Genomic DNA, 124688 nt, shown 5'->3' with positions numbered 1-124688 from the left:
GTGATTACCTGCTCCATAGGTAGGGTTAAACTGGGTTATCAGTCTGGATTACAAGACCTAGATGCACGTGTGAAATGAGTGGAAAGCTTTAAACTTCTTGCCTGCCAAAGCTCATGTATTTCTTCAGTGAAAATGCTCCCCCTCAGGAATCCGAGACCCTGGAGGTTAGTGAGAGAGTCTGGGGAATGGAAGACCTCCCTTCAGTCAGGGAAGAGGTGGTCCCAGAGCGCCTAGGCAACACCAATGTTCACAAATCCATGGGGCCCGATGGGATGCATCCACGGGAGCTGAGGGAGCTGGCAGAGGTGATTGCTGAACTGCTTTCGGTCATCTTTGAGAGGTCTTGGAGGATGGGGGAGGTGCCTGAAGACTGGAGGATAGCCAATGTCACTCCGGTCTTCAAAAAGGGCAAGAAGGAAGAGCCAGGCAATTATAGGCCAGTCAGCCTCACCTCTGTCCCTGGAAAGGTGATGGAACAGCTGGTGCTGGATGTCATCTCCAGACAACTGGAAGAAAAGGAGGTGATCAGGAGTAGTCAGCACAGGTTCACCAGGGGGAGGTCGTGCTTGACCAACCTGGTAGCTTTCTGTGATGTTGTCTCTGGCTGGGTGGATGGGAGGAGAGCAGTGGATGTAGTCTACCTTGATTTCAGCAAGGCATTCGATACTGTCCCCCACGACATCCTTATAACAAAGCTGAGGAAGTGTGGGACAGATGAGTGGACAGTGAGGTGGGTTGAGAACTGGCTGACTGGCAGAGTGCAGAGGGTCATCGTTGGCAGTGCAGAGTCTGGTTGTAGGCCTGTAACCAGCGGTGTTCAGTGCTGGGTCCGGTCTTGTTCAACATCTTCATCAATGACCTTGATGAGGGGATAATGGCCACCCTCAGCAAGTTTGCTGATGATACGAAGTTGGGAGGATTGGCTGACACGCCTGAAGGCTGTGCTGCCATTCAGCAAGACCTGGATAGGCTGGAGAGCTGGGCAGAAAAAAACTGGATGAGGTTTAACAAAAGCAAGTGTAGAGTCTTGCATCTGGAGAGGAATAATTCCATGCACCGGTACAATTTGGGGGATGAGTTGCTGGAGAGGAGCTCTGTGGAGAGGGACCTGGGTGTCCTGGTGGATGACAGGTTGGCCATGAGCCAGCAGTGTGCCCTTGTAGCCAAAAAGGCCAATGGCTTACTGGAGTGCATTAAAAAGAGCATGGCCAGCAGGTCGAGGGAGGTGATCCTCCGCCTCTGCTCTGCCCTGGTAAGGCCTCATCTGGAGCACTGCGTCCAGTTCTGGGCTCCCCAGTACAAAAAAGACAAGGATCTCTTGGAAAGAGTCCAGCGGAGGGGCACAAAGATGGTGAAGGGCCTGGAGCATCTCTGCTATGAGGAAAGGCTGAGTGAACTGCGTCTGTTCAGCCTTGAGAAAAGAAGACTGAGAGGGGACCTGATCCAGGTCTGTCAGTATCTAAGGTGTGGGGGGCAGAATGGCGAGGCCGGACTCTTTTCAGTGGTGAGTGGAGACAGGACAAGGGGAAACGGCTGGAAACTGCAGCATAGGAAGTTCCGCACAAATGTGCACAAGAACTTCTTTAGGTGAGGTGACGGAGCACTGGAACAGGCTGCCCAGAGAGGTGGTGGAGTCTCCTTCTCTGGAGATGTTCAAGACCTGCCTGGATGCCTACCTGTGCGACCTGCTGCAGGGAACCTGCTTTGGCAGGGGGTTGGACTCGATGATCTCTGGAGGTCCCTTCCAACCCCTACAATTCTGTGATTCTGTGATTCTATTACCTTCAGTTCCGGAACTAGTGTGTTCCTATTAATACTGCTTTGGCAACTGGCTTCCATTTATTTTTTGGGGGGGAAAATCTTGTAGTGTTGTAAGTTAAATGTGCAGTGAGGCAGACATCCTCTGGGAGGCTGCCCTTCTCCTTTGTACTGTGGGTTAAAATAAATCTCTCTGCTCTTGTGCAGTGATGGCAATTACACTGCCAAAATCCCAGAGAGAGAGGGGGGAACACCTATAAATTACTTATTAAAAAAAAAAAAAAACTATTTTATTTGAGGTAAAGGTATAAAACGGTGCTGCAAATACCACAATGGTTTGCTTGCTGTGTCAGCAATAGGTCTGAAAGACAAAATGTGTGCCGTAACCCACATTTCAAAGGTCACTGCTACTGCTGCAGGCTTCTAAAAGCACAGCTTGAGCAAGCGTCACAGCATCATGGCTGGTGTGAGGAGCTGGTCTGTTTTAATGATTGTACTGTACAATTTCTGCCACAAATGTATTCCAAGTGGAATTTCAACGCATGTTGAAATAGGTAAGGCATATTCAGAATGAATTTTCGTGTGTTTTGAATTGCTTGGGAAGAAAAGTAAATTCAGATGGCTGAAAAGCAGAGGGAGGGAATAAGGTGAAAGTAATGAGCGTTCCACGTTGTTTTGTTTAAACAATAGTAATTAATAATAAAAGTAATAAAACATGGATTGAATGAGTTCTTCATCTTGAATCATTTGAACCTTAACTGTGATGTTTTTATAACCATACTGCTTAGATGAGTTTGGTTGCATATTGTTCTGTTTTCTGAAACACGGGCATTATGTAACTGAAATCTTTGTGTCTGTGAGTCTGACATAAGTGCTTCTCTCTTGGAGAAAGAGAAGAAACACTCATCTTTCTTTTAAGTTAATGTATTTTTGTATGGAAGTATAAAGTAGAGAATAACAGAAACCTTTTTTAGTAACTCTGTTTTCAAATAACAGTCATAGCTGCATCATATGTGAATTAACTTAATGAAAAACTTTATTCTGTATCTCTTTCTGGGAGGCCTGGAAGCCCAGAGCCCTAATTACTGAATACGAGCTTCTGAAAACTTGAAACGATGGGTTTGACAGAATGCAAAGCACTTACAAAATATCTGTAAGGAGAAACACGGTCTTACAGATCTGTCCCAAAGCAGACATTTTTCTCTGACCAAGGAAGCATGCTATAGAAAACCTATATTTACATAATTTAAAGACCTTGGTTGTCTGAGATGTTCTGTGTACTCTTAGCTGTCAGATCAGCATTTAGGAAAAACTTTGACCATCTTGCCTGGGCTCAGCTCTGACACTGCTAAAATGCATGCTTCCATTATAGACAGATGGAAGTCTGTTATGATAAGATACTGGAAGTTATTTCCAAATGCAAACATGGAGCATTCCAGGAAAAGCAATTCTGCAGAAAACAGCCCTCCTGCTTCAAATCTCAAACTGAAGTCGATCCTGGATACATTCCTGCAAGTGCTTTAAGTGGTGAAAAGTTCTTCCTGTTCAAAACGTGGATCTCATTTGGAGTGCTGAGCAGTGCAGTGCTGTGCCCTACTTGCTGCGTTTTTGGAAGCAGGCTGAGAGGGCAGCCACTGCCTCTTGTGGAGACTTGACAGAGTTACAGAGCTGTGGATCAGGGTGAGCCCATGAGAGGAGTGAGGGAAGACAGGGAGGGAGACAGAAACTGCCCACCTGAGAATCCCAGGCACTGGAAACGACGTCTGTTGAGTGGGCTGAGACATGGAAGCCTTCTGTATTTTTTAACTTTTGAATATAAATCCTCTTTTGGTGCAAGGCTGGTCATTAAGTGCCTCTTCACATATTTGAATGAGGATGGTCTAGAACAACAGCGGGTAATATTCAAAGTGAAATATCACTCAAGGAAAGGGATAAGTTTGTTTCATTCTTCTGTTGTACTTGCTGAATGATCAGTTTGGCAGTAAGCTTTATTTCAATGAATAAATAGTGTTATTGATTTTACTGCCTTGTTGTTCTTCATGCTTGTTAATAATCAATTAAACTGTCCAGTATTCACGTTTATTCCTGAGGACAGTGAAAGTTAAACATGATTCATATGTGTCCTTTGCAGTTAGAGATTCGTGGTACCTATGTTCTGGCTGTGATCAGTGTCAGGAATCAATTCTGCATATGAAGTTTTCCTTTTTCCTTGCTGTTAGGCACTGTCATCTCTGTTTGTCAGCTTGAGAGCTGAAGTGAGAGAGGGATTGCTGAGACATCCATGGCCAGATGTGCCCCAGAAACAGCATTTCTGCATTAGATCCCTAGATAAGGAGACTTTTTCATGCATTTGTTAAGAAATTATACTTCATATGCCTGTGCCATTTGGTTTAGTTATGATAATGCAGTTTAATCTATTTTTGATAATGCATCCAACAACCATTGGCTGGTGTGAACCAATACTTCCATATGTTGTTTTTTAGCACATAGAGCTCTGGAATTTTTCACCAAACATGAAGGGAACGTCGATTATAGACAGGTAAGAAGCAATATTATTTCTCAATGTTGTACCTTTCCTCTGAGTCTTCTTCTGTCTTCTAACCTTTCTTTATTTCATTCTCAGTAATATGTGTGTAACCACTGTGCCTGGGCTGGATTCTTTTTTCCTTTTTTGTTACACAATCTAGCAGACCACTTCAAATGTGCAGACAGTTTTCATAAACATGTATGCATGTGCACAAACAAAACATATTTGTTTTTCATGAAGAACATTGTCAGTATCATTTATGACAATCTAAAGATAACGTGATCTCTTATGATAGTAGGAGATCACCCAAAGGAAGCATTGATGTTTTTCATGGATGTTTTATCTGCTTTAGACAACCAAGGTGTGACTCAGAGGACGTTAGTTAGCAGCCCAGGCTTTGAGTCTAGCCAAGAGGAGGGGGCACTTTCTGAAGGTGGCTTCACCAGTACCTAACTTATATCACATCTGTCCTTTCCTCAATGGCCTTTCAAATTATAGTGTGTACTGACCAGCTGAATTTCACTTACAGGGTCTGGAGTGGTGGGAGGGAGGATGATGGCACTGAAATAATGGCACATCTCACTGGCAGTATTTATCTTTGATACTGACAGTAGGACTTGGTTTTTTGCTATGTAAGAGCATTCTGATTTCTTTTCCAACTCCTTTTCTCAGTTGTTACTAAACCACCAAGATGCATTTCAGGCCGGGAGCATTTATCCTGATGCTTTTTATCCTCCAATCTGCAAACGTGGTAAGAAAAGATTTTTGAGTCCAATATTGTAACCACTGTGTTGTCATGTGAAAGCTCTACAGAATGTAATAGGGCTGAATGTAAATGTGCTGTAAGAAATCGAATGTGACCAAAAGTACCTTCCTATAAAAGCATCCACACTTTTTGTTAGAATTCTGAGCCTTTCTTTGTAGAACTTGGTAGCAAACTAACAGGCTTGAAAACGTTTTCAGAAAACAGATTTTGAGTACATTTAGCTGTTTGGCACGTGGAGCAATTTGATGTAAGGATGCTGTTTGACTGAAATAGGTTAGATTGCAGAGTACCCATCTAGGGAGAAATTGAGAGGATGAAAAGATCATTTTTCTAAGTCCTAGTAGCTGCAAAGGGACAGCTGATGGTAGCCTTGCTTAGTCCTGGGTGAGTGGTAACTGTCTTGAAGGTACTGAGTTGGCTGCTCTGCCCATCATCTTTTCTGCTACACACTTTGAAGCTTTAATTTACTCGGAGCTTCTCCCTCTCCTCTCCACTTGGAAGGCAATATTTCTTTGTATCACACTTACAGAGAAAGGGAGCAGGCACAAAATTTTCGGATGCATCAAACGCAGTCATGTAAGCATCTAGCATCTCTTCTGTCAGTAGAAATCATACAGAAAATATAGCTAATTTGGCTTTTGCTATGTAAACAGATTGCAAAATGTAGCACCTGCGCAATATGGAATTGAGCAAAGATCTGTTTGTTTTCATGGAGAACCCCTTATTTTAAACAAATATTAATAAATACAGATATAATTCTGTTGCAATAGGGATATACCATGATGTGTCTGAAGATACTCACTGGTCACCATTTCTTAATGCAAGTATTCACTACATCAGAAGGAATTATCCTCAGCCTTGGGAAGAGGTAAGAAAAGTTCTTTAACTTTTGAAATGACTTTCTGTTGTTCTATTTGACTGCACTTGTTGCTGCCTTCTTCAGCTTCCCTTGTTTTTGCAGCTTTATCCTTTGGGAAATATGAAAGAATACATAAGATTTTAAAAACTAAAATCTCTGCTGATAGAGGAAAAGTTGAAATCTTGCTTTCATCTTTACCAGACAAAAAGTTAACAGCTTCCACATAAAATCTGTTGTCTCTAATGTGCTCTGGTGCTTTTGGTGTATTTTGTAGGTCTAAACTTTTAAATGGGATTAGTGGTTTTGAGTACTTGCATAACTGTCAGATATGGCTGAGTGTTTGCCATTTGAAAACCAGACCTAGTTTAGAATTCATACTTGGACTGAATTTGCTCTTTTTTATACCAGAGGAGAGGAAGAACAGATTGTTGGAAGTGAGAATGATTTTAAAAGTCCTGCTGTTTTCTTTTCCTTGTTGGAGTATTTGCCATTCTCTCACTGCACAACAGAACTTTACAGTTGGAGCAGCATTTGAGTGTATTCACTATCTAAAAATACACAGAAATCTGCCTGCTTTTTGACTGGCCTGTAGTGATACTAAAGTGTGAACTGTTTAACTTCAGGAACTATAAATTCATCCAAAACTTGTGACTTGATTACAGATTTTTTTAATGGCCTCTGGAACTAACAAGGATTTGATATAGAGAAATCTTTTCTGAAGAAGTGAAATGAAATTTCTGTTGCTCATAAGTTTATTCTGGATAACTTTTCTGTTTGTAGGGATAAAATGAGTAACTTGGCTTTAGTCAAATGCTTTTACAATGAATAGCACTTGCACAGGAGCATCTTTCTCTTCTCTGTGTGTATTTGCACAGTACTTCAAGTGGCAGAGGAATTTCACTCCTTGGGAGAGGAAGAGTTTGTCCCTAGTCCCAAAACACGTATCTGACTGGAAGCACACAGGCTGTGTTCTGACATCAGCCATTTAACTTCATGGCCTTGAATGAAGTCCTTAAAGATTGTCAAGTTACAAAAACAATTCTCCAGTATCAAGGAATGAGTGCTCACTGTTTTGTTGTGCTAAATTCTTGGATTGCAATAGATTATCCATTGCATCTTTGAGTAATGTAAAACAAAAAAGACAGGAATAAAATTATGGATGGTACTACATGTGTATTGTTATTGTGCAGGCTACAGAGAAGCTGGTGGCTTTCCTGTTTGGAATTGCCTCACATATGGTGGCAGATGTTAGCTGGCACAGCCTGGGCATCAACCAAGGATTTTTAAAAGCCATGGGAGAAGTAAGTTTGGATTATTCTATTAACGTGACTGGAACTGTTAGTATTGCTAGTTCAGCTCTGGAGTCTGGTACAGAGAGAAGACAAAAGCTATACTCCTGAATCAGGAAAATTTTGAGAGAGACACAATGTCACAAAGTCTGTATGAACAAAGTAGGTCAGGTTTGGGACCTACAAGCTTCAGAGCTGTTTGGACAATTTGATTCTGCTCTTGTGTTTGTATTGTAGGATGAGTAAAGTGATCAGCAAGGTGTTCTGTGTTTTTTTTTTCTTTTTCCAGGTTGATTTTCATGGTTCATATTCAGAAGCTCACAGTGTTGGAGATTTTGGTAATATTTCTGTTTGCTGAACGTAGATCCTTCTTGTTGGGATACCTAGTACACATGAAACACAATTGGTGACTCTGGCTCTTACCCTGTGTAGTGAAAGTCACAAGACTCTCCTGCGGCTTGCAAAATCCTGCTCCCCTGTCTGCATGTTTTGTGTTTCAGGAGGTGCAATAGGGCATATAGATCCTTGACTTAAAGCCAAAACACAGGCTGAAGTATGCTAAAGGTTAAACGGAGTCACTCCTTGGATTTTAAATTTGACACCATTTTTGCTATTGTCTGGAAGTACAAAATATGCAGTATTCTTTCAGGTGAACCATTTCTGTATTTTAAATGACCAAGATTTGGGTGCCATATAAAAATATACAGCATAGCCATAGTTAGATCCATTCACACTTATCCGTGTCAGATACTACGTGTTTGTTGGGTTTTGTGTTTTGCTTGTTTGCTTTTTATTCCTCCATCTACAGGAGGAGATGTACTGAGTCAGTTTGAGCTGGACTTTAGTTACCTGACACCAAACTGGTAAGAGAATGGCCTTCAGCAGAGGTTAACCACTCCAATGATTATCTCAGTTTATTCTGTACTTTTCTTTCAAAACCTTTGCTACAGGAATATTCCTCATATGCATATTTTGTGTTCTCTGACATAAAGAACTGGGAGGACAGAAAAAAAAGAGTTTTAGATGTTGCAATACAACAATAAAGATTTATTCTTTAACTCTGATGGAAATTATAGATAACAAAAAATTGCTTCTTGGATTGTCCTACCAATTATTTAAATGTGCAGGTAATATCTCACTTAGACCATCATTTTAATTTTAGGGCATTGGGGATGTTTATGGCTATAGATACTGAGGAATTCAGACAGGCTTTCAAAGAATAAAAGAAGCAGCAGTTTTAAATAGGCATGCTTGTTTTCTTGCCATTTTAAAATGAAAGACCTGGTGTGGTAGGTCATTTGAGTCTTATTTACATGAAAGATAGTTCCTCTAGGTATAGAAGATGGTCAGTTATCTCCTCAACTTCATCACCTCTGACGTATCTCTGAGAAATGTTGAGATAGCAAAATATGAGCACCATCCTTTTGGCTAGGAATGGAGTTGAATTGGAATAGGTTTGGCAACAGTGGAGGTTTGGAGGTTATGTGATCACCACACCAGGGAACCAGTAGAGGAAGAGTGGAAACTAACCAGCCGTGGCTATAGCTGTTACAGAAACTGAATTATCTTTTACCAGGTGATGTGGAAAAACTTTTACAATACCTCAGTCTTGTTCTTAGGTATGTACCTGTCAAAGACCTAGCCTCTATCTATAAGGAATTTTATGGAAGAGAGATCATAACTGAAGGCACAATTACTGACTGCACTTACCTGCTGTTTCTTGAGCTGTAAGTTGGATAGTTTGTGTAGATCTTCCTTTGTGAAACTTAGATAGGAAAAAGATGATAATCTGGCTTGAAATGCTAGCTCAGAAAATTATGCTTTGAGGCCAGGAATACAAAAATCATAAGATACTTTTTTTTTTTTTTTTCTTAAAGTCTAAAATACAAATTTGGACTGCTCAAATGGCTGTTAGTTTTGTTATTACACCATAGCTTCTGTGTCTAAGCTATTTAACAGGTTTATGCATTGAACATATTTAGGCCTGTTTATTTGAGAACAGCCAACTCTTCAAGTATTGTTGCACTGTGACGTGTTAGCAATATAATTTTAATGTAATGAAGCTCAATATGCATACTTAAATGGACAGTTTACTTACTGTTTATGTATATCCTATCAAATCCAAGAATAATTCATAGAGACAAGAACTATGACATTTTTGCTATCTCACAATGCCTGCTTGGAAGACCTTAAACCACCTAGCTGTATTCTTCATTTCAGTTAATTACTACCAGACGTGCAGTATTTAAAAGCACTGTAAATCCCTCCAGATTAAGAGCTACAGTACAGTTAAAATTGTTACTTTTCACATTAAAATCCTATTAACAACTAAGAGGGAAATGTAATTATTTGCATAGTATTTACCACATGCAGAAGTACAGAAACCTTGAAAAGAAGCTTACAAATCATGAAATGTTTTTAAGTTAAATTTGTTGATTTCTGAAGAATTGTGATTTATTTTTTTTCAGACATGGAGAAAGGCTTGCTGTTGCCAAGGTTAGTTTGCTCTTTTTGGTTTATTTTTTGGGGTTGAATATGTAATGCAAAGACAGTGTGATCCATTTTACTATCTGTTTTACTGAGTATGTTGCTTGTCTCTTAGCTCTTTCCAACATACGCCAGTAAATCTCCATTTCTGGTGGAAAAGTTCCATGAATATTTCCTTGGAGGAGTAGATGACATGGCATTCTGGACAAACAATATTTTTGAGCAGATGAGCCAAATGCTGGAGAATGGAGTCAGGTAACACTGTGTTTCTTGCAGCATTAGATATAGTATTCAAGCTCTGGCACACATTTAATCCTTCTGAAAGCAGGTTATTTCCTAGAATAAACACTTTAAATCCTCATGTGGACCAAAGGAAGTATGCCTGTTCTTTGACCAGATGCACAGAGGAACGCGTGGACCCTGAGACTGTATTTGCAACATGGTCACATTCTTCTCTCCATGCAAAGCTGGGTCATGCCCAGCAGATACTCAACTGGGGAAACCTGGGGCATTCTTTAAGACATATCCAATGGGGTGCACAAGTGTTGCATAGCCAGACTGAGGTTCTTCCTGGCCTGGTGATCTGAGCAGTGCTTGTACTATGTGACTGCTCTCATCAGCTGGCAGAGATGATCCTTCCTAGAGGAGGCCAAATGCTCCCTGCAGATAATGCAAGCAGATAGGAATATAAACAGTAAGAATGGATGTTCTAGCATTGGAAGTTTGGGCTTATATTCAAAATATCATGTTTTTATTGAAGTTCTGGCCCTGTATTGCCTTGGTACAAGTGTAACTTTACTATAAATAACATTATAAGACCATGGGAAATAATCCATACATCTAATGGATAATGTTAACAGAGATATTTTGGGAAATAATGTTTGGACATGATATGGCATAATCAGTTGAGTTCTTTGTTCCAAAATATCATTTTCATTAAAAGACTGTAAAAAATAATTCTTTTCTATTTATTCTGTTAATATTATTAATAGAATTAGCAGGACATGTTCCAATAAGTTTCATTAAATGAGTGGAGACATGCAAGATTCATATAGAACTTAAGTCATTAAGTACAATCAAGGCCATTAAAATACCCATCAAAGGAGTTTCTATGGCTTGTGATACCTTCCTGAAATTGATTAAGCAGAGCTTCTTTAGAAAGCTGATGCCTTCCAACAGGAGAATCAGTAAGGATAAATGTTGAAGCTTTAGTTTCACTTGCATTGCAAGAAAATCTTCAAAACACATTCTGAATATTTTTTTAGTGGCTGCTTTCTGCCTGAGAACCCTCTGTTTATAAACTGTACAAGGGACCACAAGGATAACTACCTGTAAGTATAACTAAAGGTTCAAAGACTTAATACTGGTGACAGAAGAGTCACCAGTATTAATAAATCATAATAAATTATAAATAAAGTATTAATAAAGTATTAATAAATAATTAATAAATCATGATAAAAAACACATCCTCAAAGACAACAGTGCGTCCTTGAAAATAGCCATGCTGAGTAAAGAGAGGACAAGAAAGCAAAGAGTTTACTTTACTAAAGTCTGTCTTTAATTTACTATGGAGAATAATAATAAACTGCCTATGATTAGATGAAAAGAGCAGCAGCAACTGTAGCTAAATCAGTATATGGGGTTATGAAACCTTATGGGTTGAGATACTAATTGCCTTTATTTTATTGCATATTTACTGTGAGAGTTTTTATCTTCAAGCTCTTACCTTAGCTGAGAAAAGAGCTCTTGTCCTTGGGTGCTCTCCTCAACTAACACCACACCAACATCAGTAGTTGTAAGTTGGAGCAGAATTCTGGCCAGGGCTAGGTAGTAATAACCTTATTTGTTGTGGAAGAGTAATTCCATGGAAATAGTGGAAATATCTGAAACAAGTGAAAACGACTGGCAAAATGTAACTACAGCAAAAAATTAACTTCTTTTGTGGGGAAAGAGAAAAAATGGTGTGTGAAGTCAAGAAACAGGCATGAAGCTTTGGTAATTCTGGATTCAAAAGGCAAGATGATTATTTCTCCTTGCTTTGTTACAAAAAACGTCATTAATTCCGTTGTATTAATTGTTATTAGTGCCTTTTTATTTTAACAGAAGCAAACACTCAAAAAATGAACATCACAAAAATACAACTTCTTCACTTCCAAAGACATTTGAAAAGAATATAACGTATACAGAGAGAGGAGTTCACTTCAATATACAGTCTTGGGCAACAGTAAGTGAGATGTGGCATGTGTCAGGTACAATTCAGCTCTGGATAAAACTGTTTAATCTCTGTCTGAGGTGCTGTTTGTGGTCTCTGGATGTAAACTGTAACCCCTCACTTCACTTCATGGAGATTCTGGCAACCACTGTAAAATCGTATATGATGTAGATACTAAGTACATCGTAAATATGGGGTTTTCCTCATTTTGTAATGAGGCTAGAACATATTTTACAGTGTCAAAATGACAAAAATACATCTTTAGCATTAAATTTTATGGAATCATATGATCACTTTTTGAAGTTAAAAAATTTCAACAAACTATAGCAGTGAACAGTTAGCAATGCACCATCTAAGGCATACAGACTTCTTGTCTCTTTCTAAAGCAGTGCTTATGACCCAAATCAGAGTTGATGTAGATCAATGTGCTGTTTTCCACTGATGATGACTTATTTTTGGAGGTCGTCTGTACTGTTTCAGCCTACGGTTCACAAATCCTTGTGTCTCACTGTTATTTTTATTTCAGAATTCCCTCCGATTCATAAATCGTGCTTTTGCAAAAACTGTCTGGAGAGTGATAGCAACTACACATCAAAAATCCTCTAAGTACATCCCCAAGCCAGTATCTTCATATTTTCTTGCTTCGCCATATGCTAGACTTGGATGGTTTGTACTTTTTTTTTTCAAGCCTCCCTCCTAATTTCTGAAAAATTTGTGTACCTACCAGAATATTGATTTTTATTCTTTGGATACTTGTTAGAATCTAGACCTTCAGATGTGGTCTTGTGGACTGATGGCCACTACCTGTTGGAGAGGGTCCAGAGGAGGGCCACAAAGATGATCAGGGGGCTGGAGCATCTCCCTACAAAGACAGGTTGAGGGAGCTGGGCTTGTTCAGCCTGGAGAAAAGAAGGCTGCAGGGTGACTTCATTGCAGCCTTTCAGTACCTAAAGGGAGCCTGCAAACAGGAGGGGAATCAACTCTTTGATAAGGGTTGATAACAGCAGGACAAAGGGAAATGGTTTTAAGTTGAGGGAGGGAGGATTTAAGTTGGATGTTAGGGGGAAATTCTTCACAGAGAGAGTGGTGAGGTGCTGGAACAGCTGCCCAGAGAGGTTGTGGATGCCCCATCCCTGGAGGTGTTCAAGGCCAGGTTGGATGGGGCCCTGGGCAGCCTGGTCTGGTATGAAATGTGGAGGTTGGTGGCCCTGCATGTGGCAGGGGGTTGGAGATTCATGATCCTTGAGGTCCCTTCCAACCCTGGCCATTCTGTGATTCTGAGATTAGAGATGAGAGATGACATAAATTTGTATAGCTACTCATTTTGGTTTATTTCTTCTGATTCAAAAATTCAAGATTTAATTCTTGAGGTTTCTCCACACCAGCCAATGGTAGTTCTTTCTCTCCATGTTCCCCCTTTAAACCTCTACTATGTTATTGAGGCCTGTGATTCATTTGTTTATCTACTGTTATGACTATTGATTTAATTAGAGATTTGGTTAAAATGAACCTGTTCTTATTTAGTCCAGGTAAACAAAAATAAATTATATCATATGAAAAATGCCATGTAGGTCCTTACTGAAAAGATGAGGAAAGACACCTGAAATTAAAAGTATTTATTTTCTGATAATGTAGAGGTAGTCTGGCAGCTAATGCTATGGTTTTGTTACTTCCCTTATACAGGGCAATGATTTCAGTTGACATAAACCAGGATGGATATGAAGATCTGGTAGCTGGAGCACCGGGGTACAGCACACTGGGCCACATTCAGATAGGAAGGGTGTATATAGTCTATGGCAATCGTTCAGGTTTGCCACAAGAAGACATGGATCTAGATGAAAAAGCAGACCAAGTACTAGAGGGTCATCAGGTGAGGAGTCATGTCAGATACTTGACACTGAGGGGCAGGATCAGATGGTCTTTTTGAGCAATAAAGTTGATCCTCTATAGAAAATGTAATTATTCACACAGAAGAGAATAGCTTGTTGTTTGTAAGCATGACATCAGTGGTGCATTAGACTCAAAAAATGAAATAGCACAGCACTGCCTTATTATATTCATTATATTAGCTTATATTTTAACAACAGCATATCCTCAAGGAGAACAGGCCACTCCCAGTTAGTGTATTATTAACATGGTTGTTATTTGAGAGAACAGTGATGATAAGAAAATCTTAATAATTGTTGGGGTGGATTTTTATAATAGCTGTTTCCAGTTCTTCCCTGTGCTGTGATTGCACATGTACATTGTGTTTTGGCATTTTGTCTTTAAAACATTTGTTACTTTCATCAGAGCAGTCCCTCTCCTTTTAGCCTTCAGGCAGATTTGGTTCTGCATTGGCAGTCCTGGACTTCAATGAGGATGGAGTGCCAGATCTGGCAATTGGAGCACCTTCTGTGGGATCCCAGTTTCTCAATTACAAAGTAAGTCATACACAGGTTTTGTGTTTGCTTGTTTTTTGTGCATATGTGTTTGTTTTTTTTCCCTCAGATCATTTTTATTGATGCTTATGTTTTTTAGACTAATGAAATGAGACAAAGAATATCTGTTATTGTTCAAGGGCGCTTTTTAATACAAACAGAAAGGTTTATAACATTATGGATACTTTGATTAGATCAATGAAAGTTATCCATATGTCCTTTTTTTGGTTTTTTTTGGCTGACTTTATGTGCAAATCAGATTTCAGTCTTGCAGCATTGATGTGCTGGAAACATTGGAAGCCATTCATAAAATCTGAGTGTGCTGTTCTTTTAGGAACAAAAAGTCTGGAAGGAACCTGATATCAATAAGCCTTGTCCTCTGCTGTCACAGGCCAACAGATATTATCTAAAATGCAGCATGAACACAGACAGGTGCTAAAATAATCAAACTACAGGGGCTTAATAATTTGAAGCTTACCAAATTATCTCCTGTTAATGGTCACTGAATGTTTTCTTTCCACCTGAACTGAGAAGCATAACTTGTTAGGCTAATGCATTTCCACTAAGTTTAAAGCTCTTCAGAATTTTAAATGCTAAATTAGCTGCCTAAATACTAATTTAAATGCTTCTACGTAGACTAAAACTTTGGAAAATTGCAAGCATCTGTTGTGTCTGGCACTGCATCCCACTGCATTAAGGAATTTTAAACAAAATGAGAGTCAAAAGAACTTGCATGTAGTTAATGTATAATGTATAATATACATTATACCATCCTCACTCCTGAACTGCAGTATGATGAGAACACACTTGGTTATAGCAATGCCCATTCCAGTTTGGGTATTTTTAGGCTTGGAGTGAAAAGACAAATTCATGAAAAAGCTTTGACAGGAAAAATACAGTTGTATTAATAGCCCTTACAAAATTGTTTCACTCTGATCTTTGTCTTGGATTTCATACTTGGGGCTGACTTGCAAATCTTTTCATGGTGTGTTTGCTTTTCCTGTTATTCAGGGTGCTGTATATGTCTATTTTGGAACTAAGGGAAGAGGCTTGGCATCTCGACCAAACATGACCATAACTTGTCAGGTATATTGATCAGACTAAGACAGTGCTACTCAAGGAGATGAGGTAAAAGGGAAAAGGGCCTGTGGGATTAAAGAAAAGATGTTGGAATCAAACTTCTAATTGCAAGGGGATATAGACATTTAACTGGGGATGGTGTGAGCAGATGTTTGTCTAGGTTGGCTGTGCATGGGAAATACATTTGTAATCCACTTCAGGGGAGGGAGCAGGATGAACAGAAAGGAAGAACAGCCCTCCAAAAAAAGAAAACAAAATTGGAGTCATGGAGTTGGAGGGTAATTTGATCAGAAGTGGGCAAAGTTAGCTCTTTAGAAGTAAATTCCTTTATTTTGTTAACGAATCGGTGGTTTAAGTTCCATTTCAGGCTTAAACTAACTGTTTATTGCAGTATTCCTACTGTAATCTTGGTTGGTCCCTCCTGGCAGCTGACATTGATGGAGATCAAAATGCTGATCTGGTTGTTGGCTCTCCATATGCACCTGGTAGTGGTCAGCAGAGAGGATTTGTAGCTGCATTTTACTCTTATTTCAACAGAAGTAACCAAGGTAGTATTTATTGGGTAAAATTAATCCTGCTGTTTTTTATATGACTGCTCACTTGTTCCTACTTAATTATAAGATAATTCAGATTATCAGCCACTCCTCTCAGTTTTGAGTCATCCATAATCTTGCTAAGGGTACACTTCGCCCCATCATCCAGATGGTTAATGGAGATTCTAAACAGGACAGAAATACTGCTAATTACTGGCCTCCAGCTGGGCTCTGCACCACTGATCAATACCCTCTAGCTTAATTATTCAGCCAGTTTTTTTTCTACCTCACTGCCTGCTCATCCAGCCCATACTTCACCAGCTGCTCTGTGAGGATCTTACAGGGAAAGGTGTCAAATGCTTTAGTGAAGTCCAGGAAGACAATATTTCCTGCTCTCCCCTGACATGTAAGGATGGTGTTTTGTTTATAGAAGCTTATCAGATTGGTCAGGCATGATCCTTAATGATCATGCCTTACTATTCCTAGTGACTTTCTTGTTCTTTGTGTGCTTGGAAAGGCTTTCTAGGATTAGCTGCTCCATCACCTCCCTAGGGTCTAGGGATGCTGACTAGGGACATCCTTGAAGATAGGAGTGAGATGTGCCTTTGTCCAGTCTTTGGGCACTTCTAGTCACCATGATCATTCAAAGATTATTGTGACCTAGTAATTCAGGTAATAATTTGATTTTTATAATTTGAATTATATTCAAAGAATAATTCAAAGATTCAGACCTTCACAATTACTAATTGGTTGAGTAAACTAAAGTCTACTTGCCTGAAGTTCAGGCTCTGCTACCATTCTACTTGTTTTTTTTAATCCATTCAGGCTCTTGACCTCCCCTATTTCATGGCCACGAGGGCCAAGACTGCCACTGATTATAAGATCAGGTCTATAGTGTTAGTGCACAGCAGATCAAGCTGTGCAACACCCCTGCTTAGCTCATCCAGTACCTACAAGAAGTCACACCTGACACCTTCTAGAAATCATACCCTGTGAATCCTGCTATGTCTCACTTTCAGCAGATGTAAGGAAAGACCAAGTCTTTTGTAAGAACTGAATTAAAAATGCTAAAGGTCCTCTTGTAGTAAGCATGCACTTTTTTCCTGTACTACTCTCAGTACCTATTTCCTATGGACTGTCAATGTGTCATGTATGCTGTCTGATAATACGAGAATTGATTCTGACCAATGAAAACGTAAAGTTTATAAACATACACTGTAGGAAGAGGAAATCTTCCTGCTAGGAAAGCAATCCTGGGTTTTAATATCTTTGACAATCAGGCCTGCTAAAGTCATTGGTTTGCACACAGACAGCAACTCTGTGAGACAAAAATAAATGGGTGATTTTGTAGGAGCTGTGGATTCAACTGCAGACTGACAGGTCTTCCTTGAAAATTTGCAAGTGTATCTTGAAAGATGATTTTCTGTCATTACCTGTGCTCCTTCGTGTGGACAAAGGGGAGTGCTACAAGTGAAATATCTAGTGAGTACAGGTGATGGGGGCTGCTGTGAATGGGGAAGGAAAGGCCACATACCTGACTAAGTAAAATTAGTTTAAGATGAGGTGGGATATGCAGGTATTCAAAGCTGCATCAGAAACACATAATTGAGTTTTCCAGTAACTTCTACTGTTTTTTTTAGCTTATTCTACTTTATCTAAAATTGAAAATCACAACTGAAATGCATTTAACATTTAAAACATCAGTGACTTTTTTTTTTTTAACCAAAACGCTGATTGAATGATTTGATGTCTTAAAGCCAGAATTATTTAATGCTCCTCCACCAACCTGGAAGAATGACAAGTTCCAATGAATAGTTTTAGCTTCTTTTCATCCCTAAGGACTTATCAGTTCAGGGCAGACTTGACTGATAACTGTCATGTAGGCTATTGTGATTCTTTACAAGCAGGCTGCATTGACCAAAGGCTTTGATGAAAGACTACAAGTTGCAGATTTAGCATTGCTCTGCAATAAGTTCACAATAACTGGTGTCATATCATTGATGGTAGTAATACTAAAAGAAACTTCTCACCATAGCATGAGTTTATCAGTAGATGATTGCTAATAGAGTTTTGTGTGCCAGGTTACAAAATTTAATCTGCATTTTTCCGGTCTGTCAGGGCTCCTGTCTATAGAGGATGCCAACTGGATGGTGAATGGGGAAGAAAACTATGCTTGGTTTGGATTTTCACTTCATAGCTGTCAACTGGAGAATGCAACATTACTGCTGATTGGTAGTCCTACATGGAAGAATTGTTTTGAGTGTGTGATGAACCACTGCTTTGTTTCTCCTCTATTCTGTTAAGATTTGTGATAGATGAGACTTCCTGCTTTTCAGGAAGCTTCCTCTTTGTCTTCTTTAGAGTATTTTTGTTTGTATTTTATACCTTTGCCCTTCTTCATGTATTTACAGAGCAAGGACTTTGTTTTTTAGAGACACTTGAAAATTTGTGGGGCTTTATTGTGGTTCAGCCTGGCAGGTGGCTCAGCAGCAGAGTTGTTCATTCATTCTCCCCCTTCCCAGTGTGATGGGGGACAGAACAAAAAAAACTAGCGAAGTATAACTCATGGCTTGAGATAAAACTAATTACTAAGATAAAGAAAAGAAAAATAGTTATGACTATGTAAGACTTTATATATCTAACTGTATATAGCTAGCATTGCACACATAATTTCTCACCACCCCCTAACCAATGCCCAGCTATTCCTCTGAGCAGTAGAAGAGAGCCAGATGCACTCCCACCCCTACAAAACTCCTTCTGCTTGGTGTCATATGGTATGGAATACTCCCTTGTCCAGTTTAAGTCAGCTGCACTCATTCTGTTCCCTCCCAGGTCCTTGGGGCCTTCATTGCAAATAGGCCTTGGCTCTGTATAGCGCTGTTTGGCGGTAACCATAAACATAGATGTGTTATCAACATTGTTTTTTCTCCTCAAACCAAAACATAGCATCCTACCAGACACTCTGAAGAAAACAACTCTATCCCAGCTGAAACCAAAACTGATTTTTTTGATGGGAGGGAAGGGAGCAAAAAAATGCCAACAAGTAGATGTGTCTACAGATAGCACTTATTTTGAGATAATGTTCTCAAAAGCAGATTAAACACAAACATATTTAGAGTGTTAAAGAAGTGGAGGATAAGTCTGTGCCGAAATGATCTTAAAACTTGTTAGAACATGAGAATGACTAAAATAAATTTCTAAATGGGAATTTCTAAAATAGATTTGCTGCCATCGTTATTCCAAACTAAAAGTGGAAAATATTTTAAGATGAACAGACAGCTGAATCTGAGCACTTTAAATTCTAATTCAAGGTGCAATCCCTTCTCATCGGATGTCAGACAAAGTGTTGGGAAAGTGTATGGATATAACCCACCAAGCACAAAGCCCTGGTTTACAATGACTGGAAACAAGGTAGGGCTCTCTCCATGGGATACTGCTTTACAAACAACTGGAAATAGAGTGACATTCTGTGGAAATAAGTGTTTTTAAAATCTAACAGGCAATGGGCAGAATGGGTTTGTCACTGGCCAGTGGTGTGATGTCTGTGGCTGGAATCACCAGGACAGTATTGGTGGTGGGGGCACCTACTACAGGTATGTCATTCTCAGAACTGCAAAGTGTTTCTGCTTTGGGATGTCTGTTTCTGTATGAGTGAAGGGCAAAAACAAGAAGGGAAATTTCAATTGCCAATATAGTGTAAAAATATTTTAAAAATTTAGAAATAATCACTGTCATCACTTACAGGTGACTTGCATTTTTTTCTTCTGTTGCATTATTTATGGAGCAGTAATTTCCAAGTAGACTGCACACTTCTTGGAATTAAAACAACGTAGTATTTTGTGCTTACTCTGGAATTGGATAGTAAGGAAATGCATTAATCAAAATGTGGAACTCTAATATCTGTCGTTAGAATGTACTTTTGCCTGTTGCTTTGGCTAAGAGATTGTTTCTATGCTAACCAGAGTTACTGCCATATATTATCTGGTGGGTGGCTCATGCATTTTTAAAATTTGGTTCATTTTGTGTAATGCCATTATTATTGCTGTCAAGGTGTTTGAAGTACTAAACATGAATTTTTATGTCTGATGATCAACTTACTTTGTTGTTGTTTTCTAGACAGTCTATCTAGGATTTCATTTTTGTCCTCGGTGTTGCACCAAGCTGGACTAGCTCTGATATATGATCTGGCAGACAGCACCAAGCCTTCTTTGCTCAGTACATTCAGTGGGGACAGAAGGTTTTCTCGCTTTGGAGGAGATACATACTTAAGTGACCTGGATAATGATGGACTAGGTAAAGCCAGATGAATCTGAATTGCAGAGTTGAAATGTTTTATGCTTTGCAGCAAGATTGGTCATACACATTCTCATACAAGTGCTGAATGCAGCCTTCTTACTCAGTCTTCTTACTCAGTTACTTGTACAACACTTGTACAAATATTCCATCATGCCTCCTGAGGAGACATCTCTAAAATCCCAAATAATTCAAACAGAAATTGAAACATTTTAACCATCTTAACCAGTACATACCTCTAAATACCACCATTCCATTTAAAATGTTTTGATTTCAAGCTATCATGTTGTGATATAGCATTATTTCACTTTTGATAAGCTCTGCCATTCTTCTAATTTTTGCAGATGAAATGATTGTAACATCCCCCCTGAGAACTAATGATATCACCACAGTACTGCTTGGTGGGACAGCTGGCCGTGTTTACATCTATAATGGAAATCAGTCATCTTCAGGGAATGTGACAGACCACTGCAAATCATGGATATCTCCCTGTCCTGAGGACTGGGTAAGAAAAAATAACAGTGAAATCATGATGCAAGATCATAATGATAGCTAATTAATTACGTCCTATGCAAATGCTGGGCTTGGTTTCAGAAAAAAAATGAAAATTACTTCTGTTTTGGAATCTGTGTAATTTGGCTTCTGTTTGTTCTCAAGCACTTTGGAGCACTGAGTCCAGTTCTGGGCTCCTCAGTTCAAGAAAGACAGGGAACTTCCAGAGAGCCCAGAGGGCCACAGAGATGATTAGAAGCTTGAAGCATCTCCTTTGTGAGGAACGGCTGAGAGACCTGGCACTATTGAGTCTAGAGAATACTGAGAGGGGATCTTATCATTGCTTATAGATCTACTGGATTGGAGTCAGGTGGAAGGGGCCAGGCTCATTTCAACAGTGCCCAGTGACAGAACAAAAAGCAATTGGCACAGACAGGAACACAGGAAGTTCCATATGAACATGAAAAATAACTTTGCTGTGAGGGTGACAGAGCACTGAAACGAGTTGCCCAGACAGGCTGTGGAGTCTCTCTGGAGATCTCTTCTCTGGAGATACTCAAAATTTGCCTGGATGCTTTCCTGTTCAACCTACATTAGGGAACTTGCTTTAGCAGGGGGTTTGGAGTAGATGATCCCCAGAGGTACCTTCCAACCCCTGCAACTGTGTGATTCTGTTTCTTTGCTGTCTGGGAGCCAGGGCTGTTGCACTGGCCTTCTCCTCTCCTACTGTGGTCCTCTCCACTAGCTTTTTCTTTTTTTTTTTCCCCTTCAGGCACAGTATGTCCTCATTTCTCCTGAGGTGAGTAAATGGAAAACAAACTGCTATGAGGAATGGAAAAGTCCCACTTTAAAAACAGCACTGTAACAAATAGCATTATTTTACAGGAACAATCAAGATTTGGAAGTTCTGTCATCACTGTGAAATCTGAAAAAAAGGTGAGCAAAGTAATTGCTTCTGGTGGCTTTGTTACATCTGTCCACATCACTTATGTGTATGGGTCAACATCTCGGGTCTTGCTCATTGCTCTTCAAACGTGCAATGAAGAAACACCTGGAAATGCGAATGCATCAAAGTTAGGTTAGAACTTCTAATCCAACAACAGGCACAGACACTGCTGCTGGTTTCTGCGTGAGTGCAGATGAGGTAGTTTTCCAATCATCTGTGCTCTTTTCCTGTGGCATCAGTCCAGGCTAAACTTCAGCTACATTTCTATTGATCTTGCTGGTGAGAGTTTATGCTGACACGAGATTTGACCAGTTCTAGCATTTTCCAAATGAAATAAAGTCTATTCATCAAATAGTTTTGTTAAATGCTGTTCAGATCAGGTGGGTGGCTTTCCCGTTTCTTCTCATAACACATCCATATGATACTAAAACAAAATCTAGTTTCCATTGGGGAAGCTTAAGGCTATCTTTCATCTGTAGTTGCACTTTGCTGACCCTTTTTCCAATCCATCTCCACAGAAAGAAGTCGTAGTGGCAGCAGAGAGAAGTTCAGCGAAAGCTCGACTTGGTGGAAGGCTTTTTCTCTACTCATTCTGAATAGTCCTGGTGGTCTTTAAGACCAGGGCAAAACTGGTCTTTTAAGGAAGAATCTCTGTAATATCTGTGATACTTTTCTTAACCCCTAACAAATCAACAAAAACATGACAGCAAACTTCAGTAGATACGTGGTACAGATAGCTAGGTAGCACCCCACATAGTATCCAGGGAGTGAGGCACGCTCACTGATCTTAAACCATGGCAAACTTTCACAAGTGAATTACCAAAACAACTTTTTGTTGTGAGGTTAGCCAAAAGGATTTATTAATCACCGTTTAGCAGCAAACACTCTACTGCTTACTACACAACTAATAATTAAGCAAACATCAAGATCTAACACATTTTCCTTCCCTAAAATTACTGCTAGTTGCTGCCTTAATATCTTTGTCTCCCCTGTAGCCCCTTTAGCTACAGGGCCTATTGTACTTTTGTATTCAAATCTTGTTATTTTTACTTTTCATTGGTGATGTTTAACATAAGTTCTTTGAGCATCTGTACTTGAGATTATTGACATTTGAGGTCCTGTACCAAATAAAAAATGTACTATTTGTCTTTAGGGGCTGACTGGGACGTAAATGTGAGAGTCATCTGTGTTATTCCATTGTTAAGCTTCATTTCTTCAGACAGGCAGCCCAAATACTATTCAGGGCTTACTTGTTTGTTTTTTTTGGCTGCAGTGTTTGCAGTTCCTCCTGAAGAGGTCTAAAATGATCATTCCCATGGGTTTGGAGAGCAGGTGGTTGTTTGGTTTGCTTCACATTTCCTGTTACTCTTTGTTTTTGAAAGGCTGGGTGTAGACCTGGGTACAGCTCCATTTGGTCAGTCCTATATCACTACCCAAGGTGTGCTTCACACAAAGCTTTTCTCCAAAGCTTATGCCTCTCCTAGGAACTTATAATTTTGTTAGGGGGTGTTGGGGTGCCTGTTTTACTTGTGTAACCAACCTGTAATCTACTTGACCTCCTTCCCACCACACTCCCACCACTCCTGGCCATGGCACAGGACTACAACCACCTTTTCAAGTTGCTCATCACTGGCTGTTGCATTTTGCAGTTAATACATTCTCAGGCAGCTACATTACCACAGTTGGAACTGATTTTAAAATCCAGACAGTTTAGATCGGTGAAGAGGAAGTGAAGCCATTGATCTGGGACAAAACTGAACGACAGTGCTTCCAAATTATTACATCAGCATATTACTGAGGAACACATGGGATGTTGTTGTCTAAGAATTAACCAGTGCAGAATCTTTTACGAATGTAAAACAGTGTTTGCATGAAATTAAGCAAACCTGTGATGATCTCTGTCATACCAGTGGGGAACAAGAGTGATGACCAACAGTGAAAAGTAGTAGACAGAGGATGCCTGTAAGTTTTCTGGGCAGATGGAAATACAACTGTTTGAGATGAGTGTAAAAGAAAATATTAATGTGGAAGAGGTGTTTGACTGCATTACAGAGCTATTCTGTGAGCAAAGAAAGAAAACTTAGTAACAGCAGAAATAGAATGATGGGGTGAAGCTAACAGAGTAGGAGAAGGAAGATGCAGTGCTGCTCATGCCCTTTCCCTGCTGAAGTGACTCTGCTCTGACAGGTCAGCCCTTCCACTAGACTCAGGCAATTCCACTGGGGAGGGCTTTGGAGGACTTCCTCAGTTTTGTGCCATTATGTAAATATTGCTCTTTCTCCATGTTTTCTATCAAGAGGCACTGGTACACAACCACTTCAGTTCCCAGAAGGTATTGGATGGAGTCTCACCCCTCTCTTCTCTCCTGCTCATTCCAGTGTGCATTGTAGACAAGAAAGGACATTGCCTACCAAGTGGTCTAATTAACCCAAAGTTTCTATGTAACATATATTGCTTAAAACAGCTTTGACTCCCTGTTGCTGTGTTGGCTTATGCCCTTTTTTATGTCAGCCAATCACAGGCTGAAGGTTCTACTTTAAATGAAATATTTCTTAATTCAAGTTGGCTCCAGCCTGGCAGCAGCTGCTTCCTTGGGCCTCTTGCTTCGTTTCTCTTGGGCTCCAGGCTGGCAGCTGTTACCCCTGGGGCCTATAGCTTCACTTTGAATTCCAGGTTTTTACAGGGGCATAGGCTCTATTTTTCCAGGTACCAGGATTGCAAGTGTTGCTTCTTGAGCCCGGGGTTTCACCTCTCCAGCCCCTGGACTGGCATCTCATGCTGCTGCTGAGTGGAGCCTTGAATTTCAGTTTGCCACCATGATCTACATCTGTGGCTGGGTCCTTTGATGTCACCTTGTGCAGCAGCCCGGCTGTACCTGTGCTCTCCTTTATTTTGTACCAAGGTACAGAATGTGGGATTTATTTGGAAAAAACTTTTTTTTTTTTTCAGATGGGCAAAACTAAACTCTTTTGGCCTCTGCTTCTGCCACAGTCTTAAATGAGGGTCTGTGTCTTTTCAGAACAAAAATAGCGTGATTCTCCCAAATAACAATACCCTTCCTTTTCAGTGCCCTGATAACAAATAGGAGAGCTGAACGTTAGTGTGAATTTTGGTGGCAAAGCTGTGTTGTTGAGAAAAGGTATGAAAATAAATCTGGATTGATGTCTGAATACAAAAGCTGCTGCAGAATCATTCTCAGGATGCTTCTAGGAGAAAGGAAACCTGCTGTTCAACACGAGGACATTGAAAAATTCCTTGCTTGGGTTATGTGGTGGTGGAGGATGACCCTTAGTAACAAACTGGTCACACTGTACCCAGCAACATTTTTCCACGCTGGTTTTTCTGGGAAAACAAGCTTATCCTATGTCATATCTCATCCAGTTTCTCAATTGTGACCAATGATGTCCTGCATCAGTTCCACCCGGGCTGAATGGGCCAGTGGTGAGGCTGACCATTTCCACATTTTGCTCCACACATTGCTTTATTTTGTCCCTTTTTGCAATGAGGTGTGATTTTAGAAAAGCAAGAACTCCCCATGTCAGTGGTTTCGTGGATTGAGGGTCTACAGGGGTAGGGATAGGGTAATTTCCATGTGCATTTCCAGGATGCAGGCTGTTTTTCTAGTGGCAGTAGAAAGTTTTGTTTAGTGATTGACTTCATTACAAGGGTCTGCTCTCCAAAAGTCATCTACCTCATTTTGGTCTGATATAACACGATCCCCTCCGGTTAGGGACACCACAGATTTGAAGTTTCACTCTAAACCAATTTCTGCCCACAGTTTTCCAGAAATTATCCAATGAAAGGGCATCTCAGAGGATGGTTCTAGTGGTATTTCTCAGGTTGCCTTGTTGAGCTCCAAGAGATCCTTCATAGATTCTACTGTAATAGCAGCACTTAGCATTTCCACTACACCTCCATATCCTGGCTGTGCCGATTTCTGTTGCAAGTGAATTATCTGAGCTTCTTGTAAGGTTAACAGAAATGACTTATTAATCAATATTTAATGGCATTCAAGTACTCTGCTAATTAATACAAATCTAATAATTAAGCTATAATTAACACAAAATGTCACTTAAGCTTGATTTGCATCAATGTTGCATGCATATAGAAACGTAGCTTACCTTGTTGTAAAAATCAAATGCAGGTTATGGTATCTCTCAATCTTTAGGAGTAACCTTGAGAGGCTGCTGCTGCTGTCCAGGAGAGCTCAATGGGCTCCAGTGGCTGCAAATATTTTAGAGTTGCCGACTTGCAGCTAAACTTCTTCCTTCCACAGTCATGCAATACACATACATGCCATTTTTTCTATTTGTGTTTTCTCAACTATACCAGCTCAGCATAGGAGTTCAGGTCCTTGACTCTACAATTTCACAAAGTTTGCCTGCAATTAGACTGCTCACCAGCAGCATCTGAGCCAGTACTGCCAGCAGGAGACAGATTAGCGCAACTGTCACAGGAATGTAAGCATTGTGATGGCTTGACTTACAAACCAATCAGTCTGAGTCAGTCATGCTGGGCAAATTAACTACTGTGAGCGGCAGCAACTCTTGACCTAGTACAGGTAAGCCAGTCTGAAAACTTTTCTGGACACTAAAATGAGCAGAAGACTAAATTTCAGTAGCCAATTTTGGCTGTATAACATATGTTGAGTAACTGTGTCACATTCCATACTGGTCGTTTATGGTTTTCCTTGACAGAATCAAGAAGAAATAGCATGTAATTTACATTATTAGCATACTGTGATAAAGATGGGGATTCTAAGACACCAAAAGTTGCTTTCAAGATAGTGAGCATGGAGGAAGGACAGCTATAGGCCAAAAAGAACAGGTAGATGCCAATACGAAAGATTTTCTCTATGTCTAGCCAAGTGTTGAGGCTCACACTAAGGGTGTAGCTCAGTTGGGTTCTCCCCAGAAGAGGGCAATGCAAGACTGAATAACTTCTAGGAAATACTTTCACACTCATGGCTGAAACTATTCAGAAACCCTTTTTTATGCTTTTAGGTAAAATTCCATGAGCATGGTAACTTAGAATTGTGCTTTTATTGTTAACAGTATTGCCTTCAGCTGACATTAATGTTGTCCAGTGCGGGTTAACAGTGTGCATCATCTATTAAAAAACCAGAGCACCAATATGTTATGCTATTAGTGACAACAATCCATAGATACACGTGGATCTCCATTTTCTCTTCCTTGTCGCCTTGACAAACACAAGGTATTATTTCTGGTAACACAAGTCAGTGGAATAGCACAGATTTCTACAGGCCGTACTTAAGCATAACACATCTCAACTGGTGTTCTAAAGAATTCTCTCTCTGGAAGGTTCTCTTAAAAAAAAAAAAAACGATAAGGCAAACATAAGCTTGATGTGTTCTGACATCTATTTTGGGGACCTTATTACCCAAATAGGAAAAATAACTACGCCACTGAGTTACTTCAAAATCTGCACTTCATGGAAGCAGTAACTGGATGGAACAGGGAGCACTGAACACAATACTTATCTACCAAATCTAGGGCTAGTGCTATGAGGCAAAACAAGCCATGTGTTCATAAGGGCAGATTTTTTTTTTCTTCTTTTATAAACAAAAACTGCTGATACAAGTATATTCTAGAGCCAACATATTCTCCTGGCTTTATTTTTTCTGTGTGTGACCTCAGAGTAATTTTATTGCACATTAATGCATTTTAGTTACTTGAATGGTATGAAAACCACTAGAAGTTTGTATATGTCCATAAAGAAGACAGCAGTCAGTCAGTGCTTTGATTATGCTGTAAGTAGTTATGCACAGGAAAAGGAGTCAACACATTGTATAAGCTTGTACAGTATGTGTACAAGCTTGTATACATACTAGCTTGTATTATACATATACAAGCAAGATACAAAATAGCCTATGATTACATGAGAAATTGCTCTATATGCAGGAGAAGGAAATTGAGAGAGGCCCGAATCCTGCTTTTTCTTCCTTATATGTTACTGAAGTTCAAAAAGCCCAAACAAAACCCTAGACAATTAGCAACCTGATTTGGAAAGATGTTTTTACTTCCTCTACAGACTGAAACAAGCCAGTAGAGAGCCATGTCCTCAGAGGACTCAAAGATGAATCCTAAGAAATAACACAAATAGAATCATAGAATCATAGAATCACCAAGGTTGGAAAAGACCTAAGAGATCATCCAGTCCAACCGTTCACCTATTCCCAATAGCTCCCACTAAACCATGTCCCTCAACACAACATCCAGTCTTTCCTTGAACACCCCCAAATAGTCACAATAGTCACAAATAGTGACAATAAGAATTTTACTTTCTTTTAGTCCAGCACAGGACACATGCTACGTTCATGCAGCAGATAACAACTGCATTACACATCATTCATGGACCTGCTTTTCAAGTTATTAAGAGTGCATACAGTTTGAACTTAAACTGTTCATTAATACCCGCAGTAAGTCACGTTTCAAAGCTCACTTAAATTAAGATAAGCTGCATTATTTCTGGCTACTGTCAAATTTGAAGTAGTGCTTCACAAAGATGCAGACGTGCTTTTGGCTTCTGAAAAATCCATTCATTCAGCAAAGCTTTAAAAATAAATAAATAAAAAGGACACTTTGAGGGTAGATTTTTCTTTGGTAGTTGAAGGCAGATTCCTAAACTTGCAGCTCAGAACCAGAGAACCACTACTGATGAATGCTGACTGCTGTCATCCTTAAGCTGAGGATGCTGCTCTTTATGAAAACCTGCTACATGAAGAAGTGTTGGAAAGAAGCTTGAAACAAGTACGTGATACAGAAATCTCACAGGACATACATGGGGTGGAGGCGAGACTGCTGTGAAAAGCATGTCACCGTTTTCCCTTCAGTTTCCCTCCTTTTATGTGAGCATTAAAATATCACCATATGTTTTTGGCACAAAATATGTATTAAATTAGCAAGTTTATAAATCCTTAACATTTTCAGGAAGGAAGAACAAATGAAAGTGTCCAAAGTTTACACTGTAACAGTAAGTATCTCCTCATTCCTGCCGTTCCTATTGGTTTGCCAGTGTGCTTCTGCTCAGTCCAAAAGTTTCTGCTTTAAGGCTGTTCTTTATCTCCACTCTTCGAGCTGCTGGTTGGGATTTTTTCAAAACTGCAGGAACCTAAGCAAGATACAAAATACAATTTTGTATCTACAATTACATGAGAAATTACTCTATTATGCAGGAGAAGGAAATCAAGAGCGGCCTGAATCCTACTTTTCCTCCCATTTTCACTAGGGATGTGACAGATACTGTTCTTTCAGAACATTTCTCCAAGACAGTACACACTGCAGTTGGTCTTGAGCAATGCTTGAGGACAATCATGTTACTTGTAGCCACAGTTAACAATTAACAGTGAACTACTTCCATCTGCCTCTTAATGGCAAGAGAGGGGAGGGAAGAAAAGGAGCCTAATCTGGGTCTCTCCTTCCTTGGTCACCTGTAGGAACATAACTTTTGAATCCACTGCTACTCTAATCACAATTACTAGAGAGTAGAATACAGACAGACAATACAGTCTGCTAACTTTTGGCAGCAAAGAGTAGTGAACAAGGAAAATGACTAATACAAATTTTTTCTTTTCTGACTGCCTCCTTGGAAATCTTCATACATCTTGGTGACATATGGCTCTGTGATGCTATTAGCACAAATAGCAAGGACAGCTGCCTTGCATGTGAGAAGCCACTGCAAATTTCTAAGCATCAGGACATCAGAGCCACAGCACCATTCTTCAGAAAGATACTGCAGCTAGTACTTGTCCTTATCTTCCTTTCATCTTCATCTCTTATGAGAAAGGGATCACAGATCCAGTGATAGCATGCAGGTGGGGAGAGGAGAGCAGCATCCCTTAAGTTGCCCACTAAGAAGACACTGCTGCAGCAGCTGAGAAGGCAGGTTATGGCTGTTTCTCCCATAATCCTCAGCTTCCCTCAGGCTCCTACACAGAAGTAAATAAGGCATCTCTCAAAAGCCTGCAATATCTTACTGCTCAGATATACTGCACCAGTATTAGGCTTTCCCACCTCATTCACTCCAACCAGGGAGACCCTTTTTCATCAAGTCAAGGGGGAAAGACTTAGCTTAACTCCTCACAAGCTCTACGATCCACCCCTCTACAACTGCACATTTCTTCCTTTAGAGATGATCTGTATACACACTCTGAAGCAGAAATCCTAGGCAACCAGACATACATGAGGAGGTAATGAAGGTTCCAGGTGCCGCCCGAGGAAGGAAAGCAAACGCCGCCATATCAGGCCACTTCCCAGGAACATAATCCCAGTCACCAGCCAAAAGATTCTGGGGTCCTAAAAGCAGAATGACACCATTAGTAACATAACTCCCACTTCAGAAAAGGAAATATCCAAAGAAAATCTTTCACTCCCCACCAGCGTTCTATTCCTTTATGTGAGGAAAGTGGTAAACTATCCTTAATAGCCAAAACACACCATGGAAAAAGGGCTGTTTCATAGCAAAGCTATTTGGAAATCAACCCAATGTGTTTTTTAATTGTCCAATGCAGCTTTCCTTCCTTCATTGGGAGTTTGGAAATTCCACCATTTCTATTTAACGTATTTGGGAAAGAAGAAGTCTTTCTAGTTTTCCTGTTGTTTTTTTAACGCCTCTTTTCAAACAGCACATACAATTGCAAATACTATCACCAGTCTGGGAATAGCCACATAACTGACAGTACAGCATTTCCCTCTGGTGTGCTGGGATGCCTTGACAGACAAGAAGGCTAAGCTGGGCTCTTCAGAAGCAAAGGCAATTGTTAAAGAAACCTGAACACTGTTTTACAGTCAGTCCGTATTTATGCATACTTCTATTGCTTCTTTTTCTTGGATACAGACAAAAAAACCCTGTAATACGGTGTACAAGCCATGAAATAATTTGCTTTCAAAATGACTGCACTAACGTGAATTACTGTCTTAAAATACCTTATTTTGCACACTAACATATATTTCCCTGTGGCAAAAATTGAGTCTTACTGAATGTACAATGCACTATAAAAGCACGGAATGAATTTTATGTCACTGAGAAAAGCAACATTCATTCCTTACCTCTTCAAGAGATGACTCCAAGTTCATACCAAATGCAACTCCTATGAGTCCAAAGAGTGAAAGAGAGAAAGTCCCCATTGTCAGCTGCAAATTCAGTCTCATCATCACATTACGGTGGCTAAAGAAGGAAGAAACATCTGAAAGGGGAGTCCAGAAATTATCTGCTGCATAAACTCTTAAATTCCATACAGCACGTATCAAAAATAAACAAGAAAAAGGCATGCTGAAATTAGGCTGCACAGGACCAAATCATGAAATGAAAGTACAAGGAGGCTTCCACTTTGACACTGCTGCATCAGTATACCTCTAATACAGAAGGCTGTGTAACCATCAGGATACTTTCTGGCATCACTTGCTTCTTAGAGGTACATGCACAGAATTACAATAGAATTCCAAGGAACTCTCTTTTTCCCTCACTACCAGTTGGCTGAAATTTACGTGAGTATTCACAGTCAACAAAAGGTTTGTTATTTTGCAAATTAATATGACTACAAAGAAGCAGAATAAGTAAAAGCTGCAGACTATAACGTTAAGCCTGTTCTGAGGAATTCCATTTTCAGCTCTTCCCATAAAGAATTCCCGTGGCTTCCTGATGCAGCATCCACCAATTATTTCTACAGATAACTCCTCAGTAAAGAGGAGAAATATCAGAAACTAACCTCAAATACAAAGTGGCATGCACTTCCAAATGCAAGCTACAGTTATTTTCCAGTTAAAAACTAATATGTAGTAAACATGGTAACACAGAGAAATAAATGAATCATTCATTCTTGAATCCCTGCTGAAGATGATAATGCAACTTGGACTGCACACCTGAGTAGCCCAGACTGACTCTCATTTAAATATGAATTTCGGTTCTGCTTACTGCGAGTCCATTCAAACCCTCCCAAAAATGGAATTCTCCACCCTTCAGCAGTGATTTGAGAAAGAACAGGCAGCATTCTGTTCAGCTTTTGTCAGTCCAGCAGACAGCACAACTAACCTGTCCAGGTTGATAAATATTATACTTTCTGAATCATCAATCAGTACTCTGAGCTCACGAGCTTCATTTGCAAGATCTTCTGCCTGCCTGTAATAGTTCTCCAGCAGCAACTCCATTTCTTCTGCATGGTCAATCCCAGATGTGCTCTCCTCACTGTGAAAAATAATTTATATTTTTCTAGTTAGACACGTGTTGTACCAGAGTGTATTATCAACCATTAAGATGAGACTCATTAAAGAGTTGTGAGCAACAGTCAAGAATGCTATCTGACACCAGACCTCAAAATCCAAATTTTTGAACTGAGAAAGGGGCCTTCTCTAACATGTACAGCATAAAATGCTCTCACACCTCCCATCAGCTGACCAGTACAGGCAGTCAGTTGTTTCGAGTTAGCATTTGATGTGCTCAAGGCACATATAACAACATGAAATCTAACTTTTTCTTATATAAAGTTATGAAGAGCTGACATTTGCAAAAGGAAATAATTTCTTGGTGCCCTCAATTGGTGGAAGTTAATAACGGTGCAGTCAAAAAGCCCAAGAACTAAAAAACCAAAGTCAGCAAACGATTACATGGTAAAGGCTGTGATTTGGGTATTCATTCAAACAATTTAGCTGCAAATTGTTTTAGCTATATGTAGTAATTATTGCACAACATTCTTGTGAGCATGAAGCTGCCTATAAAGGTGAGTGCCAAACAGATGCTGCTGCTCTCTTAAGTGAAGTCTGAGTGACTTGGATGTTACTGTATGGTCTAGGATATGGGAGTCCAACCTACTGACATGCCTGGGCCACACTGAGCGAAGAGGAACTGCCTTGGGCCACGTGCAAAATATATAATATAGTTAATGCATATAAGTAACAAAATATCATTTTGTCTTTTTTTTATTATTATTAAAACATCTAAAAAGAAGGCAACAAAAACGTGAAAGTAACAATTTGGACACATGTGGTCTAGAATGCCAAGGCAGCAGCCTTCTCTAGAACCGTAAGTTCATGGTGGTGTGCTGGATTCTTTACCATACAGACAAAAGCTGAGGTACCCAAGATCCAGAAGAGACCAGAAATTAGCAGAAAAGCCAGGAAGGGATTTCACCTTCTTTTTAACTTTTGTGGAATGGCTTCTTTTCTCTAAAGAGACTAAACTTTCTACAGAATCCAGAATCTCTTTCTGGCATTGTTGACACTCTGAAATGGTTTTCCAAGAAAGTCAGTGGTGTATCTTAAGAATCAACAACTCAAGCACCCTGGAGACCTTTAACAGGGCCCCTTGCATCTTAAGAAGCAGAAATCCTAAGTTAGCCAGGCTGATTTCAAAGTCCTACAGAACTAGAGGGTCTTTTATCTCACACAGAGGAGCTAAGTTGGGGATCTGAAAGCATCAGAGTACTATCTGCTATATTACAGATCCGTTTCAAGTTCCTATTTGAGAAGTATTTTTATACTGGTTCATGTGTGTGTAAAAAAAAGAAAACTATAGCCATAAAAACATGAAAATGAGTGCCATCTGATCTGCATGCAGAAATTAGACTCCATCTGTCTCATAAATCTTTGACTGTTGTTCCTCACAAAAAGATAGGATGTTTGCCTCATCTTTTCCTTCCGGGCTCAGCTCATCATTTCTGTTCCAAATGACCTCTGAAGGCACCAACATGCCTACTATGCGTGTTCCTTCAGACCTCCTCAGAGGGGCTTCTTGATTTCACCACATATCACACATCCTTTGTGTCCTGGGGTCAAAAGAGCTGTCCACACACTGCCAGTTTGCATGCAGAGACATTGTTTGGACAGTATTTGCAAGTGAGCCTAATGCATGGACTGTCTCACAGCATCCTGCTGCATGGCTCCAGCGCTCTTCACAACCTCACGTCACCTCTTGTAGTCTCATTCAGTGGCCACGTCTTGCAGAAAGTACTTCACCTTTCTCCTTTCGTGAAAGTGCATGGTGACCTTAATATCTCTTCTTGATGCTCCCTACACATTTTGACTATGAGATTTGCCAGCAGCTCATATGAAGGCCAAACGAGGGCTGATAGCAAAAGGCAAGACAAAGACTTAGGAACAGCCTGGAATTCAGATGCAACACAAGTGCAAACCACGTCCCACTTCCAGGATACCAGTTTTCTATCACATGTTTAGCCTAAGCTCTGCAGGGCAAGAAATTTATTTCCTGATTTCACACAGTACTGTGTGAACAGTATCAATATATTCACATACAGTGTGTGCTTAGGCAGAAGCATTACTCAGCAGTTCCTCCAAGGACCTGAAAGGTATTTTGTCTACTTAAAAAGATAATGTCTACGCCCAAGATCTAAAAACCGTTCAGCCCAAAACAGTGGAATCTGACATACACTCTCTTCTTCCTTTTTAGCTTTTGTTAAAGTGACTTGTGCTGCTGCTGATGCATGTGATCCTTTATTAGGACTTGAGAGAGGGCAAGTTGTGCGTGCATTTTTCCTGCAATTAGGTGCATTTACACAATCATCAAGATTGCCCTGAGGCTTCCCTCATGCAAGTTCTGTTAATGAGCAATAAGCTGCAAGCAAGGTGTTCAGAACACTCATAACAAAAGAACAGGTGCCTGACCTGCTCAAGTTTTAAACACCGCCTCTTTGTTTTGTTGGTGAAATCAAAGACAGCTCTCCCAGAACTCGTTCATTTGTACTGAAAAACAAGATCTGCTTTTTCTTCTTCTGCCATCCCACGTACTAGATGCACTGGCCTGCAATGTCATGAGCTATTTGAAACTATGCTACTGGAGCTCTTCTCCAAAATGGTGGATAATCATTGGCAAGCATTAGGGCTTAAAGAAAATAAAGAAGTCTTTTTCTTTCTTTTTTTTGTTTTGGAGGTGAATAGTGATCAGAATGTTCAAGTTCCCCTTAAGCAAAGCACACTTTTTCAAAAGTATCTGTTTTCATAATATACATACAATACTTGTGGATCAGTCCATTTAGACAGACAGAGCTCTTCAATTAATTCTTCTTCATCTAAGATCTCCAGAATTGTTTCTTTGAAAACTTTAAGGTCTGTTTCCAGTTCTGATAAGCTGAAGAAAGAACAGGCAGAAGGTCAGTAACCCCACTGGCACCAACACACAGAGGTCATTTTTAGAAGAGACTGACAGCACCCTTGCCAGTCTGAATACTCAGGGAAGGGTTCTTTAAAGGGTTTTGAGAGCTGCTCTACAAAAGCTTTTTAGAGACCATACGTTGAGCAACGGCAGCGATCTGAGAATCAGAGAGCTACAAACACAGCTGAAAGATTCAGCTGGTTTTTCCCCAGTATATTTAAAAGAAAAAAAAAAAAAAGAGCACTCTGTGAGCAAGTAGGAAGTGCATATTTGCACTGACCATTAAGACAGGCTAATACATAAAGATACCGGTGAAGTAGTGTTAGTAACCATAAGGCACAGAACCGATGGCTAGCTGGTTTTACACTATGGAGATTACAATGCTATTTTGTTTTACTAGGTGTTATTTTGTTCTCTTAGATGTTATTTTGTTGTATTAGGTGTGTTACTTTAGAAGCTTGACTGTACTTCTGACAAACCAGAACAGATTTTCTGTTTTTCCCCACATCACTAAGTATACTATACTGTTTTTCACATTTACAAGATGCACAAGACAGCATTACAGTAAGCTATGAAATTCATAATAGATATCATTTTTCTAACATTATAATTTTCTATGGTCACCTTCTAGTCTCTGCATAGCTTATTTACCTCTTGCCATTTTGCAGGAGAATGTGGAGTTTACTCCTATCCACAGACAAAAGCTTGGGATCCACTAGAGCTTCCAGTGTCTCAAGGATCTGAGGCTGCAAAGTATTAAGTCTCCCTTGCAGTCTGCTGATCTAGATAACAACATGATCCTTCATAAGAATTAAAGCAATCCCTTCAGAGTGGCTTGGGCAACTGGCTCGACTGTCTAAACACAGAATTCACAGTAATTGGCAATTAATATAATCTACTTTCAAACACCCAGGCAATACTTGCTGCACGGATTTCACCTGCAGTTTATCTAGAAACGTCACATTACTATTAGCTAGCATAGATTCTAAGGGTAGCTTGAACTCATTGCCCAAGAAGCCCTCAGTGCTTCTGCATAACATTCTATTTCAACTGTAGCACGTCCTCAGAAAGGTACTCTAATTAGCTCTTTGTTTTTCCACGCCATGACGAAGCTATTGCATCCATATCCAAGTTGTTCCCTCACTGAACTTTTCAATTAGCACTTTTCAGAGGAGGAAATGGAAATATACAAAACCTTAAAAAACACAACACCCCCAGCGACCTACAATAAGCATGGAATACACACACAATTATGGATGTGTAAATATTAACACAAGAAGAAAATCAACGTCTTTCCTATGAAGCAAAAGCTTCAATACAACTTAAAATGCAGACAGCTCACCCGGTACTGCAGTATTGCTTCTATGGCTCGGAATTCAAAGGGCAGAGAATATGTAACTAGTTGACCTTCCCCAGACAGCTGAGATGTCAGTTCATTGAAGAGCCATTGCTCCAGATTTAAGTTACGATAATCTAGTACCAGAAGAAACTCCGGTGTTATGACAGCCTTCAAGAACTGAAAAAGACAGAATACATGTAGAAGTCTGAAGAAAAAAAACAAGCCCTCTGAAGATTTCAAATCTCATTATTATGCAATCTAGACTTAGATTAAGGCACTCCTCGAATAGCTTTTCAGTCAGGGAAATAACAGAATCTCACTAACTGTGAGCTCCCAGTGCACTCCAGATTGTTCAAATCCAACCCTGCACTAATGGGGTATGGTCAAGGAGGCAGAGCCCCAAAGACACATTTGCTGTTGGATCAGAAAGCTGCTACAACAAGAACAGCATAAGGATATGCAAGGCAAAGCTAAGATGGTTCAAGTCTACGCTGGGTTGCAGGGAAGTCATTACCTCCATTCTCATGATGATCCTGTTGTTCCTAGTTGCAATGCTCATAAGGTGCTGAAATCTTAGATCTCGAGCTTGAAGACCCAGTTCCTGGTACAATTCTGTCTTCTTTTTCTCTGTCATAAAAATATTTTCATATGAAGATGTTTAGAGGACAAGCATGTATGCCCTGAAATTGCATTTTAGTCTGTTACTCAGTCCCACAAAACAAAAAAAGTTGTGCAATCTTTAAAACCATTTTTATCCCACTGATTCCTCAATGAAATTCATTTTTTATGAAGTTCAGAAGATTGTATCTTGAGTGGAAAGAGAAACATTATAGATGTAAATAAAGAAGAATGCCACAATAATTAATAAGGTGTCAGAAATGAAGTGGCTGGTTTGTGAAAGCACAAGTAATTCCATAGGAGGGGAAACAGCAGAAAAGGAATAGGGAAGCAGCATGCTGGTTACACAGCAGGAAAACAATGAATGACCCTCCTAGGATGGACCATACGCATTACTTTCAATCTGTTAATTAGAAATATACAAATACTGAAGTGATGAAGATGCTACGAAAACCTACAGAAGGCAGCAAAACAGAGGAAGCACTGAAACAAATTAATAAACAGTGAAGTAGCTTGAATGGGATTTTCTACCCAACAAAGATACTTAACTGAGTTTTAAGCAAGAAGAAAGAAGAAAACACAATGAAAACTCACCAAAAAAGGTAGCATTCCCCTCTTTGTCAAGCTTCATCTAGAGGAGTGGAAAAAAGGGGAAGATACGCTATGAGGAATAACTAACTTTTAATATTTTTCTGTACTGTTCATCTCAACTAAGATTTTGCAGCCACAAATTGTGCTGTGTTTGTGCATAAAACAAGCGCATGAGGACCTTTACATGCAAACCTTGGGAAGGTGGCAATTTACAGAGGATCAGTCATGCTTCAGCATAAAAGGACACCTTATGCTTTGGATTATGGTATTCATAGAAATAGCAAGATATGTTCTATAAAATTAAACATAACATTTAAATAATAAAGAAGGCAAATGTGGTAGCCAGGCCCTATGTCTGTGCCAAGTGTTGCATTCAGTTAGCATCCTTCTTAGCATTTGCCATTTATTCATTTAAGACTTTTATCTCCCGGCAAAATTATTTTAATGAGAAAATTCAGGCTTAATTATAGTTTGTTCTCTTGCTTATAAGCCACGCAGCTTAATTCTTTAGTAGTGGCTTCAGAAATGAAACTTCTACGACCAAAACACACCTAAGCACACACTCCAGCACAGTTGCAACACAAACTGCATGGCCTCACGGATCCATATGCATGGATCCATATGCATGGATCTCTCAGAATGACTGCACAGGAGCCCTTGCCTATAGAAATTACAAACAGCTGTCTCATTTTGAGAAGCTTGTTTGTCCCCAGACCCTACCTTTGGTTAGGCTTACAGTTAACGTGACACAGGAACATTTGTGAAAGCCACCAAGTAAGCCTCACCAATAACAGCAGTACTTCTTAAGGGCTTATCTGACTTGACAAATAAGGCAAGAGAACTTGCAGCAAACGCCTTCTCTTGGAAATTCATCCTGATGGAACCACAGCTGGCCCTCAAATCAGAAAACAGCTCAAAGCAACCGGAATATCACAGAAACACGGAATGCACTGAGCTGGACGGGACACAAGGATCATCACGTCCAACCCCGATTCCCAACAGACCACCCAAACCCTACGCCTGAGCCCAAAACGTTTCCGCACCTCGCAGTACTTTTGCTAACCGCCTGCACTTACCACTGCAAACACAGGAGATACGCTGGCTAAGGTGGCTTGAGAGGCTTCCGCAGTGAAACGCCGGTAGAGGTTACCTGCAGAAAGACGAGTCGTTCCGCTACCAGCACTGCCGGAACCCGGCACAGCCCGCTTCACCCGCCCGCCTCCCCGCCGCCGCTCACCAGCCCAGCGCAGCCCCCGAGCGCCCGGCGGCGCGGCAGCCCGCAGAGCCCGGCCGCAGCCCAACAGCAGCCCCGGGGCGGCCCGCAGGCGGGACCAGCCGCGGGGTCGAAGCGGCAGCACGGCGCGCAGCATGGACGCACCGCGCCGCCACAACGCGGCCCGACCCGGCTCCTTGTGCGCAGCCGCAGCCGCGCTGCTCTGGGCGGAGCGAGATCTACGGCGGCCCGGCGGAGCGGCACCGTGCGCACGGGAGGTACTGCGGTCGAATCTTTGGCGTGCGTGTGTGTCTGAGGTACAGAGACAGCCTGCTCAGATGGGGCTTACGGGATCATAGGATCACAGGATGGCCTGGGTTGAAAAAGACCGCAGTGATCATCCAGTTCCAACCCCCTGCTGTGCGCAGGGTCACCAGAGCCACATCCAGCCTGGCCCTGAATGCCTGCAGGGATGGGGCATCCACAGCCTCCTTGGGCAACCTGTGCCAGTGCCTCACCACCCTGTGTGAAAAACTTTCTCCTAATATCCAACCTAAACCTCCCCTGTCTTAAGTTTAAAACCATTCCCCCTTATCCTACTACTATCCACCCTCATTGATCAGCCATTCCTCCTCCTGTTTATGCGCTCTGTTGGAAGTATCCAGATAATTTTCTAGGACGGTATCTCTGATAAAGCAGATTTTATTCACAATTGCAGTGGCAGGCCTCCTGCAAGCAGGACTGCACCCGGAAAACAGAGTTACATCTTTTATTCCCTATTCCCCGACGCTTATCTCTTTCTCCCTTAATTCCTCATTGGCTGAGTACTTTAGGTTCACAATCTTCTTGACACTTCACTAAACATGGAAACACTGGAAAATCATAAATTTTTGCTGCCTAAGCGTAAATCTGTAGTTAATTAATTAACTTATTCCACACCTGAATCATTATTTTGCAGATATCTGCTTGCCCTTCTTTACACAAAGATAAGCTTGTCTTGGTGCCTGCCTGTCACATCCCAACCTTCTCACAGGGTGAGAGTTCGGCTTTGTGTAGAGGCCCAAGCTTCTTTAATGTTTGCTAAATCTGATTTTCTTTTGCTGGGAGTTTCTTATCCTAACAGAACTCTACAATATGTTTTCTAATCCCTAACATTATACCTGCATTGTTTGGAACATTTAACAACTATTACAGTTTTGCAAGAAAGAATGAATCACATAATTCAGTAATAATGTTTCTAAAACATGCCGCTAATATATGTAGTATTTTACTTCTTAGATCAACTGTTTCTAAGGATACATTACAGAATACAAATGCATTATGTTCTACTTCTTCATGCCAATTGCTCTTTTTAATATCAAATGCAGAAACAACGTTCCATTCCCACAACCCCCTCCAAGCACTGCAAGGCCACAGTGAAGTCTCCTGGAGCCTTCTCTTCTCCAAGCTAAACAAGCCCAGTTCTCTCAAGCTTTCCTCATAGCAGAGGTGCCCCAGCCCTCTGATCACCTTAGTGCCCTTACAGCTTTGTTAGTAGCACAGCAGCTTCTCTCAGACACGTGGTACATTAGGGAAGTTGGATGGAAGTGACCTGAGGGCAGGCACTGGCTCTCTTTTTCTTCACCAGACCCCAATTCCACCACAGTGTGTGTGTGTGTGTCCATAAACATGCTGACATGAGCATGTGTTCAATGTTCAGCAATGTAACATATGGAATTACACATGCTTTGCACAAAGATAAATGACTGAACAAGGAAGTAATTAACTAAAAACTTTTTTTACTTGTCACAGTGTATATTTGTAGGCTGAGGCTAATATAATCTTTCAGTTTTAGGGCGAGGGTACCTGAATGCAAATGCTGGCACCTGTGTGCTGCATGAAAACACTCTGAAATCCACTACCAGGAATACTGCTATCTCAGCTTTAGTTTTGGTTAACCACAGCAGGTGGCAGTGTGCACAAAATTAACTTAATACTCTCAGATGTGAGAGATACTCGAACTAAACAAAACCTGGAACAGCACAGAATATGCTGCAGGAGAGCAGGGAACTAACATGTACCTTTGCTGGCAACTACATGCAGCTTCTGTAAACTGGGTATGTTTAGAATGCAAAAGATAGGGAAACATCTGAAGAATATCAGACATTTATGTTTAATGGATTTGCAGCAAGTCTTACCCAGCTGATCACAGAATCACAGAATTGTAGGGGTTGGAACAGACCTCCAGAAATCATTGAGTCCAACTTCCCTGCCAAAGCAGGTTCCCTACACTCAGTACTCAGTAAAAAGGGGAAGATACATTATCTGCTTGTTTTCCTTTGTTCATCTGTTATCCTGTCTGCCTACACGACAGAACTGTTGAAAATAAGATGATATAAATTCACAGCAAATACGTATTGATGTGAATTCTGACACATATGATGAAATAGGCAAAAGTACCGTTAAGGATTGGTATTGAATCTCACTATATCTGTGATAGGTATTCGTCATCATAATTGTCTGTCTGAAAGAGCAGACAACAGGTAAATATCATCCCTTATTTCTAGAGGTGAAGGCAACGTGTTGGTATGAAGCGGCAGCCAGGGATGTGTTCTGAAGCACAGAGACAGTGTCTAATTGTACATCCCTCCTGGAGACTTACAACTGCCTTCTGTTTACTGCAGGCCTAAATACCCATGAGCCACTGGTTGCTTCTGTTGTATGCAAGTGTCAGTTATCTGGTGTCTCCTGTGGTGCTAAACTCTGGGAGGAATATTCTATTTCATCATCATTAAAACAATAAGTAGAACAAGTCATCTGCTGTTTGTGGGACAAATGAGCACGACAGCTATCGTCTATTTATCTTGAATGAGGGGATGGCTCTTGCACAGCTTTGTTCAGCCATGAAATTGCCATCCAAAACACGAGGCATTTGTAAGATTGAATTATTTGAGCAACTCGTTCCCACTGCCAGGTGAATGTCACTGCAGAAGTGAGGGACTGATCTGACAGAAGCTGGGGTATGCAGAGGAGAAAATACAGAAACACCAAAGAAACAGAGGCACCAAAGGAAAGTACACAGAGAAGGAAATGGATGGATGTTTTGCGTTGCTCCATCAGAATATGATTACAGAGAGAGAAAAGGAAACACCTCAAGGGAAAATTAAATACATCATAATCATACCTAGAGTAATTTTAGGTGAAAGAGTCAGGAGTATTCAGCTGATCATCTCAGGTGTCTGGATCAGGGTTAACTGTTGTAACACACTGAGGAATCTTTGCCCAGAAAGCTTCTTGACTTTGCTTTCTTTACTATAAAAAAGACTAGATGCAGGCTGTTTCTTACGTTTCTCCCAATTCATGCTATCCATCTGGAATTTGTTTTTCCACAGAGAAACCATTTCCTCATGTACTCTAAGGGCTTCCAAACCCTTTTCACTGTGTAACCCCTCTCCACCTCCTCTACCTCAAGAACACTCTTAGAAAAGATTCGTGTCATCAAAAGAAACAGCTTCAATTATGAACTTCTAATTCCTTCTTTTAGCAAAAATAATTGATACTGGCATTTTAAGTGGTTTTTGTTCTGGTTTTGTTCCATAATACACACAGGTAAAGTTGCTCTGACATGGGTTTTAAAATTTACAGCTGCATCAGATTTGTATGTCTTCCAGGTAGTGTGTGCATGAGAGTTGAACCACCTGGTGTTTGTGTGTCTTAAGCTGTCAGTGCAGACAACCCAGTTACTCTTGAATTACAAACAGCAGCTGCTATTGGTTAGTCTGATTTTTAGATAAGCTGCACAAAATCATAATTATTATATGTAATTCTTAGCATGCTGTACAACAGAACAAGCTGACATTCATTCCCTGTGTTTAGAAACGTAATCCTTACTCTTACAGGACACTGTCAACCTTTTCTCTGGGACTAGAACACTTTTATGCTTCCAAGACCTCACGTTTTGCAGTCATTGAACCCTTCAGTCAGGATCATGCACCAAGTTGCAAATCTCTCCTGGTCCAGGCACAGCAGAGATCTCAAGGTGTTTTGCTGCAGGAAAAGGGACTTTGCTTGATGCTTTGTCTCCCTGCCACAGCTTTAAGCTCATCACAGAGGGATACTTAATTGCTACCCACAAAAGTACTCGTAGCTTGCCTGGCCATAAAGAGCAATAGTATTTTGAAGTAACAGAGGTATACTAATGAGTGCAAGAGTAAATTACTCTGGCACAAAATAGCAGGCAGTTGACGTATCACTACATGACTGCAGAACGGTGTGAAGATCATCAGCTCTTCTGTTTTTGACACAGAAGTAAAGCCCATTTTTAATCCAACTTTTAATTTCAGGGAGCAACAGGTGAATGTTAAGCGGTATCAAAATAAGGATTCTATATGCCTGGTTCTCCCCTTTATTAACTAGAAGAAAGCCAGAAGGAACTGGAGAAATGTAACTGTTAACCAATAACATTAGTAGCATATTTGACTTCAGTCACCCTGAAATTGCTCTTTTTGTAATGGTTAACTGCCCTGTCGTAACTTCACAGCAGGAGGGTAATTTCCCCATCATAGGAGGCAAGATAAAAAGAACGAAAAATTCCTGCCAGCACCTGTGTTGAAATCTACTTGAAAAAAAAATGATCATCACCGTACTCCAAACAGTTCCTGGCAGGAAGTCTAAAGCAGTTTTGGTCTTGCAAAAACTACTGGGGAAAAGGAGATGATGTTAAAGGAATTCAGATTGAATCTAAGGCATTTTCTTTTTATCTTCTGCCAAGTTTTACGGTTCCTTGTATCCAAGATGTGGCAAAGGTCTGGGGGAGCTGAACTCTTTGCATTTCATTATGCAGTTTCCTGGACAAAGCAAAGCAGGCAGCATTAGAAAGTACAGCGGAAAGCCACACATGCCTGAGGTGTTTTCAAGAAAAGGAAAATAATCTGTGGTTATCCAGAGAGTTATCCAGAGAGAACTGCAGGTTTGGATGCTCGGTGCCTCCAGCAGAACTGCTCAGTGGCATTAGCTCTTGCAATAGAGCTCTTATTCTTAAGAGAACACATTACATCTGAATTGTTCAGCTGAAGAACGATCAGAGTATTGAAAAGCTTTTAAATACTTCCAGAATGCAAATAGCTAAATTAATTTACTCAGTTTCTAAATGAGCGCAATATAATTTTGTGCTACTTTCCTATTTTGACCATTCAGAATGGTAGGATGGGAGAAAAGCACCCAAACAGTAAAAGTATGTTCACATATCATCTCATAAAGACATTCAGAGGGCATCATGTGAGTAGGTACATAAAAATAAACAAAGAAACTAATAAGCTGACTGTGTATAGATACAAAAAGCCTGGGTCATCCAAAAGCTTGATTTTGATGTCAATAATCTTAATCTTTTCCTTCTTTCCTTCTTTTCCTTCCTTCCTTCCTTCCTTCCTTCCTTCCTTCCTTCCTTCCTTCCTTCCTTCCTTCCTTCCTTCCTTCCTTCCTTCCTTCCTTCCTTCCTTCCTTCCTTCCTTCCTTCCTTCCTTCCTTCCTTCCTTCCTTCCTTCCTTCCTTCCTTCCTTCCTTCCTTCCTTCCTTCCTTCCTTCCTTCCTTCCTTCCTTCCTTCCTTCCTTCCTTCCTTCCTTCCTTCCTTCCTTCCTTCCTTCCTTCCTTCCTTCCTTCCTTCCTTCCTTCCTTCCTTCCTTCCTCTCTCCCATCCCTCCCTTCTCTCCCTCCCCTCCCCATCAAAATCATGACCAAACTTCATTTCTGAATTGCAGCCAACTTAAGCAGCATAGTGAGACAAGCATTCACTTTTCAGATGGTACTTTATAGTAAGAAGGGAAGTAAGAATGGAACAAATGGTGGTAGATACGAGTTTTCTGTGTTTTGTTTGCTTTGTACACAGACCATCCTAGGCAGACGAGTGGTTCTCTCTGTCCTGTGTCCTCACGTCCCTCTCCCTGCCTCTGGGCACCGATTTTACGCTTTTCCTTTGCCCAGCCACCGCCTGATGAATAATTCAGAAGGATTTGTGCTCGCTGCACGCCTGTCCTGCTCTTTAGTGGTGTTGACTCTGGGCTCTGTCTGCTCTCACCGAAGAGGCTGTCGTCTGGCCGAGCAGAGAGGAGAATGGCAGACGCAGGATGAAGTTCCCGAAGGGAGCCGGCGTTTCGTGATGGCAAAGCCACGGGACAAAAAGACCACAGAAGGCCATGGGGATGCTCCCAGCCCTTTGGGATACACCTCCGTGCAGCGTGTCACCATCTGCACGAACCTCCCCGAGCACCAGCGTGGCAAGATCTGGTTTCCTAGGAGGAGCCGCTCCTGGGGAGGCTGAGCAGAGCCTTGCTGGGAGCCCGCAGGACGCTGCGATCCATCCCCGCCTTTGCCTGTGGGAGGTGGGCCCTGGTGCCGGGTCCTGCTGCGTGTTCCCCCCGGCAGGCAGTTCTCAGCGGTGCTCAGGCAGCGACCTTCCTCCGGGCAGACAAGTGCAAGCAGTGCCCCGGGCGGCTTTGGCTACGCAGAACACCGAGCATGACTAATCCCGGCACCAAGGGCTCGTTCCTCTCGCAGCCGATGGTGAAGAGCGTGCTTGTATATCGCAACGGGGATCCTTTCTTTCCGGGACGTCGCATTGTCATCAACGAGAAGAAAGTGTCCAACTTTGAGGTCTTTTTGAAAGAGGTGACCGGTGGGGTGAAGGCACCTTTTGGAGCTGTGCGTAACATCTATACGCCTCGGGCTGGGCACCGTGTCCGGCAGCTGGAGGAGCTGCAGAGTGGAGAGCAGTATGTGGCTGGTGGCAGGGAAGCCTTCAAGAAACTGAAGTGAGTGGCTGAAAAGTAACTTAGCATTTATACCCAACCTGAATATCAGCATTGCAGACCCCTCTCCCCTTCTCCTGCCACCCCTTATTAGCCGTTGTTCAAAAACAGACTGGAAGAAGGTTTTTGTGACAGAAAATACTGCAAAAGAGCTTCAGAGGTGAACGGTAGAACAGCTGCAGTTTTCATCAGTCACACAGTGGCATCTCCCTGACGCAGCAGTAGAAACGGAGAAGCAGTCCTTTAACCCTCAGGACATGCTGCATCAGCACGGTGTGATGGATGTGCTTTGCTGAGGGACAAGTGTCTGTGTTTGTGATGGGTGATGTTAGGAAGGAAGCTCCAGAAAGGAGGAGTGTTGACAGAACTGTGGTGACAGCCTTGTTGGGAATTTAAATACCAACATTTCCTTTCTTGCTTATTTTTAAAAGGTCTCATTCTATTCACATCTCCCTCCATTCTATTCATATGGGGTAAGCACATAGCCTTTTTCTGGACAGAATAGCCAAATCTCTGCTGCCATTTAAAAGATGACTGCTTTTTTTTTCCCTCTGCTGGGGCACCAAGAATTAGGCTGACATTTTAGCTGTTTTTGACTGGAAACCTAAGCTTTTATGTGCACTTTCTGAGTGGAACCACCAGGTTCTTAATTCTAGCAATGAATTCCACTGTTTCAACTGCCTAATTATATGCTTTGTTCGGTCTCTGTGGGCATTAATCCTACAGCTGACTTGAAAAATATCTCAAAATTAACAGCCCCTTTCTTTGAGTGGTTGGGAATTCCTATGATAAACCACCTGCTTCGTGGACCTTTGCTTGTCTTGATTCAGGTACCACTGAGGAATCTGCATTTTTCAGGAGAGCTTGGTATGTTTCAAAATGAAGCTCTGTCTTTAATGAACAGGGTTTCTTTCAGCACACAGTTTTTGTCACCATCTGCTTCAAGAGGTTTATTGATATTTCTTGTGCTTCAGTGGCAAAGCAAGAGAGGAAGATGTATGGCAGGCCAAATGGAAGTCAATTTTCCATGTCAAATATATTGCTGCACACTCAAGAAAGAGCTATCATGTCTTTTGGTATTAAATTTTGTGGTCCCGTAAGTGGCTTAACATTGTTGATTGTCAGCACGTCTTGTTTCACCTTCCCATATGTGTTGTGCTTTCCACAAGCTAAAAGAAAGTAACTGTTTTCTTTAGCATGTGCTGCATAGAGGATTGGGTGCCTCAGGTTGAGTTTTGGTGGAAATAGGCTTTTATTTTTGTTATTTCATTTTTCATGATTAGTGGCGAGAGTTTTCAGACTTCTGTGGTTGCAACACGTAACAGGATACCTAAATATTTGAGGTCAACTAAGAGAATACTTCCAGAAAAGGTGACCTAAAGCACTCAGTAAAAGCAGGCTGTGCTGTATATATATCCCTTGAGAGTATGCTGTGCTTCCTGTGGGAAGGATGGTCTGGATGACCATTCCATTTCCTTGTTCACTACTGTTATGTGTTGATATAGTGCTGTAAAAGTAGGCAGTGGTTTTACAAGCATATTTAAGGCAGGCTGGAGGGGTTTGGTTCTTAACTAGGTTGTAGACAGAAGGGTAATTAGAGGGACTGCTTAGCCAGGCAGGTCAGAGGAGAGGGGAGTCAATTGGAAAGGATGTTCTGGAAGAAACTGAGAGAATTAGAGAACAGAGCACGTTTGTGTTTGTCTCGTGGGCAAAGATAAAGCAGTTGCAGCTGTGGGAGACAAAACTTTTGTCGTAAGGGATCTGACTCTGGTCTTACAGCAGCAAGAACTATGTAAATTTTTAACTGTTTATTTTTTCCTTTGCGGTGATGCTTGCTGGCTTAATTCATTGTCACAATAGACTAAGCAGGGCTGAACTTTGAAATAAAGACTTGTGGGGCAGCTGTGTGCAGGTGTGAAAGTAACCAAGGAAAGCAGGAGCTGGAAGTGTCAGCACTCAGCTTCAAGTGGCACATCTGTTACTCCACAGATGCCTAATAACGAGATCCGAATCTTTCTTCCCTATCTTCAGTGATTAGCTTAATACTTTCACCTTTAGCATGTGAACTTCTGCCATTCCAAGCCTGGAATTGTAACATCTTGAAATACATTATTCTGGAGTGTCTCATTCTACAGCAGCAACAGCACTGGGAGCTAGAAACAACGTGAGGTCCTGCAGCTCCTGTGAGCTGCATTCATGAGAAAAGGCCAGCTCATGAGGCTTTTGCAGTGCTGGACTGGAGCTGGTGCAGTCTGGGTGCCTGGGTAATTGTTCAACCAGTTTAAGGGTTACACCTGCTTGGAGACTTATTTAATTCCTTTTCTTTGAAAAGGCAACATATGGCTAGGCTACCACTGTGTGTTTTAATTGATGCTTTTGTGATAATGCAGCAGGGAATACTGCAGCAGAGTGCAGTGATGTTGGAATGTTTGTGGATTTGTTTTGTCCTTGGATTTTGTTTATTAATAATTGTGAAGATGCTCTTACTGTGTCATGATAAGTCAGGATAAAATGTTTCCAGGTGTGTCTGAGACCAGTTGAAACTCAAGTTATGTAGAGCCTTTTAAATTAGCACTGGTTAAACTTGAGTGTGGAGAGACTTTAAACGTGTCAGAATTTATTGTGAGAAACTAGGAGGCAAGAGGGTAACCTAGAAAACTCTGCTAAACTAATACTGTGCTGATATTTATTCATGTTATTATTTATCCATCTTTCCAACAAGTTGGTTATTGATGGTCTGTAGTGAGATGACTAACTTGACTTGAAGTTAGATGAATAGTTCTGCCTTACATTTTGCATTCACCCGGGGGGCTAGCTTGTAGATTTATATTAATGCTCCTTCATTAAAATCTTGACTTAGTTACTATTTCTATTACTTTGAGGCATGGTAAATAAAAGTGTGAAATATCTGTCTTCTGTAAGTTAGATGCATCTGTGAATGATTGGTGCTGATTTTCTTCCACAGCTATTTGGACATAGGGGAAACGAAGAAAAAGCCTGCTGAAGTCAACAATGAGGTAGGTTGTCTGAAACATTTCAGAAGTAAACCTGCAGTTTACAGTTTAGTTTTTAGTGACATGTCTGAGTTTTTAATATGTATTTATTATGTTCAGAAACAGTGCGCTTATCCAGGATTCTGAACATAATATTTCAATGTTAATGACTCTGATTGCTCTGAACGTGGTGAACTGAACTGATGGTCTTCCATCCTGCTTTCTGAACTGCCGTATCCACTCCTAAACTATCAGGAAAGAAAATTGCATAGTATCATTACTGGTCTTCAATCAGAATAAGATGTGAACTTCCAGAATTTTGGACAAGAAAATTTTCTTCCAAACATTATATTTTCTCTAGAAAAGAGACTTTTTGGTTTGAAAAATCACACTGAGTTGAAATGCTTTTTCCAGTCACTGCCAGTGACAATTGCAAACTTCTAATGAGTTCTAGCCCAGTGTCTTCCATATTCACCTTTTTCTTTTGAACAGTTACACTATTAAAACAACTGCAGGCTTCCAAAAACTGAACATGTGAGTTTTTGAGGCATGTGGCTCTGTATTTTACTTTTTAATTCTGTATATGGATAGCAGTGATCCACAACACTTGAATTTCAGCTTTTGCCTGACAAGAAGCATCAGCTCACAAATGTTTCCATTTCTTCTGTCTTGCCAAGTTTCTAGCAATTTAATGATCTCTATAGCAGATGTCTTGAGACACCTTGTGCTAGAAGCCCTTCAGAAAAGGTGTATTGCCACAGTGATATTTGCTGTGATATTTTGACACATCTTATTCAGAGGCAGTGAAATACAATACATGCATTTTATAAATTATTTTATCTTTGTAAGCCATCTTAGCTTGCAATTTTCCTTTTTTTTCTTTTTTTGTTCATAGTCAACAGGAAGATCAAATTAAACAGGAGGTCAGAGGTTTGATTTACAAGCACCACATAAATTTGCTCTTAGCTGGATTTTTTTGTTCCTCAGTTTGTTTATGCATGCAATTAACCAGAACACTGTAGAGAAAGCTCTGTTGCTTTTGTGCCATTATTTGTGTCTCCTTGTTGTTAAGGTATTTAACAAAGAAAATAGATCAATTAAAACGAGTAAGGAAAAAATAATTAAATCACTGATGAGTCAGGAAGGTATATATACACCTCAGTTGCTGAGCTGTATATAAAAACAAGTAATATGTCCACACATTTGCACTCTCTAAGCTTTCTGGTATCTTTTGTCCATAAATTCCATTTCTCACTGCAGCATTTCCTTATTTCAGTCCTGAGTCTCTTTTGATCAACCTTTGTGAATCTTGCTGAAACTATTCACTTGTCGCAAGGCAGACAGAATCAAATAATTAATCTCAACTTTAGCTGTGATCTTTGTAACAGATCATATTATTTTTTTCCAGAGAGGAAAGGTCTTTACGACAACAGTATTGAACTCATCTGAACCTTTAACACATAAAAATATTTCTGGACATAAAATGAAAAAACAAAACAACCCAACCAACCATTGGATTTATGACCAGTCCTTGCTAATTTTCTTCTGAACGCCCAAACGTGTGAACAGTACCATAGTTTGTGTAAAACAGTGTCTAGCTGAAAATGATTCTTACATGTCCAGGATGAAAAGAAGATAACTTGAGAAAACTGCTTCTGATTGTCTCTGAGATTGTGGTGGATTGCATTCACTGCTGTGTGCAACTGCCATTGGCATTGAGACTGACGTCAAGTGTCCCTTGGTGAGAAAGCAGTTGTCTCCACAGAAGCCTCTTAACCAAGTTCTGATATTAGAATTAGCAGGACAACCACAAGACTGCCATATTAAGGCTTGTTTTAAAGCTGATGAATTTGCTGCCAATCCTTAAAAGATTCTGAATACAACAGAAATTCTAAGCACTTGGAGAAATGTTTGCAGAAGTTGTTCCTTCTATTTGCAGTTGCACGTTTGATGAGAGAGGCTTCTTTTACTTCTGTATGCAGTGCTCACTGTACATTATCTGAGCACTTCCATCCATTTTGAGGAAAACCAGTGTAAACCATCTCCATGTTAGGTTTAACTTTCTGTTATTGATTTACTTGAGGAGTCCTAAAAATGAAATGAAACCTGGTAAGGTTTTACAGATTTTTATCTGGACTTATGAATAACACCATTATTTTGGGGCCCTAATCATTTAATCCTAGAAATGAACTTTCGGGGGCCAGTAACTGAAGTTTTAATGCCTAAATAGATTTATGCTAAAATGATTTGAGGAAGCAAGTTCTGTTTGCACATCTTTTTTTCAAAACATTCATTTTGAAATCAAAAATGTGTCTGTGTTTTAGCACGAAGGCCAGCAGAAGTAGTGCTACGTTTTCCTTTTGATTCTGCTGCCTTTGCATCAGCAACCAAATAAATCATGTTTTTCCATGAAGCTTTGTAAGAACCTTTGATACAAGCCCACGAAAAGGTTTTGCTTTCAAAAGGCAGTATTTTAGATATTCTACATACATTCTACATACATATATTCTACATATATGCAAATTATGAGAAAATTTTTTAGCTCCAGCCTGCAAGAACCGTAAAGTGAAACTTTCAAAAGGTGAGTTGTTTCAATGACTTCAGTAGGAAGGACTGCTTTGAAAGTATGCATGCATGGAGAAATCTGTGGTCAGGTCTGAATTGTAGGGTTCTGGTGGGCTAAGAGAATGGGGCAGCAGGAAAGCTTGCTGATAGCCTCACACATAACTCCAGGCTAAAATCAGGGTATGTTTTTAGGCTGATCTTTGTCAGGACAATTCCTGTTCTCTTTGCCCTAGTACTGAAATATTAAATGATTATCCTTCATCATCTTCACCTCTTATTTTGCTTCTCTCTGTTTTTTATAACATGGAATTTGTCAGGCCTCTTGCATTAGTGCTCTGGACCATAGGCCGTTAATGTGGTCTCAGTAATAATGCTTTTTCTGTGAGATTTGAGACTGCAATGACTATTGATAAAGCCTGCTCTTGGGGATTGCCTACCACCCTTCTCACCTGTTCATGTCCCACAGGAACCTGGTTTTCCTCTGAGCACAACCTCAAGGGTGAGCAATCACAGAAAGAAAAGCCTTTGTTCTGTGTTATTCCTGAATGCAGTGCATCCAGAATTGAGGCAGGAGCTTTGCTGGTATTGTTGCCCCCAGGAGGAGATGGTCTTGAATCTGTTAGCACTGGCTTTATTATACAACCTAAACTTATAAAGGACAGATGTCAAGATGATGGGGCCAGACTTTTTTTCAGTAGCACTGCAGAGACAGGACAAGGGGCAATGGGAACAAACTGGAACACAAGAAGTTCTATCTGAATACGAGAAACAGCCCTGCAGAGAAGGGCCTGGGGATCCTGACGGATGAAAAACTTAACATGGGCCAGCAGGGTGCTCTTGCAGCTCAGAAAGCAAATGGAATCCTGGGCTCCATCAGCAGAGGGGTGGCCAGCAGGGACAGGGAGGTGATTGCCCCTCTCTACTCTGTCCTTGTGAGGCCCCATCTGGAGCTTTGTGTCCAGGTTTGGAGCCCCCAGTACAAGAAGCAAAGGGAGCTGTTGGAGAGGGTCCAGAGGAGAGCCACGAAGATGATCAGGGGGCTGGAGCACCTCCTCTACAAAGACAGGCTGAGGGAGCTGGGCTTGTTCAGCCTGGAGAAAAGAAGGCTGTGGAGTGACCTCATTGCAGCCTTTCAGTACCTAAAGGGAGCCTACAAACAGGAGGGGAGTCAACTCTTTGAAAGGGGAGATAGCAGCAGGACAAAGGGAAATGGTTTTAAGTTGAGGGAGGGAAGATTTAGGTTGGATGTCAGGGGGAAATTCTTTACAGAGAGAGTGGTGATTTGCTGGAAGAGCTTCTTAGAGAGGCTGTGGATGCCCCGTCCATCCCTGGAGGTGTTCAAGGCCAGACTGAATGGGCCCCTGGGCAACATGGTCTGGTATGAAATGTGGAGGTTGGTGGCCCTGCATGTGGCAGGGGGGTTGGAGATTCATGATCCTTGAGGTCCCTTCCTACCTGGGCCATTCTGTGATTCTGTGAAACATCTTATTTGAGAGTGACAGAGCACTGGTACAAGCTGCCCACAGAGGCTGTTGAGTCTCCTCTGGATATATTCATAATCTGCCCGAACACTTTTTTGTGCAGGCTACTCTATGAAATCTGCTTTAGCAGTGAGCTTGGACCAGATGATCTCCAGAGGTCCCTTCCCACTCTACAATTCTGTGATTCTGTGGCTTTCTCTATACCAGATTTTAGAAATACGTTGACCCTGGCCTGGTGCTGAAGACAGTCAGATTTCTGTACATACATTATGTTGTTTACCAAGGATTTGGAAGATGAGAAAAGAAGGCAGAGAAACACTGTTTGGGAAATTCATGGTCAATGGTTAAGGATGCAATCACTATGCCTATATGCAAGGGGATGAATTCTGGTGGTATGCCGCACACTTTGACATTTCCTACCTGATAAGTAGGATTTTGTAGGTTTTCCTCCAGTAAACAATTACAGATATTTATTTCCAAATCTGGTTAGTGAAGAGGAAGGCAAAAGGAATAAAGGCATGCTTATGTTGTGTATTCATAGGCAGCTGTAAATCTTTATTTGTATTATGTAAGCTGCCAAATGTTTGACATCTGTTCTTGCAAACATTTTAATGTTGTTCTTTGAAGGCAGCATTTCAATTACTTTAGATTTGTATGTAAGTAGAAAATGTGTCAAAATGGAATTAAACAAGAAAGAAATCTTGTTCAAGATACAATATAAATACTGTGACCTATATTCAGGAAGAAAAATAGGTGGAAAATACAAAGCATTGATTTCTTACTGAACTGTCTTCTCACTTCTCTCAGGGAGTGACAGAATATAGTAAGTCTCTATCAGGAATAGGCTCCTCTACAACAGTCTGTAACTGTGAGCCTGAGCTTCCAAGGAAGGTGTTCCTCAGGAAAAATAATAATTTAAAAAAAAAAACAACATCAGCAACAATAGATTAAGTAATCTTCTTTACCTTATGTATTCCAATATCTTATTTAAAGAAATACCTTAAAATACCTTAAAGAAATATATGTGATTGTCTGTAAGAAGGGTCAGTGTTGCAATAGTTTGGCAAGACACCTTTTTTTCTGCCTAAACAGAACAAAGTCTACATCACAAATGCCTCATTATAGAAGCAGATTTTACCATTTTGGTGAAATATGAGTGAGTGGGTTATGAGTCTCCCAGTATTGTCAATATCCAAAAGACTGTAAGTAGAGTAACGCAAGATAGCTTGTGTTTCAGGTTTTTTTTGTGGTGTATCAACTGCACGTAACACTTTATTTTCAAGGGCTTTTCTGTTAAAAATAGGCATTGTGTTAAAAATAGTTAAAATATGACAGAAATAACAACACTGTTACAATCTTGCAAAATAATTGTCTTGGTCTGTGAGACTCAGTCATTGATAAGAGTCGAGCCTTTAAAAACATTACTAAAAAAGACCTTAGCCACTCTACTGATACACATCAGGTTTCACTGTTGTCTTCAATGACATAATTTATAAAATCAATGATAGATTTCTTTAATCCATGTCTGGTCTACTTAAAATCTAATTTCTTATAATCTGGTTTCTTAAAATCTAATTCTCTACCAGTCTAAGACTTCCAAATGACTGAAGTATGGAAGTCAAACTCTCAGATAATGGGAAATTGCTACTTTTAGTCATCAGTCTATCTCAGCTATAGACTTGAACTTGTAGTTCTGTTTTTCATAGAATAATTTGGGTTGGAAGGGACCTTTAAGATCCAACCACCTGCTATAGGCAGGCACACCTCCCTCTAGACCAGGCTGCTCAAAGCCCCATCCAGCCTGGCCTTGAATGCTTCCAGAGAGGCAGCATTCACAACCTTTCTGGGCAGCCTGTTCCAGTGTCTCACCACCCTCACAGTATAGAATTTCTTGCTAAAATCTAATTGAAATCTACCCTCTTCCAGTTTAAAGCCATTTCCCCTCATTCTGTTACTACATGCCCTTATAAAAAGCTCCTCTCCAGCTTTCCTGTAGGCCCCTTCAGGTACTGGAAGGCTGCTGTAAGGTTCCCTTTGAAGGGTCTCTCTGAAGATTCCCTCATCCTGAAGATGACCAGAAGTGCAGGATCTTGCACTTCTGTGTGAAGCTTTGTGTATAGAACACTGATAGCAGAGGATAACGAATGAAGAAGGGCTACATCAGCATATCCTCTCAGTTTCCTGATTTCTGAGATAAGCTTTGAATAAATAACATTTGGGAAATTATCAAGAACATCTTCACAAATTATCCACTGCCGAGTGCTGCTAGAGCAGATGGGATTTTCAAACCACATCTCTGTTACCTCACTTCATCCACTATTAGGGGTGCTGAGTGCTTCCTTGTCCATTTGCACTATACTTCATTTAACATTAGCTGCAGTGCAGCAGTTTTGGAACAGCCCCAGCTGTTCCATAGTTCTCATGCAGCTGTGACACCAGAACAGTGTTCCACTCGGCTCATTTGCACAGCACTGCTCATACATAAGGGAAGAACAAACCATGAATAAGGCAATGAACATCAGTTGTGAAGACAAACAGATTGTCTGTATGAGTAAATTTTTACCTGACTCAAGTTTTTCATTGAAATAGCAGTATTCTTTCCCTTCTGTTTTGCTGTTATCTCAACGAGCAAGTGACAAAATGTCTTTTGCCCTGTAGCACTGTGGTAGTTAACATGCATGGAAGGCTGAAGCAAGCTTCCTAGGAAAAGTCTTTTTAAAAGTTTGTAATTCACATTTGATGGCTTTTGCAACAAGCTAAATCCCCCGGAAATGTCACGTTCCATCTCAGTTTAGACTATCTGAAGGGAGAGTGGGGTGCAGAGTAAATCTGAATTTCTGACATCTCCCTCTTTAAACCAGGGACAACAGTAAGGATGAAAGGAGACATTTCCCAGGGACATGAGAAATCTGTGAGCTGCTCAGATGGCAGCCAGGCTCTTGACTGTTTTGAAGCCTCTGGCAGTGCCCTCCTGCTGTAATAATACAGCTCAAAACTTTTTATTTAGTTACTGATAGAGAAAATACCACAAACATTTCATTCTGACTCAAGCTTAAGCTTTGATACAAAATATTCCTCAGGTCTGTATCTGTCCTTCGCTTCTTTTGGCAACTGAGCTTCGTGTTTTGAAAGAGAGTTTTGTTTTGTAGTGAAGGTGATCTGCAAGTACAAATACATTTTAAATGATGTGCTTGAGGAATCTAGTAAACCTCTTGAGGAAGTCTGACCAACATAGTTACCATTTGCTTATTGTAAGCATAATTGGTTGCTAAAAAGTACTGAATATTATTTTCCAATTATTATATGTGCAGTGTGGGCATTCATATTTCTTTAGACGCTCTCTGATCTAGATGCTCTCTCCCTGTGCTCTCAGGAAGATTAATTTTACTTGTCATTGTGTATGGTTTGTGGGTAAGCTGCTGATGAATGAGAGGAGCTTTTGGATTTGCAGATTCTGGGGGTAGCTATTTCTTTTAAGCTCTCTCTTTGAGGCAGCTGTGTGTTCAAGGAACGGAACAGTATTATAAATATCTAACATTACCAACTTATAAATAGATTAATATCAGGAATCGAGTGGATGGGGCCAGGCTCTTCAGTGATGTGCAGCCACAGAGCAAGGGACAACGGGCAAAAGCTGCAACGCAGGAAGTTCCATACAGACAAGGGGAAGAACTTCTTCACTGTGTGAGGTGACAGAGCACTAGAACAGGCTTACCAGAGAGGTTGTGAAGTCTCCTTCTCTGAAGATATTCAAGACCCATTTGGATGGTTTCCTGTGCAATGTACTGCAGGGAACCTGCTTTATCAGGAGCGTTGGACTTGATGATATCCGGAGGTCCTTTCATGACTCTGATTCTGTGAACAGTCAGTCTTTTCACTAATGAGTCTTTGAAGGCTCAATTAAGATCCCTCAAAACTTTAATCCGTGTATAACCTCAATATATGCGTCTGCATGCAACCCCAGAATCCAGAACATCCATCTTTAGTGTAATTGAGAATGTGACTGGCAGAATGTGTCTTCTGCTGGTGGTCTCCAGTGGCTGCACATCAGCTATGGAATCTTGTGAGCCACACATAGTCCTCAGCAGATCAAAGGCTGGGTCACTCAGATGCATTGTTCTTCAAGGAAACCTGGATCAGGAGGAAAGGCTCCCTAGATTGTTGAGTGCCAATTAAAATGAGATGGACAATACAATGCATGAGACTTGGTAGGTCAGAACTTACCATTGAAATAGGCCTCAAAATGCATCTGATATATTGCTACTGAAGCATTATAAGGAGCGGTCATTTCTCTGATTTCCCCCTGTTCCTCAACATTTTAAAATCAAATTTTTTGTAATAATTGTTTTAGCAGTTGTTCCTTCTGTATCCTTTAAGTTCATCCTTTTTACAGTAGGTTCTCCTCTTATCTGTGGACAATGATATAATTGGATGAATCTGTAAAAATTGAATTTTGAAAGCTTATAACATTGTCTCAATTTCACAAGGGATTTTGATATATTTTTGATGGCTGTACCTTGTCCTTAGCACTCTCTTTTATTTTTCCAAGTACATTCTTATGAAAAATATAAGCATTTGTAGTTATTGCTTATTTCAAACTTAGTATTTATTGTATCTGGCAAATACTGTACGTCTAATCATGGGAAAAAAAGTTGCCATTGTTTTCAGTGAATGGACTTGTGATACGCTTTAACTTATAGCTGTCAAGTAGAAGTGGTTCATTCACTTTTTCTGTGGACAGGATACAATAATCTTAGGGTTAGGAAGTGCCTGGAAATCCAACAATCACAGAATGGTTGAGGTTGGAAGAGATCTCTGGGTCCATCTGGTTCAACCCCTGCCCAAGCAGGGACAGATAGAGAAAGGTACCCAGCTCCATGTCCAGGTGGCTGCTGAAGGCCTCCAAGGAGAAGACTCCACAGCATCTCTGGGCAACCTGCACCAGTGCTCCATCACCACACAGTACAGAAGGGCTTTCTGGTGTTCAGAGGGAACCTCTTCTATTCTGATCTGTGCCCCCTGCCTCTTGTCTTGGCACTGGGCACCGATGGAAAGAGCCATCCTCTTTGCATGCTCCCATCAGGAATTTATAGACATCAATGAGATCTCCCCTGAGCCTTTTCTTGGTCAGCCAAATAGTTCCATCTCTCTCAGCCTTTCCTCATAACTGAGCTGCTCTCACCCCTTCATTACTTTGATGGACTCCTCTGAACTCTCTCCAGTATGCCCAGGTCTCTCTTCTACTGGGGGTCCCAGAACTGGACATGGTACTCCAATGTTACCATGGTGTTACCATGTTAACAGGGTGTTACCAATGCTGTGGAGAGTATTCCTTAATAACCATCTTAGAAATTGCTTCAGAATGTGAAAGTTACAGCCATCTGATACCAAAACAATCTGTACTCGTGGGAGTGTGTTTTTTGTGTTTGTTTGTTTGCTTGTTTTGTTGTTGTGAAACAAACAAACACAAACTGTGGTACCCAAAATTACTGTACACAGAATATTCGTGTCTGAGAAGAAATTGTGGATAAAGGTCTGCTTCATAACTCTATGCCACTATAAAATAGAAAAGAGGGAACCATTTTGTAAGTCCACATATAAACAGCTTGATTGCTTCTACTGCTGTTAGAAGTCTGAGTGAGAAACTTCCAATTTCTCTGAGGCTCGATGTAATATGGGAAAGGTAACATAAAAAAAAAGGTATGCAAAGGTTAAAAAAAAGAAAAAAGTGATATACATCCTGAATCTCCTGAGCAATATCTTTAATAGGTAAGCTTTCTATTACACTGTTTGGTATTTAGTATCTTGGTAACGTAATTAGGAAAACAAGATGTACAAAACAGATACTCTTCCCGAGTGTTTATAATCTAATACCAGGAGGATTTGAAGAAGAATTGTCTAGATATCCCGTTAAAACATAGCTGTGTCTTTTTTCTCTAATTGCCCTGTAAAAATTACTGTTTGCACAGTTCTGTATGTCTGAATTGTATCGTTCTGATTATTTAAATTATGGACTGCTTACAGATTGGTTTTAGTATATTTTGGAGCAAGGCAGAGACTCGTAGGGTCATTGGATCATGTCACTGGAGATTTCATGGTCTGTATTGCATCTGATATGAAACTCAAAGGTTAGTCACTTCCTCAACTAAGATGACTGCCTTGTTCTGTAGGGTAACTGTCCTTTCTTTTTTCTTTTTGTGATGAAAATGAGAGGAAGGGAAGAGATACCAGTGCTGCAGCTTTTAATGCTGCTGATATTAAATTTTCTTACTGTAAAGCATTAACAACTTTTAACTCTGTTTAAAAATGAAGAAAAATCTGATCTTATAGTTGATTTTTATTCTTCAGCTGTCACTGCTCACAGGTTCAGGCTCTTCTGGTCAGCCATGAAGATCAGAGTTTCCTTTCTGGTTTAAATGTGTAATGAATTTAGGGAAAATACTCAAGCTCTGAGACTTTGTGATCTACTTTGTATACACCTGGAAATCCAGCCAGTTAATAGGAGTTTGAATATTTGTAGTCATTTGTACAGGTGCCAGCAGAAAGGTCATTAGTCTCTTGCTCAAGGCTGTTTTTACTATCCAGTGTACCATCTAGCAGTGTAACATGGCCAGGGAAAAGGAAATTATCTAGATTTATTACGATGTAGGATAACTGAAACATTTTCGTACTGACAAAAACTCCTCTGTGAATCTGGCTCATCTTTACTCAAAATGTATTAAAATGCCTGTTCCAAAAAGTCACATTCCTATGAAGTAGGTATGATATTTCCTATGTTGTAACAGCCTTAGAAAAAGTAACTTTTATCTTTCTAATTTGCTTTTGATCACTCAACCTTGAACATTCCTTTGTTTCACATCGTAGGATGGTGACTGTATGTATAAATGGGGTTTTAGTTCTTTTGACCCCTGTTCTACCCTAAGGGAATGCAAATATTTGTTCTCATTTGTTTCCTGTGCACATAGATTAACAAACAGGCAATTGTAACAAACTGGTAAAGCCACGGCTCACTGCATGAGCTGATAAAGTTGGTATGTGTCATTGTGTTGAAATATTAAAAGTTCCAAAGGTTATTCATAAAGTGACGTGAGTAATAAGTGAAATGTTAGTAGTGCCCAAGATAATGTTAAAAACCATTGAGAAAATCAAACTGTTAAACAGGTATAAACCAAACTGGCACAGAGCACCTGGTTCAGAGAGGTAAGGTTGCTTGGCTGATGTCTTTCTGCCACCCAGCCTGGCTTCATATATTCTGTAAACCCATAAATCCTGCAGTTGCTCAAGTTGACCCAGTGGACAGGGCTCTATTCTGGTAAGAAAAGGAAATAAATCATTTAGTGACACCATCTCTTTCCCAAGCCTTCATGGCCACCTGTGAAATTGCTACCAGACAATTATCTGTATTTAGCTTGTCTCAACATTTTAATGTGCACTGGAGGGAAAAGTCAAGATAAGGATGGCCCATTTCTATTTCATATTATTCTCCAGTGCATAAATATCAGTTTGTTGTTAGAAATTAAATATGCAGTGTGGTAAGTTTAGAGGACAATTAAAATACTATTTAGCGAGCAGTATACTTTTCTGATATAGGATTGATTCTCTGAAGTGCCACACACCTTCCTCAAGTCCCAAGTACCCAACAGAAATGATGAGAAGTTTTCTAAGTCTGTCCTACTTTCCAGCTTCTGTTTGAATAGAATATATGAAAAGCATAACACAGCATTTGTAGAAGAAAAATCATTACACATGGGGATAACCAAATAGTTTTACATGAGCCAGAAGAAATAGATAATATTTTGCTGCATCTCCATTTTAGTGATTATTTTTTTCTTTATAATGCTCATTTATGAAGAAATGAAAAACAGTCTTTTTAAGGTTTATATTTCAAACCAAAGTGTGTGTGCTGCTCTGAGACCTTACCTAAATAGCTGTTTTCAATTACCATACTTTTCCTGGAGTGCTGTACATCTAATCTTGCCTTCTCAATATAGCATTTCTTTGAGTTAAAAGCATGGGACAGCAAGTATTCTTGAATTTTTACTGAGTGCCAAGACCATCTACAGTATTTGAAAAAGGATAACTTCTTTTAGTTGTTCTTCAGTCTTTCACAGTGTCAGCTGAACGTAAGTATAACAGAAAATTTTCTATGAAAACTGTATTAAGTTGATGTGTAAATGTGTGCACACACATAAACAATATACACATTTACATATATCTCTGTAAGCACGCTTATTCAAAATGATTTCCATAGAAAAACTGTTTTTAATATAAATATTTATGACAGTAAGCCTGAGTGGATAGTTTGGCTGCTGATTGTTTTGTTTTTGCTTTTGTTTTGCCAGCAGTCAACAGGGGAAGATGTAAGTACTTAAAGTAGATTATGTGATGTCTTAAGTGTGTTGTACATAGTTGTTAAATTCTGTGAATATTTAGCATGTTATAAATGTTGTATAAAATGTTATAAAGCAAGTATACTTTATTCTGTTGGGCTTTTTTCTACCATGGCACCAGTTAAATGCTTAGCTGCATAGTGGCTCTGTATATTCAAAGGAGGCACTCAGCTGCAGCTAACATTCACCAACACAAATTCAACCACAGTGAATTATGCCTGAAGATGTATGCTTAGATCTAAGAGACACTCTGTAGAAAGTATTCTGAAAGTCAAGTTTTCACAGAGATCTTAGCTCCTAGAGCCCAGCTGGTGTTGAGTTCAGCTGTTTTGCTTTTCTCAGGCTCTGCCAGGTGCTTCACTGAATTAATGAGCAGGTAGTAACTGTTCTCTGAATTGAGAAAGAACCAGAGTACTCTTATCGTAAGGGGCACTGCAAGAAAGAGGAAATTCTTGATAGGAGGGTAAAAATTCTGGTTGTTTTAAGAGCCAGAGGTCCCATGGTGCATTTCCAAGCACAGGTGGCTCCTCTTGCATTGCAAATCCCCATTTGATTAGTTTTATCTTGCTTGCTTAAAGTTCCCTCTAAGTTTCAATTAGTATGATGATATTTTCTCCTTCCTGTTCTAAATGTTTTGTGTTACTGCTGTGTGTTGGACATGAGTATCTGATGGCAAATTATGAAACAGAAACATTTGGTAGTAGGATGTGGAAAAGGCTCTTCGATGGACCCTGTAAACCCCTCTGAAAATGTACAAAACTTGAAGATAAAATCATAATGGGGCCAGAACATTGACTAATGTAAATATGCTCACAATTGCTGATGCAAATGGGGAAGAGAAGGATTTAGGGGTCTTGTGATGTTCATCTGTTAATGTAATCACAAAGCTTCACATCTTTGTTAATGTGTAACTGTAATGCCAGAGGGGTCAGGCTATTCCAGACAGTGCAATGTTGTGGTACCTCCTACATGAGAAATACCAGCAGTCTTATGTATTCTTCAATTAAATCCCCAATCTAGTCTTCCTCTGGATCGAGTTTGCATAACTCTACATGCTTCAAAGGCACTGCACTGATTTATAGTAGCTAAGCACTTGGTATTTTATTGATGTCTGCCACTGCAAATTTAAATGTTGTGGCTTGCTTTAGAAATTAAAGCTCTTTTCATACCTGTAAGTAGTTTCACATTAATCACAGAAGTTGTTCTAAACAATATGAGATGGTCACTTGAAGACTGTGGTGGCCAAAAAAAAAACCAAACATGAGCATGACAGTCAGCTTATCTAGAAGAATGGTGGATAGGGTGTTTTTTTGCTGGTTGCTGAAGCTGATCAAGTATAAGATGTGCCTTAAAGAACCTAGCAGTCCCAGAGAAATTAGTTAACCCTCTTCTTCCTGACGTGCAGTGGTAGCCTGAATATATGTGTAAGAGCATGTGAGGACCCCAAGGACAGTTGCAGTGTGCTTATCCTCACTATTCACACTGAGTGTGACAAAGGACTATTTGAGGAGCTTGTACCAGTGTGGCTCAGCACCTGCTTAATTTATTCTTTTTAATTTAATCAAAACTACTCTGATCCAAACTCCCAAAAACTGCAGTGTCATCTGTGCACTTCACCAAGCATAGAATCATAGAATCACAGAATGGCCTGGGTTGCAAAGGAGCACACTGCTCATCCAGTTCCAACCCCCTGCTACGTGCAGGGTCACCAACCAGCAGCCCAGGCTGCCCAGAGCCACATCCAGCCTGGCCTTGAATGCCTGCAGGGGTGGGGCATCCACAGCCTCCTTGGGCAACCTGTGCCAGTGCCTCACCACCCTCTGGGTGAAAAACTTCCTCCTAATATCCAACCTAAACCTCCCCTGTCTCAGTTTAAAACCATTCCCCCTTGTCCTATCACTGTCCACCCTCATTAATTAGCCATTCCTCCTCCTGTTTCTACGCTCCCTTCAAGTACTGGAAGGCCACTATGAGGTCTCCCAGAGCCTTCTCCAAGCTAAACAAGCCCAATTCCCTCAACCTTTCTCCATAGGAGAAAGAAGAGAAGCAGAAGAACCTGTCCAGTGTTTTAAGCATACCCATATTATCACAGTCCTCTTTTCATTTATATCTGCTGATTTTTATGGTCTTACATTAGCAAATGTAATATTGTATTAACATATTATTTCCACCTTTTCATACAGGAGACAAATTTGATTTAGGCACGTTTAGCAAAACCATACAAGTTTGTATTTCGTTCTGGTTTAGACCATGTTTAGAAAAAATACTAAATGTCTGTCCAGGCTGACCCTATCTTACAGCTCCTTGCAGCTTCCTTGTTTGGAAAAAAAAAGCCTCAAAATGATGCCACAAATATTAATAACTCTTTGAGGGAGCAATTTAAAAGCCAGACTTGCAAGCTGATACCATGATATCTGCTATTGGCAGAAATGCAATCCTTTGAATCATACATGAGCCCTTAGCATCTGTCACGTTGCTTATTTTCTCAAGGGCCTAGCGATCAGGCTGCATGCAGTAACACCAGGATCTTCTGAGAAGTCTACCTCAATATTAATGGTTTCGTCAGCTTGTAGGAACAAGAAAATAATTGGGCACACCTGGGACACAGAAGTGCTCCTGTGTGTTTAGGGAATGCTTTCTAACTGGTGCTAGTAAAGTGTGGATCATAGAAACCTGAGTGTTGCATTGCAGAGAGGATCAAATTGTGGTCTCTACTCTTCTTGTTGGTGGTCAGGGAAAGCTCTACCCCATTGTGAAGACTGAGTGATTTCTATTTCTCTCTGTCCTTGCAGGTCAAGCCAGTTACTCACAGTAGAATCACTGTGTCAGCACGGTTTCGAAAACCGTTCCAGGAACCCTACACGATTTTGTAAGTTGAATTTTCAGTTGCTGAGATATTATTTTTTAATTCCTTTCTTAACTTCAGATGATTTTTGCTTTAAATGGCCCTTCAAATTATATTACTTTGCTTTATTTCAGCCTGATTGCTAATGGAGACCTTATTAGCCCTGTAGTGCGACTCCTTATACCCAGGAAAACTCTGAATCACTGGGACCACATTCTTGAAATGGTCACAGCAAAGGTTTCCCTCAGAAGTGGAGCTGTTCACAGGTATCAGGAGGCTGAATATTTGTGAGATACAGCTGCTGTTTACATATGTTTTTAAAACTCTGGAAGTAGATATGGATCATGCCTGTTTTATAGGAATTTCCTCTATAAGAAAACTACCTTTAGAGGTCTCTTCTATGATTCTAGAAGCCTGGAAATGCATTTAGTCTAGATCAGTTTCTTGTATAATTTCAACTGCTTTTTAAAAAGAAAAAACAAACAAACAAACAACACCAAAACTCTAAACATTATTCAATTCTTATTTCTCAACTAAATGTTTAATTAGCAGGTATGCAATAATACAATAATAATCCAATGTATTTAATATAAAGAATGAAACAACGTGTTAAAATGACATAAATGACCTCTGTAAAGCCAGTCAAAATATCTGGAATGTCCTTTTTTACCTTTAATTTTGGAGAAAGAAATTCCTGCTTTTAAATATGCCTTTTATTCCACCCCAGCTTCACCTTTTAACTCACTGGGGCAAACAATTTCAAGGAAAACGCTTTAGGTGCTTTGGTCTTTGAAGACCTGTTCTCTGACAAAGGTATGCTTCATAATCAGCCAGTTCAGCCTCCAGGAAAGAGTCAGGGCATTCCAGTATTTTCCACTGCTCTACTTGTTACGGTATCCCCGGCATACGCTGTAGATTGATTTCAATCAACTTGAAATGTAAAATAAGCTCTCTAGAACGAGATCTGATTGTTGCTGCAGGTTTTAGAGCAGAATGATATGTGGTCTCCATGATCAACTTTACTGTGTAAACAGGCTGCCAAAGATGTGCACTGGCAAATGACCGACGTTCCAGTGTTACCCCATGCAGAGCACATTACAGAAATCTATCCTTCAGATAGGAAAGGGGTGGAAAATCATTCTTCCTTTCTTATGCAATTTCTGAGGCTAAGCTTGCAAAATATTTCTCAAATCAGTGAAAATGCAATAATCTGACTCAGTTCCTGTGATTACTTTTCCAGAGATGGTGCAGACCATAAAAGATGAAGATAATGCTGTCTGTTGAATATTAGCTCTCATCTGTTTTTCCCCTCTGTCCTTCTTGTCTTTTGTTTGCTATCTGGCTTCTTACCACTGTTACTTCCATCAAAGTTAACCTAACCTCATTTTTCAGCTTTCTGGATCTGATTCTCAGCTATCGTAATCCTGAAGTGAACATAATAACACCTGTTCACAGAATCATTTTTTTCTACTTCCTAGGATGATTAAGGTTTTAAAAACCTGTTGTCTTTTATTCTCGTTACTTCCTATCCCTCCTTGGTGAATCTGACTGATATATTTGAAAGCATATATAGTTATAGAATCATAGAATCACAAGGTTGGAAATGACCTACAAGATCATCTAGTCCAACAGTCTTCTCATTGCCATTGCTACCACAAGCTCCTAAACCATATCTCGCAGCTTAGACTAAGACATATGTGTGTAGTTAAAATTGCTGTTGAGAAGTATTGTGTTTGTTATTCTTTTCAGTATTCTGTTGCAATCTTTTAAAAATAAGATAATAGATAAGATAAAGCATATAGTGCTTTGGATTATTTAATGTTTTCCCTTTTTTGTTCTTATTTGAATCCAGTTTTCATTGCTTTTTCCTTAAAATGCTAAAATGCTACTGGTAGAGTGATTGTTGTTCTTTAATAAGTTACATATTAATTGTTGGGGCTTACTGAAATTATGTTACTGTTAGCAGAGCTGCTGTAAGACCATTGATTCCAGGAAAGCTAAGTGGAGTTACGAGAGCCTGCATTATGCGTATGGCAGTTTTTCTTCCTCGTGTCATTAAATGACATCCAAAGCTGCCAAGACTTTTATAGTTTCACATGTAGCTTTTGAAAACAATTATTGATCATCATCATCATAACACAGATATAAGTATGAAATATGAGAGAGAAGACAATGAGAAAACAGTCTTTCTCCTTGCCAGATTGTGCTTGGGGATGGGGTACAGCAACCTGATCAGCAAGTATCTGGTAGGCAGGCAGGTGTTCAAAAACAATGATTCCTCAAGTTACTGTCCACTTTGTCAGCCTATGTTTGCTTTGTTTTGGCTGCCACTTTTTGGCTGGGACTGAGGGAAAATGGAAGTTCATCATGAGCCTCCAGTTCATGCCTTTGATTATCACCCAGTGAGAGTGAGCAGAAATGACTGCAAGGACATTTCCTGCATAATATTATCCAGGGAAGTATGAGAGAACCCAGGATGTTTTTGAATGGTTTGGACCAGTTGAGGGGGTAACAAGCTGCATAAGTAGTGTCACAAAAATTGTGTATGTGTGTGATACTGCTTATTCCAGTAGTTTCATATATATCTGCCTTGTTAAAAAGTTCATTTTTAATTCCCCTTTCTTCTTCAGTGATTGGTTTGGTTTCATCCAGTTGTTACTGTCATCATTTTCTGGATGAAAAATAAAACTAGAAACTGCCAGGTGCTTGTAACTTTTGGGGAGTTACATTAAACAAAAATATTTGTGCATTGCATATTAATATTAAATTAATTAATATTAAAACGTAAGCAAAGTGAAAGATCAGGTACAAAAACCCGCAGTCATGTTTGTAAGTATCACTATGCTCTGAAAGTAATACCTTCTATTTATTTCCATGGAAATTACATCAGATACACAGAGCAGAATAACGCCGTTTGATAGAGCAGATTCTTAGCTACAAAACCCTATTTTTCAGCATAGCCACCACTTTTAGCTATGCATTTTCACCAGCCATGAACAAGAGCCTGCATGCTGCACTCATAAAAATTTGCACCAGCTGAGATGAATCACTGTGTCACAGCTGCTGTGATGGTATCATTGCTAGGAAAATGTTTCCCACCCAGTCCGTCTTTATTTGGCCCAAAGAGATGGAAATCAGAAGGCACCAAATCTAGATCATACAGTAGATGCACAAGGACAACCCATAGAACAGATCCCACCCAAGATATCAGGAGGAAGGTGTTAACGACCAAAGTAATAGTAATAGATTCTTCACACTTAGTTAGAAATGGTGAGAACATTTTATCTCTTGTTGTGCTTCATATTTCATCAGTTTCAAGTGAGATTGGTCTACCTGTCATCTATGTCATTTTGCAAAATGGTGAGGTTTCCTATGTTAAGACTTTACATATTCTTTCAGACTTTACACTTTAGATGGAAAACACATTCAGAATGGGTCAGACTTGGAGAAAGGGCAATTTTATGTTGCAGCGGGTAGAGAAAAGTTTAAGAAGTTACCATATGGCGAGCTGCTGTTTAGCAAATCTACAATAAGGCCACAGGGGTAAGTTCCATATTTCTCACTCTTGTACGTGTGCCAGAAATTTATAATTCATAAAACATTTATAAAAGATGGATGGATTTGCTTGAATGGATGCAAAATTTTATTGAAAACGTCTAAGAAAGTAGAGATAGAAATCTGTAATAAAAGAGAAAATGGGAATGCAAGGGATTATTTTGGCTCATAAATAAACCATCAATCATATTTCACAAAATTGCCTTGGCTTAATTTTTTTTCCTAATTCACAAATGAGATTATGACTTATTAGCTAAATGAGATCATGCGTAGCTACATTTGTCAGGGTCTGCTTGCATGGTAATGCTTTATGGAAAATGTACTCCTTTAAGAGTGCTTAATGTTTGGGTCGTTTTTGTAAGCCAGCATTATCACATAATAGAGCCCTAAACAGGGTCTCTGTAAGATGGAACTTGGGTTTTTGGTATCTTTGAAATGTGAAGTTAATTGGGAGTCATTGCAATGAAAGAAATGGAAATAAATAGAAACCTGTCCCACAGGTGAGTTTAGGGCATTTGTCCCACATTATGCATCTAAACTTTGCTGTATTTATTTATTTCAGTGAGCAACATGAGAAACAAAATTTAAAACAAATGAATTTAAAGGCAGTGGAAAATATTGCTTAAGATGTCTTGATCAGTTGATGATACAGAATTTTATTGAAATTGCTGGAATGTTTCATTATACTTGTTCTAATTATCCTACACTAACTCACTGACCACTGCCCTAGGGATTAGAAGTGGGTTTAACTGTGCATTATGGTGAAATGTAATGCATTTTTTTGGGACTAAGTTAAGGATTATGTGTTTAAATGTACTCTAGTGAGCAGAAATAAGTGATTCTTAGCAAAACTCTGCAATTAGTAGATAAAACGATACCTGTTGCTATAGTTTTCTTGGTGTTGCTTGATTTAGTGATAGTCTGATAGTACCTACGGAAGAAACAGTGCGCAGAACTCTAAGGCATGTTTTATTTCTGCAGTTCTAAAGCATCCGTACTGCCTCCAATTGCAGCATCTCGAAAATCTAAAGGCAGTGTAAGTATCAAATGCCACTGTGGTGTTTGTTTCTAATTTTGCTTATTTCCGGCAGATGAAATCTCCTTGTCCTCTGAGTTTAATTAAATCCACAGAGGAAAAAGCCACAGCCACCCTGTGATATGGCTTGATGAATCTGTAGCTATTTGTAGTGTCAATTAGATAAAAAATCCAAGAAAATATTGTCTCAGAAATGGATGTCTTATTTTTTAACAAGTCTTCCCTAGCAAAGAACAGCTGCTGCGTTGTGGTATTTCCCATAATACTTTTCAACTGTCTTTATTTGTCTGTATTTGCTTGTAATAAACCTGTTTGTTTATTCAAATTATGCTCCTAAAGGAAAAACACAGGGCCATTCACACAGCATATTGCAGAAAAAGGTGTTTCTGCATGCTGAGTCTGAATAAAGCCCGAGCCCAGTTTCCTGTCTAAGTGTTTTGTCCCTAGCTAACCATTACAATACAGAGGTTAAGCATCCACTGCTTTATATCGTGTGGACCTATTTACGTGTGCAAAAATGAGTTCACTGTACACCTAGTGCCAAATTAGAATATAAATGTTTGTTTGCACCAATGATGTACAAATGAAGTTTACTGTACAAGACAGCAGAGCGTCAGGTTTGCAATTTGACATTCTAATTGTGTTAGCTGATCGTATCCGTTCACTATTCACAAATCAAAAAAACAAACAAACAAAAAAAGCACCTCTGGAACTTCTTAACAAAGTAAGGAATAAAATATACAAGTCTGACTTCCATTCTCTTGAAACGCAGCATAAAGAATACAGTTCAAAGTAATGTTTGATATTAAATAAATGAGCTTTGCAAGCAATTTCCACAAGCAATTATTTATTAACTCTTCTTTCTTCCAATACTTAAAAGCACATAGAGAAAATTATTTATAATCACTTTTATTCCATATAGAGATTGTAATGAAAGAGAGTGAACTGGTATAGACTGTGAAACTGCTTAACTTTGGTTTCTACATATTTTTACTATTATTTCTTGGGAGTGACAGTCTCCAGTTTGAATTAGAAGAAGCTGAAATACTTCTGCACCCTCAGTTTTTTTTGTATTGAAAGGATAAATGGTAGGCTCAGTGGTACTGATAAATAAGTGCTTGATTAGATGGTCAAGTCTAGGTGGCATTGAAGTAAAATATTTAAAAGAGAACTTCTCTCTCGATTGTACAAAAATCAGAAGAATCACACAAAATGGAAGAGATTCAAAATTTTGCTCAGGACGTATTTTTCTGAGCAATTTTATTTTTACATAGACGTTGCTTTTAACTTCAGCACTGAAGTACCCAAGACTCCTGCAGAATGAAAGTCCTTTCTGGTAGGCAAGTTCTATAATGTCATAAATTGTTCATGCAGCTACAGTAAGTGAAACACTAAAGTGAAGTGTACTTGCCTTCCATGATTTATCAATGTCTGTGACAAAGTGAATGGTTCTAGACGCTGACACGGTTTTCTGTCCTCTGCTTGAGTGCTCTGTTGTTATACTGAGCATTTTGACAGAACTGGTTTAGTAGGAAAATACACATGCCATTTAAATGACAGAATTAGGAGGGTGACATCCCCAGCTGAGAGGCAACTGTGGTTCAGTTGTTAATCTCTTAACCCACCTTAGTGGGATGTTAACAGCATCATAAAGGGCTGCTATATGCAGCTAAGGTTTTTATGATATTTCTTGTGAACAGATTCTGACTGGGGAAAAATGCTGTGAATAAAATCTCTAGCTGCTAGAATTATTGGTATGTCCAGTACCGTACATAACTGTAAGCTGAAAACATCAGGTTCAGGTTTCTATTGCTTGTTCTGAATTCACAACCCAAGAAGCAGAGGAGTTGGGTGGTGATTGAGAGGTGACATGCTGGCAGACCATTCTGTTCATTGGTAGTCAGTGCTCCTGCCACATAAAGACTGCCATCCTCTCCCAGACACTTAGCAGATCAATATCTATGTTGTATTTACACAGACAGTGAATTATTCACACGTTACATCTTCACATACGCATAGATGAGATACACACATATGTGAATGAAATACAGCTATTTAATTATGTGCATGTATAGGTTTGCCTAACCATTCTTTCCATCAGATGAAACATTATTTCCTTGTGGTAATTGTGTTGTTTTCTTCTGCGACTGGTTGAGGAGCATTTAATTAGTCAGATCATGTAGAAAGTTGATAATACAATTACAGTTTTCCAGGTTGTTTTAGATATTCTTTAACTGTACTGATTGTAAGTTAATACATTTCTTTAACACCTGATTCAATTCCATAGATATTAAAAATTTGGAATAATGTTGAAACTTCATCATATTCATCAGTGATGATGATGAACACTTCTTTTCAGGGAAATGATTGGCAGTCTAAATCTACTGTTGGATCCAGTGACCCTGGAGAGACAGGTTCCTCACCTCAGCCTCCAAAAGAGAAGGTCAAAAAATGCCAGAATCCAGAGGATTCTGTGTCCAGAGGACACAGTTCTATCAAATCTACTAAAGAAAATCAAACAGCTTCCACAAGATACCTGCAAGATAATGGTGAGTACTGAGATAAACTCAATCATAGCATAGTGGCTTTTTATCTCCTGCTAAACCAGTGAAACACAGACCTAGTATGGTACTTGAACTGTCACTTTACTCTGGCTCATTTAATTTACTCAAGTATTTTTGCTTAGAGTAATTAATACAGGCCAATTAATATCTTTAAGTAGAAGTAAATTATACTTTCCATAACATTTGACACCGCTTCTAACTGCTGTTTGTGTTCGTAATTAAGGGTGCAATAATCACCTGTGGTTTAAAATTTCAGTATACATCATCCAACATCACCGTGGTTACGTCTGCATTTGAGTTGTAAGTTTACTTTTTCAGTCAGAAGAATTTTGTAAATTTGAGTTTGAAAAGAACAGTGCAATATGTTTTGTATTGTAAGAGGTTTTTTTCAGAGTAAGCTTGTTGAATTTTCATTTTGTTTCAGCCTTAAGTCAGATTTCATTTTGTCCTGTTGTTGGTACAGTTTTTCAGTAGTTTTTTTCTTACCGAAGAACGGTGGCTGTATTAAAAGGGATGTGTCTAGAACTGCTCATCCTTTACAACACATAAAACAGCTCAATAGTTTCTTTCCATTGAAATTATCATATGCATCCTCAATTTTTCAGATTCATTGATACATGCTAGAAACGTTTAAGGGAACGATTTCAGATCTGGTCTCTCAGAGAGGGCTGTCAGTGCTTAGCTTAATAGTTTTGGAGGCTCAGGGGAAAGCCACTGTATTTAATGTTTATCCACTCCAGATATCTTTGATTACTCATACATTTTTCATTTAAAAATAAATAGATGCACTGACTTATGCTGGGAAATGCTGGTACGGGATTCTTCATACAGACCTCAAAATCCCTATGCTCTGATCTAGCCTCCTGTTTGGAGTACTGATCTGCTATGTGTAAAGACATAGCACATAATCACAGAAGGCTGAGTTCAGCAGGGTCCTTTGGAGGCTATCTAGTCCAACCTCCTGCCCAGAGCAAGTTGTGTGGTACCATGCCCAAGTGGCAAAGCCATCTAGACTGTAGTTAGGCAGATCTCACTCAAACCTCATACACTAAGAGCAGACAAAGAAGGTAAATTTTCCTGATTAGTCTCATTAAGTTGATTTTCTATAAATTTTTTTCCATCCTGAGGATTTTTTTAAAGAAAGTTTTTGCAGATGTTTTCTGGAAGAAAGGAGATCCCTCTTGCCAAGGCAAGAGAGATGACTGTTTTTTGTGGACCTTATACTAGGCTAGAAGGTTTCAGATAACTTCTTTTGTTTTCCCAAAGGTAGAAAGAGTACTGGACGCAGTCACAGGTTTCTCTGTCCTTATAGCAGGCAGTGACTGAGGAACAAGTCATACTTTGGTAGATAGCAAATTTAGGGAGTTATTTCTCTCTCCGTATTTAGTGCTACCACTTCTCTAGCCTCCCGACAGAAATGTTTGGAAATCCTCTGAGTTTATTAAAGAAGTGATTGCTTGCTGTTTCCACTTCAGATTTTCCATACTTTGTGAGTCTTCTGTGACTAAAAGCTATTAAAGGCAGCCAGTTCTCTAGTTTGAGCTGAAGAATGTGTTGAGAGAAGTTTTCATTTCTCTTCTCTTCATCCTTGTTATATGAAGACTGCTAGTGGATGTGGGAATGTGAGGTTTGATGTGTGTGCTGTTCTTCAAGTCTGGACCTAGCTGGTCATGCAGGCAGTTACTGAGAAGATGATGCTTCTGGGTTGAATTCAGACAATATGGGATGAGAAATTCCAAACCTTGCAATGAGTTTCTGATGGAGTGCAATCCCTGCTCTCACGATTTCTGTTGTTGAGGAGATGTATGCTAAGCCAGTAAGAACTATTTTCTTTTCCAAGCACAAAAACCAAAGCATTTCATCCTCCTGTAAATCTTTAGGTGAATCACCATGAGCACTGCAGACTTGTGAACTTTTGCAGGCTTTATCTTTCTCTAACTAAATTTCCCAGTATTTGTTCACCCAATCAAGTGGAAAACATTCCAGGAAGCAGTTGCCTGAAGATTCTTATTAAGAGGCTCCTGTCTCAAAGTGATTTTCAGCTCTGTTTGTGTTTTAAGAAGAACATCATCTTTATTTAATTCTTCTAGTTCAGTTTAAATGTATTTATTTGCTACATCTTTCAAAGAACACTTCATGGTGTTTTACTCCCCTCTTCCCTTCTGTCTCTGTTTTTTTTCCCCTGGTGTTCTACGTTAAGATGTTTTGTTTCATTTTTTTCCTGTTCAGAAGAGTGAAATTAAAATTTCACATCTTCTGCATTTTGCTTTACAAGCCTTTAGGATAGGCAGCTGGTATCCTGCACTTACCATTTCACTTGAGAAGCCATATGTAACTATTCTGAATCTCTTAAATCTTACTGGATCGCTTACTTCTTAGCGGAACTCTTTTCCTGGATAAACGGTTTATGGCCGTGTAAAACTAAACATTTGAAGGAGGAACATGGTGTTTTGGAGAGGAATTCCAGTTGTCTCTTTTCTTTCCCTTCAGTCATTTTGACTGAAAATTTGCAAGGGAGCACTCTAGGCCACTTAAAATCTTCAACCTTTTCCCACTCTCCCATCTGTCAAAGAAGTACAGAAGTGCTTGCTGCTGTAGGTTTTTGTAATAGTTGCTAACCACGTTCTGAAGTAGGTAGGTCTCATCATAAGAAAAGGTAATTCAGGCCCTTTACCCAAATTGTTTTCTAAATTGTTTGAGATTTACTGGACTGGTAGAGGAATCTGACATTTTGGAAAGAGCTGGTGCTGCTGGCAAAGCATTCACTGTTTCTTTTGACCCACTGAAGTGAGTGATGCATTTCACCACTTAAAGAGAAGCAGACACAACCCTCTAGAAGAGAATGATGTTTGAGATATATTGTTGGAGATGAGGCTGAGCTGAGCAGTCAAGCTACCAGTGTCAAATTGTTTGCGTTCTCATAATCACTCTGTTAATCCAGCCAAACCTGAAGGCATTACACTCAGTGCAATTTCTTTTTGTTGTGTTTTGAAGCACTGTAGATTGGGTAACTTACCTGGTGGCAAAATCTTAAAAAAAAATGGATCCATAATGTAATTGATATCATTCTTCTTGAGATAACAGCACACAAAATTTTTTTTTTATGTGCTGATGTTGTGAAAAAGGCACAAAAATAAAGAAAATTATTTTTTAGGGATATAGTTTAGATACAAGAAAAAAAAATCAATTTAATCATTAACGTTAGGCAATAAAATGCACCTATAAGATTGTTAGAGCTACCTAACACTAATGACTTTGAAATTAAGTGCTTTAATGTGCGTAGAGCACATTCCCATGGAATTCAAGAACATCATTCAGACAGATAGGAAATTTCTGTGTTTATAGCTACAATTATCAACATCCTTCTGCTTAAGAATTTCTGGAGATAACAGTTCTTTTCTAAAAAATAATATTACAAGTTGATCTACTCTTGAGTGATTTACTAACAATAGATTGTGAGTTCTCAAATAAGAACTTTCTTAGGCTGCATGCATGCAGAAAGATTTTTTTCTTCCTCTGTTGAACCCTAGGAATCCAAAAGAGGAGTTAATACATCATTCCATGCTTAGAATCATAGAATCACCAAGGTTGGAAAAGACCTAAAAGCTCATCCAGTCCAACCGTTCACCTATTCCCAATAACTCCCACTAAACCATGTCCCTCAACACAACATCCAGCCTTTCCTTGAACACCCCCAGGCTCGGTGACTCCACCACCTCCCTGGGCAGTCCATTCCAGTGCCTGACCACCCTTTCTGAAAAGTAATACTTCCTCATGTCCAGCCTGAATCTCCCCTGCCGTAGCTTGAAGCCATTCCCTCTGGTCCTATCACTAATGACACGAGAGAAGAGGCCAACCCCCAGCTCACTACAACCTCCCTTCAGGAAGTTATAGAGAGCAATGCTTGGTTGCTTGGTAGCCAACGTCTACCACTTTGTTTTACTTTTCATTGTTTTTTTTTCCAATGAAAATGAATAGCAAGCCTTTTTTCATATAGTCAAAAGTACTAGGAAAAAAACATCTCCATGTGTAATACAAAGTATTCTTATACTACTTTTGAATATTTTTGGCAGTATTTGTTTGTGAGAGTCTCCGGCATTTGAAAGCAAAATACAAGGAAGGAGCGTAATTTCCTCAGAGCAAAGGTCTTTTCACACAACTCTGACCCTGCCTGGATTTCCAGTGTAGTCAAAACATAGGCAGCTTGTTTAATGAACTTGTACTACAACACCCTCAAAAGGTCATTGTCTGTGCAACTGTTATCTATCTCCTGATTGTTGTTGTGCTTGTTGTTGTTTTTCTGGTGGTTTTCACACTTCAGGATGGAGTGACCTGAAGCTTGGCCAGGTGGAAGCTGATGGTGTGGAGTGCTGCAATTTCTGTATCCTCTCGCTCAGCCAAACTCTCAGTGTCAAAAATTTCCCTTGACAGATAGTGTCCTGGTGTTCTCTCAGCTTAATGTTGAACCATAAAAATACAGGGCTGCAGAGATCAGCACTACACCATATTTCTATTCTCTATTATTTGGAATGGTTGAACTGCTATTTGTTTTTTTGTGATGATGTCAAACTTACTGCTGAAGACGTTATTTTGTGACTTGATAGCCTGGTTTATATCAAATTTCCCAATTTATGTTTTGCTAGTTGAATATTTTTTCATTCACAGAACCACATGTTGTGCTAAGTGTAGCGCAGAAACTTTATTAACAATGTCCACCAAATCATCTTTCTGTAGATGGGACATGGGAAGTTCTTAGTTGTTTGATTTAATACACATTTTGGAACAAAGGTAGGTGGTGAACTTGTCCCCTTCAAAAACTTTCCCTGGAAAATCTCATCAGAGCATCGTGAGCCCAGTGGGCTCTACAACTCTGGAAAATGAGTAGATGTATCAAAGTAGGCAAAATATGAAACACACTGCCCTTGTTCAAAATTGGTACTGCTTTACATGGCACATCGTATGAGAGTTGCCTGGCTCCATGTTGACACGCAGTCCTTTCTTTTCCAGAAAGAATTATGAAGTAATGCAGTGTCATTACAAATTTCCTTCCTAACCAAGGAAACAAAACAGTTTGCCTCTTTTAAGCAGGCCAGGATATTACTTTCTGGCCTTTCTGGCTGCTTCTTTTGACATATTGAGGTGATTGCTGGCAAACCAGTGGAGCAGGACAGAAAAAAAATGTCAAAAATATGCAAATGCAGAAAATATTTTCATATCCATTTGATCTAGTGTGTCTGTCACACAGCCTGTTGTGCTCCTAGGAGGCTCTTTGGGTTTAACCTACCTGAACATCTGCCAGAGCCATCTAATGTACTTGCCACCTCCTTGTAAAAGAAACAAACAAAAAGTCCCAGAACAAATGTGAGGATCATTATTTGAAGTGTTCTTTGGAATATATGTATTCTTATACATATCAGATCAGACTCACAAGGTTGCACATTTAGTGGTATCACAGAATCACAGAATGGCTGAGGTTGGAAGGAACCTCTGAGTCCATATGGTTCAACCCCTTATCCAACAAGGACATCCAGAGCAGGGTGTCCAGGACCATGTCCTTCCAGGTGGCTGCTGGTGATCTCCAAGGATGAGACTCCACAATCTTGATTTTCATATCAAAAAGGAAGAAGAATTAACTAAGATCATGTAGTCCGACCATCACCATCACCACCGTGCCCCCTAAACCATGTCACTCAGTGTGACATCCACTGTTTTATTGAAACTCTCCAGACATGGTGACCACCACCTCCCTGGGCAGGCTGTTCCAATACCTCACCACTCCTTCTGAGAAGAGTTTTTTTCCCTAATACACAGCTGAACCTCTCCTGGTACAAAGTCATTACCTATTGTCCTAGCTATTTACCTAAGAAAACAGGCTGACTTCCCACATCACTAAAAGGTGTTCTGTGGCACCCACTGCAGCTTTCGTGATTGAACTGTTGCCACTCTTTCTCTTTTTATCAGGGTGACCTCTGCAGCATTCTCCATCTGCTTTGCTTTGTTCCTTTCCTCTTCCCCTCCTACTCATTGTCGCCTTTCATTGTTCTTCTGTCTAGACTTTCCACTCATTTTCCAGTTATCTTCTGACACTTTTTCTTCCCTCTTGGGTCTATGTGGCTTTTCCTTCATTTTGTCTGACTTGTTCTGTTTTCTTTTCATGCTGTTTCTTGGGCTTTCACCAACTAGTCCTTCCTGTCTCACACTGCTTCACCAGGATGCTGGAGATGAGTTCAATTCTCATTTCTGTCCCAGCTTTTCTGTTTGACTTTGGACAGTTGCTTGGGCCTAGATACATTTTATTGTCAGTGAAGAGCAATGAGGAGAGATGTGTAACAGGAGCTAGTTCAGCCTTCCTGAGTGGACACTACTTCTGAAATTCCATTTGTGGGGGCTGAGCATGTGTCACCGAGCAGCTGTAGAAATGCTTGTATTGCCAAGGCTTTGGTGGAATTGCTGAACGGGGGATGTAAAGAAAGACAAAACCTCTTCTAGTTTGCCTCTCTGTCTGGTTATCACACCTTCCTTCTTTGATCAGGCTGGGAGCAAAGAGGGACCTGCTGTTCACTTTTGGCTGTTTCATCCTCCTTTTTTACTCAACAATGTGTAGCTTTGCAATAGGTAGTGACATGTGCTGTGATTCTGAAGAGTGGTCTGGCCAAGGGGCTGCTTCAGCTGTATGCCAGATTTCTCTATAGAGTAACTTCCTAGCTTAAAAAGGGCTTTTTTAGATTTTACAGAAGTCATAGCTTTGTACCTTTCATTTGCAGTGTTTTATAGCTACAAGTCAATATGTGTGTGTGAAATATAACTTTCTTCTTCAGTGTTATTCTTTTGAACTTATCCATTAAATGTGCATTCCAAGGCCCTTAAAAAAAAAACCTGTTGTTTGTACACTTAGTGGTTGATTTATGGATTATGAGTTTTTAAAGTGAAAGTAATTTTCTGCACTATTGCTAGGTGTTTTGTATGAAAATAATGGATGTGAGGCAAGAACTCACAAGGGCAAAGAATGTTGTAGTTTTGCATTGTAAGCATTTGTTAGAAGCTAATGGGAATGCTGTGCTACAGCTATGAAACGAGTAGAATCAAAGTTGTAGAATATCTTGGGTGGGAAGGGACCTTAAAGATCATTTAGTTCCAAGGACCTGCAAAGATCATTGATGGGGATGACTCAAATTTAAAGTAATATCATTGCCTTTTATACAAAAACAATCATAGGGCATAAATAATGTCTCTAGGAAGCCTGTTTCAGTGTCTGAATAACCTTTAGGTATCTGGTCTGGACATCCTCTAGTGTGGCTTTATGCCATTTCCACTTTTCCCCTTTAGTAGATGCCAGGGGATAGAAGAACACCTTCCCCTAAATCTTTAAGAGGATTTAAGAAGTAAAACTCTCAGTTTTAAGAGGAAATCTGCATAGAACATCAGGTATGGCACCTGCTCCTGGTATCATTCTCTAAACTTCTTTCAGTAAAGTTGTGAACTTTCCAAAGAGTATACATTTGGACTGCTGAATATCAGCTGTGCACTTTGTGCTAGAACTGTTACTGTCCACGTTGCCCAGCTGACAGCTTTGCTGATATAAGAGCTATCTTTAGTTAAACAAGGATGAAAAGATCTGATCATTGTTGCTTTGCTGTCAATGCAGATAATAACTGTGCTGAGAAAAGGGAGGTCTGTTTCTTATTTGCAGAGATTTTACAAGATCTGGAGGCTAATTATTTGCACAACAGGAGATAAAATTGCAGTCTCTAATAAGAAGTGAGAACCCTTGTTGATATTACTGTGTATTACTGAATCACAGTTGCCAGAATATGCTAACAACAGTGTGGAATGGAGGCGATGGCAAACCTTGTGGCCCCTTTCTCTGAGAACGTGCTGTTTCTTAGAGCTTGCTTTTAGTAAGGTGAATGCATTGCAAAACATGACGTGGGCGAATAGTACTAGACAATAGGTAAGCCATGCTGCTTAACTCACTGAGGGGTGGAATATAGGTTTACTGATGCTCTACTTGGAGTGACTGGAACAGGGTAGACTTTTCAGGGCTTTGCATTTGCTTTGTACAGTATAAGCCACACTCAGGAGAATGTTGACTTTAAGACTGGAGCCAGAATTCAAAAGGCTGGTGCTAAGCAGTAGTTGCTTTATCAGTTTCAAAATGTAAAGGACCATAATGATGTGTCCTTTAAATAAATGAATAAATTAAGTGCTTAGAAACAAAGAGAATAGACGAAGTTAACAATCGAAGTAGGGAAAAGGAAGAAAAAGCCTTATATTATGACACACAGTTCCTTTATTTTCTGTATTTGTATAAAGAGCAATGAGCTGTTAAAGCTGACTGTAGCAGAAATGCTAAGTCACGGCCTGAAGCAGTGATGGAGCACCTGGTGGGAAGGTAGGCCCACCCAGGGGAGCTTAGGTGCAAGCAATGCACATAACTGAGTGGAAGGGGTGGAGCCAGGATCTACTCCTTCCCAGACCTCATTTAAAGGTTGGCCGTGGAGGTAGGGGTGTCTCTTGCTGGAGATTCCTGCCTGTCTGAGGCCTTCTAAAGGTAAGTAGTTCTTTTTCCTTGTTTCTGAGGCTGTAGCTGAAGACTTTATTATCTTGCGATTATTGTGGTGCTTTCTAAACCATTCTAGCATTACACTGACTAAGGCACCTTTTCCTTTGCTTTAACATTACCATGCTTCCTATCGGTAAATGGGACTGCTTCATAAGAAGTAAAACTCTAGGAATACCTTTTGTAGATTCTGTTATGATATTCAGATGCTGGCAAATGGTGATAGCATGAAATCTCCTTAGAAATGGGGTATTTCCTGCATGGGGAAAAAATAGCTTCTTTGAAGCTTGCAGCTGCAGTAGTATCAGGTGAAGAAAAAGAAGTTTTTTCATTGTCTTACTAGTATCATGTGTATATTGCTTCCAGTTTCTTTCTAGTTCTTTTTTACTGATGGCAGAAGTCACAGGCACGCACATACAAACCTGTCACCAGAGTGACAGTATTTTGTTAGAGACAGTGATACTTCAAAAGAATTTTTCTCCCTTCTTTTTTCTTATTATTTTTGAAGGCATACATCCCCTCTGTTCCTAATACCAATCAATTCAATTTAAGGAGCCACAGATATATATTTAAGATTTGTTTTTAATTTAACAACATTTTTATGAGGCAGTCTCTGTGGTAAGTCGCAGTAATTATTATTTTTTTAATAATCCCATATGCTTTCTTGCTTATACATAGAGCTTGCAGTTAGTAAGCACTTCTGATTTTCACAAAATATTCAGAGCAGGGTATTGTTACAGTGATTTTTATTTTTTTTATCCCTACTTCAATCAGTTCCAAATTTGTAATGCAATGAGTGTATAATGTTGTAATTTGTGCTGCAATACATGTTTTATAGTTAATTCTGGTTAGGTAAGGAGCTTATGCGAGAGCCATTAATTTCTATGTTTAATTATTTAAAATATATAGATTTCTTATGAGTTAGTTCAAAGTTATAACTCAGTTACTTTTTACTTTCCTGTTTGTTAGAGGGTACAAAAAATTCAGCTGAAATACTGAGTGGCATGAGGCACAAAGGTTTGCTCAAGTTATACGTGCATCAATTCCTTGCTTCCTTCTGTTCATACTGAACTGAGTACAGTGGATGTCTGTGTATTTAGACAATTGATGGCATATATCACAAAGTGGTGTTAGCCGAAATGTTTTGGAGATCTCAGTTTTGCCGTAGCTGATTAATCTGTTGTGTGCCTCCCAAGGCATTGGCCAGACATGTGAATATCTGATAAACTTTCCTGATCAGTCAGTGGTCTGATCAGTCTTTCACATAATTGAATTCTCAAGTGCTGCAAAGCCAGCATAGCTGATATGGGTGGGAGGACAGGACAGGAAAGGAATCTGAATACGAAGATCCTTGGCTGTTAGAGCTTGTACCTTATACTGTTTTTGCTTTATTTTCCTGCTTAAAGAAAAATATAGTAGGCATCAGTGTTTTAACACCCCTATCATCTGACTTTACTAAGGGCAGCTTGAGTTGGTTCACTGTTTTATTTTTTTTGTTATATATTTTTTTAACATTAGCCACCTCTCGAGATAGAGCCATTATCAGGCTCCTGGTGTTCCCTTTCCCAGTAAAGGTCACAAGGCTTTGGGGAATTCAGAGCTTGAAGCAGTCTAGATTCTCTCAAGATTCCATAGGTCTTTCTTTGCAATTATGAAGCTGAAGAAGAGGTAAAGTGCAACTGTTAAAGAAGCTCCATAGAAAAGCACTTGCAATTAAAGTTTTTGTTCACTTCCTCCAGCTTGAAGCCAAAAACAATACTCCAAGAACTTCCTTTAGCTTCTGCAAATCTCCTCTCTCCATTAGACTGCTCTTCTTTTTTCATCTTGTGATCCATTCTGTGCCCTTCTCTGGATCCTTCTCTTTCTCCTTCTATCCTGAACTGCTGAACATGACCCTGCTTTAAAATAATCAGGTAATAGGAGATGACTGTTGTATGTTTAAGATATTTCTTAAACATGAAACATAAAAACAGATAATTAATGACTCAAGGTAGCCTGTTCTTACACAGTGGCAAAACCTTAAAAATTCCAATATCTTCTGGTTGTCTGGACACAGAATTACAGAATGCTTGAGGCTGGTAGAAGCCTCCACAAGTCATCTGGTCCAACTTTCCTGCTCAATTAGGGACATGTAGAGCAGTTTTCCCAGCAGTACAATGACATTTTGGATCTTATAGTGCCATTTAATCCTTTGCTCCTGTCATCTTCTACTCAACTTGGAGCAGAGTGATAGAGTATACCACAACTTGACTGTAAGCTTTGGACCTACCTTCTATTCCTACCACTCTTTAGAGCTCTTTTGCCTCAATGTGTCCAGGACACTGATAGTGGCCATCTCAGACATTTCTAGTTAGTTTGGGACACAGTAAGTCACAACTTTCTCTTGCATGAGGAGTGTGTCTAACCTATAATATTTTAGGAACTATTTTGGGTAGACACGAATGCTTCATCTAATGGAAGTGCTGGGAGTTCTCTTTTTAGTCATGTACAGTACTCTGTTAATAGAGATTTCAATGCCAGTTCATAACACTATAGAATGAAGACTTACAAAACTGTTGTTTTAGAAACCACTATAAGTTGCATGAAATGTTTTTCTTTCACTTAGAGTAGCGTGTAGAAACTGACTAACGATTTGGAGGCAGGGATATGAAGCATTGCATCAGTAAGACTTTTTTTTTTTTTGCTTGACTTTTTTCTAAACCACAAAGCACTTCAGAAATATTGCCTATAAAATGATACAAAAATTAACCAACATATTTGCTTGTGAGGACCTGAATAACTCACGGCACGGGTAATAGTGATTAATGAGGTCTGCAAACTGCTGCTGACAAGATCTTGCACAGAAACACATGAGCAGGGAATATGTTGGCCTTTCATTAGCTGCCTGCCTCCACATTTTTTTAATTTGCATGCAGAAAGTGTAAATATTTGTCTGATACAGAGTAGCAATGTTAACAATGTTCACTTTTTGAAGATAATTTCTCAATGCTGCCTTTAATCGCGTTAAATGTTTGTATATTGTTCTACAACTTTCTATTCATTTTCTCTTCTAATACCAAAATACAAGAAAAATGTGTTCTAATGTATGCCTAATTAAATTCCTTGTCATTTTCTTTAGGATTTTGGACTTGTTCCACTCTTACAACTTTCCCATTTTTCAGCTGATGTCATTTTTCTTCACTGGTTCTGACGCAATTCAGACCTAAGCACTTTTTTTTCCTTCCCTTGTTATTGATGGTACATATGTTTTGGACATTTTTCTTCTATACTCTAATGTTTGCACAGAGATAAATAATTCACTTCTTTCAGTAATGATTTTCTTAGATCCTCAGACTTTTCCTTTTCTGAAACTAAGTACTGATATCTTCTGTTGACTGCATTTGAAATACAGTGGTCTTTTAACTACTTGTTTTTCCTAGAGACCACAGCTGTTTTGAAAATGATCTGATTTCACTTCACCTGAAAAGTCCTTGAAGATCCTGTGATTTCTCTGATGCTGCTCCTTTCCATTGCAGCCTTCAGTTCAGTTTTAGCATCTTCCACTAGCAGCCCTGTTAAAAAGCAGGAATTATTTCAGAGTGCTTTCCATGCAAGACATTGGCGTGCTGAAGAGGTGACAGAAGATTGTGTAGGACTCTTCAATTCATATCTTTTAATTATGGCCATCTTTTCCTTGCAGGACACACCTGCCAGCCCTGTTTTTACCTTTGATTTCTCCTTTGGATGCTTTCAAGGAGCTTAACTCTCCTTTTGTATTGTATGCATAGTGTTAAGGTTTGCCCCTTGGCTGCCAGGCACGCATCTGGCTCACACAGAGCCTGTTGTCACTTGTACCCCTTGATCCCTCTCTGCTGGGCTGCTCTTCAGCTGCTCGTCTCCATCTGTGCCTTTGTCCACCATGGCTTCATCCAGGTACAGAACCTGGAATTTGTTCTTGTTCAATTTCAGCCTGTTACTGATAGCTCAGTGCTCCATCTGCCTATATCCTCTGCAAAGCCTGTTGTCTTTCAAGACAGTTAACAGCACCTCCTGGTTTAAATTGTCAGCAAGTTTACTAAGGATGCATTCCTCTCCTGCATCCGGATGGTTGAAAAAGTTGTTGACCAGAACTGGCCACAAGCTTAAGCCCTGAAGTACTCCATTAGTAGCTGGCTGCCAACAACTCTTCAAACCCTACCAATCAGTCAGTTCTTCACTCAGTGTACCATGCACCTCTTCATCTCACAATCAGAAAATATGTCCAGAAGGATTCTTTCAAGGGCAGCATCAAAAGCCTTCCTGAAATCCAGACAAACCACATCCACCACCTTCCCTGCATGCACTAAGCAGGCTATCTTAACATGAAAGATTTCAGATTACTGAGGCAGGACTTTTCTTTCATGAACTCGTATTGGATGGACCTGATGATTTTGTTATTCTTCAAGCATTTTTTGATGGCACCCAGGATAATCTTTCTTTAATATAAGGTAAGAACAACAGAACTTTGCCTCCTAGAGAGCTCACGAAAATGAAAATGTGAAATGTATGGATCATCTGTGATGGTATCACATGCATTTTGTTTCTTTTCTGGGCATTTTTATCAGTGCATCACTGATTCATGTGCGTTTTGTTACTTTTCTGGACATCTGCAAAGGGTAATGAAACACATGTGGATGGTCGAAGGTTAACCATACTACCATCAAATAGATGTTCTTTGTTGTCTCTGATCAAGCATAGAATAAAGTAGGTGAACTATATTTAATTATCCCTCCAAAAAAGAAAAGAGAAAAGAAATGAAGAAAATACTTATTTCTCTGCTAATTATGACAGTAGGAAGAAGGATCTTTTTGAGATGATTAGGATAAGAAACCAACCTGTAATACTAAGAACACTGGTATGCTGCACACTGGTGCTTTCAGAGTACAAGTATGGGCTGGGCAAAGAAGTTCCAGCAGAACTGACTCCAAGGTACCCAGGCTGTTATGTCCATCACAAAATCTCCTCCCCTAGGCTGCAGCCAGCACTATCAGCATGGAATAAAGTTGTGGATATTTCTGACAATATCTTTGCTTTCTGATGCTCTGGTCTGATTTCAGTGATATTTCTATCTCTGAATTTTGTTCCAAGGATTGATTTTTATTTTTTTTTCCCCTTTTCATAACAATGAAAAAAAAAAACTGGAAAACTAATTTCTTGAGAAGGCAGTGCTTATTTTTATGCGAATCATTATCTACACTTCTGTAAGTCTCCTTTATCACTTGTTTTTCTTATAGGTTGTTTCCTCCTTCCTAGTGTTCAGCAACAGAGAACAGTTTGCATGTTGGTTTGATACTATCGAGCTCACATTCTTTTATGAGGAATTATACAGCAATTCAGTGAAGTGCAAACTTATTTATTCTTATGGTTACTTATGGTGGATATGAACATGACAGCATAGACATCTCTTGTTCCTAGATAGATGGAGAAAGTGATTTAAATTAACCCTTGTGTTCTTAATTTCTGAGCTCTTCCTTGTTTTGCTTCTGTCCTGGTTCAAAGTGTTCTTGATTTGGTGCCTGGGATTCTTCTGGATGTGTAAGGGTTACTATGCTAAGTCCAAGAGGGTAATGTCATTGACTGTAGAAGTAGAAGCAATAGAATGTTATTGGAATTGCTCCCAACCTTTCCTAAAGCTGGAGGAATTGGGATCCGGGGCTTTGTTCATGCTATTTCCTCTTCCTTCTCCCAGTGGTGTAGTATGCTATTTGTTATTAAAAAGGAAAACAAATTGAGAATAATGGGAGGTTGAGAACTTTGATAAAAGGAATGGTGAGTCTGCTCAGAAACCTGCTCTCAGCAGCAGTATTGAGTGCACTTCAGTAGTTCTGCCACACAGAGTCGCAATTGGACCTCACTTATTTCTACTCTTTTCCCATTGTAGGTGAAGGGATTTACAGAGCTCGAGAAAAGCGATCTGAAATGTGGGGGGCAGCTGAAGTTCAAGAAGATGAAGACACTCGTGTAGAAGTTCCATTGGACCAGGTATTGCTCGAACTCTAAATAAACAACTTTTTATTTCTTTCCTCATTGTGTGTGTTCTTTACTCAACTTCTTTCAGGAGCACAAGAGATTATTTTGCAAATGCTTATAGCTGCTCACCAGTGCAGCTTTATTTATGGGAACTTTAGCAAATCGTTCTTTCAGTTACCTTTTTATTGTACATCAGCTTCAGAACTGGTTTGAGAAGTCTTAAAAGGCCTCAGGGAATCTCAACTGCTTACTGAGCAGATTCACACAGACTGTAGTCCACTTGTGTTGGTGGAATAAGTAAGAACCAAGGTCAGAATTCCTGTAGTCCTGAACCAAAAACACTCCTGGATTTGTCAGCCATGTCTTGTCCAAGCTACCAGTATGGTCTTCTGTTGAAACAGCTAGGCACTTAATTAGCCACATTTTTTCATCAAGACTGTTCTTGTTCCTGACGTAAGAAATGCTGAAGTTCTCTCTTTGCACAAAGAATACCTACCTTGACCTCAGAGGGTTGTGTGCTAAGCACCATCAGGACATTACCCCTGTTAATTGTGGTTGTCCTTATGAGGTGCTGTGATGTTTATTTTGTGTTGGATTGTACCCGTAGTACTGAAAGTGGGGGAGAACATACTGCCTGTCATCTCAGTCTATATTTATGATGTTTCTTAGTACACTGTGCCCTAGTCCTGACTGTGCAATCATCAAATTAAGAAATAATTAGCCTGTTCATCAGCTTCTGAAGGTGCATAACGCTTTCCTTGGTGGTAACATGAAGCATTTGATAGATATTGGCTTGTCAGGTCTTAGATTTTTAGATTGACTGCAATTCTTCCAAAATTCAAGAGCCATGGGATGGCAACTCCTCCACAGGGGTGCTATGGCAGCCGCAAGAGCTCTGCCCTCTCTGCAGCCACTCTTGACAGTTTACCACAACTACAGAATGGCAACCCCTACTAGAGACAGGAAAACAGCTAATAGTGCCCTGCCACTGCAGTATTTGGTGAGAGCAGCTGTTGTTCATGCAGCTGCCAGTGAGCATCCCTTGTGCCTGTAATCTTGCAATGCTGGGGATTTGCTTGGTATCTCTTAACTCATGTGCTGAGGCCCGTGTGGAGTCCATAGATGGAAGTATTTTTGAGTTGCTACTAACAGATTTTTGCTACCTGAGCTGCTCTCACAAGGAAGTGTGCGTATGTGGGGGGAAAAAGCAAAATTCAGGCATGTACACTATTAATAATCTGATTTTTTTTTTTAAACGTATTTTCAGAAAAGCAAAATTGTTTGAGAATTCAGGCCATGGTTTATTTCCCATTTTAAAACTTGATGCTTCCAAGCTAATCTGGCAAGAAGCCAGGTCCTTCTTAATAGCACTGAGTATTCTTTATTCCCAGGCAACTGAGATTACTCAACCTTCGAAAACATTTAGCATTTTTTTGCAAGTTCATGTTCTTATTAATTAACATTTTAAATCTTTTTCAGTTCTGTGATGTAAAAGAGTTATAGCTTTTTTTTTTTTTTAACTGCAGTATCTGTTATGTGCTAGAAGTATGGAAAAGGACAGTCAGGCAGGGCACTACTATCTTGCATAATGCATAAATATTTACATGCCAGCTTTCACTGCAATGCTGACAGTTCTGATATGCTATCATTTCCATCAGCCACATAAATTAGGTGGTGAAAAGAGAGCTTAGTTGTTGGGTTTTTTCTATGCACCTTCTCTGTCTTGCCATTTAAAGTACACAGTTGAACAAATGCCAGTTTAGCCATTAACTGAAGTTAGTGTAAGACTGGCTAGACACCTGCTTATGTCCTGTAAAATGCTGTTTGTCAGTTGAGAATGCTTTAAAAGAACAGGAATTGCTATATTCCAGACAAGTTAACAGTTGTAATTGAACATCAAAGAGGGGGGGGGGAAAAAGTGTTTTGCCTAAACCCAAACTATATCCTTGTGTTCTGTACCAAGGCTTTGGCTTCTGAATGAAAAATGGATAGTTTTGTCTTTGACATGCAAACCTACTCCAAGTTGGTTATTTACATCCTGGAGGCAGCATCCATGGGGTCTGGTGACAGACTCTGAAACCGGCTGTGCAGATAATAAGGGAATGGTGTGGTTCTGCTGTAGATCTTGGTAAGGAGGGAGGAAACAATATAAATTTCGTATTTGAAATGCTGATTAAATATTTTACGTTGAAATTGCTGTTCATAATATAGATATATTCAAAGTAGCTCTCTCTGAGAGAGAAACTTTTCCAACTAATACAATTTTGGAACAAACTAACTACTTTATGTAAGTTATGAAATACAGAAGAAGCATTTGGTAGCAGTGGTATTGAAATCACACTGGAAGTTTCCATTGATTTATCAATTTCCATGTGTTCTCTCCCAATAAGCCCTTGGGAGGTGCAGTAAATATGAGGGTTATGAGATATGAAGCAGCCCAGTGCATGATGCCTTCAAAGAATTCAGGCATGTTGCTGTGCCAATTTTCTTTGCCTTGGGGGACGTGATATTGATTATTAAGATCTAAATGATGTTGAATGGATCTGAATTGTTGGGTTTTTTCACCTCCAGATTCATCATCCAACCTCCTTCTCTCTTTCTGTATCTGTAAAAATTACTGAATGTTAAATCCATCTAATGAGCACTGACTTCAGGGGCTGTTGTAGACATTCACGCTTTGGGTTCTCTCACTACCCATTGCTTTCCATTATTCCCAATGTCCACTGATTCCTGATGCCACTCTTATTCTCAATTTCCTGGGCTGTGAAGTGATGTGAAATTGAGGATATCCCTTTTGGTGCTTTCTTTCTCTAGAGAGAGTTCATCAGTAGCAGGAAATCTGCACCTTTCATTTATGATTTTCATTGCGGGGTTTACGTTTTGCTTTAGAGACCCAAGATTCACCTCGATGAACAGAACAAAACTCAAATATTCCTGCTGCTGAAAGCAAAGTATTGAACTTTGCATTGGTTAAACATTAAAACAGGCTGACTGCTTGAAGATATATTCCTTGATTAAAAACACTGGAGCTTTTCACTGGGCAATATTTTGCACTACATCCATAAAGACTTCAAAATGGCATTTGGAAAGAATAAGAACAAAACTTCTAACATGCTCAAGTTTTGCTACAGCTACTATAATTTAAATTTTCTGGGTCCTAAGTGCCAACAGATAAAACACACAGGAAAATGTCTTAATTCTAGCTGCCCTGGTTTACACTTAATATTTTTTTTTAATTGTCTGTGTGAGGTATGACAGCTTCCTCTGTCTGGTTGCTTGCAACTCAGAATGAGAACAGAGATCTTCCCTCGCTTTTTCCACCAGATAATTGTGATTTCTGAAGCTATGGCAACAAGACCTGATCTTTATAGACCTGCACAGCCAACTGTTAGAAGGCACAGGTTCTATTCCATTGTAAAATTGGTGCTGATAGCACTTGGAAAAAAGTTTTCTCTCCACGTGCACCTGTCTTGAAAAAGCCTAGGAATTCTAGAACAGGCAATCTTTCAAATTGCTTAACTTCTAAGACATTTTCATTCACTGTAGAAGAGTCTGTTTGGAGGGGGGGGAAAGAACTTGCATATATCTGCAAGCTTAGGGCTTCTTTTGAGAAGCTTATAAATTTTCTCTTTATAGGAGGAAGCTGTGAAGCTTGGGCAGATCTTAATGTACTCTTGGAAAATGTTCTTATGGAAAAACTATACGTAACTGTCAGTGAAATGTGTGCAGACTATTTTAAACTTAGGTATGTCTTACAAAAACAAGTATCTGATCAGCTGTTTTCTTCTATGCCGTGGCCTTCTTGTGATCAGGGATTTATGCACGCTCCCAGTTGCCACACAATGAAACCAAGGAATGGATTTTGAAAAGCTTTTTGCCCTGCTTGAAGTTACATTGACTTCTAAGTAACTTCATTTACACTTTTGGGAGCTATGATCTTACGAAAAATTATACTCTGTGGACTCGGGTCTTCATTTCTTTCATTAAAGTAAAATATCTGAGCCATAAAGATGTTGGAGTTTAAGGCTCTTTATTGTATTTTTTGCATCACATTCATTATGTGTGAAATGCAGGACTGATGAACCCTCAACTATTCATTTGCTTGCTTTTAAGTACTTGAGTTTTGTAAATGATGTGGAAGAGGACTGTTGTCACTTAGCAACCTTATCTGGTTCAGGAACAAAATGTTTTGATTTCAGAATCTGTGCTGTGCAGCTCCAAAGCATTCCTGACTCCCTTGGAAGAAGGGCAGCTCTGTTCTGGAGCTGATCAGTGCAATTGGCTTTGCACATTCCTGATAGTACATTCATGAGGTGTATTCATGCTGGTATTTGTGGCCCTTAAGCTTTTTGTTGCCTACCTCATTGTTTGTCTATTGTGACTGTTAGCCAAGTAAATATTTCCAAGTGGGTTCAATAAAGGAAAACTGTGTTTTACATTAATGGTATAAAACAATTTGTCTTAAATGATTTGTGTTACTGCACTTCTTAGTATTCTAGTATCGATTGTGTACAAGCCCACTGAGAGAATGCATTAGCATCCTTAGAGGTTGAGAAGTCAAATGCTTCCATGTCTAAAAATTTCCTGACTTACTCCATTTGAATGATGATGGCAATTGGTGCTGTGGCTCCTAATGAATTATGGCATGATGAGTGTAACTAGAATCCCTTTTTTAAACACTCTGGTAATGCTGAGATTAAAAATATCATCAAGTGATTGTGCTACTTAAATACAAAGTGAAACTTGGCTTCAGTTAGTTGTGATGTGCAGCTTCAGTTCAATATGCTTTTGACTGATTGTACCTTTGAATAAATATATGCAATTCTTTTCTTAGTTAGCCATTTTAGTGATTGCCCATGGCAGGTGAGGAATTGTACTTAGAAATATGAAAATATGATCTGAAAGGAAGTTACTTTAGCTTCTGTAATTTCAACTAGGTGACTGCAATGGACCCTACATTTGAAAGTTGTAGCCAGCTGTACAAGAAGGAGTGGTACTCCCTATTTTCTTGCTGTCACAAATAAGGCAGAATAGAGCCTGATTATCGGTAATTCTTGCTGCTGGAAGAATGATGTTAGTCTATCATAGACTGAAAAACTGTCCGTTCCTGTAAGTCGTTTAGTCCTCTATGAAAATTACCTCAAGGAATAAGCAGATAATCACCTCACACTTCTCCAGTTCTAGATTTACTGCAATCAGGTTTGAGTTGTCCTGTGTCCATAAGACAAGGTGAGGCCTCACTGGTGCTGAGTACAGGGGAAGGCTGACTTCCCTAGTCCTGCTCACCACACCATTCTTGATACAAGCCAGGATGCTGTTGGCTTTCTTGGCAACCTGGACATACTGCTGGCTCATGTTCAGCCCACTGTCCATCAGTACACCAAGGTCCCTTTCCATCAGGTGGCTTTCCAGACACTCTTCCCCAAGCCTGTAGGGTTGCCTGGGGTTGTTGTGACCAAAATGCAGGACTTGACACTTGGCTCTATTGAAACTCATACAGTTAACCTTGGCCCATCAATCCATTCTATCCTGGTCCCTCTGTAGTGCTTTTCTCCCCTTTGGTAAATCAACACTTCCTCCCAGCTAGGTGTCATCTGCAAACTTACTTAGGGTGCACTCAATCCCCTCATCAAGATCGTTAATAAAGATGTTAAATAGAAGCAGCCTCAGGACAGAGCCCTTGGGGACGCTGCTCGTGACTGGCTGCCAACTGGATTTAACTCCATTGACCACAACTCTTTGGGCCCAGCCATCCAGCTAGCGTTTCACTCAGAAGAGCTTGTAATGCGTAACTTCCTGTGAGCGAGCATGTTGGCTCAAAGCCTGACTCACATGCGAAGGAGAGCAGCCTCCCACATCTGTCTTAGCCATCCAGCCAAAGCATTACACACAGAAGAAGCTCTTACCGTGAATATTCTTGCTGTTTAGAAGGTGACCTATGAGAGTGTGAGAACACAATTTGAAGTAACTTTTATATAAACGTATGGACATTTGGTGTAGCAGTAGCTAGATGGTTTACTGTAGTCTGTCAAATTCTGTGAGAAGGTTCTCACTGACTACAGGAGACCCTGAATTAAGCCCTGTCCCAGAAAGATATTAATATTTTCTTTAGCTCCCTTTTTCAGGTTCACTAAAATCACTGGAACCGGTAGTTATGCATCTGTAGTATTTATAAGCTTTGAACCATAAAAATCTTTTTCCCTTTTTCTCTTTTCTTCCCTTAGAGATATATATATGTAAGACTATTAAAAAAATCTGTCTCCATAAATATGAAAATTAAGCAACTTTTGCCAAGTATTTCTCTTTCTCAGAGAAGACAGCGTACTTCACATTATTAAATCAGCAACATTTCAGTACTAAGCGTCACAATTTTTATGTAAAGACCAGTGTGTGATTTAGAGGGTTGGACTTCAGTTCCTTCTCAACTGTTCTGACTTCAATCTGCAGCTCATTCTGAAATGCAGTGTCTGTGGCCATCCTCATTTTGAAACCTACCTAGGTTTTCCCATGCAGTGGGGATGATTCTGTATTTTAGACTACTGAGCAAAGGATCACTTCTTCCATGTCCATAATCTAGTGTGGCTTGAAATGAGATTAAATGAAGAAAGCATTTTGCTTTCCAATTCTTGCCTGTAAATGTGACATTTTATTTTGGTCCATTTTGCAATTTGAATGTGATATGATGTTAGCTCCCTATGAGCTTCCAGGGGGATTCTGGCTATTGTTCAATACACTGTTTTTCACTTAGTTTAGTCCCTAGACAGGGTGAAGTCTAACAGATATAGCCACTATTTGTAATGTCATAGCAAGCAGTTTTCTTTAAGAAAAATGCTTACTTTTAAATATGGGTATGTGATGCATTTAATTTGTGCAGTCCACTCTTGCTCAGAGTCAGAACTCAAAGCTGCTAATTATCATTGTGCACTGGAAATAAATCAGTAGCTCATAGGTGGCGAATCAGTAGGTAGGCTAAATCTGCATTTTCTTTGCTGTCCTGATGTGCTGATAGTTATACGAGTTGGCTCAAGTCTGCTTTGCATGGCAGCTTCTTTGAAAGTGTCTGTAAAGATTTGGCTTGTTTAATTTTCATTTCAGAAGCAACAGGGCTGATTTTATATTGAGAGATAGCTAGGAAGGCTTAAAATCGTACAGAACCCACTGTGCTTCACAGAGAGCTTTAGGAGCCATTATTTATACCATGGTCAGGTAACCATGTAATATTTCTAGTAGCTTGTCATTCTGTGGATTATCACGATGAAATAACTTGTCCTTTTTGAAGCTCACAGAATATTTGAAGTCAGTGGGATATTTTGCATGGGCTTTGTGAAATAGTCTTACATTGCTACGTAAACGTCAAAGCAAAAGCAGGGTGTCTTGTCAAAAGGCTTCAATCAATTGCTGGTACTCTTAAAGTGGCTCTTACTAATATGCCAAAGAAAATGAGAGAATTGTTTTTGAAATGAAACAGTGAGAAAAAGAGACAGAACTTACAAGCTGTAGGATAAACCTGCCTGTCTAAAGGAGCTGCTAATGATAGTAGAATTCCCAATGCATTTGATTAAAAGAGAATCTATCTTTTGCTCTCAGATTGCTTGCTTTAGATTTAGTCTGATGAGGCTGTGCGGGAGGCAGATACGATTTCATTCCCATGGGACTTTTACTCTTTATTTTCATTCCAACTTGAGCACGAGTACTTAAGTCATCTTGACAGAAGGGGCATTGGTTCACTGAATAGTCAGGTGAACACTGAAAGTTGAAACTGGAAGACAAATGGCAAAAAATAGACAACATGTGCATCAGTCTCCCAGGTTGTCACAAAATCATGCTGCTAGCAGCTTTATCCCTAGTGATTTTCTGCTTATTCTTCAATATGGGACAACGTTTTATTATCTGGTAATTATTTGATTATGTAGGAAAAGTTAATTACTAAATGTCAAACAAATCCTAACTATACAAACCCACACAGAGGTCTTTGGGAAGAGACATTATGGAAGAGACCAGTGGGTCTATCTATCTCATCTCTCTTGCTGCTTTTCTGTGGATGCATAGAAGACAAGTTGTGACCAGGCTGATTGGCATGGTGTGGTCTGGTTCATAGGTAAGACTTCAGAACGCTTTGTGTGCTAGTGATGCTATTTTATTTTAACATTTTATTTTATAGAAAAAAATATATATATGTACCAGATGCCGGAATATTAGACAGATCAGAATAGCTGGTGCAAAATACTGTTGCTGGGATAATTAAATCTAGCTCATTCCAGTTTTAATATAGTCAAATAGATTAACCCCGTGTGATTCTTCTAAATCTCATTAGCTTTTAGCATTGTTTGTAGAATGAGAGTGCAGTATGAGGTGCCGACAGGAGCATCATTTTTCTCTCTGTGAAGATAAAGCTCATGTTAGCATACTTACTCCCTAGTAATGACGTAATCGTGATTTTGATGTCTGTCACGTTTCAGAATTGCCTTGGAGAATTCTGTTTAAAAATGCCCTGTAATGTTGCTGCTTTTCCTTTCAGAGGCCAGCAGAAACTGTGGATGAAGAAGAAAATGCAGAAGAGGAAGATGACAGAGGAGAGGAGGAAGCATATAAACAGAAGGAAGAACACCCAGAAGTAAATGGAGAGGAAAGTGGGGAAACTGTTACGAAAAGAAACACAGGAGAAAATAAGAATAAATTAAATGGGAATTATGAACACAAAGCAGAAGGAACAGAGGATGTTGACCAGGCAGAGGAAGAGGAGCTCGCCCATTTAAATGGCAAGATAAATAAAGACAGTGGTGTGCTGATGGAGCAGATGAATGGCCACGATGATCTCCAGCATGAAGAGGATGTAAAAGAGGATTATTCTGGCAGTCAGGACCAGGTAAGCATCTATTCTTTCAGTTTGTTTTTCTGTATTTGTCAGCTTTAGGCTTCGTCTCAGCTAGTGTGTAAGTATCTCACTCCAGATAAGTCTTGGAGAGAATTAATAGAACTGAATATGTGGGAAAAGCTTTCTTATCTACATAAGTTGGTAACATCATTAATTACAATATATGCCCTCCAACTGAGAAAGCAGATGCTTCTCACTATTTGATGAACCTGCATATCCTACTTTCCTGAGTATGTTGAGCTCTCAAAAAGAGAAATCTTGCAATTTCCTGAAAGGCACGATCATTTTACACTTCCTCACTGTGTTATCCTTAGGACAGAGCAGGAGGATGTATTCATGAAACCACAGCACCTTGATTTGTTGTTGTTGTTTGCCTGAATTGATTTTCGCAGAAGCTGCATTTCATAAAGAGAACTTGCTATTACTATGTGGAAGTTTCATTTGTTTTTCTAAGAAATAGGATCAAACAATGGAAATGAATAAGGCCTTGAAAGCAAGGTGCTGTAGTCAGGTTAAAATCAAATATCCTGTTAATTCTGGGAAGCTGGCAACATGCTGTTAGCTTAATTGGAGGTGTGCAGCCTGGAACCAAGCGGACTGCCTTGAAAGTCAGATGAACAGGACACAGAAAATGGAGTCTTTTGCTTAATAGAAAAAAATCCAGATCCAGGGAGACCTGTATTCTCGAGTATTAGGAGCTGAACAAATTGCTGCGTGTTTTCTGCCTATAAGCTGCTGAAAAAAAAGACCCCTCCTCTATTTCTGGGGTCAGTGGGAATGGTTTCTCAGTTCCTTGCAACTAGGCTTTCATCTGTTCCTATATTACACACAAAAACATTTCTCAAGGAAGTTAAGAGAACTGAGTAACATAACATTTTTTTTTTTTCTTTTCTTCCCAAATTTGTTTTATATTTGACATAGCACAATGGATTTTTTGTTTTGTTTTGTTTCGTTTTTAGAGAAGCTGAAGTAATTTATGGCAATGGAGAAAGTGAGTGCGCATTCACTTTAAAAGGATATGTGGGTAACTGGGTGTTTGACAACCCGGGGGAGGGAAAACCTCTAACTTGAGTGCTTTCTCCTTTGGAAGGTGTATAAACTTCTGCTGAACAAAAATGTTAATTTGATCACTGTCAGAAAGCATCTTTTGTGTGTGTGTCTGTGTGTGTGTTAAGAATTCCTCATGGAATTTGTAGTACAAGATGATCACACTGTTGAAGTAAAGTGAAATCTTAGGTACTGTTAACTTCATCAGGTAACTATCCTTTTTTTTCTAGGTTGATTCCCATCATGAAAAAACATCCAGAAATCCAAGGGTGACAATCACTAGCCCACAGGAAAGTGAAGAAAAGGACCAGAGCAATGGCTATGCTGCAGTTGCATAGATATAAGGAAATGTAATCAGTGGGAAGTGAAATAATACTTTCAAGCATGTTATTTTATGATTTATAGCTTAAAATGGAAAGGTAGATTGTGTACACACATACTGAGTCTTGAGATGATAATGGCATATAGAATAATAGGACATAAACCTTAATATCTACTAAGTAACATTGAATTGTTTTCACAAGGTGTGAAATTTCTGATGGAATTTGAGAGAAAAAAACGTAATACTACTACATGGTAATGTTAGAAACATTGGAAATAAACTATTTTGTGGTATAAAATGTAACCATCAGTAGCAGAGTCAACTATACAAATGACAATTGTCAAGAAAAAGGGTAAATAAGTTAAATATCAGAACTTCTTTGCAGGTTCATTTAGAAAAGAGAAATCATTTGTGACTTGCATACTATAAGTAGTTTTTCCCATTGAAATTCCACATGATATATTCTATTTCCAAGTGTAACCTTAAGATAGAAGCAGAATGCTTTGCTCACTTAAAGGATAGCAAAGAAGATGTACTGTGAGTCCTAATATTACTGGGTAGTAGCTTTCAGTATATTAATTGGAATAACTTTTTTTTTTTTTTTTGCATTCTTAAATAGCCCTTTTTTAGCATTGTGAAGATGGGTTGGCAGCCTGCAGTGCTGCAGCTTATTCACACTTGCAACAGTAAGTTTTGCTGGTTGTTCTGCACCAGTTCACCATGCAATGGATTGCTATTACAGTGAAAAAAGAACAAAGCACAGATATGCAGCAGGTCAGACACGGAGCAGATCGATTTGATTGCACTTCAGTTCAAGTGAAATCTAATTTATTAATGAAAAAAAAAATGAAGAGGCCCAGATTCAGACTGAAATGAGCATGAAATCATTGTTATCAATGGAGCCATTTTAATATGAAACACATTAACATAAGATTACTAGTTTACTGAAAAATTCAGCAGCTGTTATTGTGTCCATGAATCCCTTACGTAGCCTTAATGCTTGAAAGCATATTATCACCTTTTTGACTTATTTGCATTAGAAAATAAGCCACTGATCCCCAGTATTAGCTCTCTTAATGACATCAACACCATTACTCTTACCAGTTCTCTGTTAGTAATAGCAATTGTTTGTAGATTGTGAAATACAGCCCTGAGCATGATTTCATTAATTATATAAAATACATAGTGAGTTTCCCTATCATTAATGCTGGTAAATTATGACAAAGAGAAACTAAATGTCATTTTTGTTGATTTTTGTGCTGTTAAGACCAAAATTACATTCAGGAACAAATTGAACTTGAAGCACTGTTTGAAGGAAGTGTAGGAGAATTGTTGTGACTGAAACTCATAGAAATATCTGCACTTTTCTAACCAACCAGACCGGGAAGCTCCATCTCAGCCCCACCTTCTGAAACTTCTTGCAGAGCCCACCAAGGAAAATGGCTAGTGCTCCATCCTCACTCCTTTAGAGGTGAATAGATCAGCAGCAAGCATGGTGTTCAGTGTGCTTAAGAACCAAGACAAATGACAGTTGTCTTGTATTGACATCACTATGAAGAGTTGTTGGCTTGAAGTTAATGGTACAGCCAAGCACAGGATTCTACGTGTTGTCATCTTATTGCAGGTGAAATCCTGAACAACCTCTGAGGTTTTTTGCATCCTCAGAAATTTGAAGCTAACTCGACAGCCAAACATGTCTGGTAAAGATGATCAACATTTTCCTCAAAATGTTATACTTAAAACCATATATATATTTAGACGAAGCACGCTTTTGTACAGAGATTCTCTGCTTTCTATTCATAACTTGTGTCTGCTGATTGTTTCGGTCATTTCTCTCTTTTCTGCCTAAGTTCAGTGCTTAAAGACCTACAAATATCAGTAAGAGTTATTTAAAACTTAAAGTAAATTGTAGGGAACTGTAATGTGATAATTGTCTTTCCTGGGAACGTGAAAATCCCAGAGAGTTACCCAGCCTTTAAAATGTTTTCCTCTCTGCTGTTCATCTTGTAAGAAAGATTGAGGATTTTGCTTCAGAAAAACAAACTGGACTTTGGGGAGAGATACAGCCATTTCATCATTCAGTGCTGCAGTACTCAGAACACCTACTTTGTATCGGATTCTTTGCACAGAGAAAATTAGTTTATGCATAACAGTTCTGATGTTAACAGAAATTAATCAAGAAACGTGTGTGGTCTTTGCTAAAATATGTTTGTGAATGTGAATTTGCTATGACAATTTAAATGTTTCACATGAGAAATATTTCTTTTTCTTAAGCTTATATGGTGTTACTTCAAGCTTTTATGCAACTTTTTTTTTTGTTTTTTTTTTTTTTAAGACATTTTCTTTCTCCTGGCATTATTTTTAAAAGCAATTTCCTATTAAAAAGAGCTAGCATACAAACACTTCTGCTTCTGTCTCAAATCAAGGCCAGTTTGGCATTAATTTTGGCTTTGGATGACTGATGTTATTTACAAACCTCGCTATTTTTTCAGCTGTTAGGATTCTTCCATCACTAGAACTTCAAAAAAGTCAGAGTTTCCAGTTATGGCATTTTAACCGTGAAAGAAATTCTGCTGATAATTCGTCTCTTATTACAGCAAATAAAAGAATTAATTCCTAATTTCAGCAAAGCTCTAAAGCATATACTTAAATCCCATAGAGATGCAGTTTGTCATCAAATTTTATTTAATGCTTCATTGATCTGACGTATCAGAGTCAAAATAACATTAATTTCTGGAAAGCAAAGTGAAAATAAAGAAAATGCATTCCTTTCTCCGTCAGTCTCATCTAAATAAACTTGCATGCAGAAAAAAAACCCAACACATAAATGTTACTTGAAAATACTGAGAAAAGGAGAGTTGCTTGGGTATCTTGATTAATTATTCCAAAGGTACATTTAAATAATTATTCAATAATACATGTAAATATAAAATGAAATCTCTTGAGGAAGAATCTATGTATTATCTTGTAACAACCGGAATGACTTCATGAGATGCAGCTGAAGGATGTTTTGGGTGGCTGATAGTCTTCAATTGGAATCAAAAGAAGTACTTGAGATGTGGCAATAGACAGGTAAGCAGCCTGGTATCTTTCCAGTATTCTTCATGGGCACATTTGTGTGCATTAACTTATATAAACACTGTAACTGAATGCATTTTTGTGTACTCACACATGCTGCACATGCAACTAATGTTTATAATGGTAGTTTAGCAGTGTTCTATTTTCAGCAATGGGAGCTATTGAGCATTAGTGAAATTAGTTATAACCATGGGAAAAAATATATGACAAAATCTAGCAATAGCCAAGCTTATGAAAGGATGATATTTTAAGTTGCACGCATACTTTTGCTCTTTGCTGAGCCAAGTCCAGAGCGCTTATGGCACTGAAATGGAAATAACAACCTAAAATTGCCTGGGAGGAAGTTTGGTCATAAGAAAGTGGAAAGGATATGGAAAATTCAAGAAAAAATGAATATATTTACTACAGCACGTGGCAGGAAAACATTCAAAGGCCTTTAGTCCTACGCTGTTGCATAGAGGACTTCTGCCTTATACAACAGATATTTTGAAACAGTAGGCAGACATTCAACAATCTATGCTATGTAACTATGAGTATCTTTAAGTGTTCATATTTTCCTTGCAGATGATGCTCAGTTGTAACACTCGAAATTTAATAAATTAACTTTAAATACGATTTGAATTTTTCTTCATGCTAAGCGGAACCAAAATTGAATTCAAAATGCAGGTTTTATTAGTTGAGATTAGCTGACTAATCCCTAAAAAGCTTCAAAATCTCTTGCTTGGCATGAACTAGAAGGAATCTAATTCTCCATAAAACGATTCACATTTCTACACAACGAGAACATACAAGCTCATGACTATGGTTAGCAGATTTCCAAAGGCGCAGGTTCACCTACTGCTGTGAATCCTTGGATTAGAATCCAGGCGTTCCTATGCAAAAACCAATACAAAGTCTTTCTCCTGTAAGAATTGTTTGTGCACGTTCACTCTCATTTTCTGGATTCCTGTTGTACTCCCACTGATATGCAAGTGAAGCAGGTGAAGTCAAGCTCCTAATCCAAGTGTTATCTGGAAAATCATTTTTAAAGGCTTTTACTTTTTTCCAGACTCCAAAGCCAACACACAAAATCCAAGCTCAGCACACTCTACCTCGATGGCTACAGGCTCCCTTTCTCCAGTTTGTGACTGGAGGAAAAATTGCCCTCTTGAGGATGATGCAGAGTATCTGAGATCCTAGCTGGGTCACCTTTAATGGTCTGCCCAGGGAGGTGGTGGAGCCACCGAGCCTGGGGGTGTTCAAGGAAAGGCTGGATGTTGTGTTGAGGGACATGGTTTAGTGGGAGCTATTGCTAATAGGTGAACGGTTGGACTGGATGAGCTTTTAGGTCTTTTCCAGCCTTGGTGATTCTATGATTCTATGATTCTAATGGACTGACTGGCTGCCATTTTGTTAACAAGCATGAAATAAAGCATAGCTTGTAAAGGTGGCATGTAGTGAAACTCTGGATGGTAAAATGGCAGAGTGCTTTTGTTAACAGGAAGCAGACAGTATACAGAGTTGAGTGCTTTTCTCTACAGCAGCACTTGTAATTTTGGATTTTCTCCTTCAGTCTCTTTGCAAAGGAACATAAAGCACATGAGGCCCACTAAGGGTTGTGGAAAAAAGCAGAATCTGGCTGCTGGATACTTGGGTTGCTGTGGCTCAGATAAATGGGGAGGTGCCAAATACAGAGGAAGGGCCTTGTACCCCACACCTGAATGTTTCTAGAGTCAGTGGGATGACCTTCAGGAGATGGGGTTGTGATGCTGTGCTCCCCAGAGCTTCATCCTTTGGCCTGGCCATTGCACCCAAGTCCTTGTTAAGGCAGGCAATGTAATGCCCAGGACAGATAACACCAAAGCAAATGACCACACACTGTCTCAAACTTTAGTGCTCAAGGAACTGATGGCAGATTCCTGGTTCAAAAGCTGAAGGCCAATTGAGCATGCACCAAAACTGTGACTAATGAGTCGATCATCTTACTTCATAAGCAGTGAGCAGATTAAGAGCTCCCTGAGCTCTCCTGAATGGCAGCAGGCCACACAACAGGATCTCCCCTTCAGCTAGGATTCTATTAAGATTACAGAGATCCCTTACACCTTGACAGTAGGATGTCTAGCTGATACAGATACTTGGTAAGTGATTATTCATTTGCTTAAGTTTTGTCAGCTGCACTAAGATTATATCTTATGTGCCTTCTGACAAAGCCTCGGACTGGGAGTAGATTCAGCAGCACCTGGGATCCTCACCTCTATGATTTAAGGAGTTTAGAAAAAAAAGGGGGATCCACTCTGAATCTCGTGATTCAGTGAGAGGGTCCCTGGCTGAATTTGTTTAACCCTACCCCACATGCAGTAAATAATCAAGTGTACCTTGCCAACTTGACTCTTGTTAATTCACTGTCTTGATTTGTCAAGCCTTATTAAATCACTGTGTTTTCATCACCAAATACATTTCTGTTTCTGTCTTAGGAGTGAAACAGTTTCTGCAGGTGATAGGGGCCCACTCTTTTGCCTTTGCTTTCACATGGGTGAGTTGATTCTTCTGCTCTTGAGGAAAAAAATATATATTCAGGCTTTAGCATTCATTGATACACAGATTTTTCTACCTCTCTCAGTTGGGAAGGGCTGCTTGATTTGAGTAGGGTGCCGATTTATGCTTCCTGTCTCAGTGATGGGATGAGCAGTCACTCTCTGATGACTCTCTGGACACTTGTGCAAAGCTATCCCTGTTTGCTCTTCTGCTGTGGACTGTGCTTTCCTAAAACACACCGTTCCTCTATTTCTCTGCTGAATTTGTTCCTTCCATTTGGTTATGAGAAATGATCTTTCCAAAAATAGTGCTTACGCTCCACGTTGCTTTTTGGTTAGAGATTGTCAGTGCAAAGTGAACATCCTAGGAAAAGCCTTTGTGCCTTCCCCTTCTGTTCTCTTATTGTTCCCTCAGAGCTAGCACCAAACAGGAATTAACTTGGTAAACTAAGGACTGGGATTTGTGCCTGCTGGATAAAAGTATTCTCTATCCACAAAGAAAGAAATAGTCTTCCTTCATTTCTCTCTTTTCATGCAACACCATGTTTTTCAAGGTGACTCGAGGGTTCATTTCTTAAAGAACCACACGGTTATAAATGACATCACAGAAAAAGGAAGGTAGGGTAACTAAACCTCTTGGGTGCTTCTGTCACTGAAAGCCTGTTACTTCCACCAGCAAATGAGAAGAAGTGAGCATATCACTTCTGTATCAAAAAAGATCCACGTAACTTTCATGCTGTAAGGAACCATGTACTTTAGAAGCACATATATATTGGTGCTGTACCCATTCATTCTCTAGCACGTGTCCCTTTTAGCCTCTCTAACCCCTCTACTTGCTCACCACGCATACAAGCATCAAGCCTATACTATACTACATTCCCACTTACAAGCGGGATGCAGGTTATTTTCTTAAACATCTGTGGCTTCTGCACTTTGCTAAGGCCTGAAGGCCTTGCAGTACCTGAGCACAGGTATGACACTTGTGGGTGACAACACCCTTGCAGAGCACATCTGGATATACCAAGGCATGATCTCTAAACAAAGATCCATTGATACACAGCCGGGTGTCCTGGGTGCGAGGATTCTGTGCAGTGCTTGCACTGTGTGTGTAGGCCTGCGTGCTGGGTTGCCTGAAGGAAAACCCTATGGGTATACATGGCAGCACACAGGTGTCTCTAAGAGCAAAGCCCTCAACATGATGCCATGATGCACCTGTGGAGAGTGAGCTGGCTGCCAGCTCTGGAGCTACCTTCCAACAGAAGCCTGCACTGTTGGTTCGGGTAAATGGATTTCTGTGGGATCAGGAGGGTTATACCACGCTGTTACAGCTATACTGTGCTTTATGTCAGGAGAAAAGATGGTTGGGTTCAGAGGCAGCACTGGTGCCTCTCAGTAGGCAGTCCCTGCTGATGGAGGGTCAGCAGCTGGGCTGTGGCAGGGCACCTGGAGAACAGATTTCATCAGGGCAAAGATCTAACTGCAGCTGACATAGGCATGTTTAAAGGTGAGACATAATTGGACCAAATAACTCATTGCTTTCAACAGTTACGTGATTGTCTGCAAGTCAGCATGAACTAGTCACAGTCCATTCTGTGATTTTTGAGGGGATGAGCTGCAATCACCTCCCTTTAATTTGCAGCAGATGACCAAGCCCATGTCACAAGTAGCTAAGAGACTGTTACGTCTTACTGAGGCGAAACTGAAGAGCTTGGCTCTCAGGGCAGGTGTGCAGATCCTAAAGCAGTTTTGGAATATTTCTGCAGACTCACTGGCTGTCAGAGCTCAGCTGCAGGATAAAGCTGAAAGAAGCTACTGCTGGGTCACAGCAACCTCCTCTGCTCTGCTTTGGATTGACAGTGTGGCTTGCTTTGCAGGGTCAGGTGCAGGTGAGCCCACTTGGTTACGCTCTTACAAAGAAAGGAGGGCAGAACGCCCACCAGCCTGTCTGGTTGTTACAAGGGCACTCTGACCATCTATGCTTCTTGGAGACAGTGGAGACGTGCTCAGCAGAAGGATTTTGTCTCAGCACATTTTTGCTCCAGTTTGAGAAGAAATCGCTTTGCAAGGGATGAGGTGAGAACTGAATAAGTTTGAGCAAGATGTCAGAAAACACGCGGAGCTTAGGAAGGAAATGTCAGGGCACAAGGTTGCTAGGTGAGGCAGGGAGAGAGGGCAGCAAGCACTGCAGCTGGTAGAAGAGCAGAGACGGGGAAATAATGACCTCCAGAAAGGGCTCAGCCAGCTCATCCATATGGCCTCAGGCTGGAGGCTGCTTTTAGCTAGGCAACAGCTTGAAGGCACAAGTGATTACCGGACCAGTGTATCTGGTGTATCATTAAATTGACTGGCTTATTAGTTGCATTTAAAAATGATCTTCCATCTTTGTTTGCTAAAACCCATACATGTTAAATGATGGAAAAAGTGGACCTTCAAAAACCAGCTGCGAATGATTAGGCAAAACAATAAAGGCAGTTCCTTACACGCTGTCTCCTCTGTTTGCATGGCCATGAGAAATGCCTGACTTACTGTTAATATGCAGACGTTATTTTCATAATAGTCCCTCTGTAAATTATCTGACAGCAAAGCTGAGCTTTGCCCTGCTTAATGTACATCAAGTGAACTAATACAGGAAGCACGCACTGCGTGGTCTGCCTGGCGTCCTGATAAGAGCAGAGGAAATTAAGGGTGTGAGTGGATTGTTTGCCAGGCCATCAGAAGGTTGCCCAAAGAGCACACAATCCGAATACAGGAAACAGGAACCTACAGGAGTCTCCCCATTTGTGACGATGCTCCTCAGGGACATGCTGTGCTGTGGGGATGAGTTGGCAAAATCCAGGTGTTGCTTCTGTATAGAGCATCATGTTATGTTGTACTGCTAGCCCAGGAGATCTTAGAGAGCAGCCTGCTGTGCAGTGGCAGGGTGATGGCTTGGAATGAGTGAGCGGATGTGCTAATGTCTTTATTTTAGCCCTTTGATAGAGAGCTACTGGCAAAGTACCTCCGGCTTTGGTTCTTGCAGTCTTTACTGTCAGCACAGGCTTTCACAGCCTTCGTGGCTGATCAGCAGGCTCCCCAGGATAAAGGTTCTGTGCTGCTCTCTGCCTGCCAAGCCTCTCTCCTCTGGCTGCTGGTCAAGGTGCCGCAGTCTCCCCACACTGCTGCTTTCATTAAGAGCTGTTTACTTGCACTTGTGCGTGATTAGAAAGCTCATACTTGGAAATGGCAGGCTGAGGCTGTAGCGGAGACTGGGAACTAAATGTGCTTATCAGGCAGCTCAGGAGTTGAGGATGCTTCAGCTTCTCTGCCTTAGGCTGTGACTCACTGGGCAAATTGAAAATAGAAGGGTCAAGACAGCCTGCAGGGAGGAAGAGCGAACAGATGAGAAGCTTTACCTCCACAGTATGACAAAGAACGCAGACCTAACCATCAGGAGAGCATGCATTAATCAAAATTAATTCACTGATTATCAGTCAAACAGAAAAATGTTATTTCTTTTGCTACAATTGCAGAGAAAATGCTGTCGGGATACAAGGGGATTCACTGAAATTTCAAGATATATAAGGCTAGAAGAAGGGGAAGAAATAGGGTGAATGTGAATAAACTAATAAGACTGTTGAGCAGGGAGGTAAACAAGCAGGAAATAAAGTCTCTGATGTCCAAGCCATATTTTATTTGCACTAAGTAATACATTAGAGTGTCCTTTGGAAAGGTGATGGCAACCAAGGTCTGTAGGCAAAGTCCCAGACAGCCCCAGAGTGCAAGCTCTGTGATTTGGGGGATGGGAAAAGATAAATGGTGGAGAAAAGATATATGCAAGGACAGACTGTCCTCAGCCTCACTGGAAGGTTCCAGGGAGCTGGGCTGTCCTTCACTGCTCCCAGCTGAAAGCTGCATCACTGACATTTTCCATGGAAGCAGCAAAAAGCACATCTCTGCTCCTCTGATGCTTCAGTTTCTGTGCCAAAGGTGGAGGGTGTCAAGACATTACAAGGAACCAAATCCCCAGAATGTTTCTAATGAGTCTTAAACTGTCTGCTATGTGACTTCTTAATAATAACAGGATAACTCAATGCTCAGTATTTCCAAAAAAGCCCTGTGTGGCACAGAGCTGCTGTTCCAGAATGTTTCAGCCTTCCAAGTTCTCAGTGCCCGAAAATCCCTAACTGAAACAAGGGTTTAACAAGATGAAATGTATGTGGCAACATTAGCTGTGACAGCGTTACCAGCTTTGCCTCAGCTGCTAAATCTCCAACGTTTCCTATCCCAACAAGCATTAGAATGATCCTCGAGGGCTTTTCTTTCTCCTAAAGCTGGGTAATGCCACGCATGACTCATCCTTTCTCACACTGTCAAAGCACGTTCAGTTCTGCAGACATGATGCACAGTGTGACCAAATGCTTGTTGCAGCTCCGTTTGCTGTCAGGTCACTTGTCCTCTGGACAAAACTTAGCAGCACTTGCACACATGTGGGGTGCATATGAAGACCTGTACTCCCATAGAGCTGCTTTAGGTAAATAAGCCAAACCTGTTATGTTTTTTTGTTGTTTTTTTTTTTTCTTCCAGATGGATTTTCAGTCAGACTTTCGCTATTGCATTAACAAAACACAGGTGCAGGGATAGGACTCGGTAACATCTGCAGGAGCCATCATTCTCAGCTCCTTCAAGCGAACTTCACCGCAAAACTTAAAATGTCAACATCTCCTCCACGAACAAATCTTAAACTAAAAACTGCACTGAAAAGGTCAGGACAGCTTGATTCTCTGCTGCCCACGTACTGATAAGCTGACAGCAATGAAAGCAAGTAGTAGTAACCGAAATTTCTCAGCCAGGAAAGTGATAAGCACTCTACCTGGAATAACTAAAGAGCAACAGGGACTTCAGCTCTTCTCCACATTCCCATCCTTGCAAGCAATCAACGCTCCTTATCCTTCACTATCAAGTTCTCACTGGCTTTCTTTTTAAACAGTACACAGCTCTTCTTTTTATCACTCTCTCCACCTTTTCCTCTTCCACGCTATTTTTATCTGCCTCTCCTGAGATTACAATCCTATTTTTTACGCATTGGGTGCAATATGCTTTTGCATGTTTCATACATAGCTGCCAGCAAATTGTAAGAAGCATCCCAAAATATGCTTCACTGCATTCTACCTAATGATGTGCTTGTGACAAGCTCTTAACTGGGTATTTTAGTGCTGGCATTCGGATGTTGTACTTGCATTGCTTAGACAGGCAGTTCTCATTTCTTTCAGAAGAAGATTTTACTTCTGATGCTGTTGTCAGCCACAGTAATAGTTGCAAACTCAGCTGAAGCTTCCAAATATATTCTGATTTATTTATATCACGGAAGTCTGAACTGAGTCACAGACCACAAAATGTTTTATCAAGGAAAGGAGCAGAGCTATTCCAACACACTTGTTACTGTGCAGACACTTTTGGATTCAGCACGCCCTAAGTCTGAAAACACAGACTGCATTATCAGAATGGTGAGTTGCAACTTCTCTTTTCTGACTGAACCAGAGCAACATGTTTGACTAGAAAGAGACTCTTCACAAAATCTGGGATTGGCTCAGGCCTAGAATTTTATTCAATCCATTCGAAAAAATAGACAGAACTATAAGGTGGCACATATCGTCAGAGAGTACAAATGTCACATCTTCCTTTATACAGTTGAATTCAAATCCATAGATCAAGACAGTGAAATAATTGCCCTGGGTGAGAAAATAATAATGAAGGGCCTCTGGAGAAAGAACAAGTCTTCAGGTAAGCATTTACACAAACGTATCTGTCTGGTAAGCATAACTTTTTCTATAATCTATAAAAATATAAACAGCATTTTAAAATGTCTTCAGATAAGTATGTTAAGGTCATTTGACCTGGCATTAATGTCCTGACAGAAAACGGGGCCTGGGCATGTCAGACCACACCTAGTAATCCATGCCTGGCCACAACTGAAAATCTGTATGAGCTTCAAACAATACAGTGTAAGGAAAGAAACAATACCAATCCAAAGGAACACAAGAACGGTGCCCCTCCTTCCATAAGAATTCCTCATCTTTACCTTGTATTTTGTATGTATATAACAGGGCGATGATTGAGAGAAAAGTGGCAGTTCTCACAGACTAGTTGGAACTCTGGATCAAGTATAATTTGCCTCTCCCAGAAAGTAACATTACTGGGAAGTGTGCCAGTCTCCAACTAAGGGCACCCCAATGCCATTGCATGTTACACCTGTGCGTTATTACTTCAACACAGACAGCAGCACGTGACAGGATGACAAGTGCAAATTACAAGGGCAGAGTCTTGGCTTTCTGGATAGCAGAGCTAGGCAGTAAACGTACTTTAAAGACAAAGAGAAAACAAAGTAGAACACCAACTCATCTAAATGTTAAGGAGCGGGATGGAGGGTATTCCTGGCATAGCTGTCATAACTGCACCTTCTATTTTTTTTTAGGGAAGCAAAATGCCTAATCATTGTTGCAAGGTCTTACTGTTTCAACACAGATTAGAATGTTTGAATACACTGAATACATTGGTTACGGGTCCAATCACACAATTTCACTTTTTCCAATCCTGAATTTATATTGGAACAGCTTCCCAATCAGCTGTGCGTTTGTATAGCAGAACATTTGATATTGTAACTGACTAGCACATATGTCATACATAACAACAGCTGATATTTTCCAGTGAAGTGATCTGCAAAGGGAGAAACAAAACCAAAGGGTCAGGTTTGAGATGAAGGTTGGACGTTTTGAACTTTGGACAAAGTGACAGGTATCTTTGATTCTCCTGGTGCTGGCGCTTTTGTGACTGGGTTTGCATGGGCTTTTATATCTGCTATCCTCTCTTTAAATCTTTGCTGGAGGTACTTTTCTTCTTTGGAGTAGCTTTTAGCAAAAGCAGCCATCAGCAGACATGCTGCCATGGCGGTTCCTCCAATGCAAAACAAAATTGCTCCTGACAGCTTGCATATATCAAGGGACCCATTGAACTGAATGGCACGGGTATCCACTACAACAAAATCATCTTTCCCAAGAGCTTCGATTTTCGGTGGCACAAGAAAACCCACGACAAGAACCATTAAACCAATCAGCATGAAAGCCGTCCCAGAGACGAGTCCGACCTGGAAAACAGAAAATGTAACAGTGAATATGATCTTTCAGGTTTTGATTAGTAACTGGTTCTAGAGAGCTTTTAGCTTCTAAGTGTCCTGCAGGTATACAGCTCCTTGTTCTTAAGCCAACATTTTTTTTTTCTTTTGAGTGGCTCTATTAGAACTAGAACATACAGAGGAATGTTCTTTTTACAATTCATGCTTACACAGTCAGTATCAACATTTCTGGGAACAACAGAATTACGCATCTGTACTTCTGAAAAGCACCTAGTGTCCAAAGGCCCCAACACAGGGAAACTTACAGTCTTACCCCAGCAATGCAAGATTAATGATTTCCTTAGCTTTAGGTGGTGGTTAGCACCAACAGTTCAGTCCTTGCTAGTATATGTCATATTCATCACTTGTTAGGTATGGCTGTATAATTTTTCTAGCACAATTCAACTGTAAGTGCAAAGTTTGATTCACATAGGATGGCCCTACCATCAGAGCAGAAGGGCTGCATTACATAATCTCCACAGTTCCCTTCCAACCTTTTGCACTCTCAGATTCTGCAACTTCCCTGCTCTTCATGGAGAGCTTATAGTCAGTTGGGCTTTTTTAGTTATTTTTTTGATGCTCAGGTCACACAAACCCAGGGTTATGCTGTTAACCTACCACTACCATTTGTAATTATCTGATGAAGTATTACATTTTGAATTTGGGAGGCCCTGCCCATAACAAGACTCGGATGTTTCAGTGACAGAGCTCCTTGTGACAGAGACACCAGAGGATCCAAGAACTCCAGAACTCCCTTGGAAGCTGATGTATCTTGGTTTAAACAAACAAGAATTCCTAAGACAGACTGTCATTCAGTCATCACAGTGAAAGCTGAGCAACAAGGGTTGTCTGGATGAATATCTAAAATCATTAGTTACACGTGAACATCTCAACTTCAGAGTTTCTCTCCCCCGTAACCAGCAAAGGGCAGTACCTTCCAGAATGCAGAGCTCCACCTGCTAGGCGATCTCTGGATCTGAAAATCATCCTCGTACTCCCAAATTGAAGCTGTGCAGTCCTCATAAAACTGATGCAGGTAGGACCGAACTCCATAGCGTTGGTAACCTCCCTCGGTGCTGCCCTGCGCATGCTTGGACCCGCAGATGTCAGCATAGGAGCTCATCCTTCCTGCCTGCAATGAGAGGTTTCATGCAAAGTGGATCTAGTTACTGACATGGTAAGGTGAGGAAAGCTGGCTGCGTATGTTTCAGGTGACATGAAGAGAAGCAGCCTAGGTAATGAGCAGTGACTCAGCTCAGGTAGACCTGGGCAAATCAGAGCCTAAAGTTTTCTGCAGAAACATCCCACCCATAGGTAGAATGCCTGTCATTCAGACTTAGTGATGGTTTCTCTGGAGACTGAACAAAGCAGAAACTAGGGAGACAACATCTCTCAAGGGCAGACTCCAGCTCTATGAGTTAAGTGGAGTTTGCAACCTCACAAATTTTCCAGTTGCTGAGTGAGCTTTTTAAAAAGCTTGAGCTTCTGAAAGGTAGGACTAAGCACTGATGTAGCATTCACAGCCGTAAGAAACACTGGCAAAGTAAGAGCTAGCACTTAAATATAAATAGTTAAAAATAAAGATGGAATGCCACAATACCACTGATCTGCTCACCAGAGGGTGAAATGCAAATACTAAATTTGTGGCAAATTGATGTTCCCTTAGAGAAGTCAATGCCCAGGCTCCTGCTGACTCTAATAAAAAATCTGAATTTTATTAGCTGTTTTCATAGCAGACAATGTTCCCTACCCTTTCCACTTCACTGAAGTTATTGTACCACAGAAAATTTGTGTTTATCTATGCAAGTACGAGACCTGAACTTGCACAAGCGTGATGCTACTGAATTCATTAAAGTAATACCAATGCCTACAAAACTTAAGCAGCAGGTCAGTATTATTTAAGCTGACTTGTTTCTCTTTACAGAGTTCAAAAAGTCCTGGCCCAAAGGGAACTGTTAATGAATATCCGAATCTGAGTGTCACAACTCAATTTACCAGCTTCACACTACTACAACTGGTTCATCCAATTGCCACTGCAATTTCACTTGGAAGGAAGGATTCATGTGCTTGTTGCAACCAGGACCTTCCAATTTTGCTGACTCCAGTCCCTGTGCCTTTCTGGAATCACAAGAATCACAAGAATCACAAGAATCACAAGAATCACAAGGTTGGAAACGACCTCTAAGATCATCCAGTCCAACCGAATGTGTGATCTTGTCATGTATGAGATGCTTGACTATATGAGGAAAAAAAAAAAAAAGATACTTTTGCATTCAGTTTAAGCAGGAGCCAGCACAAGCCAGTAGGGAATGGCAGCCAGCTGAAACTCTTGATTCTGAAACCAGTGCTGGTATGACAATGATCTCCTAAACTTTAGGAATTTGGCTGTGTTCTTGGTCAACTGACAGAGGGCTTTGCTGTTTCCTCTTTATTGCTAGCAGTAATCTCAGCTATTGTTTACTCTCTACATTTTATATGCATTTAGTTTGAGATTTCATGATCTCAAAGTCTTATAAAGGCAAGCTTCTCTATTATGGCGAGGTTTCAAAGCTCTCACAGAAGCAAGACCTCAGGAACGGGAGGCCCAGTGCCTCTGAGCCTGAGGGCTGGCTTGCTCCCTGCTAACAGTGCAGTGTTACTGCCCTCGAGCATAAGCAGGGCAATCAATGTCCTTGCCAGTGCATGGAAACCTTGGGACTGCAGGAAGGTTTTGCCTTGCACCGCACCAGCCGTCTGCTCTGCATCCTGGCCACCACGTGCACAGAGCTGCCCAGACAGCTCCCAGACAAGCTGCTCAACCGCTGCTGAGGGCATGACACCATGAGAACACAATCTGAACCCTTGCAGGGAAACTCTGGCAATTATTCTGTTTTTCAAGACTGCTTGTTCTTTTGCCAAAGAGGCCTTTCTATGTCCCTTGGGAGTCTCTCCTGCTGTTTGTTTCCTGATCAAAAAGAAAGGGAAAAAGAAAGTCCTCTTTTTTCAGTGCTACCATGTCTTCACTAGCTAGCTAGCTGCCATCTTCTACAGTACGAGCACTAAGAGAGCTCTGCCTATCCAGTACAGAAATATTTTTCTCAAAGAAGCAAATCTAAACCAAAAACAGAACATCATCATCTTAAGGGAGAACTGGGGAAGATCATCTATGTGTAGAGTACTCTAGTCTGGCAGGAGACATCACACAATGAACAGGAAAGAAGGCACTGTTCCTAGGTCCAGCTGATTTTGTAATATCAGGGCAACGAAGGACCAGACCCAGTACGGCCAGATAAGGGGTATGCCAAAGCTCCCTTGCTTTGCTCCAGCTGCCACCAGGAGACAATTTGAGAGCTTTTTTCCCTCGCAAAGACTGGAAGGAAGATAGAGCAGAACCAGCAACCATAGTTTGTTACTATTAATTCAAGAACATATCACATAATGTGACTGAAATCTGTACAAATATATTTCTCCTGGATTCACAGCACTGTCTGTATGTTTATTTGTCAAGAAACATAAAGGATGGTTTGGTGTTTCTAACAGCTTGATGAAGAATTACCTGCAGGAAACACATAGCCCATAACCACTTATGTTATGCAGGTTCTTCTTTATCAATCTAAAATGCTAATTGGTGGTTTTGGTCAGGCGTATGTGCAAAATGATAAATAAGAGCTTGGAAGGCTGAATACAAAGCAAAATAAAAGAATGATCTTTTGGTTGAAAGACCTGTGATAGCATCAAGTAGAATGACCTTTTAAAATGAAAAGAAAGAAAATACTAAAAAGGACCAGGTCTAGCCAGCATCATTAATTCTTCCTAAGCACTGCATAATATTAGTTCTACTTCATGTTTTCTTTATTCTCAGACTCTTCCACTTACAATAAGAGATCTCCTACCTTTTGGAAAATCTAGTCCCTTAGAGAGATGGGAAAAGGCTTTCCAGCCCTATGTGACTCACTGAAGCACTCTGGCAACTGGGCCTGAGATGGGCTCTTCTCTCAGCTGCAGAGCAAACATAATGTTGTGGTTCTTGCTATGTACTGACGAGGCAGAGGAACTGGAACAGGGTATGGTGGGAAAATCAGTTTGACTTAAATACAGAGGAAACACGTCTGCACCAATTTATGTTGGATGAATAAATACTGCAGTAGCTACGTCTTCTTGAGCGTTGGTGTCTATTTGCATGTCTCACCTCCGTGGCTGAGAAACTAAATGCTGAGATGTTGGGAAACTTGCTAGGGAAACAGAATCACTGCTAGGCAGACCTGCATTAAGCATGGGCTTAGAGCATGCATCCAGGCCTCAGGAAGCAGTTTATCTTCACAACTTTTCCAGCATCTAAAGCCCCAAACGTCTGGGAACACGTGGGGCGGATGGTGGCAGCTCCAAAGCACGCCACTGCGTAGTAGCAATTCATCCCTTAGCAACTTTTGTTTCCATGGCAAACGCTGTCCTGTTTACTTTGTGCTTTACTATTCTCCACCGATCCTGAGAGATGTGACCGATCCGTGAGCGGGCAGACAAAGAGAGGAGCACGCTCCGTGTAAAACTGCCTCCCTAACTTTGCAATACTTCTTACTGAAAACGCTTAAAAAAAAACAAAACAAAACAAACACAAAAGGGAAAGAACGCTTTTGGATGAGCCACCGCTATTTGACATCACTGTGAATCGCAAACGTCATTTGCGATGACTCCAGCGGGTTCTCGGTCTCTGCTTTCTCCGGATGTACGCGCACACCGCGACCCTCCATCCCCCGCTGTAGCGACGGGACCAGACCGGTACGAAGGTCGCACACCGACACCAGCACCTCCCGCCGCAGCCCGCCGGCCTGGATCAGCCGCGCTGCCCGTCCCCAAAGCCCTCTGCCCAAGCCCAGGAGCCGACCGGCCGGCAGCGCCCAGCTGGTAGAGCCGCCTCTCGGCTGCGATCCCGGCCGGCCGCGCGTTACCTGTCCCTCCCGCCGCTCCCCTCGGCCGGCTGAGCAACCGCAGCGGCGCTAGCTGCGGCTCTCTCGGCCCGGTCCCATCTCCGTTCTGCGTCGCGCCGGCCCCGAACACCACGTATTATGCACGGCCCGGAGCGCCGCTCGCACCGTGCCTGCGCACTGAGAGCCGCCGCCGGGCCGGCCGGCCCCGCCGCCTCCGCCCCTGAGGGGATCGGCGAGGAAAGGCGGTGTAAGCAGGGAGGTGGGAGCCGAGAGCCGAACGGAGTGCAGAGGGAGTGTCTGGATAAACGGCAGCGCTCCGTGCTCCGCGGGCTTTGGCTTGTTGGATGAGGAAAAGTCGACTGGGAGCTGGAAGAGGGACAAAAGCAGTCAGCTGAAGTCGCGTCTTTTTGAGATGCAGCGGGAAGCCCTGCGTCTGCCCTGGTAGAGTTATAGAATCGTTAAGGCTGGAAAGAACGCCAGTCATCTAGTGCAGCCATCGACCTGTCAGCACAACGGCTGCCAAACCTTGGTGCCGTATCTGCCCTTGAACACCTGCAGGGACGTGACCCCACCACCTCCCTGGGCAGTCTGTTCCAATACCTCACCGCTCTTCTGAGAAGAAATTTTACCCCATACATCCAACCTGAACCTCCTCGGCCACAGCTGGAGGCCGTTACCCCTCATCGTATCGCTATTACACAGGAGAAGAGGTCGACCCTATCTCGGCACGGCCTCCTTTGAGGCGGTTGTAGAAAGTGGTAAGGCCTTCCCTGAGCCTCTTCTCTAGAATAAACAGTCCCAGTTCCTTCAGCTGCTCCTCACATGACCCCTCACCTGCTTTGTTGCCCTTCTCTGGACACACTCCAGGTCCTCAACGTCTTTCTTGCATTGAGGAGCCCAAAACTGAACACTGTACTTGAAATGCAGCCTCACCAGGGATGAGTACAGTCCTAGTCCTGCTGCTACACTATTTCTGATACAAGCCAGGATGCTGCTGGTCTTAGCACACGCTGGCTCCTGTTCAGCTGGCCGTTAGCTAACATCCACAGTTCATTTTCCACCATGCAGCTTACTAGCTACTCTGCCATAAGCCTGTAGGGATGCACAGTGTTGTTGTGACCAAATTGCAGGACCTGGCACTTGGTCTTGTTATAGCTCATACAGTTGGCCTCAGCCCATTGATCCAACCTATTCAGATCCCTGTGTAGGGCCTTCCTACCCTCAGGCAGATTAACCCTTCCTCCCAGCTTGGTGTCATCTGCAAATTTCCTGGGGGCTGTATCAACAGGTTGGCTGTTCATCAGGATAGGGCTTCCAGTAAGCAAGTTTGAGGAAGCAAGGAAGACAGCAAGGGATGAGCTAGAAGGCATGGCAAGATGCTGAGATGTGAAGTTGCTAAAAAGTGTCCCACAGAAAGGCAGTGTGCACTTTCTCTGGGAAAATAATAATGGGAACATAGAGAAAGAATTCTGAAGAGTCATTTAAAATACTCTACTGGAGTACAGACAAAAATACAGTATCATTGCATGCGAGAAGTATGGAAGTACTTTAAAGCAAAATGGTGTAGCATTAGCCAAAGTAAAAATAATGTATTTTTGAAATGCTTAAACCCATACAGTATTTGAAGAAGAAGATAAAAGTAATGGTGGTTTAATTAATTTTATGTCAGATCAACTATATCTCTTCTATAGAAAAGATAATTAATGTACACTAGCTGTCCTCGATTCACAAGGTAGTTTCTTTTTTTGGTTATTTTAGGTTGTTTTTAGGAGGAAGTTTTTCACCCAGAGGGTGGTGAGGCACTGGCACAGGTTGCCCAAGGAGGCTGTGGATGCCCCATCCATGGAGGCATTCAAGGCCAGGCTGGATGTGGCTCTGGGCAGCCTGGGCTGCTGGTTGGTGACTCTGAACATAGCAGGGGGTTGGAACTAGATGATCTTTGAGATTTTTTTCAACCCAGGCCATTCCATGACAAGAAAGTATTATAGCGATTGGGATATTTGCAATAATGTCAAAAAGGATCCTTGAACTGTGAGTTATCAACCTTTAAAGTTAAGCACTGGTAATATCAGAAGGTGATTTTAGCATGGTTTGGGTGGGAGGGGAAGGTTGTTTTCTGACATACAAGTGCAGCTGCACTGTACCAATAAAGGTCAATATTTGCTGTTTATGCCTTTCAAATTCAGTCCCTTCTGGCTTGCCTGCACTTAGCACCAGAGGCAAACAACTGCTGCCACTGCTGGATTCACCATTCCCATCACTGTCCCCAGCCACGAGGCACACATGGCCTGAGCTGATATGTGGCTGTGATAGTGATGGACACCACCTATGACTAATAAATGAAGGAGTGAAAGGGGAGAGGATGTTTGCAGGAGGGAGTGGAGGAGGCTGTATGTTTCTGGGAGGAAAGCTGTGAGCTCAGTCTGATGCTGGAACTGAGCATCAAGTGTAGTGACCTTGGTTATGAGAGACACTGAACAGAGGAGTATGAATGTTCATTTAGCTGAGGAATTGCTAACGTCATTGTAAAGGTTATTTTTAGAATGCCAGTATCTGTAAGTCTTACTGTGACTTGTGATGTGAGCTACTGTTTTATGAAAGAATTATTCTCAGTTTTCAGCTTTCATAAGATGTGGACTGTATTTATAGTGAACTTTTCAGCTGGCGGTGGCATTAAGAGTAATATCTTTCTGTTTCAAGCTGTAGAATTCTATTAACTTGACTTTTTCCTTTGGGATGAGGGAACTTAAGTTAAGCCTTCTACTTTATTTAGCTAAACCATGCTAAAGGTTTGTGATGGGCAATGATGAATACGCTGAGGAAAAGATCCCATACTGTTGAGCACTTCTGTAGGTGGGGGTGGCGGTGGTTGCCATAGAGTTTACAGGCTTCTCTCTTGCTGGGAGGTGAAGCAATGACAACACAGCTTGGTGAACACAGTTTAGTTAACTTCTGGCAGCCTGTGCTGAACAGGAGGAATTGCAACTTCTGGGAAATGTGTTTCTCTTGTAGCGATGTACTGCAATTGGTATGATGCTCGTGTTCACTGAGCAGCAGATGTCTGTCCATATTTGTCCAGCAGCCATGGCAAGCTTCCCAAGGCTGTTCTGTTTCATATGCTGCAGAAAACCGTGGCCAGAACAGTTCTGCCCTAGTGACATTGTTGCCACCTTCACCTTCACCTGTTCTTCTCCTAGTTTCTGGCTCACCTGCAGCTAGGCTCCATAATGCTCCCACTTTCTGAGAAAAACTGTGGTTAATTTGGGAAGTTCTAAATAATGGTGTTTGCTTGTTTGTTTTTGTTTTGTTTTGCTTGTTTCTATGTGCACAAAAAGATGCGATATTATTAAAAGAATAAATAAAAAAATCCAGAATGCAAGTGAAATTCCCGTTCCACGGAGCTGTGTAAGGTGACATCCATGTGTTTAATGGGAATCCTGAGCTTCTGAGGTCCTGGATATATTTGTACTCAATTTGTTCCTGTGTTTGAGTGCAAAATGAGTCCCTACGCATAGAATCCTTTGACACCTCTCTCCATCTCAAGTGAAACTGAGCAACATATTGGTGATGTCTTAATGAGACCTGTCCCTGTGGAACCACAAGGAGCAGCTCAGGCATCCAAAGGGGATCCGTTCCTTCCTCACTGTGGATGGACAGTAGGAGAGAGGTGGGAGAGCTGCTTTTTCACTGCAGAAATTGCTAATAGAAGCCAAAAGTAGAAGGAGCTTATAGCTGCTATTTGCCATTTAGGTGGTACATCTGGGTGGGCAGAAATGCTGGGGAGGAATGGGGTAGAAGGGGTGGGGTCAGTTTAGGTCTGTAATACTTTTCTGGTGATCTTCTTGCAGCCACAAGGATTCTGTGAGCATAAAGGCAGCAGTTTTGCATCTCTTTCTGTTGTTTCTCCCATGTGACATTAAGAGCAGATGCTCTTATTGCAGTGTCCTGTACCCGTGCTATTTTCTGACAGCAGAATCTGGAGAACAGATCTGTATCAGTGAAAATTCAACGTGCAGGGTTAGTTCAGGAGATATGAGCACCTTTGTGAATATTTTAAGTTCTTGCCTGCCTCTCTTTTTCTGCAGTGTACTTGGTGTCCACCTCCAGCTACCTTTGGGGCAGTGGTGAGCCTGGCTGGTTCTGTTGGAGGTAGGCATTGCCATTCACCCTGCGTACTGACTTGAATTAGGGACCCAGAATGGCTTCCAATTTATTTTTTTCAGTGATATGAGAATAACATTCTGGTGGCCTGCATTAACACCTGGCTGTATGAAGCTTCCATTTCAGCTCTACAGGAGTTTCCATAGTTTCTGTGCTCTGCTCAGATAGTGACATGATTTTGTTGCTCTCTATAAAGAATACTTTAAAAAGTTCTGCTGGGAAGGGTAATTTGAAAATGGTTTTATTTGTTCTTCTTCTTATTCTAGACAGATTACTGCCAGCTGCTCCATTACTGTTGGTATTGTCTAAAAATCTGCTCTTAGCCACTTGTTTTTCAAATACTGCTATATTTCTCAGTACTTTCCTGAGAATGTTCTATCTAGCAAAAATGACTAATTGAGATGGTTTTTCATGTTCTGTCCTTATCGTCTTTTTATTTGAGCCAGTAATAAGAGAATGGGATTTCTTAAAAATCCACGCTGTAAACCTGTGTTATTTTCTACCCAGAAAATAAATGGGATAGGAATTGCTAGTTCTCTCTTTCATTCTAAATACCTGGTGATTTTGAATATTCTGATACCAGGAAATTGTTTGGAGCTGTCTAATACAAAATATGAATAGATAAGTAATTGAAAACTTGAAAATAACAGTTTGTATGATGGAGTGAATGCTTGCTTGTGAGGGGACGTTAGGCAAAAAGGGATAGGAGCCAAGAACTAGAAGTATTCCAGTGACTCAGTTTTACTCAGAAACTACTTCATTTTGGAATGTTTGTATTTCCATAGTTTTGCATGAAACCTACTTTCTCTTTGACCCAGCTGTTTCTAAGGAATCTTTGGAGATGCAGAGACTCTACGGAGTTTAGTGGCAAAAAAAGCCTTAATTTAAATCTAAAAGTGCTGTTTTCTAGAAGTGTTGAGTGTTGGGCATAAAAGGCATGCAGCAGTGAGTATTTTATTTGCAGCAGCTACTGCTAGTGCTAGCATTATATACAGCTGTGTTGTTCTAAAATGCACTGCGTATGACAATGAGTGTCTAGGAGCTTGGGTTAATTTCTCAAATTTGGTTTCTCAAGGGAAGCACAATTCAAAGTCAAGGGCAGGTGGGCGAAAACAGCATCCAATCAATTCAAAAAAAATTCCATACACTTGGTTTTCTTGGGAGAAGATGCGTTAGATACATTTAATACTGAACATTCCTATAATTTTCCAGCTGGAACAGCTACCTCAGGTCTGAGTCTTCAAGTGTGCTGAGCCTTGGCTGTCACGTGCAGGAAGTTCTGTATTTGTATGAGTTAGGCCACATCAGATGAGTTCCTCTCTCTCTGCCGTATTCCTGACTCTTGTGCCTGTGAGATAAAACATTGAAGCAAGGTGTTTTTGGTAACTCTTGTATGCCTGTGCTTTCTGTTGACATGTGTGAAGTTTCTACTGATGCTCTGCATGCCATACTCTGAGTTCTTTGTGTTTTGGTGCCCATATGGGGATGGAAGCATTCAAATACTTGACCTCTACTGTGAGTGCCAAGGGTTATGAATGTTACATTAATAACTGCTGTCAAAATGCCTTGAAGTCTTAGTATTTTATTCAGCTGATTGCTTTTCCAGAAGCCATTATGCTGTTTCCTCTCAGCTTTTGATAAAGTAGATGACTTACACAATGCAATCATTGTAAGTTTTTTATGTAATTACTCTGTGGTTGGTCTCTCACTTACCTTTATACATAATCTGAATGCTGACAGCAGAGCAGAGTGAAAGTGCTATGCCATGTAACCAATAATAGTGGAGTTTTAAAAGGAATAATTTTGTTACAAGGCCAAAGATGGAAAAGATAGCACTGTAATATTATTATTGCCCATGCAGATAGGCAACTGCTGTGAGCATCTGTGCAGTGGAATTGCCAGGTCAAAGCCTGAACCAGTGGTGGAGCACCAGGTGAGAAGGCATGGCTCACTCAGGGAGCTCAGGTGCAAGCAATGTACCTGAGTGATGGGAAGGAGTGGAGCCTGAATCCATCCCTCCTCACTCCCTCATGTAAGGGTTAGCAGCCAAGGGAGCAGTATTTCTGGGTAAAGGTTGTGCTCCTCTTAAGCTGTCACCAGTCATTGGAAGGGTTGAGAAAATTTTATTTCCTTTTTATTTTTTTTTTCCCCAGTCTGCTATTGCTCTGCAGGGTTTGTATCCTACTAGAAAGCTCTGTCATTGCCTTCTTTTGCCATGTAATCTGTTAATCGGATAGAACTGGCATCGTGTGGAAGATCCTCTTCTGTGCAAAGGTACCTTGTGGTTTAAGAAGTCACATACTTATGTTGACTAAACCAGTGTAGTCACTATATTTTTAAAGTAATTAGTCACTTTTCTAACTGCCTGCTGTTAGCCTGTCATTAGTTCACTACTTAGCTGTGTACCCCGTTCAGAAAACATTGCTAGATTTTAACGATGAAAGACTCTCCAAACATTTGTTCCCCAGAGGACAATGAGGAGGAATAGAGGAACAGACTCAGGTCTTGTAACCAGCCAGATGATTGCTTTTAAGAGAATGCATCAAATTGCAGCCCAAAGACAGTACCTGTACTGTCTCGCACATCTTTCCCAGGCTGTGAGGGGAAGAAAATCTCAACTTGTGTTTAAGTTCAATACCAGGGTTGTAGGCCTGCTAAGTGACGAGTATGATATAGTAGTAGTAGAAGATCTTACCCTTCTTTTGCCCTACATTCACCTTGGTGTATGTTTTAATTATTAAATATTTACTCAAGCCTCAGCTTCAATACTATACTGTGAAATAGAGGTAAAGTTTCTTTTAAAATTAAGCTTTGTCCCCATCTGATGTAGTTTGAGCTGGATGGAAGAAAGCTCATCCACTAGTTGTATGAGTCAGCTATGATTTCATGTGCTTGACAGTGGTATCTCTGAAAGGTAACGTTTGTATTGTAAGCTGGTACAATTACATACACATGCTCATAGCTCTGAATAAAAATTCCTATGGAAGTGCCAGAGGAGAGAAGTGGGGCTTGCCAGCATCTTTAATTTTTATCACTGTCTCCAGCTGATGCTGCTGTATTTTCCTCTTTTTAGATTTTTTTTTAAACTCTTATTCCCCTTGTGTATTAACTCCATTCTTGCTGTTCTCTTCTTCATAAGGAAGAAGTTGATCTAGAGAGAACAGAAAGAAGCTCGCCCTGTGATGTGTCTGTTCAATAACGTACATGCATTCTTTTGTTCTTGCATGTCTCTTTATGATCCTAATCTTGTAAATTAAGAAGTGAATTATGAAAACTCTACTGAAATCCATTAGTACCAAGACAAACTTGGTTTTGCTAACAGTTGTTGAATTGGACCAGATATTTTCTAAACTCCTGGTGTCTTTGGTCTCCAGAACATGTTGTCTTTTGGTTTGTATCTCTACCTAACAAGGCTTAAATGGATTTTGCAGGAGGCATTGAATGCTGTTCTCTACTTGTGGATGCTGATGGTTGAAAAATAACCTCTTGTTCTTGGTTTTTGGTCTGATGGTTGGTTCAGGTTGCTTTGGTTATGAATATTGTTTCTTTGAGGTCATGGAGTCTTGTTACTTTAGAGAACATCCAGCACTGTGGGTGGTGCTGAGGAAATTTGCTGTATTTCCTAAGAAGCAGGATACCTTGCCAATAACACATTCACACTCATAGCAGACAATGAACTCTACGAATAATTCTACGTAATGGAAGCTTGGTAATATAAAATAAGAAGAAAATATACAGTCAAGTGGCCTTATTCTTTAAGCTGCTAGGTATCTTAGTGCACATGTCTAAAACAGGCTTTACCTTCTTCCATGCTCCCTGCAGCAACTGTAGGTAATGCTGTCGTTTTTCATTAACAGTGACTAAAGGCACCTTCCTCAGCTTGCTCTGGGATGCCAGGTGCCATGACCCTTTCCAAGCCCTGGGCTGGGCTCTCGCCCCACACAGCAATGTCTTTTACTCTGGAGACTAGCAAGGAACACAGGAATCCACATGCAGAGTCTCACGTTCCCATAAAACAGAGGTAATTCTATTGCTGTGGTAATTCTTGTGGGTTCAGGGTTTTTTTCAATATTGTTAATTTTGGTAGTTTTTTTGTTCTTTTCTTACAATCATTTATTGTCCAATCCTGGGGGGGAGAAAATGTCCTTCATGCTGAATGTCAGTCAGCCTTCGTCCTGTCAGAATCAATCTTCTGCTTCACCACAGAAATGGCCATCTCTGTAACATCTTTGACACGTATTTGCAGCCCCAGGCAACTCGGATCCCTCCTCTGGACTCCTCTCTTTGTCCCAGCACAGCAGTTCAGAGGATGCCAGTCCCTGCCCTCCCTTCTTCCATCTGGTGAAGAAGAGATGAGAGATGGGAAGGGTGGGATCGTAGGAGTTGTGACTGCCAAAAGAATAATTCCCAGGAAATGAATGTCCCATGTGAGCCTTTGGGGTGGTCCAAAAGTTGAAACTTTCCTGGCTAATGGTAAACTTATATTAGGTTCAGCACCAGCATCAATTAGGCCATCTGGAGGAAGGTGGACAGGACCCTATGATATTGTGATGGTAGGAGTGAGGTATAAGTCTTGATCGCCTCCACACTGCTTGACAGTGATGGGCTGCTTGTGATTCTGCCTTGATGGAGGCAGGTCCACTTCCATAGGCTCTTCTGGCTCTGTATTCATCCCCATTGGCTTGATGGCTGGAGCCTTCCCATTAGCTGCCACTTCTTGGTGGGAATGCAATCCATCCTACCTCCTTGGCAAAAAAAAAATAGCAGTCCTATCAAAATTGCCACTGGCTTCTCTCACTCAGTTACTGGGGTTCTGGATGCAGAGTCCCCATATTTATAGGGATGGAACAAAAAGTTGTGGGGTGACTTTTGACATCGGGAGGTCATGGCGATGTCATTCTAACAATGTCCTGTGGTGACCAAAACATAATAGAGTTGGGAATTGTGGCCTAGACCCCTAGGAGTTGCCCTAATTTGGAAAGAGTAGGAAGAATAGAGGTACTAAGGACCCCTTTCATTGGATAGTTTCTCTGTGCTGTTTTGCTTGCTAAAGGGAATGGCTTCCCCATATGCACAGGGTCCTGCAGAGGGGCTCCAGCCACTTCTTCATCTTATGTATAGGATTTCTGCTACTGTTGTTCAAAATAATTTGCTCAAAAAGGTGGATAATGTATCCAGTGATACCTCCAAAGATGCTTTTGGATACATCTATGTCCCATGTAGCTCAAAAATCCTTCAACTTGCAGTTTATATAAAAATCACATTTCAAGACGAGTAGACATCTATGCATGCTCCTCTGCAAGCCATGTACCACTTATTTTTAAAAAATCTCTTATGCAATGTCTCCAAAGAACACAATGAATGTAAATAATAGAGAAATACGGTGAATTCTGAGCTTTGAGCCAGGGAGGAAAGATTATTTTTGTATAATAAGTGAAAATACAAAGGAGGGAGATGTACTTAAGTAGCTTCGGAAGTAATGCTTCCCATTTATTTCCACAATTATTTGACCTTGTTTTTGTGGAACTAATCCATCACTTTTGTTTGATGGAAGTGGTCACAATTAGGAGTTCTCAAGATGTTTGTGAGAGTTTACTCTTCCTGTACTTTGTGCTTGAAAACAGCCCTTCACATATGTATTTGCTGCCAAAAAGCGATGAAATGAATAAGGTGTGATCATGAATCGTGGAATCATAAAATCATAGAAGGGCTTGGATTGGAAGAGACCTCAAAGATCATAAGATGTGTGCCTTAGGGCCAGCCCAGAACAACTGGTGTGGAAGATCTGCTGCTGTAATGGCATGGGGCAGGAAGTGGCCACAGGATTGGCTGTGCTGGGCTGCAGGTTGGATGTGCCTGAGACAAACCTGCCCACTTTCTGTACAGTTTTGTTGCTGCGTGACAGATGGCAGCAGAGGAACAGCCTGTCAAAATGGAATCCGATGTGGAAGTGTGTATGAAGCAAAGATGTTATTGAATTTCTCCACTGGGGGGGGAAAAAATGGTACCCATTGACATTCACTGATGCTTGCTGAAAGTTCCTAGGGACCAAACAGTGAATGTGAACACTGAGGTGGTGAGTGGAGAACCCCAGCAGTCTCCACGCTGGAACACTGTAATGATTAAAACAGACTGGTAGCTTAAAAAATTCTCAGCAGTCATTGTTGATGCTGAGCAGCGTGTTTAATGTAAATATTGCATGTCTGCAGTGCATTTTAGTTGCACCTCTGTCACATAAAGCTCAATGTGATCCAGAGGAGATATATTTAGTAGAGACCTATCTAAATTTTGATGGAGGGTAACAAGGTAGATAACTTCCTAGAAATATTGCCTATGAAATTGGTGATAATCAGTGGCCTACTAATATTGAGGAGAATGAAAGGTGCAGAAAGAAGTACTTTAGTCTTGATAATAGAGATTTTCTCCTAACAGTTAAGTCAGTTACGTAATTAAATATAGATGTTCTTAAAATTAATATCCTAAAGGGATTCCTTAATATAAAACATCTCTGTCAATTTTTGTTGTATAATTAGTCCTATCCTACATTTCTGATGAATAACTTCCAGGGGATTCAATGGGAGAAAGGCATACTTAAAAATTCTTGAAATTACACAGAGGTACTGATCTGTGACAGCCCTACGTGGTAGTGGGATTTCAGTTCCCCCAAAATATCCCTAAAAAAGTATGAGGCCTCCCAAGAATTTGGATTTGACTGAAGAGCCATGGATTTGAGCATAAGTTGTTCCTGTGTTTTCTGAGAATTCGATTCCTAAGGTGATGAATGCCTCAGCCAACCTCTCTGACCCCAGAGAGCTATCTTCAGACACTGTCCTTCTTGTCATTCCTCCCAGCACGATGCCTCATCTTGTCCAATATGTCAGCTTATGCTAACACACTGGACTGAAAACTGCAGATAAGCTGGAACGTGTATAAAAGCAAGCATGCATTAATTCTTAATTCACAATCATGCCTTCTGAGTATGTTTTCTCCTTGCCTGTTGGATACTGGGCGATCTGGCAGGACATAGCAGTGCTGATCAAACTGGGCTGGTGTGGTTTAACCCTGCAGGTAGCTCAGCAATGCAAAGTTGTTTGCTCACTCCCCTGCTCCCAGTGAGGTAGGAGAGAGAACTGGAGGAAAAAAGAAGCAGAACTCATGGGTTGAGATAAAGCTATTTACTAACACAGAGAAAAGGAAAAGAACAATAGTTTTGACTATATGTATGGTGTGTGTATATATATGTTCATATATGTATGTATATATACAACAAGTGATGCACAAGAAATTGCTCACCACCTTCTGACAGATGCCCAGCTAGGCCTGAATAGTGAGAGTG

At 40.4% G+C, this 124688-nt stretch overlaps 4 protein-coding genes across 4 annotated transcripts; 2 read left to right on the top strand and 2 right to left on the bottom strand.

Annotated features, from left to right (window-relative positions):
- Positions 1-2215: 2215 nt before the first annotated feature.
- On the top strand, positions 2216-22258 carry GPLD1 (glycosylphosphatidylinositol specific phospholipase D1; the record flags this gene model as incomplete). Its single annotated transcript, XM_079533988.1, has 25 exons — positions 2216-2312; positions 4242-4297; positions 4958-5036; positions 5822-5919; positions 7101-7211; positions 7489-7537; positions 8008-8062; positions 8819-8926; positions 9668-9695; positions 9802-9941; positions 10952-11017; positions 11790-11910; positions 12425-12564; positions 13582-13768; positions 14211-14321; positions 15330-15404; positions 15790-15946; positions 18050-18191; positions 19243-19342; positions 19431-19524; positions 20048-20224; positions 20569-20729; positions 21489-21515; positions 21602-21652; positions 22181-22258. The coding sequence occupies 25 exons, from the start codon at positions 2216-2218 to the stop codon at positions 22256-22258; spliced, it is 2508 nt and encodes an 835-aa protein (XP_079390114.1).
- A 6424-nt stretch (positions 22259-28682) lies between these two features.
- MRS2 (magnesium transporter MRS2) lies at positions 28683-38702 on the bottom strand (the record flags this gene model as incomplete). The annotated part of the gene is made up of 11 exons (XM_079533918.1): positions 28683-28793; positions 29864-29977; positions 30731-30848; positions 31713-31865; positions 34644-34760; positions 35436-35566; positions 36127-36300; positions 36638-36750; positions 37336-37372; positions 38409-38482; positions 38570-38702. The coding sequence occupies 11 exons, from the start codon at positions 38700-38702 to the stop codon at positions 28683-28685; spliced, it is 1275 nt and encodes a 424-aa protein (XP_079390044.1).
- A 6336-nt stretch (positions 38703-45038) lies between these two features.
- On the top strand, positions 45039-95565 carry DCDC2 (doublecortin domain containing 2; the record flags this gene model as incomplete). The annotated part of the gene is made up of 11 exons (XM_079533508.1): positions 45039-45331; positions 48294-48345; positions 60710-60727; positions 63550-63626; positions 63737-63868; positions 67002-67145; positions 68139-68193; positions 70553-70742; positions 85217-85317; positions 93824-94171; positions 95458-95565. The coding sequence occupies 11 exons, from the start codon at positions 45039-45041 to the stop codon at positions 95563-95565; spliced, it is 1518 nt and encodes a 505-aa protein (XP_079389634.1).
- A 12296-nt stretch (positions 95566-107861) lies between these two features.
- On the bottom strand, positions 107862-109410 carry NRSN1 (neurensin 1; the record flags this gene model as incomplete). Its single annotated transcript, XM_079533844.1, has 2 exons — positions 107862-108260; positions 109222-109410. 2 exons carry the CDS (start codon positions 109408-109410, stop codon positions 107862-107864), a joined length of 588 nt encoding a protein of 195 aa, XP_079389970.1.
- Between the last annotated feature and the right edge of the window lie 15278 nt (positions 109411-124688).

The sequence above is a fragment of the Tetrao urogallus genome, assembly GCF_951394365.1.
Source record: "Tetrao urogallus genome assembly, chromosome: 3".
In the NCBI taxonomy this organism is placed as follows: Eukaryota; Metazoa; Chordata; class Aves; order Galliformes; family Phasianidae; genus Tetrao; species Tetrao urogallus.
This window is presented reverse-complemented; position numbering and strand designations above follow the sequence as displayed.